Raw genomic sequence first — 144,179 nt, 5'->3', positions numbered from 1 at the left:
TTTCTGCTTTCTTTATTTTGTTCTGATATCCTTTGCATCCAATGTATTGTAATTCCATACTTCACATACTGTACCTTCTATCATCAGACGGGCAGCTATAGTGCTCATCCCATCTTCTCTCTCTGACAACATATAAAGCATTCTGTTTTAACTCTCATTTGTTTCTTGACTTTACTAGTTGTAGTGCCTGACCCCAAATTCAGCCCACAACTTAACATCAAAAAGTCCCTTTCTGTCTAGTGTTAATGTCACTCTTGATCCATCCTGCTCACATAAATAGCTGTTTCTCTAGCTGTATAATCTGCATGATTCTTTGTCCCTGCGGACTTTGGTGGTAACCCAGTTACCCATTGTGGATCCCTGTCCACTTTAACCATTAATCTAGGGGCTCAGTATAGGCGGAACCACATCTTCGGTTCATATATAGCGCTCCTCTTGCGCTGGGCATTTTTGAGGGTCTCTTACCCTTCATTCCCTTACTTAATTTAATGCCCATAATGACTGGCCAGTCTCCTCTACGTGTGCCTATACCCTCTTGCCTCTAAACTACTTTATCTAGCAGATGTACTACATATACTCCGTGAACAGCACTATTCTTCCCTTTCTCTATAACAGTCTGATGGACAGTAGACAGTGACAACATAACATATAACCACTAATCAATACAGTTCGATTAAGGGGTGTAAAATAGGTACCCTTTGTCCCGAAAATGCCTTACCGATGAAGGAAGTCTGATAACTCAAATGTAAGCAAAAGGCTTACCTCAGCCGGCTGATTATCAGAAATTCCCGGATCGTCTCAAGCTCCTCGTTTCGGATACTCAGGGTGACCTGATAACCCCTGCTGAGCTGGCTTCACCACCTGAAATGGATATTTTGATGATAGGCAACTCCTATCCTCATATTGATTAGTGGTTCCAAATTAATAACTACTGCAGTAGGGAACAGACACAAAAGATACGCTCAGCATCTTTCCAAATAACCGTTCTCCTTTATTATGACGCATGTGAAGGTTTTTATACACATGATTACGTAGGTATCACATTAATATTACAATTGTACGTTTATGGTAACAAGGGGCATTACATAGGCAGGCTTATTCTAATCAGAACTCGAAAGAATGCAAAACATGTACTGAAAACATTATTAGTGCCGTGTGCACAGTGAGGGCATTGTGCAATACATATAAAATAGAATACAATTATATACACAACCTACAAATTTCCATTACAAGCGCTACAAGGGGTCCAAATGGATTATGATCCAGTCTTTTTTACGTAGACTGATCAGAAAGCAAGCGGCGTACCTCCGTTTTTCAAACATATCAACAGATAATAACACCACATTGCTTCCCTTGTCACTGGATTTAATGAAAATCTCATCAGATTGTCGAAGTTCTATTAAGGCTTGGCACTCATCTAATGGCAAGTTGCCAGGGGTATCAACATGCCAATCTACCTTAGCAAGATCTTCCTGGACTAATTCCAGAAAAATACCCAATCTTTTTTTTTTTTCCTGAACTGGGGCATAGTGGTGGACGGACTCCGTAACCCAGCACTTCTTCTCCAGCTACAGCTGGTGGGCATTTCCTCATCACCAGAAGAGACTTCTCCCTCCTCAAATAGAGATTCAAGTTGATTAAGAGCCAAAGTCTCACTGGTGCTTGGTTCTAATGTTACCTCTGTCTTATTTGATCTATCCAAATACAAAGATCTATAATAAATTCTCCTGAGAAACAGGTTAAGATCCTTGTAGATCTCAAACAGATCCATATCAAATGAAGGTGAAAAAGACAGCCCTCTGCTCAAAAGTGCCAGATGTCTTTTTTCCAGCTTGAAGCTGGACAAATTTACAATTTTCAAATTCTCGCTTCCAATATTATCTGGCAATGAATCCGTAAATGGTGCTGTCTCTGACTCCTTGTTATTGTATGGTCATCTTTTTTGATTCTCTTTCTGTTCTCTTTTTTTTTTTTTTCCTTTGCCGTGACATCTTGCGTCTCCTGTTGTTCCTACTTTGCCCTTCTTTAATATACCTCTGGAGAGTCGATCCTCCAGCTCCAGTGAGTCTTTGTCTAAAAAAGACACTGTGTTGGATATTTTGTCCTCACTGCCTGATAACTGGGCACTGGTATCAGTGCTTGTCTGAGAAGGAAATCTCCTCTGAGATCTACCTTGATGACCACCTGTGGTTAGGTCAAAGACTTCACCTCTGGCCCAATCATTGGGATCCCATTTAAACTTGCTTTGTTTAGTATCTTTAAAGAGGAAGTAAACCCTTCCAAACAACTTGGACCTACAGGTAAGCCTAGATTAAGGCTTACCTGTAGGTCCAAGCAATATCTCCTAAACCTATATGGTTTAGGAGATATTTGCCCGAAAATGGGCACCGCTGTCTACGGCGCATGCGCCGTAGACAGCGGCGCGCAGGCGCACTAAATGCGGCAAATCCATGAATGGATTTGCCTAATTTGTCGACTCCCGTGCGCATGCACGGGAGTGACGTCATCGCGGCTTCGCCGATTGGCAGCGGCGGAGCTGCGAGACGCGACTCCCGTGCGCATGCGCGGGAGTGACGTCATCGCGGCTTCGCCGCTGTGATTCGTCGGAGCTGCGAGACGCCACCAGCAACATGGATGCGGCGGACTACAGGGATCAGCGGCGACTTCGCTGGCTCCTGTGTCAGGTAAGTGACACATAATGAGCTACTATGCGATGCATAGTAGTCCATTATGCTTTACCTTTGCAGGGAAAAAAAGAGGAAGTAAACCCATCAGGGTTTACTTCCTCTTTAAGACTCCTTTGTGTTTTGCCTACCTCTCTTTTTTTTTTTGAGGATATCATTTAATTTACCAAACTCTGTATGATCGTTAAAGGGTTCTAATTTAGAGCCACTGTGTGTGGCTAATTGTTCTTTTTCCTCCTCCGCAATCAGATTCATTATTTCCAAGCCATGCCTGATACATTCTTCCTTCCATTTATGCACAACTCTTTCCCTTAGGCCGCGTGGGATTATCCCCCTATTAATATAGGATTCAAATGATAGGACATCCCACTTGCGGTTCAAGGATTTAATAATCAATTTTTTTTGTTCTTTTTGGTTTAATATCTTGTACCAGCGGTTTCACCCCCGAGATACCCTCATCAAACGTTGCTGTAAGCCAGTCCACATACCCTCTGTGGGAAGTTGCTGAGATATAGTCTGTGGACGTGCCAAAAGCTAGATCTACTGGCAGCCGGGCCTCCTGCCCAAACATAAAACAATAGGGAGAGTATCATGTGACATCATTTGCAGTGCTGTTATAAGCATGCACAATAGCCGCTATGTGTTTGCTCCAGTGTTGCTTTTGCTCTGAAGTTAGAATTCCGAGCATATTCAGAAGAGTTCTATTGAATCTCTCTGGTTGAGGATGGTACGGGGTGGTTCTAGACTTCTTGATGCCCAGCAGGTCTAAAAGTCTCTTAGTGAGACTGCTCTCAAAGTCTCTCCCTTGGTTGAAGTGGATACACTGGGGCAGGCCATAGTGTACAAAGAACTTCTCTACTAAGATCTTGGCTACCTTAGATGCCTGTTGATCCTTTGTGAGAAATGCCTGGGCATAACGAGTGAAGTGGTTGGTTATCACCAGGATATTTCCCTGCCCACTGAGATCACATCAGGCTCCAAGCACAGGAAGTCAATGCACACCAGCTCCAGTGGTCCCTGGCTCTGAAGGTGGCCCATTGAGGTGGCTCGTGAGGCAAAGTATTTATTTGAATACATCTAAGGCAAGAGTGGTAGTAGCCCTCAACTTCAGCCCACATGTGGGGCCAACAGAATTGGTCCCTCACTAGTTGGAAAGTCCTCTCGGACCCTAGATGGCCATGATGGTCATGTAGAGCAGTTAGCACTGTCCCCCAATGCTTTTCTGGTAGGAATAACTGCCATTTTTCTTCGGGATCATCAGAGTGGCCCCTTCGGTAGACCACCATTTGTTGCAGCTGCAATCGATCCCACTCTCTGTGCAATAGACGGGTCTCCTTTAGGGAGTCAGTCAGGAGCAAGTCAGGGTGTTGGCTCTCCAAAGCATTTAATGCCAAGTTACAGAGGGGATCTTCCAACTGGTTCCTTCCCAGGTCCTTCTTGGAAAGCTTTGGCAGACCTTCATCCACGACTTGGGTGATGTTGTAATAACACCTGGGCATCCCAGCAGCTGACACTTCAACTTCCTCAGCCCTGGCTCCAACTCTAGCTTGATATTCCGCTCCTTGACAAAGGGCTCTCCCCCCCTCAGGGGTCAGCTGGGCCCATTCTTCTGGGGAGTCTTGGGAACATTGAGGCCTTCTTGACAAAGCATCTGCATCCTTGTTCCTAATTCCCTGGCCAGTACTTCAGCCTGAAGGTAAACCCTTATAGGGCAGCCAACCATCTGTGACCTGTGGCATCCAACTTGGCGGTGGTGAGTAGGTATGTGAGGGGATTGTCGTCTTAATTAAACTCTGCTCCATATAAATAATCCCTCAGTTTATCTACTACTGTTCACTTCAAGGCCAGAAACTTGAGTTTGTGTGTGGGGTAGTTCTTAGAGGGTGCAAAACTCTGATGCACATAGGCGAAGGGCCTTAGTTGCCCATCATGTTCTTGATAAAGTACCCCGCCTAACCCTTCTTGGCTGGCATATACATGTAGTTCATATGGCTTAGCTGAGTCTGCATAGGACAGGACTGGAGCAGTTGTGAGGCCCCACTTCAACTGCCTAAAGGCCTCTTCACACTGGGCAGTTCCTAAATTGACTTTTTGGGCTGCTTGGGCCCTCCAGCTGGTCTTACAGACTTAACTGAATCTGGATCATCGTCTTCCTCCTTGCTTTTCAATAGCTCATTAAGTGGGCGAGCTATCTTGGCAAATCCCTCGACGAATCTTCGGTAATATGAGCAGAATCCCAGGAATGACCTAACCTCGGTCACATTAGTGAGTCGCGAGCAGGAGGTGACGGCTTCCAGCTTCTGAGGGTCTGTGGCCACTCCATTGGCAGACACGATATGGCTAAGGTAGTTGACCGAAGGTTGATAAAACTGGCATTTCTCCAGGGAGAGCTTCAGGCGTTCATCATGGATTCTCTTCAAGACCTTTTCCAGATGCTCTTCATGCTCCTTCGGTGTCCTGCCAAACAGGATGATGTCATCTAAGTACACCAACACTTCGATCAAGTTCATGTCACCAACAGTCTTCTCCATCAGCCTTTTTAAGGCAGCCAGGCACCAGACAGGCCTTGAGGCATGAGATCAAATTCAAAGAGCCCCACCGGGGTAATGAAAGCAGTCTTCTCCCGATCTTCAGGGTGCATAGGGATTTGGTAGTACCCACTCTTCAAATTCAGCACACTAAACCATTTTTCCTGACAGGCTCTGTAGGGCATCTTCTATCCTTGGGGTGGTATATTGGTCAGGAATGGTCCTTCGGTTTATCGTCCTATAGTATGTTGACTGGTAGCCATTATCGGGGTAGTTCCAATACCCCATATCTCTACTTCTTCTAACTTCTGCAATGGCAGGTGTTTGAGTTGCTTGTCATAAGTCTCTATAGAGGAGGGTCACTTGAGCTCCAGTATACAGGAGGGCCTTGGTGTAGATTCCTTCCACTTGGATGGAGACAACAGGAGAAGGTCCCATGAACTTGGGAGGGAATTTGTGAGAAGTGGCAGGCTGGGCCTTTTCGGTGGCTTCAGCTTGAGTTTCCATTGAGCTAGGGGAGTCTGGTGTGCACTGATTTCCCAATGCCGGGCTGTATGTGTCAAAAGGAGTGGGTTATTAGGTCACTCAGAGGCAACAAAGGAAGCCCTCTGTAAGGATTTGGACTTCCGCTGCTGTTTGGTTGCGTTGAAAATTTTTGGGGTGAGCCACTGTAGATGGGCACCCTGTTGACTCCTTCATCGGGGCACCGGGAGTTTTCCTCTGGCTTCTTGGCGGATATTTTCTTCAATGCTTTGGCAACTTCCACTGCGATATCTGCCAAGTTTTTTCCATTTGGGCACTGCGTGATAATTTCCTACCTCCCCACATTGATAACATTTCAGAACTGGGGGAGGGGTCACATTCCTTCTTCCAAGCGTAGAGGTGGGCATGACTTGTTTCATTTCTGAGAGTGACTTTTGCATATCAGCTTGGGCTTTCATCACTTGCCCAACTGTCTGCTGGATCCCCCAGAAGGTTTTTTGTACAACAGTCTGCGCTTGTGCCAGTTGAGCTACAGCTTGTACCAAAGTGTCAATGGGGTTGCAGATCCCTTCCTCTGGGCTGGTCTCTACTTCAGGTCCTGAATGTATGAGGCCAGTTGAGGCACCGTGTTTGGGTCCCTTGGTAATGAGTGCCTCCTCTTCTCTGATATTCTTCATTAATTTAGAGTAAGCGCAGAGGTTACTCGAGCCCTGGGCCCGAAACTGTAGCATCCAGTGGCTGTGCTCCTCTGATCATCTGAGATACTAAGTTCTTGGTTGCAACTTTGCCTTTTATTCCACCCTTCATTACGACTTGGTGTAGAATCTGATCTAGTCAATTGATCAATTGTCAATTGACATGGCTTCTCATCCTCCTTTTGATAGGTGTGAGAGAAAAGATAGAATAACTCTGTGCAGTCTTCGATTCCCCCATAGTTCTCTTGAAGCACTTCTAGACACTCAGAAGCAGCACAGCTGGGTTTGTCTCGTTTCAGGTTCTGAATCACATCAGAAGCTGGAGCTCGCAGGCTTTCAATCAATCTCTGCCTTTTTACTGTATCGGCTACCTCCCATTCTTCAACCGTCTGGATAGCATGATCAAACCAAGTGTCAAAATCATCCTTTCCAGAGAAGAATCGCAGCTTTCGATAGTCAGCCCCAGAACAGACTGAATTGCCCTTCTGGCATTTGGATACAAAGTCTCCTATGGCTGTAAAGAACTCTTCCTAGATCATGGCCAGGGGTGCCGAGAAGGAGGCTACTTCTTCAAACTCCTTTGCTTGGCTAGAGCTTGTTGGGCCCTCACCTGGAACTTTCAGCTGAATTATGTGAAGTTCAGTCTTGTCATTCAACTGTACACTGACGCCTCTGAAATTCTTAGGAACTCCTTGCTTCCATCCTAACAGTGCATAGGTGCGGGAGGTCCCATCACTTCCTGTCTGGGAATAGCATCTTCACGGCTTGGCTGATTTGTTCCTCCGCCCAGGACTCCCCGGGGAACTCTATCACTACGTTCGCTTCTGAGCAGGAGCCTTCTTCTGTGCAACACTCACACTATATTTGGTTCTGTACTCTGCCTCTCAACCCCAAGAATGGTCTCAACCCCTCTGGACACCTAGTGGCACACCTAGTGTAGAACCCAGCAACAGAGAGAAACAGAGAAAACACAATAATGATAAACCATGAAGTATATTTACTGAGGCCCTGGGTTCAATCACTTCATCATCTGTGGTAGTAAATAGAGACTCGCACACAATATCAATGAACGGCTTCTAAATTTTTACTATGGTAAAGAATAACACAAGGAACTGGTGTGAGTAACAGATAAATAAACACAGGTTATGATTGGCAAGAGGTATTTGTTCAATGCAATAATATCATACACTTGTAGCCAGTAAGAAGCTAATAGGGATATATGTGAACAGGTGCACAGGGAGATAGATCCTCAATACTTTTAACACATGTATTGAATACAGGTGTGTAGATAAGGGGGGGGGGGGGGGTCAGGGGTGTTCAACCCCCCACCCCCCAGCGCATCCTGGCAAAATGTCTAGATAGTGTCCCTGCTGTTTAGCCTCAGCATCAGCATAGTAGAAGCAATCAGAGTTTCAGAGTGCAGCAGCCAGCCCCTTCTATTGTGCCCCATCCCCTCAGTTTAATAAGGGGTCCCCCTGAAAAGCTTGAAATTACTGTGAGGTCTCAGATGCCAGTAATTGACAGTACACGATAGAGGGAACTCCTAGACTCCTCCTCGAGGTATCATATGACACACCCGAAGGGAGACTAGGGATGCAGAAATATTCTTACTTATGTGCCGTGCTGAATCTGAGGTCTGGTAAGTGGGGAGGCATACATTTTCTGTTTTGGGAAGGAGGAAGTGAGAATTCTAGCCTGGGGGCGTTTCTTTTGGGGGGGGGGGGGTAAGAAAAGGGGGTGGGTTTGCTTTTGGAGAAAGGGGGATTTTCTTGTAGAGAAGTTTACAGGGGTTGGTAATGGTAGAGATTTTGCTTCTGGGAGGGCGTTTGATTGGATGAAGGATTTTCTTCATAATTGGGAATCTTTCCTGGGGGAGAGGGTGTTGACTGAGGGAGATATTTTTGCTTAGAAACGGGGGGGGGGGGGGTTGATTTTTGGAGGAGGGAGATATTTCACAGTGGGAATCTTTGCTTGGGGGGGTGGGTTCTTAGGAGGGAGAGGGAGATTGTTTTCCTTTAAAAGAGATGTGTTTGTTGTTTTTTTTTTTTTTATTATGTAGCACTAACCCCCTGTAGTATGGGTCTATATTCAGATATAACTTTAGTTATTGAATTACAAGAATAGTTAAAAGTGATTACTTATATCTATATACAACATGTTTAATGCATGAGACATCTGCTTCATTATGCTATGGGAAGTTGGGAACCTTTGACCTTTTATTTTCATCAGTTGTAGCTATTGTCTTCACTACCATATGAATATGACTGGGAGACCAGTCCAGAGTTGGAGGTTTGGTTCAAGACTGAAGTTTGAATCATGTTGACTATCGTCTCCAGGTAGCTCACTTATAATGAGCTAGTGACTCCCCTGGATTGAATATGCTAAATTTATCCCGTATAGTATCATCTGTAATACATCTTTAATTAAAGCTAAGTAAATATTTTTTATTACATTCTTTGTGTTTTGTTCTGTTTTTAATCCTTGCATTTACTGACCACATCTGAAAGGGTAAATATATGTATGAATGAACTTATGAATAAATGTAACATAGGATTTAACCCCTTGTTACATAATGGCACTGTGAGCAGGATATTTAACCCTTTCAGTGCTGGTTTGAAGTGCAGTGATTAATCCTAGTAATACTGTTGTGAATTGTAATGTTTTTTTACAATTGGGAAACTGTATTATTAGTGTACCCTGTGATGGGAGGTTTGTTTTGGTGGAGTTATAGTCAGTTAATGGCAGATATGTTTGATTTAAATTGGATAAATATAGCAAAGGGGGGTAGATAGTCAAATGTTTCCACTCATTGTGTGCATAGCAGACCCCCAGCAAGCTTTAGATTTTTTGAGATATAGAACAGATGAGCTGATGACTGCGTTATATGGATGAGTGGCCCTTTCGCTAGTGCTCATATAGTTGTTCTTTGAGGTTTGAAAACAGTTAGGAAAAGGAAAAATATGACCTGTGTTGATGTTTAGATTGTGATTACTGCAGTAATATGTGTTGAATTTAAATAGAAAAACAAAGAAAAGGCGCCTCTAAGTGTAGAATTAAAAGCTGTTTAATTTCTCCAAAAAGGGTTAAACACTTACAAGATATGTAGAATGGCAGAGCATATAATTAATATCCATGTAGTTGGTCCAGCATGAATGCAGTGGTCACTGGCATATACAGTACAAGTTCTTTAGGCTGTGTGTGTCCAGTAGCAGAGGGGTCCAGGGGATGCCAATGGGAAAACCAGCAGGGAGCTGCAAGACAACTTACAGGCTAGCCCGCAATCACAGTCTCAAAACACACGAGGATCCCGGAAGTGACAGAAAATAACCAAGAACCAGTGTGGACCACAAACAGGAAGCAAAACAGGAAGCAGTCATCAAAGAGGGGCACGTTTCGGAACATCTCATTGGTTCCTTTATCAACCTGATGACTGTATGTGTATGGGGCTAATTTATAATACCTGGGCGGACCTTAGGGGCGGGAATATGTAAATGGTGCATTATCACAATATAAAGGTATAGGACAGGAGGAGAAACGGAAACAAAATCCCTATCCAAACCAAAAAATATGATTTCATACAGAACAACAACCAATGAGCGACATTTAAAAATAAAAATAAACATACAATTAAAATGAGAATCAATATTTTTACACAATCTTCAATAATTCTTAAGACTAGGCAAATATATAAGACTGAAGGGGAGGGGGAGGGGGAAAAAGGGAGGGGCAAAAGAAGAAAGGGAAAAAACAGGGCAAAGAGAAAATATTTTGAAAAATATCTAGGGGAAAAAATATTTAAAAAATATATATCTAAGGCAAAAAATATGTATAAATATATTGGCTAAATATAAAAAAAAATATATATATATATATATATATATATATATATATATATATATGTGTGTATATATATATATATATATATATATATATATATACCAAAATAGTTAAAATTATTTAAACATATTTACCATATTTAAAATAATATGCTAATAGAAAATTATATACTAATAAAAAATCCTGCACAAATATATTAGGAAAGGAGGAATCTAGAGAATGGCACTAGTTTCAAAGTCCTCATTCAACCCTCCAGGGGCAAAAACATTTAAAGTAAAAATCTGAAAACTTTCTCTATGACAGAGTTTTCTGAAACATAGGGCTGAGCGGAGGTTCTTTGGCATTGTCTCAATGACCCAGACCCTTAAACCATCTGTAGATTTTTGATGGTACTTGAGGAAATGCCTAGGAACACTGTGAATATCTAATCCACCGGAGATGAAATGGCGATGCTTGCCGAAACGCTTGAGAAGTGGCCTAATGGTTCTTCCTACATAAAATAGGCTGCAAGGACAGTATACCACATGGTCAGTGGAGCAAATCTGAAAACCCTTGATGGGGTATGTTTTTCCTTTTACAACAAAATCCTTCTGGCCATGTCTCACAAACTGACAGGTTTTGCATAATGGTTTGCAGCATTAGTACATGCCCGAGATAGCTAGAAAAGTGGGAATAGAGCTATCAGGGGGAGGAGGTTTCTCTTTAAGTTTACTTGGTGACAATTTGCTCTTAATATTAGGTGTTTTTCTATATGCAAACTTTGGCCTATTAGGAACAACAGGAGGGAGATACTCATCCTGAAACAGCAAGGGCCAATGTCTCCGTACAATACTCTCCATCTGTTTGTGATGAGAATGAAATTGAGTGATGAAGCGTAAATCATTACGATTTTTACTACCACGGATAGAGGTATATGAAGAGGGAGTTGTATTTTTGTATTGAGAACATGCTGTTTCCACAATTTACTGGGAACCCTTTATCAAGGAATTTTGCTTTTAAAGTCTTACTCTGATTATCTTAATCATCAATTCTAGTACAATTCTTTCAGTCTGCAAAATTGGCTCTTAGGTATATTGTTTAACCATTGAGGATGATGACAAATTTTATAGTGGAGAAATTAGTTCCCTGCAGTAGGTTTGGCAAAATTCTTGGCATGAATATCTTTGCCAACAGAAAATAATTCTAAATCAAGAAAAGCTAACTTATCTTTATCCAGAACAGAGGTAAACTGTAAGCCCATATTATTATTGTTACAATGTGTAACAAAATCTAAGAATGTAGATGCACTGCCATCCCAAATAATAATCACATCATCTATGTAACGGCCAAAGAACACAATGTGGTAGAGAAAAGGATTGTTTTGCCATATGTGCAAGGATTCCCAATGCCCCATAGTAAGATTGGCATATGAAGGTGCAAAATTTGCCCCCATAGCAGTCCCATTCACTTGAAGAAAAAAATAAAGGAGGCTTGCCTGGGGTTCAGTATATGGACCTGACACAAAAAGGATTGTATGATGCTCAATCCCAAAACGTGCAGTATAGAAAGATTGGACATCTAGGGAGACCCAGAGATAACTGGGCTCCCAAGAGTAGGGAGAAAGCAATTCCAGCAAATGGGTGCCATCTCTAATGTAGGACTGGGGGGATTAGGCAAGTGGCTGAAGAAACTGGTCGACATATTGTGACAAGCCATTGGTAATACTACCCATGGCTGCCACAATAGGACGTCCAGGGGGGATTAGTCAAATTCTTATGTACCTTAGGTAAATGATATAGGTACGGGGTAAAATGTACATCCTTAATCAAGAAAGAGGCTTCCTGTGGAGTAATATTTTTTTTCACTGAGTGCATTTTTAACAAGGGCAGTAGCCTCCAACGTAAACCTGGGCAATGGATCAGTTTTTAATCTAACATACGTATTAGTATCTGAAAGGAGTCTGTTGGCTTCATTAACATAGCCGGCTCTATTTTGTACAACTATGCCTCCTCCTTTGTCTGCACTTTTAATGACCAGATCATAATTATTAGTTAGAGCATCTAGAGCTTTCTTTTCAGGGCACGTGAGATTGGATTCGATACAGGAGCCCTTAGAATAAGTAGGATAGAACACTGATGTAGGTCTAAAATTTGAATTCTTAACAGGTGGAGAAGTCATAAGGTGTTGGGTATACATAATTTGATCTGTCTCTGAGCCATCAAACTGAAAAGGAGGAATATTATACTGATTACTAGATTCTGTACTATAAGCATATAGTTCTTCCAGAACAGTAAGACAACCTGGATCATTGGAAGTTACAATATCATTACAAGAAAAATTAACAGAAACGGCACTAGAATTAACCTGAGGGTAACTATGATTCTGTTTCTTAGACTGAATGTTGTAAAATATTTTTAGAGTAAGGCATCAAACAAATTTATTTAAATCCTTGAAAAGGAGAAAAGGATTGGGCTGAGCAGAAGGTGCAAAATTAAGACCGCGACTAAGTAATGATATCTCATCATTAGTTAGAAGATTTGTAGAAAGATTAAACATTTTTATAGTATTCTCTTTCTCCTCGGGTCTGGACTTGAGTCTACCTCCTCTACCTCGGTAGCCTCTAGTTTGTGTTTTCTTTTTAGGGGCTTGGACCGAGGGAGGTCGGGCACTAAAAAAGAGACTGCAGAGGGGTCAATAGAGTAAGTGCTAGTAGTTAGTGTCGCAAGGAGAGAATTAGGACCAAAGGAAACTGATGGACCAGGTAATACTCCACTAGCCACATGAACAGACACAGGACCAGTATTTAAATGGGTACGGGAAGGAGAAAGGAGAGAGGGGGCTGCCGGATGGGGAACCAAAGGATGAAGTGGGGACCTACTATTTGCCAATGCAGCAGACGAGATCTCCTGTGAAATCTTGGGTTGGGAATCTGTATCAGTAATTAGTGACACAACTGGCGTTGGGGAAGGTGCAGTGGTGGTCTTTACCTTTTTTAGATGGTCTCATTTGTTTAAATGATATGGAGCATGGTTTTTCTTGTGCATGATCTATAGGCCAATGAATCGGATTAGCAAATAGGTTGATGCTCCATAAGGGGTGGTGGATCAGTGATAGATCCATGTTTCCATGAAAAAATTCTATAATTGCTATAATCTTTCAAATCTCTACCAAACTTTCCTAATTTATTTTTATTAAGTAGGTCTTCTTTCCTATTGGTTTTATTAGTAATAATAGACAGCCACAGAGATGGTAACTGTGAAGTCATCTTGGAAATTTGGGGAAAAATTATCTGTACTAATTGTTCATATCTAAGCTCCCGTACACATGGTCGGACATTCCGGCAACCAAATCCGTCGGATTAATTCCGACGGATTTAGTCCGGAAGAGGTCCAGAAGTGGTGTTGCATACACACGGTCGGACTAAGTTGTCGGAAGTTCCGGTTGCCAAGAACGCGGTGACGTAAGCCACGTCTGCCGGGACTAGAAAAGAAGTTCAGCATCATGTCCGGCACCCTTTGGGCTCCTATTGCTGATCTCGTGTTTATCGCGTGTTAGTAGAAGTTTGGTGAGAGACGATTTGCGTTTTTCAGATTTGTGCTTCAGTTTGGTATTGCTCTTCAGTTTGTGCTTGTCTTTGCATATCTGATTATCAGTGCGTGTAGTCAGTAAGCATTTGTTTCTCATTGTGGACTATATCTTGGTATAGTACGCTTTGATTTGCATTGCTTATTGTCTGCTTGCCTCTGCTTTTCAAGTCAATCTTTCAGGCATTTCTGTTTATCGGTGCTTTCTGTTGTCCGTTCTGACCAGCCGACCATTTTAAACCATGTTTCGCGTACGTACTCGTCGTAGAGTTTGTGCTGTGCAGGGGCTTGGTGTTGGGCTTTTAGGCCCATGAACAGGGAGAGGAGGCGTTTGTGGACCAACAATTGGTTGCGCCAGCGTGACCAGTTCTCGCACATGCCTTTGCTCTGTGAGATCCAGAAGAATAATCCTGATGATTTCAGGAATTATCTCCGGATGACGGACCCCGTTTTTCACCGTCTGCTGGCTTTGCTGACCCCTTATATCACCAGGCAGGATACCTGCATGCGGGAAGCCATCACTCCGGAGCAGAGGCTCATCGCCATGTTGCGCTACTTGGCGACACGGAGAAGCCTTCAGGACCTCAAGTTCTCCACAGGCATCTCCCCGCAGGCTCTGGGGATCATTATTCCAGAGACCTGTTCTGCCATCATTCAGGTCCTGCAGAAGGACTATATGAAGGTATGAAGTTTTATCCTTTAACATTACATTCTATGTACTTATTGATTGCTAATGTCTCCAATTTCTTTACTCATTCCCTAATTACCATGATTGCAATATGCTCTAATTTCTATGCTCTGCCCCTTTGTCCTCATGCATGCTGGAAGCTTTTCAAGTTTCTTTTTTGCCCTTCATGCATATTTGCCTTCACTAACCTCCCCACCATGCTCTTCTGAGCCCATAAAACTATAGTTTAGTCACTTAGCAATGTCTTTTGTCAGCTCCATAGTATTGCTTTCCCCTAAACACCCCCTAAAATGTCTACAAATGTTATGTGTGTGCTTCAATTCATGCAGAGTAATTTTTTTTTTTTTGGTTGGCCCAAACTCATTAGGAACCCCCCCCCCCCCCCAACTGCTAGGTCAGCTGATAGCAATCCTCTATCTGCTGACTTTACCAAACCCAATACACACTCTACCTACCCTTTTTTTCTGGTCACATTTATGGACAAATTCACCGTCTGCTGGCTTTGCTGTAGCATGTAGTGCAAGGGCCTGCCTCAATACTTTCAAATGCTATATATTTTTTTTTCTCCTATTATTATCTTGATAGGTAATAGCAGAATATCAAAATGTAGACACTCACTGAGGTTAAACTGGATGGACTAGTGTCTTTATTCAACCTTACTAACTATGTAACTATGCTTCCATTTTTTTATTTTTGGTATTATGACACTTCTTACCTGTCCGGTGGGCTGCCAATAGTGTAAGTAAGGAGGGGCTGCCCAAAGTATCACACATTATTTATGCATTCAGCTCTCAATCAAGTGGAGAGGTTTACCTGTCCAAAACATGCCCCCCCCCCCTCATTTTTTGCAAGGGCCCATCAGATGGGGGGGATGGGGGGGTGATGATTTTGATAAGGCGACATTGTACTTTAGGCTGTTCGTCCGTTCGGCGAAGTCCGAACATTTTGGTCCGTTCGCGTCAAATTCGTGTGGCGCTCACGGCCCACAATGCACTGCGATGGCGCAGTGCATTGCTGGCTCATGATTGGCCAAGCATGCACTGTGACCCCGCATGCTTGGCCAATCGCAGCGCCAGCAGCAAGGAGAGCCATGATTGGCCACAGGCAGGATGCCTGTGGCCAATCATAGCTCAGGCTGTGTAGTGCACGCCCCACACTATATAAGGCCGCCAGCGCGGCGGCCTCATGTAGTGTGTTGGCGTCTGAAGCAGTGGGTGTTCTGTGTACCTTCAACACAGTATACACCGATCGTTTTCGGCCGATTTTCGATCTTGCTGTTGTGTAGTGGTTATTGTCTGCGTGCCCTGACCGCAGTATACACCGCTATATTCACCTCACCTATATAGCTAGTGATCTATCTTTTATAATAGAGCTTGCAGTCAGTAGTGTTAGGAGATAGTGCGTGCTGTCTGCGTGCTCTGTACCCAGTACATACCGCTATATCCACCTACATAGCTGTTCTCTATTTGAGCCCACTTGCCATCTGCAGGAGTTATTGGAAGTTGTATGTGCTTCCAGCACAGTATACATCTGTATTAGGGATGAGCTTCGAGTTCGAGTCGAACTCATGTTCTACTCGAACATTGCCTGTTCGCCTGTTCAGCGAACAGTGAACAATTTGGGCTGTTCGCAGCAAATTCGAAAAGCCGGAACACCCTATACAAGTCTATGGGAGAAATCTAAAGTGCTAATTTTAAAGGGTAATATGCAGGTTACTGTCCTAAAAAGTGTTTGGGGACCCGAGTCCTGCCCCATGGGACATGGATCAATGCAAAAAAATTTTTTAAAAACGTCCGTTTTTTCAGGAGCAGTGATTTTAATAATGATTAAAGTGAAACAATAAAAGTGTAATATTCCTTTAAATTTCGTAGCTGGGGGGTTGAGTGTTCTCTGTATTACGGGACCCGACAATAGCCGCAAGTGATTTTAAAAGACTTTTTTTCCTGCACAAATGACACTTTGTGCAGGGACAGTTCTAAGCACCAGAAACATGCGCCCCTTCACAGGCATACTATAGATACCCCCCAGCTACGAAATTTAAAGGAATATTACACTTTTATTGTTTCACTTTAATCATTATTAAAATCACTGCTCCTGAAAAAACGGCCGTTTTTAAAACTTTTTTTTGCATTGATCCATGTCCCCTGGGGCAGGACCCGGGTCCCCAAACACTTTTTAGGACAGTAACCTGCATATTACCCTTTAAAATGAGCACTTTAGATTGTGAACGTTCGAGTCCCATAGACTTTAATAGGGTTCTAAAGTTCACACGAAGTTTAGGTCTGTTCGCAGGTTCTGGTGCGAACCGAACAGGGGGGTGTTCGGCTCATCCCTAATCTGTATATACCCCTTTATCTCTGGTGTTCTATAATAAAGGCATCTGCAGGAGTAAGTGGGTGTTCTGTGTACCTTCAACACAGTACACACCGATAGTTTTCGGACGATTTTTGATCTTTGTGTAGTGGTTGTTGTCTGCGTGCCCTGACCGCAGTATACACCGCTATATTCACCTCACCTATATAGCTAGTGATCTATCTTTTATAATAGAGCTTGCAGTCAGTAGTGTTAGGAGATAGTGCGTGCTGTCTGTGTGCTCTGTACCCAGTACATACCGCTATATCCACCTACATAGCTCTTCTCTATTTGAGACCACTTGCCATCTGCAGGAGTTATTGGAAGTTGTGTTTGCCTCCAGCACAGCACAGTATACATCTGTATATACCCCTTTATCTCTGGTGTTCTTTAATAAAGGCATCTGCAGGAGTTAGTGGGTGTTGTGTGCCTCTAGCACAATATACACTACCCAACTGCTTTTTTACCCAACTCCCTTCAGGCCATTACCATGTCTGGAAGGCCAGCAAGGAGAGGCAGACAGGCACGAGCCGATAAAAGAGGGCAAGCAGGCTCTGTGTCTAGAGACAACAGTGCTGGTCGTGGACGCGGTGCATTGTCATCAGCACGTGGCCATGGGACACACTTGTCCTTCTTTTCGGCAGCTGGACATGTTGAACCGCAACATGCCAACGACTTGGTAGAGTGGATGACCAAGCCCTCTTCATCCTCCTCATCCTCTCTCACCCAGTCTCAGGGTACTAGCAAAGCAGCTGCCAACGCATCGTCTTCCCTCCTCTCAATGTCATCATCAGTGACTCCTTCCCTAGACCCACCACGTCCTCCTGAGGAGTCTCCTGAACTCTTTGAGCACAGTGTTGGGTACATGCTCCAGGAGGATGCCCAGTGTTTTGTGGGCTCTGATGATGACACTCAGCTAGAGGAAGGCAGTAGCGTGAGCGCAGAGAGAGGGGATGCTCAAGAAGGACAGCAATCTGGCAGTCATGTTCCACAAGCTGCAGCATACTGCCAGGTTTGCTACAGCGATGAAGAGGGAGGGGATGATGAGGGCACTGACTCCACGTGGGTGCCTGGAAGGAGAGAGGAGGAGGAGGAGGAGGAGGAGGCACATGTCCAACGAGGCAGGATGCCCTCCGGGGGCCAGCTTAGGGGCAGCACACCGACTGAATCACACCGCAGAGCTCCGCCTGTGCAGAGCGCTGCCTCTGCGCGTTATTCTAAAAGTTCTTTGGTGTGGGCCTTTTTTGAGACGAGTGCATCAGATCGCACCGCTGCTATTTGCAACATATGTCTCAAGCGTATCTCACGTGGCCAAAACATCAGCCGCTTGGGCACCACATGCTTGACCAGACATATGTTGACCTGCCATGCAGCTCGTTGGCAAGCGTACCTCAAAGACCCACACCAAAGAACAAAGCGGACCTCTCCTTGCTCCTCATCAGCTGGCATCTCCAACCCCACTAGACCTTCAGTCCTCTCTGAAACCTGCTCTGAGAGGAATGAAGGTGTAGAATTAGGTGTGTCACAGCCAAGTGCTTCCGGGAACTCTGCTAGCGGTACACCCACGTCCGATTATAGCAGGCAAATGTCCCAGCCCCAGCTGCTGGACCGGCGAAAGAAGTTCACTCCCAGCCATCCACATGCCCAGCGGTTGAATGCTAGCTTGGCTAAATTGCTAGCACTTCAACTGCTGCCTTTTCAGTTGGTAGACTCAGCCCCCTTCCGTGAGTTTGTACAATGTGCGGTTCCTCAGTGGCAGGTCCCCAAACGCCACTTTTTCTCACGGAAGGCGATTCCGGCTCTCTACCGGCATGTGGAAGGCAATGTCCTTGCCTCGCTGGACAGGGCGGTCAGCGGTAAGGTGCATATTACCGCTGACTCATGGTCCAGCAGGCATGGACAGGGACGTTACCTGTCTTTCACGGCCCATTGGGTCACTCTTCTGGCAGCTGGGAAGGATGCAGGACAAGGTGCAGTAGTGTTGGAGATTGTTCCGCCACCACGCCTCCAAAATGCTACTATTGGTTGTGACACACCTCTCTCCTCAACCCCCTCCTCTTCTTCTTCCTCCATGGCCTCTTCCAGTGCTCTGTCCTCAGAACCAGCGGTGCTCCGTAGGCGTTCCAGGGGCTACGCAAGTACGCAGGCAAAACAATGCCATGCCGTGCTTGCGCTGGTTTGTTTGGGGGACAGGAGCCACACTGGGGCGGATGTTTTGTCAGCTCTGCAGGGGCAGGCCGAGAGGTGGTTGATGCCATGCCAGCTTAAGCCAGGAATGGTGGTTTGCGACAATGGCACCAACCTCCTCTCCGCCCTCCGACAGGGACAACTGACCCATGTGCCCTGTGTAGCTCACGTCCTTAACCTGGTGGTGCAGCGGTTCTTGGGCAGGTACCCCGGCTTACAGGATGTCCTGAAGCAGGCCAGGAAAGTCTGTGTGCATTTCGGCCGATCATTTAATGCCTGTGCTCGGCTGGCTGAGCTCCAAAAGGAGTTGAACCTGCCCAAGAACCGCCTTATATGTGACATGCCCACCAGATGGAACTCAACATTGGCCATGCTGCAGCGGCTGCACACGCAGCAGGGGCCATCAATGAGTACCTGTGCGACTACGGCACCAGGACAGGGTCAGGGGAGCTCGGTTTTTTCTCACCATGCCAGTGGGGCATGATCAGGGATGCATGCACTGTCCTGTCACCGTTTGAGGAGGCCACAAGGATGGTGAGCAGTGACAGTGCATGCATCAGTGACACTGTACCTCTTGTCCACCTCTTGGAGCATACGCTGCGTGGAATAATGGACAGGGCACTTGAGGCAGAACAGAGGCAGGAAGAGGAGGACTTCCTTGCCTCTCAAGGCCCCCTTTATCCAGACAGTGTTCCTGCTGTGCCACCCATCACACAGGAAGAGGATGAGGAGGAGGAAGAGGAGGAGGAGGATGATTGTGTCAGCATGGAGGTGGAGGCTGGCACTCAGCATCAGCAGCAGCAGTCTAGTAGGGATGATTTACAGTCCCAAGAAACACGTGGACTTGTATGTGGCTGGGAGGAGGTAGCTGCGGATCATGTTGTCCTTAGTAGTGATGGCCGAACGGTTCGCCCGGCGGTCGTTTCGCGGCGAATTTCCGACTTTCGCCGTCCGCGGGTTCGAACGCCTTTTTCCGTCGTTCGCCCCGGCGGACTTACGTGTTTAATGTATACAAGAACTTTAACCTTTCGTGACACGTTTATCATGTGTTACAGGACAACCAATTGAGACATGACAGCTCATGGACACTTGGACATTCCCCCTAACCTATAAATACACCCGATCCGGTGGCCATTTTACATTCTTTCTTCTGTCACTGTAGGGAAAGGATCCTGTGTGGAGTAGGGACAGAGAAAACGCTAGCTATTTGGTACACAAAAGTTCTTTTCAGGACTGGTATAGGTGTTAGGTCAGCAGCCTGAGTTTCTTTTGTCAGTTTAGATAAAGGGACAGAGCGCTGTATGCTGCTATTTTAGGGACAGCTCAGCCAGATTAGTCTTTCTTCATCATCATCATCATCATCATCATTAGCTGTTACTATCAGGTCCACAAAAGAGCTGTTCCAGCTAATCGTTCCAGCCTACTCTTTTTTGCCAATTTGTATAGGGACAGGCAGGAAGCAGTGTGTCAGGCAGTGAGGATAATTTTAAAGACTTGCTGTTACTATTAGTTCCACAAAGGTTCTTTTCAGGACTGGTATCAGTGGTACGGTAATAGGCTTGTACACGTATAATATTCTTTCTTCCAAATATAGAAAGAATATTATACTTGACTGCTGCCCTTCTGCTGCAGTCTGCTAATCATTCACAACTCACTTGTTCCACAAAGCTCTTTATCAGGACTGGTAACTTGGTCTGTCTAGGGTGCTACGGTACATAGGCTTGGGTGCGGTACAGTCTGCTGTTCTGTAAGGACCGCTATCGGTCCACAATACATAGGGTTGCCGTGCACTACTGCTGACCGCTGCCCTATACTGCAGCAGTCCTTCATTGGTATAGGGACTGACGTACAGTCTGCTAATCACTAACACACAACCTGCTTGGTCCACAAAAGTTCTTATAAGGACTGGTAACTTGGTATAGGGTGCTACGGTACATAGGCCTGAGTGCGTTACAGTCTGCTGTTCTGTAAGGACCGCTATCGGTCCACAATACATAGGGTTGCCGTGCACTACTGCTGACCGCTGCCCTATACTGCAGCAGTCCTTCAGCGGTATAGGGACTGACGCACAGTCTGCTAAACACTAACACACAACCTGCTTGGTCCACAAAAGTTCTTATAAGGACTGGTAACTTGGTATAGGGTGCTACGGTACATAGGCCTGAGTGCAGTACAGTCTGCTGTTCTGTAAGGACCGCTATCGGTCCACAATACATAGGGTTGCCGTGCACTACTGCTGACCGCTGCCCTATACTGCAGCAGTCCTTCATTGGTATAGGGACTGACGTACAGTCTGCTAATCACTAACACACAACCTGCTTGTTCCACAAAAGTTCTTATAAGGACTGGTAACTTGGTATAGGGTGCTACGGTACATAGGCTTGAGTGCGGTACAGTCTGCTGTTCTGTAAGGACCGCTATCGGTCCACAATAGATAGGGTTGACGTGCACCACTGCTGACCGCTGCCCTATACTGCAGCAGTCCTTCAGCGGTATAGGGACTGACGTACAGTCTGCTAAACACTAATACACAACCTGCTTGGTCCACAAAAGTTCTTATAAGGACTGGTAACTTGGTATAGGGTGCTACGGTACATAGGCTTGAGTGCGGTACAGTCTGCTGTTCTGTAAGGACCGCTATCGGTCCACAATAGATAGGGTTGACGTGCACCACTGCTGACCGCTGCCCTATACTGCAGCAGTCCTTCAGCGGTATAGGGACTGACGTACAGTCTGCTAAACACTAATACACAACCTGCTTGGTCCACAAAAGTTCTTATAAGGACTGGTAACTTGGTATAGGGTGCTACGGTACATAGGCTTGAGTGCGGTACAGTCTGCTGTTCTGTAAGGACCGCTATAGGTCCACAATAGATAGGGTTGACGTGCACCACTGCTGACCGCTCACCTATACTGCAGCAGTCCTTCAGCGGTATAGGGACTAAGAGTTTTGTCACAGGGTCATTTAAAAAATGACATGCAGAGGAAGAGGCAGGCCCTTCCGCAGGGGTGGTAGGGGTAGGGCAGGAGCAACAGGCTTGAGCCAAAGTGGGAAGTTGCAGAAGGTGCGTTCAATTACTTTAAAGGATGCACCAGACTTGGTTGAGTGGCTCGCTCAGCCTTACTCTTCTGCACCCTCCTCATCCTCTCGATCTGCACCCTCTTCTTCACTCTCTGCTATGTGCACCCCCAAAGACACTACCACCAACAACACGACCACCACCACCACCACCACATACCTTCCGCTTGAGTCACTGGAATTATTTTCCGATCCATATCAAGAGGACATTTCTGATGCGCAGCCACTCTTGGTATTGGATCAGGAAGAGGAGGTAGCAACAAGCGCTACTCAGCAGTCTGACGCCAGTACCCAGATCAGCCCAAGGAGGAGGTTGGTCCCCGGTGTTGCTGCCTACTCTACTTATAGCGGTGGGGAAGGTGACGTTGATGATGACGTGTCTAGTGATGTCACGTGGGTGCCCACAAGAGAGGAAGAGGAGGGGAGTTCAGAGGGAGATATGGACCAGCAGATAGGGAGGAGAAGCAGCAATGACTTACATTGCACAGCAGGGACAAAGCAGACTGCAAATGTATCAGGAGCGAGTCATCGACCATGTACGGTCACATCTGGCGCTCCCAGGACACCGGCACATGGCTCCGCAGTGTGGGCTTTTTTTAACGTGTCCGCTGCTGACAATAGCGTTGCCATCTGCAATCTTTGCAGTCAACGCGTTAGTCGCGGTAAGCCCAATACTCACCTAGGGACGACCGCCTTAAGAAGGCACATGAGCAGCCATCACCGAGCCCAGTGGGAGCAACGGAACACACAAAGCCACACTGCAGGCTCTCACCGTCCAGCCTCGTCTTCTACTTCTCCTTCTCCTCTCTCCTCACAATTGTCCTCCACTCCACCTTCCATCACGCCAAGCTCACATTTTTCTGCAAAAAGGCAGGCTTCCGTGGGCCTAATGTTTGAGCGTAAAAAAATGATGACGCCGGATAACCCTCTTGCCCAACGGTTGGCGGCTGGCTTGTCAGAACTCATAGCCCGCCAACTACTGCCATATAAACTGGTGGACTCGGAGGCCTTTCGCAAATTTGTGGCCATTGGAACACCACAATGGAAGGTCCCAGGAAGGAAGTATTTCTCAGAGAAGGGCATCCCAGAGCTATATGGCCATGTTCAGCGGCAAGTGAATGTATCTCTGGCACACAGTGTCGGTGCCAAGATACATCTGACCACAGACACGTGGTCTAGCAAACACGGGCAGGGAAGGTATATCAGTTTTACTGCCCACTGGGTGAACCTTCTGACGGCCGTCAAGCATGTAACCCGTGGCACCCGTGTAGATTTGGTTTTACCGCCACGGATTGCATGCAGGCCTGACTCTTCTTCTCCTCCTCCTACTCCATCCTCCTCCCTCTCCTCCTCAGCTGCCTCCTCCTTTTCCGCTGCTAGCGTCTCTTCCACTGCACCGCCCAAGCTCCCCAGAACCTATTCCACATGCCAGGTGAGACGTTGCCATGCCGTGCTGCGTCTGTTGTGCCTGGAAGCAAAGAGCCACACTGGCCCGGCACTCCTTTCAGCTTTGCGTTCACAGGCAGATGAGTGGCTAACACCGCTCAATTTGACAGTTGGTAAAGTGGTGTGTGACAACGGTGCCAATCTGCTTAGCGCATTGAAACAGGGCAAAATCACGCACGTGCCGTGCATGGCACACGTCTTAAACTTGGTCGTGCAGCGATTCCTTGTCAAATACCCTGGGGTCCAGGACATCTTGCGGCAGGCAAGGAAAATCTCGGCCCATTTCAGAAGATCTTACACGGCCATGGCTCGCCTTGCTGACATTCAGCGGCGACACCATCTGCCGGTCAGACGTCTTATTTGCGATTGCCCGACGCGATGGAACTCAACCTTCTATATGCTTGATAGGCTGCTCCAGCAGAAACGTGCAGTTAACGTCTACCTGTATGAACTCTGCGAAAGAAACGGTTCTGGGGAGCTGGGTTTTTTTTCACCGCGCCAGTGGCTGCTCATGCGCGACACATGCAGACTTCTGCGGCCATTTGAGGAGATCACCAAACTGGTCAGTCGCAGCCATGGCGCCATCAGTGACATGGTACCTTATGCCTTCTTTCTGGAGCGTGCATTGCGTCGTGTCATTGATCAGGCTGTGGAGGAGCAGGAGCGGGAAGATGAGGAAGTCGCAATGCTGGATGAATTCCCAGGGGGGGCTACTCTATCTGAGACAAGTCAACAACAGGAGTCTGATGAGGAGTCAGAGGAGGATGGTGCCGGGGCGGATGAGCAGGAGCAAGAAGAGCATGCTTTAAACCTTTCTGGGATCCCTGTTGTGCGAGGATGGGGAGAGGAGAATGAAGAGGACGACATTATCCTGGATGATGAGCAGGAGCCAGGCCACCACACCGCTTCCACTTTAGTGCAAATGGGGGCCTTCATGCTCCAGTGTTTTAATAGGGACCCCCGTATAAAAAGCATGAGGGTCAAGGACCAGTACTGGGTGGCAACGTACTTAGACCCCCGGTACAAACACAAAATGGCGGAAATGTTACCGCCGTCGCAGAGGGCTGTCAGAATGCAGCACTTCCAGGCCTTGCTTCGAGAAATGCTGCATTCTGCTTTTGCGTGCGCTGGCAGAGGAGCAATTCCCACTCCCAGAGAAGGATTTGCGGGTACCAATCCAACAGCGCCTGCAAGAAGAGGCCGGTTTGAAGATGTGTTGGTGACTTCGGATATGAGGTCATTCTTTCAGCCGACCCATCGACAGGTGTCATCCGGATCCAGCATCAGGGAACGCCTAGACCGTCAGGTGTCCGACTACATTGGGTTAACGGCCGATGTGGACGCTCTGAGGAGTGATGAACCCCTAGACTACTGGGTGGGCAGGCTTGACCTCTGGCCAGAGCTTGCCCAATTTGCAATCGAACTGTTGGCTTGCCCCTCATCCAGTGTCCTGTCCGAAAGGACGTTCAGCGCAGCAGGGGGGATTGTGACCGATAAGCGTACTCGCCTAGCTCACCACAGTGTTAACTACCTCACATTTCTAAAAATGAATGAGGCATGGATCTCGGAGGAATTCAACACATGTGATCAGTAGACCATGTATATGTCTATAAACAATTTTTGGAATCAAGCACACAGACCTTCTTAATTCATTTGGCTCACTTCCCTGACCCAAAAAAGCACACCGTACTATATGCCCCTACCCTCCTCTTTGAAGAGGTTGAGCGGTGTCATATTTCTACTGGGGCTGCTTATTATGAGGGGTTCCCACCATCCCTGTGCTGTGCTGACTTCCTCCTGGGTGTTCTTATTATGAGGGGCTCCCACCATCCCTGTGCTGTGCTGACTTCCTCCTGGGGGTTCTTATTATGAGGGGATCACACCATCCCTGTGCTGTGCTGACTTCCTCCTGGGGCTGCTTACGGTGCTGCTGTCAGCGCTGTATGTCACGGAGCTGCTGTCAGCGCTGTATGTCACGGAGCTGCTGTCAGCGCTGTATGTCACGGAGCTGCTGTCAGCGCTGTATGTCACGGAGCTGCTGTCAGCGCTGTATGTCACGGAGCTGCTGTCAGCGCTGTATGTCACGGAGCTGCTGTCAGCGCTGTATGTCACGGAGCTGCTGTCAGCGCTGTATGTCACGGAGCTGCTGTCAGCGCTGTATGTCACGGAGCTGCTGTCAGCGCTGTATGTCACGGAGCTGCTGTCAGCGCTGTATGTCACGGTGCTGCTGTCAGCGCTGTATGTCACGGAGCTGCTGTCAGCGCTGTATGTCACGGAGCTGCTGTCAGCGCTGTATGTCACGGAGCTGCTGTCAGCGCTGTATGTCACGGAGCTGCTGTCAGCGCTGTATGTCACGGAGCTGCTGTCAGCGCTGTATGTCACGGTGCTGATGTCAGTGCTCTGTATTACGGTGCTGCTGTCAGTGCTCTGTATCTCCTGCACCCTCTTGTTTGCCTACCCTGGTCCCTGACCTTCCCTCTCCTCCATTGCCTTCATTAGCTCCATAGTCCTGAATTGTCAGAACAATTTCCCAAATAAAAAAAAAATGCTTGTAGTTATCGATCCCAAATTCACCTCATACATGTATTATGCTATTGTCCAGGTGGTGGGACTACGTGCTACCCCCTAATAATTACCCCGTGGCCGCAAATTCGACCTAAAGGTTTGCGAAATTCGCCTCCCATTGAAGTCAATGGAGCCCGCGGCGAACGGTCGTTTTCGCGAACGTTTGTGTCCGTTCGCGTTTCGCGTTCGCGAAACGTCCCGTCGGAAGTTCGTCCATCACTAGTCCTTAGTGACCCAGAGGACTCCGGACCGAATGCCTCAGCTAACCTACGCTGCATGGCCTCCCTGATCCTGCAAAGCCTGCGGAAGGATCCTCGTATTCTTCGGATCAAGGAGAGGGACCATTACTGGCTGGCCACTCTCCTTGATCCACGGTACAAGGGTAAGGTTGCCGACCTTATCTTGCCATCGCAGAGGGAGCAGAGGATGAGACATCTCCGGGAGGCCTTGCAGAAAGGTCTGTGCAACGCGTTCCCAGAGACTGGGAGGTTACAAACTCCTGGTCCTGGACAACGTGTTGCTGAGGCATCGGTCAGAAGGAGCGGTGGAGAAGGTGGCCGTCTGACTGATGCTTTCAGACAATTTTTTAGTCCGCAGCCCCAAGGTATGATCGGTTCCAGCACCCATCGCCAGCGTCTGATTTATATGGTGCAGGAATACCTAGGGGCAAGGTCAGACTTGGACACCTTTCCCACCGAAAATCCTCTGGCTTACTGGGTCTTGAGGATGGATCACTGGCCAGAGCTTGCACAGTATGCAATTGAGCTACTGACCTGTCCTGCATCCAGCGTTCTTTCAGAACGCACCTTCAGTGCTGCTGGTGGCTTTGTTACCGATCACTAGGGATGAGCTTCGTGTTCGAGTCGAACGTACGTTCGACTCGAACATTGGCTGTTCGTCCGTTCGGTGAAATCCGAACTCTTGGGCCGTTCGCGTCAAAATTTGTGTGGCGCGCACGGCCCACAATGCACTGCGATGGCGCAGTGCATTGCTGGCTCATGATTGACCAAGCATGCACTGTGACGCCGCATGCTTGGCCAATCGCAGCGCCAGCAGCGAGGAGAGCTCAGGCTGTGTAGTGCATGCCCCACACTATATAAGGCTTTTTTTTTTTTTTTTTGAGGCGGCCTCGTGTAGTGTGTTGGCATCTGAAGCAGTGGGTGTTCTGTGTACCTTCAACACAGTTACACACCGATCGTTTTTGGCTGATTTCCTATCTTGCTCTTGTGTAGTGGTTATTGTCTGTGCCCTGACCGCAGTATACACCACTATATTCACCTCACCTATATAGCTAGTGATCTATCTTTAATAATAGAGCTTGCAGTCAGTAGTGTTAGGAGATAGTGCGTGCTGTCTGCGTGCTCTGTACCCAGTACATACCGCTATAATCCACCTACATAACTGTTCTCTATTTGAGCCCAATTGCCATCTGCAGGAGTTATTGGAAGTTGTGTTTGCCTCCAGCACAGCACAGTATACATCTGTATATACCCCTTTATCTGTGCTGTTTTCTGGTTATTGTCTGCGTGCCCTGACCGCAGTATACACCGCGATATTCACCTCAGCCTAAGGCCCAATTTTTCTGCCCCTGTTTAACAGGGGCGTTTAAGTACAATTTTTGATGCAATGCTTTGCAGCAGGGCTATTTCCAGCAAAAAAACTAGAGTATATGGAAGAGGTTGCAGTGTGGTGGCACCAGCAGCAGTGCCTAAGGCCAAATTTTTCTGCCCCTGTTTAACAGGGACATGTAATTACAATTCTTGATATAATATTTCACAGGAGGGCCCCTTCCTGTGCCCACCCAGAGTAACGGTGAGGACTTATAGTGTTGTGGCACCAGCACCACAACCACCAAAGGTCAATTTTTCTACCACTGTTCAACAATGGCATGTAATTACAATTCTTGATATAATCGTTCACAGCAGGGCACTCCAGCGGCCACCAAGAGTCACTTTGAGGGCTTACAATGTTGTGGCAAAACCAACACCTTGTTCCGCCATTTCTGCAGAGCATATAGGGCAGGCCCCTACTTTCAAACATCCAACTTACAAACATCAGACAGCAGCAAGTGAGATGAAAAAAGATGGACGACAAAACAAATTATACAGGGGTGATAACCCTTCCCTATGTTTTCCAAAAAGCTTAAAAATAGTTTTTTTGACTGGAGCTACACTTTAAAAATGTACCAGTTGAAAATTACAAACAGATTCAACTTAACACAACAAACCTACACAGTCCCTGTCTTGTTTGCACCGCCTGTATACTGCTGTTCTGAGTATATAGGGCCTGGGGGCCACACGCATTTCCTTTTTTTAATATGGGTACAGGGTTCCCCTTAATATGCGTACAAGACCCAAATAGGCTGGTAATGGGCAGGGAGAGCTACCCATGCCATTTTTCTCAATGATTTTCAACCATATTGCAGGAACCAGATATAACATTAAAACCGCAAGCAGTTTTAAATGGTGTTATTTCAGTTTAATGTCATTTTGTGCAGGGACTGTTCTAAACACGGGAAACACGTGGCACTTCACAGGCATACTACAGACACCCCCCAGGCACCATATTTAAAGGAATATTTCACTTTTTTTTTTCACTTTAATCGTCATTAAAATCAGTGCTCCCGCCAAAACGGCCATTTTTAAAAACATTTTAGGCATTGACCCATGTCCCCTGGGGCAGGAGCCAGGTCCCCAAATCCTTTTTAGGACAGTATCTTGCATATTAGCCGTTAAAATTAGCATTTTTCAATTCGAACGTTCGAGTCCCATAGACTTCAATAGGGTTCTAAAGTTTGTTCGAATTTGGGGTCCGTTCGAAAGTTCTGGTGCGAACCGAATCGGGGGGTGTTCGGCTCATCCCTACTCATTTCCCAAAATGTTATACTGATCTTGGCCAAAAATGTTGGTGTCTAATCTGCTTGCAATGTTGATGTGCAAAATTACAAATTTTTTGTCTTGTTTCACTCCACAGTTTCCTTCAATGCCACAGGAATGGCAGACTGTGGCCTCCCACTTTGCCAGCCGTTGGGACTTTCCCAACTGTGGAGGTACAATTGATGGGAAACACGTCTACATCGTCCCACCCCCCAACTCGGGGTCCAACTATTATAATTACAAGGGGTTTAATAGTATCGTGATGTTGGCGGTGGTGTCAGCGACCTATGACTTGTATGTGGATGTGGGGCAAAATGGCCGGATGTCGGATGGTGGAGTGTTCTCACGGACGGAATTCTACTGGCGTCTCCAGAGTGGCAGTCTGGGCTTGCCACCCCGAGAGGATAATCGGGAAGGACTCCCGTTTGTATTCGTCGCGGATGAGGCGTTTGCCCCGGCAAACCATCTGATGAGGCCTTTCCTGATGAGGACCCTCACCCCGGATCAGAGGATCTTTAATTTCCGGCTAGCCAGAGCCAGAAGAGTCGTGGAGAACACTTTTGGAATACTGGCCAGCCGCTTCCGCCTTTTTTTAACACCAATCCACATGGCTGAAGATAAACTCAATCACATAGTGCTTGCCTGCTGTGTTCTGCACAATTTCTTGAAAAGACATTCAGCTAACTATGTGGTCTCAGTTGGCCCAGATGCAGACTTGGCTGAAAATAACAATCTCATGGCTCTTGAAGCTGCTCGTCCTGGCTTGCCCCCCCCCAAAGTGCCCCCGAGGTAAGAACCCAATACATGGAGTACTTTATGGGTAGGGGGGCCATTGATATGCCAGACAATGTCAGAGAGGCATTTTTGTAATCATTTTTTCTTTGAAACTACAATAATCTTTTGTTTTCATTTACTGTTTGGCTTGGTTTTAGGTGTCTCCTAGGTATGTTTGCTTTTTTTTTTGTTGGGCCTTTTTCTACAACAGTGCAAACCCAAGTTTTGAGCGAGATGAGGGGACAGTCTCTTCTTCAGATAATCTTATTATGTTGTGGGTCTGCTACACACACACACCTTGTTTTTGTTACTAATGTATGTAGTGCATTACTGACAAAAATCTTGCTCATTTTCAGCACCATGGCAGAAATATGTGGGGTCTGGAAAATGGCGTGATTGGGAAAATTTGGAAGTTATTTACTAAAGGCACATCCACTATGTACTACAAGTGCACTGCAAAAGTGCACCTGTAGCTGCACTTGGAGTGCAAAGTGGAGTTGCCTTTAGTAAATAACACCCATTGTCACCGAAAACAACAATTTTATTCCAAATACTGCTTTTGCGCATTGAAAAGGGAAGCCACACATTGTTGATAATTTAATTTTTAATCAAAGCACATTCACATGTGCGTTTAGAAAATGGTTTTACAACAAACCAACATATTGGGTGTATCAAAAACATTATTTTAGGTAACTTTTTTGTGTAAACAGGCATGTATCAAAGCGTAACATACAGAACACAGGAACTTACAAAGTTCAACTTTGAAAAGTGAAGACAATATCAGACATGAGTATGTACAAACTGGGCTGATATTGCCTTCATCAGATGGGGTGTCACCCTTGGAAAAGCCAAAATTGGAAGATGCACACAGTGTGTCAACATGTGCTATCTCCCATCATGGGGGATCAATGTACATGTTTTGGGGGTGCAACCCCTTCATCTCAGCCACTTACCACAAAACACGTACATTGATCCCCCATGATGGGAGATAGGGCATGTTGACACACTGTGTGCATCTTCCAATTTTGGCTTTTTGTAAAATACAAAAGTTGTTTTTTCAAAACACAAAAATAAAACCCTAGCTAGTTTGGGGTGTTTCAGACTCTCCCCAAAACATCGATGTTCTTCATTTTATTTTGAACATTGATGTTTTTCTGTATAATTTCTAAATCGCGATTGCACCCCATTATCTCCCCAATCAGGATCTGGGCACTTTCACTGGTAAAATGTGATTCTTTCTTCCAAAAAAAAAGGCAAAAAAACCCACCATGTATTATAAATATGACGACATACACTGATTAGCTTACAGGAAGCTGTGGTCTCCGACACTCACCTGTTGTGGTGACAATTTGTCCAACTTCAACGATCTCTCCTTCCTCCTCCTCCTCTGCTTCTGGTGTTGGAATTTTGCCTTATTTGGGAGGTGAGAGGTCCCTGGTGTCCTCAGACTTCCTGAGTCTTCTCTTCCCTATGAGAATGTAAAAAAGGAATACTTAGCACACAGAGGGCAGAAATAGGAATCTGAAACATTGCTTGGAAGCATCGTGCAATTGTGTTTTTTGTCCAAGTTCAAAGGCGAGAACATTTATTTTGGACACTTTCTAAAGCTGGAATACTTGCTCTGCAGTGTGAAGAAATGTAGTGAAGTGTCATTTGGGAAAAGATTGTGTTGGGAGTGGGCTAATGAACAATGTTTATTACGAACGATTGAACCCATGAACATGAAAGTGGCCATTTTAAACTGTACAACATGAAATCAAAGCACATGGAGCAGTATGCAAGCAATAATAATAATAATAATATGAACTCACCACATAGTTACATAGTTACATAGTTACATAGTTAGTCAGGTTGAAAAAAGACACAAGTCCATCCAGTTCAACCAAAAAAAATAAAATAAAAATAAATAAAATAAAATATACTATACATACATATACACATATACACATATACATATACATATATATATACACACATACATATACCAGCCCATATACCCAATTCTATACCCACAGTTGATCCAGAACAAGGCAAAAAACCCCAGCAGAGCATGATCCAATTTGCTAAAGCAGGGGAAAAAATTCCTTCCTGATCCCCCGAGAGGCAATCGGATTTTCCCCGGATCAACTTTACCTATAAATTTTAGTACCCAGTTATATTACGTACACTTAGGAAATAATCCAGGCCTTTCTTAAAGCAATCCACTGAGCTGGCCATAACCACCTCTGCAGGGAGTCTATTCCACATTTTCACAGCTCTTACTGTGAAGAAACCTTTCCGTATTTGGAGATGAAATCTCTTCTCCTCTAGACGTAAAAAGTGCCCCCTTGTCCTCTTTGTTGACTTTAAAGTGAATAAAGTTGAAAACCACAACTACTTACTTTTTTGAAGAACACGCTTGATCCATCTGTACTGATCGTGCTCCCTCAGTATCAGGTCTGACCAGTGTTTTCTCAGTTTATCCTTGGATCGTCGTACCCCAAAATTTTGCTGAAGACTCTTCACAACTTTAGTCACGATCTTGGCCTTTCTGATATTTGGGTTTGGGTTTGGTCCATACTTCACATCATAGTCGGTCCTCTTCAATATGTCCACCATCTCCAACATCTCAACAAAAGACATATTTGAGGCCTTTAAAGCTTCTCCTCCAGGATCGGGACGTTTCAGGCTCCAGGCTTTCCTCGCCCTCCTCGTTAGTGGAACTCTGTGCACCTGCGTTGTCTCCACCACGTGCTCTCCCCACTGCGCCGAAAGAGAAGGGGCGGGGAATAGTCTAGAAAGAACGTCAGGGGTGGGCGGAGTTTCACGCATGCGCACTGTATTTAAAACGCAACACGCATTTGTCAAACGATCTGTGAACAGAGGGAGAAACTGACACGCCAATCGTGCCAATGAAGGTACAATTTTTAACTTGGTACATCACTAGCCTATACTGCTTCTAGAATGAGGCCTGCATTAGTGGAGTTTAGCCTGACATTAGGGTTTGTCTTGTGTTGCATTTGTCACAAGACACCATGTGCTCTCCCCACTGCGCCGAAAGAGAAGGGGCGGTGAATAGTCTAGAAAGAACGTCAGGGGCGGGCGGAGTTTCACGCATGCGCACTGTATTTAAAACGCAACACGCATTTGCTCTCCCCACTGCGCCAAAAGAGAAGGGGCGGGGAATAGTCTAGAAAGAACGTCAGGGGCGGGCGGAGTTTCACGCATGCGCACTGTATTTAAAACGCAACACGATCTGTGAACAGAGGGAGAAGCTGACGCGCCAATCGTGCAAACGAAAGTACAATTTTTAACTTGGTACATCACTAGCCTATACTGCTTCTAGAATGAGGCCTGCATTAGTGGAGTTTAGCCTGACATTAGGGTTTGTCTTGTGTTGTGTCTTGCAGAGATTATGGACGGTTTCAATGACCACAGTTTCCTCCCCCTGTTCATCGATAAATACAGGGAGCTGCCCTGCCTGTGGCAAACTACGCACCCACATTACAGTAACAAACTAAAGAGGCAGGCAGTAATGGAGAAACTGATTGAGTTTCTGAAGTCGGTGGTCCCCAGGGCAAACATCCACTATTTAAAAGTGAAAATTAGTGGCCTCAGGAGTACATATCTGAGGGAGAGGTAGAATGTGCTGGAGTCTATACAAACTCGAGCTGCAGCAGATGGCGTTTATGTCCCCAGGCTGTGGTATTATGACAGGATGCAGTTTCTGTCAGACCAGGCTGATGTCAGGGAATCACTCTCTACCCTTCCTTCCACGCGTCCTTCTATGCTACATTCCACACCCGCTGAGTCTTCCGGCGCACCCAACCTGGGCCTTCCACTCAGGAAGAACTGGGGGAGCCCAGCTTGAGCCAGGTATAGTATTGTTCTACATATTTTGGAAGTAAAAATGAATGATGTAAAATATTTTTTTTGCTCTCTAATTGCTGATTTTAGAAAGACATATCAATAGACAGTAGTGGCCAAAACCTTTGAGTCAAGAATGAAAAATGCTGGGTTCCGATTGATAGTCTTTTCTATTGGTTAACAATTTGCAACAGTCTTGAGTTGAAAATTGTGTGTGTTTGATGAACCAAAAACTAAAACTATGTCCCTTTTTCATACACAGGAAGACATCAGCCAGAAGGAGGGTGTGGAATGCAGCAACCAGGAGGTGGCTGAGGAAAGTGGCAGCCAGGAGGAGGCAGAGGTAAGCGGCAGCCAAGCGGTGGGCGGGCGGAGGAGCCTGACAGAATCCCAGGTCCCTCCTCTCCGCCTTCCACGCAGAAGGGCGAGAAAGGGGGGGAATGTGGAGAAGTCGGCTCTGAGGCTCATCGGGGAGGCTTCAGCGGCTCTCCAAGCCACCCCCACCTATCAAGAGGCCTTTGCCACCTTGGCTGCATGTAAACTCCAGCAAATGGAGGAGGGGCAAAAGATCTTGTGTGAGGAGCTAATTCTCCACACCCTCAACAAGGGTCTGTTGGGCCAAATCACACAAGCAATACACTTGTGTGATTTGGCCCATGCCCCTCCTCCTTCTGCCACACCTCCAGCACCCCAGCCACAGCCTGGAAGGAAGCATGGAAGGAAGACCAGAGTGTGATAACCTGGGTTCAGTCTGGTCTGACAGAAGATGCAGCCTCTTGTAGTACCACAGCCTGGGAACATAGATGTCATCTGCTGCTGTTCCGGGTTTCTTGGACTTCAGGACCAGACTTCTCTCCCTCAGACATGTACTGCTCAGGCCACCAATTTTTGCATTTAAATAGTTGATGTGTGCCCTGGGGGCCAAAGGCTTCGCTAATCTCCCCAGTTTCTCCAGCGCTGCCTCCCTATTTATTTGTTACTGACACCTAAATAAAGGTTTTTTTTTTGTTTGAAGAAATACTTGCCTATGTGTTTTACTTCAAAAAGGACAGTTTATTTGTGAGTAGGCAGGTACATTTCAAAAAAACAAAGTGAAATGAATAACAAGGGGCACCAACACCAAACAACCTCCTGTAGATGAAAAAAGAAAAACAAAATTAAAAAGATAATAATGGTGTTCTGGTAAGTTGACACACAAAACACACCAACAAAAATGCAAAGATGAGCAAACTGTCAAAAAAGGAGATGTTGATTATAAAAAAAACAACCACAAAATTAAAAAAACAAAACAAAGAAAAAGATTGTGTAGATGTGACAATTTAAAATATTGTATTGCTGAAATTAGTAAAAAGAATAAAGAAATTCCCTTCGGGAGAAGTGTGTGTGTGTGAATATGAGCATCAACACAAGTTAATTCTTGCAGCATTGTAAAGAACAAGAGAATGTGCTGCATGAAAGAATTTTTAACATTGCAGTGTGACGAATGTGCTATATCGATTACGAGCAGTAGTTTTACCTGAGCGAGCGCTTCCATGCTCGAATTTGATTGTGAGCATGCGTGGCACCTTGTCCGTCGGAGTAGGATACACATGATCGGACTATGTCCGTTCGGAGCATGTTGTCGGAAAATTTTATAGACAAGTTGGAAAACTTGGTCCATCGGATACTCCGACGGAAACAGTCAGATGGAGACCACACACTGTCGGATTATCCGACAACACGGTCCTATCGGACATTGTCCATCGGAATGTCCGACCGTGTGTACAAGGGCTAATATGTCTTTGTGTGGCAATTATTTTAATCCATTTATTTGTAAAAAATTCAGGCAACTCTCTCAGCAGTACTGTTCTGAGGCTGTAGGGGGACTATTTCTATAGTGTTTGTAACGGAAACCCACCTCTTATTTCTGGTACCTGACTCAGCAGTCACTAATTGTTTACCAGGTTTACCTGTACCTTTGGACACCACATTATCATGTACCGTTAACACATTACTTGGTTCATCATTGACAGACATATTCAAACCAACATTAGACCTCTCAATGTTGCACATATCACCAATGCATTTTTTTTCAACATTTGCTAGGGCAGAGTCCGCAGAGGGCACACATACCGGAGGGCCTTCATCACCCACAGGAACCTCACAGGACGTCACCTCCCCTGGGTTCACCCACTCTGCAGGCAGCTGTCCTACCACTTGACCTGTTCTGATGCCATCTGTATTTTTATCCACCGGAACAGGCAAGCTCTTGTCTGATCCACATACAATTTTTATCACGCTCCTTGTCCATTCCCCTGTCCCGGGGACCTTATTAGGTTTGTCACCTAAACCAACCATTGGACTGGGGACCCCAGTCTCTTTAACCACCTTTGTTTGAGCCCTGGTCAGGATCTCTGCTGCTTTCAGGTCCACACATGGCCCTTCCACCTCATGTGGTTTTTCTACTGGTGCAGTATACCAACTGACCAGTACCACACTGGACCATAGCAGCAGAAATGCTTCCCATCTGGCTGTTAGGAGGTGTAACCACAGGCAATTTAGGCTTATTTTGAACTTCTCCAAAGTCTGTCTCCAATATTTCTTCTGGACGTAATCCAGCAGACGTAGCGGCAATTTTTAACAAAAATCGCAAATTTAGGAATAAACCACTCCTGTCCTGTTTTGCTTTGCTCTGTACAGCCTGCCATACAGTGCTCCACCTAGTGGTACTCCACAGTACCAGACCATCAGACTGTGGAGGAGACACACTAGCATAGATTGGCTGTACATCCCAAAGTTCAAGCATCTCTTTTAATGCTTCGGTTATAAACCAGGCCCTTGACTCCAGACCTTAGTCCTTCCTGGGGACTTTCATGACACTGGGGATGCAGAGAGACTCACTTGCTGAGACTTGAAAAGTTGCGACGGTTAACGGAACCTCCTCCCAGCTGGAGGTAAACACAGCCTGGTGCTCCACCAGAGTGCTGCCAGGTGCTGGACTCATACCCAACTTCTCAGGCTCAGCATCAGTAAACTGCTCCAGAACATTACCAGTGACAACGTCACTTTGACACTCCATTCAAACCTCAGTTTTGTGGGTCACGGACAATGTCTCTGCTGTGCCCTTATTTGGTTTCTCCTGCTCATGAGGGTTAACCCCTGCAGCCGCCACCGCGCCTTCAGGTACAAGCTGTTCTGCAGCCCCTCCTGCTGGCACAGCAGAAACCGTGTCCACCTTATTTTGTGCATAAAAGCCTTATCTATCAGGGAGATAAGATTTTTACCCCAACTATTCCAATCTATTGTATGTGAGCTCCCTTCTGCGGTACTCCTCAGAACCGATCCATCTGCCCAAGGAGACACATAAGAACAGACTGGCTTAGTTGCAGACTCATTACACCAGTCGTAAATCATGTCAGACTGTGGTAGCACAGGTTGCAATACACCATATTCACCAACTTTCTGTGCTTGCTTTTCATAAAACTCACACATCTTTGCATTTTTCACAGGTTGTGTTAATACACCATTTACCTGCAGATTTTTAGTACAAGCAGCTTGCCCTAACACATGACTAGTGTATAACATATATGCATTTTGCTACCAACCTATACTCCACTTACCTCCCCATTATATAATAAATAAGACCATACCACTTTTGGAGTAAAATAGGCCGTAGCAGCCATTAATTTATTAAACTGTATAAAATATCCAAAAATATATAACTCTTTAAATAACATAAACCATAATAAAAACAGTAACAAAACAATAACATCAGTATGACGAAAACATCAGCTCCCCCTAGTGTTGGTCTTTGCAGGTACACCAATAACCCTCAGGTTATATCCAAAAATTATGACACTGCGGTCCCTCTGACGTGGGTTATTGGGCCTCAAGCCGAAAGGCTGACCCAGAGACACCCACCTACCGCAATGCCCCCATAACCAATTACCAGATAACCTCCGTTAACTGGAGTACCACCCACAGGACCCGTACCACAGACAGATCCTGACTCTTCATTCAGAACTCTCTTCCTCACCCACAAAGACCAAACACCAGCCACAGCTAACAAGGGTAACCCCCTTACCCTTGGGAGCCCCGCCACACACGCAACGCACGCTGTGCTCCATCCTGTATCCCCAGTGCCCACAGATCAGTCCCCACATCATTAAGGTGCACTCCATCCTTCTTCCAGTACCGCCAAGTTTCAAATTCCAGCTCCAGATGTCTGATCCCCAAACCTCCATGCTGTATCACATACCCCTGTTTATTTTGCGTCTGGCCCTGTTCACACCCTCCACCGACCTGGCCATCCTCCAAGACTGACGAGCCACCATGTCGGACCACACGATGATAGTGTCCGGATAAGACATACGCAGCCGCAGTATGTCGAACTTCATGTCCCGTGTGATATCCAACATGGACCTGACTCCTAAGTCGTTGCCCCCCACATGTAAAATCAAAACTCTTGGAGGCCGGTCCCGCCGTGCAAAACGGTGAACCCCCGATACCATTCTGCTCCATAACATACCCGGAAACCCCAACCAATGAACACAGGCTTCTCGGTTGGAAAACCCCAGCTGCCGCCCGTTAGGCCGGACATCTGCCCTTCTGGCCCCCCAGCAAACATATGAGTGGCCCAAAATCCAGATCAGGCACTGCACCGCATCTGGAATAAAAGAAAGACAAACGTGCCACCATGACCATCCAAAACAACCTTAACCCCAACTCAACATATCCTGAGCCCCCCAAAACCAAACTGCCATTACAACAGGTGAGGGCGGACATACAGTCTAAACCTCCTGGATTCCCACCGCCCAATGCGTTTTACTGCTTCCTCGTCCAAACCGGACCTAGCCGCTTCAGTCGCTGCCCCTATCCTGAACGAATGAGAAGAGAAACCTTTGTCCTCCAAACCCATACCCCGTAAACACTTCCGGAAAACAGCGACAAACTGAAATTTGGACAGCGGGGACCCATCCACATGAAGTAATAATGAACCTGTAACCCCGGTCTGTAATCCAAAAACCCCCTAACCGCCACCACTGGACATAAATCTGATCCCGGCAAGGGGTAGACATACACCATCTTACCCCTGCCCACTTGATCCATTTTTGATCTCCGCAGTTGCACCGAAACCCCGTCTGCAGCGCACTGGATGTCCTGAAACTCAATGCCCCCTTGGACTTTCTTAGAAGGGCTAACCAATTCCCCAATTCTAAACGTCCCAAAAAACGCCAACAGAAAAGCCGCCCTGAATAAACCCAGCTCATAGGTCGAGGCGCAAACCCCCACCAACTGCTCCAGAATGCCCCCCAGGATCGCAAAAGACACAGGTCTCCTAGCATCCTTCCGCCCAACCGAATTCTTGTAGCCTTTTATCGCCTGGCGCACCCAAAAATCCTTGGTAAAATCCGGAAGCCCCTGCCATTTGAACAGAAATGCCAAACCTGCCATTTTCTTGTTCACTGCAGCCCCTGAGGCTCCCTCCTCCATCTGTCTAGATAGGTAATACAGCACCATCCAGTGAACTACCGGGCCCGTGGGATCCTCACCCAAACCCTGAACGAAAACCCCCCATTCCTCCCATACCTTACCATATGCTCTCCATGTGGGTTCGCTCACCGACTTCCTAATCCATCCCGTGAGTCGCCCAATGCAATCGTCCACAACCAGTCGGGACAGGGCACTCCGTGTTGCTCCGTGGCCGGCGCCAACTCCCGGAACCTGTCCCACTGAAAGCGAGACAACGCATCAGCAATCACGTTCTCCACACCTGGCAAGTGCACCGCATAACTGAAGATATTCAGCTGCAAACACCGTAAAACCAGGTGTTGCAGTAGCTTGATGACCGGAGGGGACGATGCAGATACTCTGTTAATAACCTGCACCACCCCCAGGTTATCACCATGGAACCAAACCTTCCTGTCCTGGAATGATGCCCCCCAGAGCTCCACCGCCAGCACCACCGGAAACAATTCCAGCAGCACCAGATTTTTGGTGAACCCAGCATCCACCCACGACTTCGGCCAGGGGCCTGCACTCCAACAGCCCTGGAAAAAAGCTCCAAAACCTGGCGCCCCCGCCGCATCAGTGAATAATTCCATATCAAAATTACTCACCGGTCCAGACATCCACAAAGCCCTTCCATTAAAGGCCTCCAGGAAACGGTGCCAAATCCGCAGATCATCCCTATGCACTTTAAGCAGCCCCAGATAGTGCACAGGTGACCGCACACCTGCCATGCTCGCCGACAGCCGCCGACAAAACACCCTACCCATTGGAAGAATTCTACAAGCAAAGTTGAGTTTCCCCAACAGTGATTGTAGAACCTTAAGCTGCACCTTGCGCTTGTCCAACAGTCCCTGAATGACGGTCTTCAGATCCCCAAGCTTGTCCTCCGGCAACCTGCATTCCATCGCTTCAGAATCCAACACAATACCCAGAAAGGTGATGACCTTCCTGGGCCCTTCCGTCTTGTCGGGTGCCAACGGGATGCCGAACCGTTCCGCTACGTGAACTGCCAACACGTTCCCTTCTTTCTACTGGCCGATTGTCCGGGAGCGGAAGATCCAGGGCCCCCCCCCCCTCCCCCTGAAAAAACTGGCCCGGTGCCCTCGCCGACGTCATCAGGCGCATCCACAGACTAATGTCCTTGTGGTCCCATCTCAGCGACGGCCGCACCGCTCTCCGCTGGCGAAACTGTTCATCGTATCTCAGCCACGCGGTTCCCCCGTACACTCGGTAAGCTTCCCCAACCGAGTCCATGTAACAGAAAAGAACCGAGCAATGCTCAGCGTTCTTTTCACCAATCACACTCGCAATGATGGCGAATGCCTGCAGCCAATTCACAAAGGTCCTCGGTATCAGTCTGTACCGCCGCTTCTCCTCGTCGTCTTTTTTAGTATCATCCGGCTTGACCCTGTCCAGGTTGAACTTCTCTAGTGGTAGTAGTGAAAATATCTCCACATACTCACCCTTCCATATTTTCTCCCGTACCTCCGGCTTCAAATGAGCCCCCAAGGGCCCTTCAAAGCAGACCTCGCATTTCGAAGAGTCCGCCAAACGCAAAATGTCTTGTCTAATAGAGGACTCGCTCCCGCTCGATGCCTTAATGGGCACTGGCGGCTCCTGCCCCGCGGGCACAGCCACTGCTGGGACAATGTTAGGTGTGACTACAGCAAGTCACCTACTCATCAAGTTATGTTACCGTTTCCCAATTATTATTAGAGTTCTTATCTAAGCAAAGAGACACGGAAAGAAGTTCTCAGTATTTCTGCTCAGAAGACTGCACCCAACTCTGAGACTCTTTATTAACACAGGTCTTATATACACAAAAGACAGGCTTCAGGAATGTTGAAAAACAACAACAATTTCCATAAAAGGCAATTCTCTAGGCGTCTTCTGCTTTTAGAGCTGATGTGGCAGATGGTCCTTAAGATAAGGTTTCCTCTTATGTGTACGTGACTGCACCCACCCGGACTTAAGGATGAGGTGTCTTTAAGATACTAAGAATGAAACAGACAAGATAAGCATTTAGTGAAGCATACTGTCAACCATCTTGGTTTCTTATACTTTGATCCTCACAATTTCCCCCTTTGACATCACCCTTCCCTCTTACCCTGGGTCCACCTGAACAAGTTCTAGTCGGCCTATGTCCAAAGTACTCTCCCTGACCGCGAGTTGTCAGAGGGGTATACACCCATCCCCCTGGATAGCACCAACATCTAAAATTCAGGAAGAGTGGCCTTTCTGAAAGATGGGTGATGTCAAGAAACTAAATCCATCTATCTTATCCAACTTATCAACTTACAAAAGTTCCATCTTTTCTACAGCATTTACCTTGGCTTTCTTGCAAAAACACATAAACAACTTAAAACACAAATAAATGAGAAATATGAATATAAGCACTACTATAATCGTCATTGCTGCCTTCTTGAACCAAGAAAATAACCCTGAGAAACTAAAAGTTCCACCAAAAGGATCCCAGTCACGGCCAATATTACGGGCCTTCTCCTGTAGATCCTTTACTTCCGTGCGGTGTTGTGCAATGATGTCATAATAATCGGGTACTTCGATGCTGGTGTTATGTATCCAAGTACAACATTCATAGTCTTCTGTGGTCTCACAGAGTCCTGTTAATGCTGCACTCATACTTTCAATCGCTAACTCATGTAATTCTATTTGTTTTGTGATGGCTCTGGTCTCTAGATTTAACTTAGTAATGTCATCAGAGTTTTTCTCCAAAATATCATTAATTATTCCAGTATAGTTATTTAGTCGCTTCATTAAGTCTATACCCCATCCTGTCCAGGACGGGAACCAAGCCCATGCCATGTCCTGCTCTAAGAATATTTCTCTCTTGCTACGATATCTGAGGGGATATCTGGGGTGCATACTAGCTTCTAGTAGGTGATCACCTCGTTCATCACCCACTACTCCCATTACTGGTACCAAACTTGCGAGGTAGCACCATCCCTGAGCCCTTCTAGGTATCCAGGTATAACACTTATCCCCACAACAGATGTATATATTGTTTCCTAAGGCTACTGGACTTGAACTGATATTACGTCTATAACGAGAGGTGTATCCATAGAGGGAAAGGTTGGACACTAACCACCTAACCTTATTATCCACAATGTTAGTGAGGAAGTCAGATAATGTCTGGTGTGTACTGGTATTACTGGGGTAGAAGCTTCCATTTAATACGACAATGGACAAGTTAAACTTGCTGTCTTGGCATTCTCTATTTCCTCCCGTTGTGTTCCCTAGGTTGAAACACCAATCAGGGGGAAAGGCGAGGCCATTTGATTTAAACATTACTGTCTTGCTGGTATTTGTTCCAATTATGTTAATGCTACTGTTAGCAAGATCAGTATAATTTATAGGAACTGCCATCAGTGGTATTTTAGCCGTGCTGGGGTGTAATTTACTGCAAACCCAACATTTCTCATATCCTGACTTCCGAGCATAAGCATATTTAAACTTCAGTAATAACATTTTTTTAGAAAATCCTTCATCCTTGTGAATTTCATTCTGTGAGGTAACCAAACTATTGGCCAGGATTACTGAAACAAAAAGAATAAAAAGATACATGTTGTCATTTGCCAACTGGCTCCTTTTTACAGTGTGAAGCGTGGATCCAGGTAGGTTTCCCTTCCAATTTCACTGAGGTTGCTGTAGTCAATAGCACCTGGAAAGGACCCTCGAACCTTGGTTCCAGTGTCTTCCTGGTATGTTTCTTTACATACACATAGTCTCCCGGTTGTAAGTCGTGAGTACCTGTGACAGAATTAGGGTCTGGAAGAGAAGAATACACACTCTTGTGGATTTTAGTTAGACGCTGTTGCAATTGTATCACATATGTAGTTAAACTATCACATTGCAATTGCATACTTTGAGGAAAATATAAACCTAATCTGGGTACACTCCCAAAAAGTATTTCATATGGGGATAACCCGGTTTTTCCTGTTGGAGTGTACCTAATAGAGAACAAAGCTAAGGGTAGACACTCAGGCCATGGTTTATTTAACTCTTGCATGGCTTTTTGTATTTTTAGCTTTATTGTCCCATTTACTCTTTCTACTGATCCTGAACTCTGTGGGTGGTAAGGGGTGTGAAAACTTTGTTGAACCCCTAACATTGCCATCACATTTTGCATTATTTCTCCCGTGAAATGTGTCCCCCTATCCGATTCTATTGTTTCTGGGAGACCAAACCTAGGTATCAGTTCAGTAATCAGTTTCTTGGCGGTGGCTTTTGCCGTAGCTGATTTCACAGGATAACTTTCTGGCCAGCCTGAAAATAGGCAGATGCACACGAGAACAAATTCAAAAGGGCCGCTCTTAGGCATTTGTATGTAGTCAATTTGCAGTCTCTGAAAGGGATATTGGGCCCGGACCTGATGTTTACGTGGGGTTTTCACTCTCTGTCCTGGGTTATTTAACAGACAGATTTGGCATGCAGCACAGTAGTTCCTTGCAGTACTACTGAATCCAGGGGCTAGCCATCCTTGGCTTACAATCCTATACATAGAATTGGAGCTGACATGAGTGGGCAAGTGGACAGCCGCTGCCATTGCGGAGTATAGAGAAGCGGGTAGACATATTTTTTCTCCCTCTCTCCATACATTGTCAAGGCTTGGTGCAGCTCCCTCCTTAACCCAACGGTCCTTCTCAGTAGTCCCTGCTTGTTCCTGTAGTTCGATCAGCTGCTGCCATGTGGTTTCGGGCATACTCACCTGTACCGTGGCTAAGGTCTCAGGGCTTACTTCCCCTAGAGCTGCCTTCTTTGCAGCTAAATCTGCAAATGCGTTTCCTTTTGCCTCAGTTGTTTTTGCGCTCGTGTGTGCCGCTATCTTCATAATGGCTACTCTTCTAACTTTTTGAAGATTGTTCAGGACTCTTTTGATTCCTTCACCATGTTTAACAGGTGTGCCTGCTGCTGTAAGGTAACCTCTAGCTTTCCATATGTGACCATAATCATGTGCAACACCGTAGGCGTATGCAGAATCAGTGTAAATGTTCCCTTCTTGTCCCTCTAAGTGTTCTAAGGCTTTTTCTAAAGCTGTTAGTTCCGCTTCTTGTGCAGACATGTGTGCTGGTAGTGATTTTGCCTCAATTACCTGTGTGTCCGTTACCACAGCATAACCTGTGTGATATTTACCTTTGTCATCGGCAAATCTACTACCATCTATGTACAGTGTGTGTTCTGCATTTGCAATGGGTGTGTCTGTGACATGTGGGAACCCCGTGGTCTCTTGTTCCATAAGTTGAAAACAATCGTGTTCATCAGATGTTATGTCATGAAATGAAAGTGTGTCAGAATCCTGAGTTTCTTGTGCTGTGCCTTCACCATTACTCCCCCCTGTCAAATCTGTCTGTAAGGGTAAAAGTTGTGCTAAGTTAAAAGAAGTGCATCGCTGGAAGGTAACATTGGGAGGTAGGAGCAAGGTGCATTGCAGACGCAGCTGCCTCGCCATTGATATGTGTTTTGGCTGAACCTGTGACAAGATGGCGTGTATGTCATGTGTGGTATGTACCACTACAGGATTGTCTAAGACAATTTCTGAGGATTTGTCAATGATAATTGACACTGCTGCGACTGCCCGTACACAGGACGGTGATCCTCTAGAGACAGGATCGAGAGCCGCTGAGAAGTATGCTACCGGCCTTTGTTTGATGTGTTGTTGTGTCAACACCCCTGTTGCGTGTCCCGTGATTTCAGCAATGTACAAATGAAATGTTTTGGTATAGTCAGGAATCCCGATCGCAGGTGCCGAAATTAGTAACTTTTTTAAGGTGCTAAAAGATTTATGACCTGCTTCTGTGAGTACATAGGGTACTATTTTCAAGCAATCATATAATGGCTGCATCAGAGAACTGGCATGTGGTATCCATTGTCTACAATATGACACTATTCCCAGAAACATACGAAGTTGCTTAAAGTTGCGTGGGACATTCATTTGTCTTATGGCCTGGACTCGTTCTTCAGTGAGGTGTCGGGTACCCTGGGATATACAGTGGCCCAAAAAGACAACCTTTTTCTGGCATACCTGTAACTTAGTTCTATTCACTTTGCACCCTTTTTCAGCCAGGAATTGTAACAATGATAGAGTGGCTTTTAAACAAGTATCGTTATCCGGACAACATAACAATAGGTCATCTACATATTGCAACAATACACAAGTGTCAGGTGGTTGCCATTCCCTATTTTTACTTTTAAAGGTTTAGTCAGTGGGGCATCGGACAAAAGACCGTCATAACCACTTATGGGTATGGTGTCACGGGAGGTCATGTGTGGAGGGACTACTGAATCAGATAATAAGCTGCGTGATGCTCCTGTGTCAACTAAACAAGGAATATGTTTACCTTCCACCTTCATCAACATGTGGAGCATTTTATTCTCTGATTCAGCTAGGACCGGGGCAAGTCATGCTGTCGGATCGTCCCTATCGTTGGTACGCCTCTGTCTGTTGTCCCTCTGGTCTGTGCCCGTATTTCCTTCCTGTTCGTCTCTTATTCTTTTCCTACAGTTTCTTTTTATATGTCCCACCTTGTTGCAGTAATAACAGGTAAGAGGTTTACGGGAGGAATTCCCTCCTTCATTGACCCGGGCAACAGTGTTAACTCCCGGTGTCCTTCTGTGTTTAGCTTCTGCTAAATCAGCCTCTATGCCTTGTGCTTTCTGCAACAATGTTCCTCTGTCCCGTATGGCTCTCCATTCGGGAGTACATGCCTTCAATTTGTCACCTATTTGGAGTACTAGTCCTTCCATAAACTGTCGATTGAAAGCCCTAATGGTGACGGGTAAGGCTAAATCTAGACCTTCGTCAGCCATCATGCTTTCCATGTTGAGGTAAAATTCTGTAACAGTCTGACCTGGGGCCTGTTTTATGGGCGCTGTCGAACCCCTTTCCTGCTGTTTCCCTTGGCAAAATTCTCGTAACTGATTAATAAACAGGGGTCTAGAGTCTATGTGACGGGGGTGTATTCCTGGTGGATCTGCCGCTGGATCCCCTTGTGGTCTATGTGGAGCAATTTCATTCATAAATTGATTAAACATCGTCAGTGTCATTTTATGTCTACACAAATCTTCCCCATCTTGCCAAGCTGCTTCATGTGTGTCTAGTAATTGTGTCACGAATCTACAGAATGCGGCAGGTTTTGCTACGGGATCAGGAGCATTCTGTATTAATGCCATAAGAGTGTCAGCCGACCAAGGTGTCCATGTCCTCAGAACGACTTGTCGAGTCACTGTAGGTGGCTGTCCTGCTTGACCCGCATTTGGATTATTTACTTGTATTACCCTAGTCCGACTGTGGACTGGAGCTACGGGCTCTGGTCTTTGAGCTCCGCAATGTACACATTCCTGTGCCCAGTCTGTATTCTGGGTACCGCATACTCGGCATACCCATCCTCTTCCTCTTAAGGAAGGATAAAGTTTTGGTCTTTCATTACCCGGTTTGGTAGTGCTATAAGGAGGTGGAGTACCTTCCGTTTCTACTCCATCCTCGGGAGCTGAAGGGAGACTCTTGCGTCGGACCTTCATGTCCCATCCACCCTGTTCATGACAATACTTCCATCCCTCCTCTTTAGCCCTGTTGGAAACCTTAATTAAACATTGTATTTGTGATACCCATCTGTTCTGCAGGACCTCTCCCTGTCTGTCTCTCTTTATATTCTCCCAACCTTCTACACTTAGCCCATTTTCTCCATCCATTCCAAATTTCTTGAGAACTCTATTCGTGCCCTGTGCCTTGTCCTTCCCATACAACATTGTAATTATGTCTTTAACAGCATAACATTTCTGAGATTCCTCCTGGGGTTTACCATGTGTCTGGCCCATTTTGACAGTCTTGCCTAGGTGACGTTTGGATCACTTACTAAGTGTCTCGTTGCCTTCTCCTCCTAGGGTGCCAAAATACTAAAAACCTCTCCTGGATGAGATTTCTGAAATCAAATTACTTTATATGCTAGCCAACTGACAAATATTATGACCAGACTGACGGCTACAACATATACAAGCATTCCTTTTGGTGGCCAAACACATATAACTAGATCTCCGGACTTTGTGGAGACCTTATTCCCTTCCCATTACCATGGAATCTCTCAGCATTCGTTTCTTATTCCTGCTTTATCGAGGTAGTCAGGACTTATACTTTCAACCCGTTTTTAGACTCATGAATCAAAAAGCGTATATCAAACTTAAGTGTCGGACCCCCAAAGTACTCTTACGAGTTAAAGGCGCATTCCGTTACTAATTGGGATGATATATGTTTCAATTCACACCATACAAACAGGGCTTATCTCAGTCACAACAGACAGATGACAAGGAGACAGACAAAAACAACGGTAACATAAGTCAAATATTAAATTCAAGACTCGCTTACTACAGAGGTTGGTTTTACCTGAAGAACAATTCAGACAGATCAGGTGGGCACAAATCTAAGAAGCACAGAGTTTATAAGAAAATAAAGCTTTTCTTACCTGCGCAGGTTTTGTCTGTGGTTCCTGATGTGCCCGACCTCTTCGTTCCATCCTTATGTTCGTTCGCCTCTTGTAGTTTCTTCAGCGAGTCCCTGTTCGGGCGCCAAAATGTTAGGTGTGACTACAGCAAGTCACCTACTCATCAAGTTATGTTACCGTTTCCCAATTATTATTAGAGTTCTTATCTAAGCAAAGAGACACGGAAAGAAGTTCTCAGTATTTCTGCTCAGAAGACTGCACCCAACTCTGAGACTCTTTATTAACACAGGTCTTATATACACAAAAGACAGGCTTCAGGAATGTTGAAAAACAACAACAATTTCCATAAAAGGCAATTCTCTAGGCGTCTTCTGCTTTTAGAGCTGATGTGGCAGATGGTCCTTAAGATAAGGTTTCCTCTTATGTGTACGTGACTGCACCCACCCGGACTTAAGGATGAGGTGTCTTTAAGATACTAAGAATGAAACAGACAAGATAAGCATTTAGTGAAGCATACTGTCAACCATCTTGGTTTCTTATACTTTGATCCTCACAACAACCACCCCTTGGGCACCGACCACCGCTCCCGTGCCTTTTGCGACACCCCCGGACACCCCGCCAGAAGGGACCCACACCGCCGCTGGGCCAGCAGCAGCCCTCCCCTGGTGCTCAAACCTGCCCACCAGCTCCTTGATCCCAGCCAGAAAACCCAACAGCCCACTCTCTGCCCTGACAGCCCCACCTGTCCCCAAACCCCCCTGCTCCACCACCTCCTGTGTACCCGCACTCACAGCACCACCAGCACCCGCCGAAACAACCCCCCCCACCAATAGGTAAACTTAAAGGGTACTCACCGGGCTGCACAGGAGCGATCCCACCAGCCGATCTGTCGGACACCCTAGCAGGGATCGGACTTCTCGGAACCTCCTCCTCCGATCTGGACACCTCACCCTCCGACCTGTGACCGGACATCAGCGCATCCTCTCCAGACAGCCCACCAGGGGACACGGCCCTGGCTGCCGTGGGGGAAAACAGCCGCCCTGGCCTGCCGCCGTGCTGCGTACCCGCCAGTGGATTTTTGCGTTGCCTTTTTAGGGCCGGTGCGGACCACCTCAGCCCTGTCCAATCGACCACCAATTGCCGACGCCAGTCTCCGTCCCTCCTCACCCGACCTGGTGATGCTAGCCCTGGGGGGGGGGGGGTGGACCCACCCCCGCGGACTGAGATCTCCCCCGCTGAGGTCCTAACCCTGCGTGTTCCACGCTGGGTGGGGGGGCTGCATCTGCTCCTCCTGCTCTCCTATGGGGCCCAGAAGCTCCTGTAGATCCCCCTTCCGGCCTGCTCCTCTGTCCCAGCCTCCTCGGGGATGGGCTCCTCAGTCTCCCCCCTCCAGTCCTGGTGGCTCTCTTCGCCGGGGGGCCCGATGGAGCCCTCCCCGGACTGCTGGCATCAGCCCTCCCTCTCCTGGGGGGTTCAGGTGAAAACCTGGATGGGGGCTGTGACCTCCGTGGGTGCCCCCCCTCCGTCCGTGGATGTCCCCCCCGGCTGCCCCAGCAAAACCCCCAGTGTCTCCTGCACCCATGCCTCCCCCCGAGTGGCTGCCTCCTCTCTAACCTTTGCAATCAGCTCCTCTATGGCTGCCATGCTGCTGTCCTGTACAAACTTTTTTTCTTGGATGCTGCCTCGTGGAGGGGCGGGATCAATTTCTCTGCACTGAGTAACTCCCACCCTACTCCCCTCGGCCAATCCCCCGCCCCCTATCATGCAGGGCTGACATGCACTGTTCACACAGTCATGTCAGCCCTCTGCCTACGGGGTTTTGTTAAACCCTGCGGCGCCGGGCTTTTCTTTACTATTACACGGTACAGTTCCATTCTGTCCCACCAGAGTGACATCACAGTTGTCCAGGGCAACCTCTGACTCCAATACATGAAATTCCCTGGAGATTCCTGTGGACAACTGTGCTGTCTTACCACCGGTTGCTACAGACAACGGCCCATTTTTGATAACCCCAGGTTCTTTCAGAGCAAGAGTTTTCCCAACAGCAGCAAACTTTTCATTAACAGTAACACTTATAGCATTTTTAGCTTCTGCAGGCTGTCCTAGCCTACGGCCAACTTGAGCCTTATAGTCATTAGACACAACACTTTTAGTCACCAAAACAGGTTCTATTTGGATTTTAACCCTTGCATTCCCACTGTATAGGGAAAAGTCATTCTCAAGTGCACATTCAGTGGCCCCACTAACTGGGGTCACTCTCACATCATCATGGACAGTCTCATAACCAGTCCTTTTATACATGAAATCAGCAATTCCAGCCATCATTTCATTAAAGCGGGAGTCCACCGGGACTCCGCGTTTTTTTTTTTTTTTTAAAAGCCAGCAGCTACAAATACTGCAGCTGCTGACTTTTAAAATAGTGACACTTACATGTCCAGCGCGCCCGCGATGTCGGCACCCGAAGCCGATCGCTAGGTCGTCTGTCGGGTCCTGCCGCCGCCATCTTGGGTATGGGAATCAGGAAATGGAGCCTTTCGGCTTCATTTCCCGGTTCCCTACTGCGCATGCGCGAATTGCGCTGCGCAATAAGGACGCTCCCCGCTGCCTCTGGGAGCTGTGTGTTTCCCAGCAGGCAGCGGGGCACTTGCGGGAAGGGGCGGGCACTTGCGGAAAGGGGCGTACGTTACGCCCCTTTCCGCAGAGAGCTGTCCCGGAAGTGGGTGCAGTTACCTGGATTATCCAGGTAACTGCACCCCCCTCCCCCCTGAAAGGTGCCGATTGTGGCACCGGAGGGGGGGAGGGTTCCGATGAGCGGAAGGTCCACTTTAGGGTGGACCTCCGCTTTAAAGACAGTCTTACCCACCGCAGTAGTTGGGGTCGCCATCTTCATTTGAGTAGGTTGTCTTATGCACCAGTCCTCTGCTGCACTTTTACTGGCCAACTCCTCCTGGTGGCCATGGGATGAAACTACAGCAGGCATCTCCCACTGTTTAGCACCCCCTGCAGGCACAACAGGAAATTCCTTGTTGCTAGGGGTGACTGCAAACATATTTTCATAGGAATCTGGGCCTGCAGACAAAACTTTTTTCTCAGCAATATTATCTCTAGCCATATTCTATAACCTGGGGCAAGAAAACACACCATGCCCCAGCTGGCCACATTCCAGGCATGGTGCTAGACTATTTTTTACCAAAGTGATTCTCTCCTGGTGATTCCCAGCTGGCCGAAATGCACAGGCCTCTTCGTGGGGTCGCTGAACCAAACCTCTACTGCAGCTCCTCCTTTCAGGCACATATTTCACTCTGGTCGCCATGGGAGACCGCACTCTCCCAGCAGAACTTTACTGGCTCTCTCCAACATGATATATTGGCTCCTCCTTAAGCCACTTTCCACGATCCTTATTAGACATAGCCCATGGTACAGAAACAGCCCGACTGGCTTCCTCTGCGTTGCTATGGGCAACCACTCATCCTCAGCCTTTGATCAGCCTCTCTCCTTGCATATAGCATGGGCTTCTCTCTGCTGGATCCTGTCTCATGCTGTGACACATTCACATCTTTCACAATAGCTACGGTTTTAACTGCAGCAGCGTTGCCTGGGGCAACAACACCCCTCTTCCAGTTATGGACATCCAGCCGCTTTCCCCTTGCACTGAGGGTTGGCTTGCTTTCCTCTGTAGCTTGGTTAATTCCTGCCAGGTGCCGCTTGCACCAATCCACTGCAGATTGAAATGCTGGTGGACTCTCCATTAGGGATGAGCTTCGTGTTCGAGTCGAACGTACGTTCGACTCGAACATTGGCTGTTCGGCCGTTCAGCGAATTCCGAACGTTTGGGTCGTTCGCGTCAAAATTCGAGTGACGCGCGCGGACCACAATGCACTGCGGTGGCGCAGTGCATTGCTGCTCCATGATTGGCCAAGCATGCACTGTGACCCTGCATGCTTGGCCAATCGCAGCGCCGGCAGCGAGGAGAGCCATGATTGGCCACAGGCATCCTGCCTGTGGCCAATCATAGCTCAGGCTGTGTAGTGCACGCCCCACATTATATAAGGCCGCCTTTGAGGCGGCCTCGTGTAGTGTGTTACTTAGCATCTGAAGCAGTGGGTGTTCTGTGTACCTTCAACACAGTACACACCGATCGTTTTTGGCTGATTTCCTATCTTGCTGCTGTGTAGTGGTTGTTGTCTGTGCCCTGACTGCAGTATACACCACTATATTCACCTCACCTATATAGCTAGTGATCTAGCTTTAACCACTTAACAACTGCCCATTGCCGATTAACGGCTTCAGGGCGGTTGTTTAACTCTGAGAGGCCGTTAATTAACGGCCTCCCAGAATTCTGCTCTCGCGTGCCCCGAGGTGCGCGCACTCGAGAGCATCCGTGACCGCCGGGTCCACAGGACCCGGCGCATCACGGATCACGGTAAACGGCCGCTCATAGCGGCCGTTTACCACGTGATTGCTCCGTCAAATGACGGAGTGATCACTTGGAAACAAACCGGCGTCATGTTATGACGCCGGTTCCTCCGTCCCCTCTCTGTACCGATCGGTACAGCGGAGGGGAAAGAGATCGGTGTCAGCAGCGATGTGGGCTGCATCTGCAGTGCCCACATCGCTGCTCACCGAATTTAACCCCTCAATTCCCTGCCAATACTCTGCAATACCAGTGCATACTCTGCAGTACCCTGCCATTACTCTGCAGTACCCCGCCATTACTCTGCAGTACCCCGCCATTACTCTGCAGTGCAGTACCCCGCCATTACTCTGCAGTACCCTGCCATTACTCTGCAGTGCAGTACCCCGCCATTACTCTGCAGTACCCTGCCATTACTCTGCAGTGCAGTACCCCCCATTACTCTGCAGTACCCTGCCATTACTCTGCAGTACCCCCCATTACTCTGCAGTAACCCCCATTACTCTGCAGTAACCCCCATTACTCTGCAGTACCCCCCAATACTCTGCAGTACCCGCCATTACTCTGCAGTACCCGCCATTACTCTGCATTACCCCCAATACTCTGCAGTACCCTGCCATTACTCTGTAGTACCCCCCAATACTCTGCAGTACCCTGCTATTACTCTGTAGTACCCCGCCAATATCCCGCCAATACTCTGTAATACCCTGCCATAAATTGCCATACCCAGCCATACTCAGAGATACCCAGCCATACTCGGTGATACCCTGAAATACCCAGCCATAGACGCCCCCCACCCCTCACCGCCCTCCGGTGCTTCTACCAACTCGCCAGTACGATCAAAGCCAGAATCTTTTTTTTTTTTTTTTATTTCAGGCTTCCCAGCCTAGAGGTGAGATGTGGGGTCATATTGACCCCCCAGATTTCACTGTAAAGAGGACCTGTCACCCCATATTCCTATTACAAGGGATGTTTACATTTCTTGTAATAGGAATAAAAGTGATCAAAAATATATTTTTGGGGAAAAAAATGTCAAACTAAAATAAATAAAGTAAAATGAACAATAAAAAAATAAAATAAAAATGAAAGCGCCCATGTCCCCATGTGCTCGCATGTGCCACACATGTGAGGTATCGCCGAGAATGTTAGAGCGAGAGCAATAATTCTAGTCCTAGACCTCCTCTGCAACTCAACACATGTAACCAGTAAAAAAAAATTTAAAGCGTCGCCTATGGGGATTTTTTAAGTAGCGACGTTTGGCGCCATTCCACGGGCATGTGCAATTTTGAAGAGTGACATGTTTGATATCTATTTACTCAGCATAACTTCATCTTTCACTTTATGCAAACATTGGGCTAACTTTACTGTTTTTTTTGTTTGTTTTTTAAGCACAAAACAGTTTTTTCCCCCCAAAAAACGCGTTTGAAAAATTGCTGTGCAAATACCGTGTGAGATAAAAATTTGCAAAGACCACCATTGTATTCTCCAGGGTCTTTGCTAAAAAAAAATATATATATATAATGTTTTGGGGTTCTCTGTAATTTTCTAGCAAATAAATGATGATTTTTACATGTAGGAGAGAAATGTCAGAATTGGCCTGGGTGCTCCAGAACGCCTGATGGCGCTCCCTGCATGTTGGGCCTCTGTATGTGGCCACGCTGTGTAAAAGTCTCACACATGTGGTATCGCCGTACTCGGGAGTAATAGCAGAATGTGTTTTGGGGTGTAATTTGTGGTATGCATATGCTGTGTGTGTGAAATAACCTGATAATATGACAATTTTGTGAAAAAAATAAAAAAGGAAATAGGCCGTCAGTACTTCAGGTGTGATCAATTTTCAGATATTGGCACCATAGCTTGTGGACTCTATAACTTTCACAAAGACCAAATAATATCCACCAATTTGAACTTATTTTTACCAAAGATATGTAGTAGTATGAATTTTGGCCAAAATTTATGAAGAAAAAATGACTAATCTGCTAAATTTTATAACAGAAACAAAGAAAAATTCATTTTTTCGCAGAATTTTCGGTCTTTTTTATTTTATAGCACAAAAAATAAAAAACCCAGCAGTGATTAAATACCACCAAAAGAAAGCTCTATTTGTGTGAAAAAAGGACAAACATTTCCTATAGGTCCAGTGTTGCATGACTGAGTAATTGTCATTCAAAATGTGAGGGCACCGAAAGCTGAAAATTGGTCTGGTTATTAAGGGTGTTTAAGTGCCCAGTGGTCAAGTGGTTAATAATAGAGCTTGCAGTCAATAGTGTTAGGAGATAGTGCGTGCTATCTGCGTGCTCTGTACCCAGTACATACCACTATAATATAGGGCAGGCCCCTACTTTCAAACATCCAACTTACAAACATCTCCTACTTGCAAACGCAAGGAGACAGCAGCAAGTGAGATGAAAAAAGATGGACGACAAAACAAATTATACAGGGGTGATAACCCTTCCCTATGTTTTCCAAAAAGCTTAAAAATCGTTTTTTTGACTGGAGCTACACTTTAAAAATGTACCGGTTGAAAATGACAAACAGATTCAACTTAACACAACAAACCTACACATGACTATTGTATAACAGATGTACGGTCCCTCTATGCTAACGGACAAACCTTGCTACAGGCCCCATTACCATTCCCAATTAATAGAGACCACACCAAGTTGGGGTAAAATTGGCCGTAGCAGCCCCTTTATTAATAAATTTAAATGAACATAACCATAAACATCTGATATTCGCATTGGTCTTGGCGGGCACTACACATACCCTCTATTTAATAATAATAATAATAATACTAATAATAATACTAATGCACTGCGGAACCTTTTATATCTGCTAATAGGCCTCTAGCCGACATACTGGTTCGGAGACAACCAACTGACCGCAGTGCACCCGTTAACCAAATTCCAGCTAAAACCACCGTTAGCTGGAATACCACCATCGGGACCCATACCACCAATGGGTCCCTACTCTCCTTATCCGAGGTTTCTTCATTCACCAGCCAAGACCAACACCCGCCCGCTGCAACGACATCCTGAGTACACACCGATCTGTCGGAAGAAACAAAGTCAAGTACGAAAAACAAACAGGGAGGGTGGGTGGGAAGCTTGTTCCTGTTCTCTGCACTGATGATGGAGGGGGGAGGGGCCAGCTCCTTTTTACTCTCCTGTTCCCTCCTCCCCACCGCTCCTCCAATCAAGAAAGACCTAACCCTCTCTGTACCCTGTTAACTCTGTCATGCCCGCCCTGCGCTATCTCTTCATTTTATTTCGTTTTCGCTCCGGGCTCTTCTTGACTATTGTATAACAGATGTACTGTCCCTCTATGCTAACGGACAAACCTTGCTACAGGCCCCATTACCATTCCCAATTAATAGAGACCACACCAAGTTGGGGTAAAATTGGCCGTAGCAGCCCCTTTATTAATAAATTTAAATGAACATAACCATAAACATCTGATATTCGCATTGGTCTTGGCGGGCACTACACATACCCTCTATTTAATAATAATAATAATAATACTAATAATAATACTAATGCACTGCGGAACCTTTTATATCTGCTAATAGGCCTCTAGCCGACATACTGGCTCGGAGACAACCAACTGACCGCAGTGCACCCGTTAACCAAATTCCAGCTAAAACCACCGTTAGCTGGAATACCACCATCGGGACCCATACCACCAATGGGTCCCTACTCTCCTTATCTGAGGTTTCTTCATTCACCAGCCAAGACCAACACCCGCCACAGCGCCCAAGGGGAACACCTTACCCTTGGGAGCCCCACCAACCCCTACGCTCTCCAGCTGCCACCTGCAAACCCCCGGGCCCCCAAATTCCTCCGCCCAGAATAAAGGTCACTTCCCTACCCCAGAAGCACCTACCAGTATCCATGTCCAGCTCTAACCACCTGCTGCCCAGCCAACATTCCTGACCCCACACAGGCCGACATCCCCATTACCCTTTTTAGTTAACTATTTCCAGCCCCAGCTGCCAGGCAGTCCAATCTACAATTAAACGGGCAATGCTGCGGGGCCCCCACACAGCCTCCGCCAGGAAAGCCCCGCGTGTGTGCCCAACTCCACCTTCAGCACCCTCGTAACCACCCACATGGACATCAAGCGCACATGGTAACCACAAACCTTTTGACCGGCAGTATACGGCGGGCCCCATCCAGTAGTGCCTATTCTGCGCCCTACAGGCATGCCGCGCTCCCCAGCCTGCCCGGCACTCCTGCTCAAAGAGAGCCGGCCGCTCGTATAGCCATGCCCAAAACAGTGTCCCCCACTCCGACAGTCTGCCTCACTTGTCCCCTGAAACCCATACAAGGGCCCAAAAAAATAAAAGAAAAGAAAAAAGAAAAAACCTTGGCAGCCTGCCCGCACCTGAAATCGTCGACAGGATGTGAGAAAGAAAGAGGAAAAAAGGAACAACAAAACAAAATATTAGCTACAGAGATGTTTGTATACACACATATACCCCTAGGACCAACTCGGTTACCCCGCAAATGAGCTGAAAACCGGACCTGAACCCGACCCACACCTGGCCGCTTACCCACTGCCGCAAAAGTGAGACAATGCAATCCCGAGGAAATAACCCGACGCCCATGACCTCTCAAACAAACTGACGAGGAATATGAACATGGTGGACATTCCCCCACCGTCGCCACGGCCCCCCGCCTTCGGACCAGCCGCTCAAGCCCATCATTACCCCTCTAGTACCGTAGTACCATGCCCCCCAAATCTACTGGAAAGGCTACCCAGCTGGCCTCTCCCACCAGCCCCTGCCGCAAACCCAGGGAAAGCCATTGTGCACCACGAAACCCCCTTGCCGACATAACCCGAAAAACAAAAACAATGGCCCCAAACCCAGTCCTCTGCAGCTACCACCGCACAGAGCTCTACGTGTCCCGACTTTTCGCATGTGGGGAGGGGAGACACCGATAGCGCTCGTCCTCCAAATGGCAATGAAGCGACAGCAGCACTGCGAGTTAAAGAAACATACCCAACTCACTGAACCCAGAAACTAACCCGCAACCCTCTCCCCGGGACCCACAGTACCATCCCTGCCCGATGCACCAATGACAAGAATACTGCAATATCCCCTTATGAAGCAGCCCAACTCCCAAGCCTTCCTGCTTTTAGGATGACGTTCTGCCCCCAGGAGGTGGCAACACCCTACCAAGGACCGCTGATCCCCAAACCCCACATGACGTGGAAGCCGAAACTCCCCGCACAATGACCCCTTGGAAGCGCCCCACAGCACCCCTACACAGACCTACCTCCCTTAATGGCCAGCACACTCCCATGGCCATGCCTCGTACCTCCCAACCGACATACTCTGAATCCAAGAGGAAAACCTTATTCCCCCGGCCCGCGAAGGAAACCCCACAGCCCGTCCGGCCGGACACGCGCCCGTAAACGCCTATAGCCCATCACCAACCTGCCCGATCACCCCCCAAAGCGCAATCAATCACCAACTGTGAAATCCCCCATCACGTACCAACAAGTTTAATGCAGGTAATACAATAAGCTAACGTCCCATCTACAGCCCGTGCAGGCCCATAAACCCACCATTGCCTACTCTACTACTTACCGTATACTTACTTGCCACCCTGATGTCACCACCGCGATGGTATACTGAACTGCTTGCGTACTCACCAGATATGTACTCAGTAGCCCAAAGTCACCACCGTGAATACATAAGTCTCTACTTCCATACCTACCAGATACTCACCCGCCACCACCATCACGTCAGGAAGGGAAACCACACCCCACCGCGGGCCCAATCAAAAGTTTCCACCATCATAAAAGGGGCACCATACCACCGATGGGCTCCACCACCATATGTGAACAGTTTAGGCAGGGCCACCCAAACCTGCTGGGCCCAACCAACCTTTCTCCATCGTCAGGAAGGGGCCGCCCATACCACTGATGGGACCGACCAAACATCACTTCACCGTTAGGAAGAGCCCCCCATACCTCCGAAGGGCATAACCAACAGTTCTCCACCATTAGTAAAAAACCCCCCCATACCTCTGATGGGCCAGACCACTCCGTCTCCACCGTCAGGAAGGGCCACCCATCCTCTGATGGGCCCGCCCAACACCCCTCCACCGTTATGAAAAGGGGCCGCCCCTACCTCCGATGGGACCGACCGACCCCAGTTCAGATAGGAAGGGGCCCTGTACCTCCGATGGGCCCAACCCACTGATATCCCCCAGCCCCACAGGACCCCCCCAACACCTCCAATGGACCCAACCACCATTATTACACCGTCGAGCAGGGACACCCATACATCCGATGGGCCTAACCCCCCGATATCCACCGTTAAGAAAAGAACCCCCTACTACAACCACACCCAAACCGCTAGGCAACTACCGTTTGTGCCCCAACCCTCACTATATATTTATCTACGTTGTCATTTTGCCTTTTATGTGATTGTTTATTTATGTAGGTTTTTTTTTTTTTTTTTTTTTTTTGTGTGTAGTGCCCAGTAGGGCACCCCCCACGCAACTGAGCACCAAAGCCCGTTGTGCCTAGCAAGAAAATGAAACAAACCCCATACCTACGCTAGCCCCTCCCCACGAGTCTTCCGGCAGGAAGGAACCCCCAAACTCAGGTCGGCACAACCCACCATGCTCCCTCCCAAGTAGGACGGGGCCCCCCACCTCAGCTAGGGCCCCCCCACTATTTCCCCCAGTAGGACAGGACACCCATCCCTCCGCCGGGCCCAGCCCTGCTGTTGCCCGTGCCCCATGCGGCCCAGCACCCCTGTCTCCGGGTCACTGCTCCCCGGCCCCCCTTTCCTTGAAAACACTGAAACCCGAATTGAGTCCGCACCCAACATGGAAAAAACCCGGCATCCCCATCTATTGCCCTTGCAAAAAACCCCACCTCAAGGGCATGTAATGCCCCCCTGTCGCTCTGCGCCAGCTGGGCCAGCAGCACTCTCCCCCTACTGTCCCGGCCAGAGCCCCATTCCCTTCCGCACAAACCCGGCTGCAGACCGGACCCGTTGCCCCTTCCCCCAACCATTAAACTCCCGCACTCCCGTACCGCCCTGGCACCGACGTGACGATAGGACGGACGAACCCAGGGGAACACCCGCATGCAAACAGGCGCGAGTGCCTCTACCCCCCACTGTGGCCTCCCCCTACCCGTACTAACTACCAAGAAATAGAAAATTGCAAAGTAGCATACCTGACTGCCTAGGAAGAGTCCCACCATCCGCAAGACTGGCCACCCTCGCCGCCGATCAATCCTGGGGCACTCCTTCCGCCTCCTTGTTCGCCGCATTTGACCAACTGTCCCCCGTGAGGTGCAGCCCTTCTGGGGAAGCATCCCCCAGGATGGAGATGATCCACGAGGCCGGAAGCCCTCCGGTCTGTCTTCGTCTGTTGGAACTGCCAGCTGAGGGAACGGCAGCCTGGCGCCCGCAGCTGAACAAGGTCTGCCCGACGGGGCTCCGACCCGCGTGGTCCACCAGCTGGCTCCGAGATGGCCGCCAACTGGGTTTTGGGTTTCCTGGTCCCCCCAGCCGGGCCAAAAACTGGTGCCCGGAGAGCCGCCCACCGAGGCAGTGCCGGCCCGGCGGCCACTGCTGGGTCAGCGTGTTCCTCCCGGCTGGCCACAAACGGGGGGGGGGTGAGGCGCCTCACTGCTGGGCCTGCGCGTTCCTCTAGTAGGGCCACAAACGGGGGGGGGTGGGGCGCCTCGGTCCCCCCAGCCTGCCCCCCGCTGTCGAGCACATGTCCATGTCCGGTGTCTGGAGAGCCGCCTGCCGAGGCAGTGCAGGCCCGGCGGCCACTGCTGGGTCTGCGCGTTCCTCTAGGAGGGCCACAAACGGGGGGGGGGGGGCGCCTCGGTCCCCCCAGCCTGCCCCCCGCTGCCGAGCACATGTCCATGTCCGGTCCGGAGAGCCGCCTGCCGAGGCAGTGTAGGCCCGGCGGCCATGTCCCCCGACCAAGGAGAGCTGCCTGCCCAGGCAGAGGAGGCCAGGCGGCCATCGCTGGGTGCGGCCCCCACCGCCGCTCTGCCATCCGCTAGCCCCCGCCGATGCCGCGGGCTGGACCACGAGGGTCACTACCCGGTGCAGTGGTCCACCCCGCAACCCAAGGCCGGGAGTCCCGCCACCGAGGTTCGGCCCCCCATCGGAACGACAGGGCGGGCCGTATGGAATGAAGGCCGCTATCCGGAGGGCTGCAGAGAAACGCTGAGACCCCTCCGCCCGCCGGAGGCCGCGGGCCGTGCTGAGTGCCTGAACCCGGTGCCTGCCGCCCCCGCTCCGAACGGGCGGCATGCGCAGCTCGCGCAGCCGCAGCATGCCAGGGTAGTAACCCCCCCCGAGCGCCGCGATCGCGGGTGATGGCGGCTGGGCCCGACCGACCCAGCCCAAACCGAGGCCGGCCGCTACAAACCTCCCTTCCACTCCATGTGCCCGTCCTGAGCTGCCCAGGGCGGCAAGCTTGTTCCTGTTCTCTGCACTGATGATGGAGGGGGGAGGGGCCAGCTCCTTTTTACTCTCCTGTCCCCTCCTCCCCACCGCTCCTCCAATCAAGAAAGACCTAACCCTCTCTGTACCCTGTTAACTCTGTCATGCCCGCCCTGCGCTATCTCTTCATTTTATTTCGTTTTCGCTCCGGGCTCTTCTGTCCCTGTCTTGTTTGCACCGCCTGTATACTGCTGTTCTGAGTATATAGGGCCTGGGGGCCACACGCATTTCCTTTTTTTGAAATGGGTACGGGGTTCCCCTTAATATGCGTACAAGACCCAAATAGGCTGGTAATGGGCAGGGAGGGCTACCCATGCCATGTTTCTAAATGATTTTCAACCATATTGCAGGAACCAGATATAACATTAAAACCGCAAGCTGTTGTAAATGGTGTTATTTCCGTTTAATGTCATTTTGTGCAGGGACTGTTCTAAACACGGGAAACACGTAGCACTTCACAGGCATACTACAGACACCCCCCATGCACCATATTTAAAGGAATATTTCACTTTTTTTTTTCACTTTAATCGTCATTAAAATCAGTGCTCCCGCCAAAACGTCAGTTTTTAAAACTTTTTTTTGCAGTGACCCATGTCCCCTGAGGCAGGAGGCAGGTCCCCAAACCCTTTTTAGGACACTATCTTGCATATTAGCCGTTAAAATTAGCACTTTCCATTACGAACGTTCGAGTCCCATAGACTTCAATGGGGTTCTAACGTTCGTACCGAACGCGGGGGTCGTTCGCAAGTTCTGGTGCGAACCGAACCGGGGGGTGTTCGGCTCATCCCTACTCTCCATATTTGCAGACACTCCACTACACAGAGCAACAACAGGAGTACTGTCTTTTTAAGGGGCCTTTCCCTTCCAGGTACACCACCTGCTGCACACACTGCAGAGCACAGGCAGTTTCTGGCAATAGCTCACTGGTATATGCGAGGATCTTCAGTTATGTCCGCATTCTCCACCACTTGTGATATTTTGGGGTTATTTAGCCTCTGTGTAGAGCACACCAGTGAGCAGAGTCCACGCCAGTTATGCCATTTAAGGGCTTGTTGGCCCACTTTTATTAAAAGTAAAAGAAACAAGTCCCATAAAAGGAGGGTTCAGCTTCACACCAGTAACAAACGAATAAACAGAAGAATACCAAGCCACCTGGCTCTCCTCAGCAATACCGCCGTTCAGGCTTACACTTCAGCCTTCTTATCCCTATAACAGAGATGTCGTACAACTACTGTACCTCTTTTTATCTTCTTTACTGCTCAGCCCACAGCTTTGGGCCCTCTGGCTATACCATGCAGCCATGCATGCTTCTCCCTTGCTTGCCTGGACTCCTCGGGAGGGTAGAGCCCAGAACCATGGTCTTGGCTCTGTTATAAGCCCAGGACCCACCTGTGCAATCAACCAGCCAGACTTCTGGCTGTTCCCAAAACCCGGTCCCAGGATTGGAGATTCCGTCCCACCCATAACACTATGGAATCTCCGGGCTCCAGGTCCCAAACTGGATTTTTGAAAACAATGAGGAAACTGAAAAGCCAGTTTCCTCTCAATCAAACAACTCCCCTGGAGCCCCTCAACCTGCCTGGTTGAGAACCCTGCATCCTTCCGCTGGTGGGGTACCATACTACCACAATATATATATATATATATATATATATATATATATATATATATATATATATATATATATATATATATATATATATAAGAGGGCCAGTATGGTGGCCCGTAATTATGGGAGGAGCCCGGAGGGTATATAATCAGACCACCCACAACGGTCTGTGTCGGTTCCAGTGCAAGGTACTGCACATCAAGGGGTTGACTCTTCTCAGCTCCCTCACGGTCGACTATCTGTGCGTCCAATCGCAGGTGCACTTTGGCTTCTTAATTCGTGGTCTTCGTCGGCGGTTCCCGCTCATGGTCGCAGATAAGTAGTATCTGAATCTTTTCATATCATGTGCAAAATTGCGGCTTATCATGCTTACTATCCTGCACCCCTTTCGCAAAACCTACCTCTGAGTTGTTGACACTCATGTCCCGACATCTTTCGGCACAGGCATAGTACATTCGTAAATTCCTTCTACCCAACATACGATTCATTCATAGATCCAAGCCTCCGAGTCGCTGTCGGTTGTTCTCCAATATCACTCGCCATAGGCTTCATTAGTTATAAGATTCACTGTTCTCATCCTTTTTTGAGATAAACAGGTATTGTTTGTATGGGTTTCTGTGGCTGATTGGGGTGTAATTAAACCCACCTGATGTCTTTCCTGCACTTGACTAGCCTGGGGGGATGGGTGGTTGATAGGTGTTTGGTTTCATAGTAAGAATGGCATACACTCTACAACCAATTCGTATCAGATACTCCTTACTGACAATTTATATCAGATTCATCTCATACATTTTTTAAGCTGATTCGTGTCAAATGCATTGCACAGGCTGACTCTGCCAACTCACTGCGTGTCCACGTAGTTGTACCTTTGAGATCGGTCGTATATCTTCATCGATTGTCCCACGCTCGGACCGCTACACACTCGCTGTTGCAGGTAGGACTTTGTTGTTACCGCTCCTCTAAACTCTAGTAGTTACGTTATCATGTTTGTTTTGCAAAAAGTCGCACTTACGCCACCGTAAGTCTTTCTATGTCATCTTTCATGTATTTCATGCTTTCTACCCAACGCGGGTTTACTCGAGCCGTTCACTTCACGGCGATGCGGTCAAATCTGACATTCAAGCCCCTTATTCACCTCGTGTCTACGGCCGATTCTAATCTAGTCGCAACTTTGCTTCTATGTTTCGGATGCTTGACAATCACAAAGCCCCTTCAACCGCCATCACCATTTAGTCGATTCAAACCCAGCCATATCATCGGCAATACGGGCAGATCTGTCATACGAGCCCTGTAGTCGCCTCGCATCTACGGCCGATTCGAATCTAGTCGCAACTTCGCTTCTATGTTTCGGATCATTGGCAAACACCAGCCCCTTCAACCACCATCACAATTCAATCAATCCGAACCCAGCCATATCCTCAGCGATACGGTCGAATCCCATATATGAGCCTCTCAGTCGCATCTACGGAGGATTCGAGTCTAGTCGCAGCATCGGCGCAACAATTCCAGTCCTTGCCAAACGCAACTCTAACAACCAAGCCGAATCCTGTTGCATCTCCGACTCAAATGAGTCAAATCTTTCGCAGACTATTCCATTCGACTGTACGAATTCAGCAGTACTTAAGTTTGACTTTCTCAGTCTATCCATACATGATCATACACAATTCTCTCCACCAATTTGCTCAGTGTTGCGCACGGTCATTCCTACATAATCACATTTCCTCTATAACCTTTTCTTTCGCCTTTCAACAAAGCTCCTTGCAATCGCTGCAAGCATCAATGCAATGGCTCAATACGGCCACCTTTAATCTCCAGTAGCAACACGGCTGCTCTCCTCATTCCTACACACTTATAATTTAATTTATAGATTCAAATAAAGCTGCTTTCTTGCAATCGCTGCAAGCATCTCTGCTATAGCTTAATACGGCCACTCATCTCCAGTAGCATCACAGCTGCTCACCTCATTCATCCATTCATTCATTCTCACCTCATAATTCAAATAAGGCCGCTTCCTTGCAATCACTGCAAGCATTTCAGCAAGTGGCTCAAACTGCCACTCATCGTCTCCAGTAGCAACACGGCTGCTCATCATTTTCTCTGTCGCTTTCCCCTTTTTAGGCCAGTTAGAACACCAGTTAGTCCACCCTGCACCAGGTTTGGACAGTATCTCCCAAAAAAAAAAAAAAAAAAAACAATTGTCGAGGGCTTGCATCTTCACCAGGGGGCCAGCTTTGCCCCAAAGAGCTCTTTGCAATCCCCCTTGTCAAAACGAAAATCTCATGTCACCTTACTACAGGCTCCCGGTCAACTCAGTTCTCGACCCCAACCAGTCGACTTCACAACTAGTGCATAAAGTCAGGTGTTTAGTTCAATGGGATTCCCCCTTTCTCTTAAACACTCTTTCACTACATATTTTTACTTCACATACAGGATTTGACCTGCTCCTAAGGCGTTAGCAACTGTCACATACTTCTGTGCACTTCACTCTGTTTTCGGAGCACAAGCCTTCAATACTCAGACAAGGTCGCCTAATCTCCATACTTGCTGGCAGTGCAAGCATTAGTAGACCGAACCCACGTCAATTAACTACAGATCGCAACATTCCTACTTAGTATACCAGACTTCAGCTACCCACCCCAGTCCGCCCTGGGGCGCTCTGGTTCATTAGTCTGTGCCGAGCACAGACTGACACCCGAGCTATCGGTTACCTAGCCAGTCACCTCCTGGCTCATCTCGGTTGTCACGCATTCTTTTGAGTTTTCTAAAGTCACACTCAACAGCGCTCGAGCGCAAACCAACTGTCACTATGGCTGTCGTTCCTTGTCCTATTCTTCTTGTTTCCTTCCACCTTTCATCTTATCTACCCAACGCAACTATCCCCTCCTACCTTTGCAACTTACCTCAAACATACGCACCCCCCCCCCTTGCTTTTAGTTGACGCCATGTCGCAGGCAGACAGTGAGGACTTTGCCTCAGCCCTGCCATCACCCCTTACGGGCTCAGCAAGCGGCGGTTTACAGTCTCACAAGAGCTTGGACCAATAAAAAAATAAAAAAAAAATAAAAAATAAACTCATAGCAGAACATTGTCGCAGGAGTAACTCCTACCCTGCTGCAGCCAGGAAACCAAGCCTTTAGGCTACTGTTTCAACCGCCAGTGGCAGCCCTTCCAGGCACCACTTCAGTCTATTTTCTTTGCGACTACTCAGCTGCACTCCTGGGTAACCACACTGTCAACAGCAGTCGCCGAAGTCCAAGCAGAGTGACAGCCCTGGAGGTACGCCCAGCCGTGCCCCTACCAGCTCCAGTCACCACCGTCATTCCCGTACCTTCTCTTACAGATACACCCAACTTCTGCACCATCGTCTTCCCTGCACACCTTGTCCTAGCAGGGCATCTAAGAGGACATCTTGGATGACAACGACGTTAACTTAGCATCCCTCCTCATAGCAGTACATGACTTGGCCTAGAACAAATCATATTCGCGGGGAGATGTCTCCGTCATCCTGAAGGCCAGAGACCCTTTACTTAATCGCAAGCTCACTGTCACAGAGTTTGTGCTGGCCTTGGGGACAGTCAGAGACATGCTAGGCAGAGCAACCCCAACAGGAGGGTAGAATTGGACCCGTATCTGCATGCAGCAGGTCACAAGTACGCAGGGTGCCCATCCTTTGACTATCACCGCTCATTTTCAGCCAAAGCAGCAGCCAGACTCAAGGGGATCTTTTACCTCCCATCTTTTAGTGTTTCTCTTCCAGGCAAAGACCCTGACTAAATCCTTAAATTAAAATGTGCCAGCTATAGCAGATCTGCCCATGGGAGTCGAATTTCTCACAAATTGGAATGGCATGCCAATGTGTATTCCCTCAGCATCTCTCTCTTCATCTCAGGTAGTTATAGCCTCCACAGGTCCTCGCCTCAATTTTGGCCAAATTAGGTTTATAGGGCCATGGCCGTCAGAAATCCTCTTGATTCCTGGGTTCAGTTAGTCCTCCTCTTTGTTCGACCTCTACCCCATGGTCGCAGCAGCTCAAGTCTGGTGCAACAACTGGGCAGGACAAACAGTGACGTTCGCCACAGACAACCAAGCCACAGCCAGTATTATGAATAAAGGAGGTCCTAGTAGCCTGCCATCGTGGCCTTCCTGCGCAGGCTGGTGCCACTATCCCCACAGCACCAATCTAACGTCCTATGCGTCCACATCCCAGACAAACGCAATAATCTGGCCGACACACTACCCGTTAACTTTGCTTCGTTATTTTGCAGGAACCTGGAACCGACCATGTCTCTTATCCCAGACTGGTCATAGCTAACCTCGGATTCAAACAACACTTTCACGACGCTACCTGCCTTATTAATCTTTCACTATCTCACAACACCCTGAAGGCCTACCGTGCAGCCTAGAGGTTCTATGTCAGGTTACTAGCCTCAAACCCCAGAGCAATACCAAGAGTTCTCCATCACATCCTGGTCTTCATATTATGCCACCACACACAGTTGGCATTGTCACACAATACCTTAGACCCCACTCAGCTGACATCCAGTATTTCATCCCCTTATGAGATCCTAACGTCTTGTTTGCCGCCCATACGGTCAAGACCATGTTGTGTGGTATTCACAGGCAATGACCCCAAATCAGTATCAAACGGCTACCCGTCACCAGCGTCATTTTCCGAGACGTGTCTTTCATCCTGTCACATTCCCCTTTGGCTAAATTCAGCCTGGTCGTTCAAGCAGCCATCTACCTGGCTTTCTACAGCTTCTTACGCCCCAGTGAATACTGTCACCATCCCAGTTGTAAAGTGTTACGTAGACGCCACCTCACACGCCATCAGACTTACTTCATCTTGCTCCTCAGGGTGTCCAAAACACAATAGTCCGGTCCAGGGGTTGACATCAAACCTTTCCAAACTCTCAAAGCCTGGTGCCCCGTGTCCATCCTAGATCAATTTTTGGCCCATATGTTTGATCCCTCGCAAGACAGCCCATTACTCCTGTTCCCGATTAGTACCCCAGGCAGCAACCAGTTCATTAGTCACGTCAGGTTCCTTTTGAGCAAATTAGGCCAGGACCTTGGTCATTTTCTTGGACATTCTTTCGCATTGGAGCAGCATCAGCAGCCTCACGAAACGGGGTCCCAGTCCACGTGATCAAAGATGGGCAGGCGGGAATCCACCTGCTTTACTCGATACATCTCCAATCCACAAGTGGAAATGTCCTGAGCCTTCAGCAACTTTTCCCCGTAGTGTCTTGTTGTACATAAATTAATAATTACCTCCCTAAATCAAGTCTTTTGCAGCCTTCTCTTGGCATATCGCCCAGCAGACCAGGGCTCACCGCCCAGCTCACCAGGGCTTACCTTACAGCAGACCAAGGGCACAATTCAGGTATATTTTATGTTGTTAGTCTTGTGACGTGTTTATGTGTTCTTTCATATCTCTTACAGCGGAGTGCTCCGACCATAAATAAGAGGGCCAGTATGGTGGCCCGTAATTATGGGAGGAGCCCGGAGGGTATATAATCAGACCACCCACAACGGTCTGTGTCGGTTCCAGTGCAAGGTACCCACCCACCCATTTCCCTTCTCAGAGTACTTCACTTAAAACACGTTTCTCTACAGAAACATCCATTTACTTTCTTAAGGTATGCGGCCTTCTCTTGGCATATCGCCCAGCAGACCAGGGCTCACCGCCCAGCTCACCAGGGCTTACCTTACAGCAGACCAAGGGCACAATTCAGGTCTATTTTATGTTGTTAGTCTTGTGACGTGTTTATGTGTTCTTTCATATCTCTTACAGCGGAGGGCTCCGACCATAAATATATATATATATATATATATATATATATATATATATTTTATTATTTTTTAAATTTTTTTTGAAACGCTCATAAAGTGTGTATGTGTGTACAAGGAGTAAGGAGAGAAAAAAGGGGGAAGGGGGACTAATGAATAAATAAACAAATGGCTAAATTGGGATAAATGACAGTCGGCTTAAAAATTAGTCCATATAGTCAGTGCAGCAGCTTTTGGGTTTCTTTAAGACATAATAATCCAGATACAGTTTGTAAGGGCACTCTGAACTTCAGGACCAAGCAAAAACAGATGTCTTTATGAACCAGAAAGTCTATAATAGGGTATCTTCCCCAGTTAGGACTGCACTTATGGAGAGAAGCAATCTCTGAATACGAAACAGAAAAACAAAGAAAAGGCACCTCTAAGTGTAGAATTAAAAGTTGTTTAATTTCCCCAAAAAGGGTTAAAAACACTTACAAGATATGTAGACTGGCAGAGCATATCATTAATATCCATGTAGGTGGTCCAGCATGAATGCAGTGGTCACTGGCATATATAGTACAAGTTCTTTAGGCTGTGTGTGTCCAGTAGCAGGGGGGTCTAGGGGATGCCAATGGGAAAACCAGCAGGGAGCTGCAAGAGAACTTACAGGCCAGCCCGCAATCACAGTCTCAAAACACGAGGATCCCGGAAGTGACGTCAGCGGCAGGAGACAATAACCAGCAACCAGCGTGGACCACAAACAGGAAGCAAAACAGTAAGCGGTCATCAAAGAGGGACGCGTTTCGGAACATCTCATTGGTTCCTTTACCAACCTGATGACTGTATGTGTATGGGACTAATTTATAAGACCTGGGAGGACCTTAGGGGCGGGAATATGTAAATGGAGCGTTATCACAATATAAAGGTATAGAACAGGAGGAGAAACAGAAACAAAATCCCTATCCAAACCAAAAAATATGATTTCATACAGAACAACCAATGAGCGACATTTAAAAATAAAAATAAACATCAAATGAAAATGAGAATCAATATTTTTACACAATCAATAATTCTTAAGACTAGGCATATATATAAGACTGAATGGGAGGGGGTGGGGAAAAAAAGGGAGGGGCAAAAGAAGAAAGGGGAAAAAGTAGGGCAAAGAGAAAATATTTTGAAAAATATCTAGGGAAAAAATATTAAAAAAAATATATATCTAAGGCAAAAAATATGTATAAATATATTGGCTAAATATATTTAAAATATATATATGTATACCAAAAAGGTTAAAATTATTTAAACATATTTACCATATTTAAAATAATATACTAATAGAAAATGATATACTAATAAAAAATCCTGCACAAATATATTAGGAAAGAAGGAATCTAGAGAATGGCACTAGTTTCAAAGTCCTCGTTCAACCCTCCAGGGGCAAGAACATTTAAAGTAAAAATCCAAAACATTTCTCTATGACAGAGTTTTCTGAAATATTCGGCTGAGGGGAGGTTCTTTGGCTTTGTCTCAATGACTCAGACCCTTAAACCATCTGTATATTTTTGATGGTACTTGAGGAAATGCATAGGAACACTATGATTATCTAATCCACCGGAGATGCTCGCTGAACCGCTTGCGAAGTGGCCTAATGGTTGCTGGAAACAGCATGTTCTCAATACAAAAATACAACTCCCTCTTCATATACCTCTAACTGTGGTAGTAAAAATCTTAATGATTTACGCTTCATCACTCAATTTTCTTCTTGTCACAAACAGATGGAGAGTATTGTACGGAGATATTGGCCCTTGCTATTTCAGGATGAGTATTACCTTCCTGTTGTTCCTAATAGGCCAAAGTTTGCGTACAGAAAAGCACCTAATATTAAGAGCAAAATGTCACCAAGTAAACTTAAAGAGAAACTTATTTTGCCCCTCCCTTTTTTTCCCCCACTCCCTCCCCTTCAGTCTTATATATATGCCTAGTCTTAAGAATTATTGAAGATTGTGTAAAAATATTGATTCTCTTTTTCATTTTATGTTTATTTATTTTTTTAAATGTCACTCATTGGTTGTTGTTCTGTATGAAATCATATATTTTTTGGTTTGGATAGGGATTTTGTTTCTGTTTCTCATCCTGTCCTATACCTTTTATATTGTGGGACTAATTTATAAGAAGTGGGCGGACCTTAGGGGCGGGAATATGTAAATGGAGCGTTATCACAATATAAAGGTATAGAACAGGAGGAGACACAGAAACAAAATCCCTATCCAAACCAAAAAAAAAATGATTTCATACAGAACAACCAATGAGCGACATTTAAAAATAAAAATAAACATCAAATGAAAATGAGAATCAATATTTTTACACAATCTTCAATAATTCTTAAGACTAGGCATATATATAAGACTGAAGGGGAGGGGGTGGGGAAAAAAGGGAGGGGCAAAAGAAGAAAGGGGAAAAAATAGGGCAAAGAGAAAATATTTTGAAAAATATCTAGGGAAAAAAATATTTAAAAATATATATATCTAAGGCAAAAAATATGTATAAATATATTGGCTAAATATATTTAAAATATATATATATATATACCAAAAAGGTTAAAATTATTTAAACATATTTACCATATTTAAAATAATATACTAATAGAAAATTATATACTAATAAAAATGCTGCACAAATATATTAGGAAAGGAGGAATCTAGAGAATGGCACTAGTTTCAAAGTCCTCGTTCAACCCTCCAGGGGCATGACCAGTGTATAACCTAGGTGACTTCTTCCCCTTTCCAATCTTTACCACTGCTACGCCCCTTAACTTCTAAACACCCCAGAAACTGAGACCACACCAATCTGGAGTAAAACATGGCCATAGCAGCCAATTATCTTTATTATAAAATTATTCAAAATAATTAACATAAATAACATAAATAACATAAATTAACAAATCTAAACTCAAGTATTAAGGCACTTCCTCCCTTAAACTCCTCCCGTTGGTCTGTGCTAAGATAAACCCACCAAACCACCATCATAAAAACTTCCGGCACTGCGGTCCCCAACTCTAATAGACCTCAAGCTGACAAACTAGCTCAGAGGCCAAACACTGACCGCAGTGCACCTAATACCAATTTCAGCTAAAACCACTGTTAGCTGTACACCACCGACGGGTACTATACCACTGATAGGTCCCGCACTCTTCGATCACTGGGGTAAATCCTTCATCCGCACAGACCAACACCATGCCGCTGCCACGACAGCTCAACTGAAAAAGAAAGCAAACACGTTATTAAAAACAACATCCCCCCCAAAGCTAAGGGAGGGAGGGTGGGAAGCTCGCTCCTACACTGCAGACTGAGGAGGGGAGGAGCCGCCCCCTCTACACTATACTTCTGCTCCTCCCATACCAGAACGAACAACTGTACCGCCCACTCAGTCCCTGTTTAACACTAGTCATGCCGCCCTGCGCTTACTCTGCTGAGTTCTGCTCCGGGCTTTCTAGAACATTTAAAGTAAAAATCCAAAGCATTTCTCTATGACAGAGTTTTCTGAAATATTCGGCTGAGGGGAGGTTCTTTGGCATTGTCTCAATGACCCAGACCCTTAAACCATTTACATATTACTGCCCCTAAGGTCCGCCCAGGTAGTATAAACTAGTCCCATACACATACAGTCATCAGGTTGATAAAGGAACCAATGAGATGTTCCAAAACACATCCCTCTTTGATGACTGCTTCCTGTTTTGCTTCCTGTTTGTGGTCCACGCTGGTTGCTGGTTATTGCCTCCTGCCGCTGACGTCACTTCTGGGATCCTCGTGTTTTGAGACTGTGATTGCGGGCTGGCCTGTCAGTTCTCTTGGAGCTCCCTACTGGTTTTCCCGTTGGCATCCCCTGGTAGACATGGCAGAGTGGAATATTTCATTTCGGAATTACGTTTTCATCCGAAAAATAAATTCATTTAGTTACTCCCAAAATTCCTTTTTATTTATTTTGTTTTTCGTTCAAAAATTGCATTCTTCCGAAAATTCACATGAATTACGGACAAATCTGTTTTTGCAGGCTTATGGTGTCTGTCGAATGTATAAAGAAGATTCGACGGAGCTGCTAAACTATATATAGCCTATAGGCAGAGCATTTGACTCTGGAAATGTACGATTGCAGCATCGCACAGTTTCGATGCTCCATCAAATATTATTATAAACGTGTGTGTTTTTCATTGCTTTGTCAAATCTGCGTTGTTCATGTCTAAGTCCCACGGTGTCAGATGTCAGATAGTGAGTGATTGTTAAGAGAATATGGCAGGTGGCGTCAACACATGAGTGAGAAAGACATGGAGGTGCTGGAGGATGTTCCTGGGCCATCTACATCATCTAGTAGTATAATGGAGGCAGCAGCAACATCCCCATCCCCACCACCACCAGCATCCATGAATAGGCAGCAGCGCAGGAGGAGGACACAAGCTGCAACCAGCAGGAAGCGTAACCTTATGTGGACTCACATAGAGTCCTTGTAAGGGAAACGCTTCCTTGCTGGATGTAGCTGTGTGGCCCCTGATCCAGGGAGTCCACTCCTGAGTGGAAGTGGGTGAAGTGGGAGGAGATTGCGAAAAAAGTGGAGGCGATATACCACCACCGCCGTGACCCGACTGCCTGCCGCAATAAATTCTGTGACATAAAACGGTAACATGGCTTATTTTTTTTAAACATTTTAACCACATCAGCCCCGGAGGATTTGGCTGCTAAATGACCGTGCCACTTTTTGCGATTCGGCACTGCGTCGCTTTAACTGACAATTACGTGGTCGGGCGACGTGGCTCCCAGACAAAATTTACTTTGTTTTCCCACAAATAGAGCTTTCTTTTGATGGTATTTGATCACCTCTACGTTTTTTTTTTTTTATGTAAATGTGTATTTATTGAGAAAAAGATTTCTTTCACAGAACAAAGTATATATGCTTCCGATACATACAATCAAAATTAACATTGCAACTGTAACAGCAAGTACCGCCGCAGGCGGGATATCAAATGTCGGTAACTTAATATATCACATTAAGGGGGAAGGAGCAGGATACCCCACGGATTCGCATATAAAGATGCATAGTTAAACCAAATGCCGTATTTTATATAGGTAACGCAGGGGTAGGATCTCGGGAGAGAGCCATGGGAAAAATTTCCTGGAAGCTCATGTCTATACATCGGGGTGTTGCCTCAGGATTAGATATAGAGTTGTCCCAGCTGTCCCATATTTTAGAAAATTTAGGTAGAGAGTCTTGTACCAAAGCAGTCATATGTTCCATTCTACGTATGTTTGCAATAGCGGAAATCAACTGAGAGTGGGTTGGGGGGGAGGAGGACAACCAAAGAGCAGGAATCACTCTCTTGGCAGCTAGGAGGACATATGCTGTCAGCTTCTTAGCGCATTTTGATAGCGTCGCAACAGGCAGGCCCAGTAAGTAATGCCTCGGGTCTAAAGGGATGGCGATTCCCAACACGGTATGGAGCAGGGATTGGACCATAGACCAAAAAGGTACAATCAAAGGGCAACTCCAAAAAATGTGATAATGAGTGCCCTCATGTTGTAAGCACCTCCAGCACATCTTAGATATAGAGGGGTCATATTTGTGTAGCATTTCAGGAGTTTTGTACCAAAACATCAGTACCTTGTAGGCTGTCTCTCTCTGCTCCACACACCTAGAAACCTTGGAGGTAGACAACCAGACGTCTTGCCATTGAGAGAGGGTTAAGGGAGTCTGTAAAATAGTGGCCCATCTCCTCATATAGAGGTGAGCCTCCGCGGTGGGGACAGTAGAATTATGAAGTATGCTGTATATGGTGGATATGAGGCCCTTCTGGCAAGGACCCTGGGAGCATAAAGTTTCAAAGGTGGTAGGATTGACCAGAGCCAGGTCAGGGGATCTGGAAGGAAAATAGTGTTTAAATTGGAGGTATGAAAAGAGGAGTTGGTTCGGGATATCATACTTATTCTGAAGCTCTAAAAAGGATAGGAATTTACGAGATATCGGGTGTACTAGGTGGCGAAGTTGGAAGATACCCGAACTGAACCAAGGGTATATATTCTTCAAGGAGAGACTATCAGGTAAGTCTGGGTTGAAAACGACATTTAACAAGGGTGAGCATGGAGAAGAGAGAGAGTACCTCCCATGACATTTTTTCCATATGGATAGAGTAAATAACATCGGCCCAAGGAGTATGTGTCTAAGCTGAGCCATAGAGGAGGGCAGATCTGACCACAGCATGGAGCAAGGGTGAACAGGACTAATGACACTCATTTCAAGTTCCGACCATCTACTGGTAGCGAAATAGGACGACCAGGAGATAGCCGGCAGAAGGTGAGTCGCATAAAAGTACTTCACTATATCAGGAGCTCCTAATCCCCCATGAGACTGTGGAGCAAAGACCACGGTCTGGGCGATTCTGTGCATTTTATTTCCCCATATAAATTTAGTGAAGGCCCGTTGAATATTCCGAAGCTGAGGCATGGAAATAGCAATTGGTAACGTTTCAAAGAGATACAAAAATTTAGGGAGTATGGCCATTTTTAATACATTAATCCTACCCAGGAGGGATAGAGGGGAAGTTGACCAGCTTCTGAGCAGACTATGTGTTTCCGCTATCAGAGAGACAAAGTTAGCTTCGTATAAGGAATTATATGTAGCGGTCAAGTTAATGCCAAGGTATTTAAGGGAGACCGGGCACCAATGGTAGGGGAAGTCATTCTTTAAAGAAGCCAGAAGTGGAGGAGGAATATGAATGGGGAGCGCTTCAGTTTTAGTCGTGTTAACCCTATACCCCGAGAGTTTACTGAATGTATCCAGGAGTGTATGAAGTTTGGGGAGGGAAATTTGAGGTTTCGTCAAGGTGAGGAGGATGTCATCTGCAAAAAGGGACAACTTATATTCCTTCAGTCTGAGAGAAATCCCGCTTATATCTGAGTCTTCCCTTATAGCTGCGGCCAAGGGCTCAAGGCATAATATAAACAACAGGGGGGATAGGGGACATCCCTGTCTAGTGCCGTTACTATGCGTAAAGAGTGGGGATCTATAAGATGCCAGTTGGACCTGGGACGTGGGAAGTGAGTACAAGGCCTGCAGGGCTGACAGGAAAGAACCAGAAAAACCAAAACGCTGGAGCGTGGCAAACATGTATGGCCATCCCAGCCTATCAAAGGCTTTTTGTGCGTCTAAACTCAAAATAATGGCAGGGCGGGATGTTTTGTCTAGCAGGTCTATGAGATCGATGGTGCGTCTAGTGTTATCACCGGCTCGTCTACCCAGGACAAATCCTACCTGGTCATTATGGACCAGGGCGGGAATCATCGAGGAAAGTCTATTAGCTAAAATTTTGGTGAAGATCTTATAATCGGAGTTAAGTAAATCTATGGGTCTGTAATTGTCCGGTAGGGTAGGGGATTTACCCGGCTTCGGGATAACCGTTATGTGCGCATGTAGGAACTGGGAATGAGGCACTATACCTTTCTGTAAAGAGGAAAAAAGATTTAGCAAATGAGGGCTCAGAGTCGGAAGGAAAGATTTATAATAGATATAAGGAAGTCCGTCTGGGCCTGGGGATTTATGGGATGGGAGTGCTTTCACTACCGCAGCCAATTCCTCTGGCGTGATGGCAGCGTTCAGGGTATCCACCTGGGAAGAGGATAACACTGGCAGTTTCAAAGAGGTGCAGAAGTCATTAAAGCTATCTTGGGAGAAAGCGTGGTTGGGATCGGAGGTTAGGCAGTTATATAGTTTCTTATAAAAAGCACCAAAAACTTTAGACATTGTTAAAGGGCAGTAGGTTGGTGTGCCATCTGACTGAATAAGAAGATCGGGATAGGAGTGGAATGGGCGGGGTTTGAGCTTATTCACCAACATCCTATGAGGCTTGTTAGCGAACTCATAAAATTTCTGTTTTGCCCAGAGTAGGGCTTTGGAGCATTTATGCAAATCTAATGATTTTAACCGTTCGCGTAGGGAGGTCACTGTGCGGAGACGAGACACCGAAGGGGAGGACAAGAGCAGAGCTTCAGCTTTTTGCAACTGAGAAAGAATATCTAGTCTCTGCGCAGCCGAGTCCCGCTTAAGGCGGGAGCCGGCTGAGATACATTCTCCTCTGAAGAAGTCCTTGTGCGCCTCCCAAAGGGTGGATATGTCCCGCACAGATCCCACGTTAAATTGGAAAAAGTCAGTTAAACTTTGAGATAAATGAGCCTTAGTGACCGGATCCCGGAGAAGGAAGTCATTAAGTCTCCAATGACAGGTCCTGGGTGTAGAGGAGGAGAGGGTAAGGTCGAGCTGGACCGAGGCATGATCCGACCACGTCATGGGATTCAACTCTGAGGCTACTGCCGATGTCAGTAGAGGTGCCGTTACAAAAATATAATCCAATCTAGAGTACATTTTATGTGGGGGGGAATAAAAAGAAAATTGGCGGTGTGTGGGGTGTTTAATCCTCCAAATATCTAGCAGGTGATGGGATCTAATAAGTTTGCGAAACGCAGTGGATTGACGTTCAGTTTTAGAAGAGGGGTTACCTGGGAAAAGGGTTTGTCTGTCCCTCTTAGCGGACATGGTCATATTAAAGTCCCCGCCGATGATCATGAATGGCTGGGCATATGAGCCCAGAGCATCCAAGACCCCAGAGAGGAACTGAACCTGGCCCGAATTTGGGGCGTAAATATTAACTATAGTAAGTGAGCGGGATAAGTAGTCGCAGTCCAGGAGAATGTATCTACCCTGTGGGTCAAGGAATGAGGACTTCACCCGTAACGGGCAGGTTTTTTTAATCAGTATCGCGACCCCTGCTTTACCAGAGGGATCGGAAGCCATAAAAGAAACCGGAAAATGTTTAGCAGCAAATTTAAGAGAGCCTCCTGGGCGGAAGTGAGTCTCCTGGACTAGGACCACGTCTGCGTTGGAGGACTTGAACTCCTTCAGGGCCAACCATCGCTTATGAATAGAGTTCAAGCCTTTAACATTGTATGTAAGTACCCTTAAAGCCATTGTGCACCAAGTAGTTGAAGCTTAAAGTACCCATAACCAACATACAATAAACAAATATACCTGAGTAAACCAAGGAAATACTGGGAGCCGTGGTGTATCCTAGGAATGAAAAGCTGGTGAAAACATATAATAACAACAATGCATCTAGAGAATGAAAAAGAGAACAGCCAAAATGGGCAAGAAATGAAAAAAGGCCAAAAAAAAGGCCTAAAAAGTAAAAAAGTAAACTATAAGTAATAGAAAAAAGGCCTGGGGGGTAAAAACCACCCAGGAGTCCGCAGCCGCGGAACAAAAGGAGGCACATCAGGGGTACCTGCTCATCTAGAGGGACCCTGCCACCTTCCAGAAAAAGCTATAGGCAGTGTGAACAATATACCATAGTCCCAATCAACAAAAACAAAAAGAAAAGTCACAACCCGTAACTAGGGGTGCGAACACCCCCTGTCAAGGGGGGAAAAAAACCAAAAAAAAAAAAACATGGTGAAACAGGGGCCGATGCCAAGATCAACCAAACACAGCACTTAAATGTTCTCTTCAAGGAGGTAGTCTGGGATGCAAGTTACGCTGGGGAATAGAGAAGGATTTCTGCGATCTCTGACGAGCTGGGGTCCAAATCCGTGTTGGGATGGCCGTGGGTCTGGGTGTCGTTGGAAGCGGGACAGGGTCTTCGTCAGGCAGCGGTGGCAAACCCAGACTGCGTATGAAAGCTTCACTTTCCTGAAGGTCCCTCATGGAGTATTGAATCCCATCTTTAGTAGCCGAAAGGCGAAAGGGGAAACCCCAGCGATACGGGAACTGGTGATTCTGCAGATGGGCAGTCACAGGGAGGAAGCTGCGACGTTTAGCCAAGGTAATGGGGGATAGGTCACTGAAAATTAGTATCTTGGCCCCTTTAAATTCCAGACGAGACTTGGTACGGGTGGCCACAGTCAGAGCTTCTTTGCTGTCGTAGTAGTGGATGCGTACAATGATGTCTCTAGGGTTGGCCCCGGCTGGGGGCTTTGGGGCTATAGACCTGTGGGCCCTATCCAATCTCCAATCTATGTCCGGGATTTTAGGGGTGACAACATTGAAGAGGCTGAGTAGGTATGGTTTAATCTCCCCCTCACTAACAGTCTCGGGGACTCCTCTGATGCGTAGGTTTTGGCGGCGTTCCCTGTTCTCCAAGTCCTCCTGTTGGGACTGGAGCTGTGAGACAGACTGCTTCAAACCGGCATTGTCCTCTTCCAAGACGTGTACATATTGCAATAAATCGTCAAATTTGGTTTCCAGGACGTCAGTCCGTTCCCCAATCTGGGCCAGCTCCCCCCGCAGTTCATGGGAGAGTTTGCCCATTTCCTTCGAAACATTACTGGTCAAGTCTTGCAGGAGAACTCGCAGTTTATCGTCAAGTACTTCAACTGTAACAGGGGCGGACATTGTGTCAAAGTGGCCCTTTGACAAAGGGCTCGGATTATCTTGTACGGACAGTTGGGAGGCCACTTGTGCGTATGTGGAAGAACCCGGAGTTGGAACAGGGGAGGCCGGCCTGCTTAGGAAGCGATCTAAAGTCTGTGAGGGCCACAGTTCAGGAGACAGAGATTGAGGGAGGTGTTTCGGACCGTATTTCACCATGAGGCGTTGGGAATAGGCATACATTCAGTTACACGTGGAGCTCCCCATGTGAAGGTAGCGACTGTGAGCTGTAGGGGAACATTGAAAGGCGGCTAGGGCTCGTAGAGAGTGATCACATGTCTGTCAAGTAGAGGGACCCGGGGTGTGACCCCAGAATAGGACGTTGCAGATTAGAGGGTAGTGGGGGGGATGGAGCCCAGGTAACACTATATCACTGGAGTACAAGGAGAGTCCAGGCATAAACCAGGGTGCGGCTGAGAGAGATGTAGGCCTCAGGAGGGTGGGTGGAGGAACTGGGTGCACCAAGATGGCCGCTGGTGGGGCCTAGGGCGTGTGTGCAGGGCTCAGAGAGGCATTAGAACCGAGTGGGCAGCCATCCAGTGGGGGACAGGCTGAACTGAGAGTGGGGACAATGTTCTCCCTGTAAGAATCTGTGAAGCAGCTGCCAGAAGGGGTTTGCAGGAGGACTGCTTTAGGCCTCGGGTGTACCAAGATGGCCGCCGGGTCTCACCTCTCAGGGTGCAGCGCTGGATCCTCTCCGGGCCTCAGGCGGGCACTCATCCGCCTCCTGTCTCAGGCGAGGGGGTCAGGTGGGTCCAGTAGGGAGTTGCGCCGTGGGATCCGACTCGGGATGCGCCCCGAGAACCGCCGTCCGGAGGTCTCGAGGCACGGAGTAGGCCGCAAGATGGTTGCGGAGACCGGCCTGTCTCGCAGCCCCGGGGTCCATTTCGGCGATGGAACGGCTGAAAATAGTGGCTCCGTCCGGAGCTCGGATGGTCCCCGGGATGGATGGATTGCCTGGAGGGGCGAAAAAACGCCCAGCGGGCACGGATGGGTGTAGATGCTGAGAGGACGGTTTTTATTTTTGGCGCCATAAACAAAGTGTCAATTTAAAAAAAAAAAAGCTATTTTTTTTTTTACTTTTTGCTATATGAGTATCCCAAAAAATATATATAAAAAAACATTTTTTTTCCTCAGTTTAGGCCGATACGTATTCTTTTACATATTTTTGTTAACAAAATTTGCAAAAAGCGATTATTGATTGTTTTGCGCAAAAGTTATAGCGTCTACAAAATCGGGGATAGTTTTATGGCATTTTTATTAATATTTTTTTTTACTAGTAAATAGTAATGGCGGCGATCAGGGATTTTTTTTTTTTATCGTGACTGCGACATTATGGCGGACACATCGGAACACTTTTGATGCCATTTTGGAACCATTATGTAATTTATACAACAATCATAGCTCAAAAAATGCACTGATTTTACTGTGTAAAAAAATTACACTGGCAGGGAAGAGGTTAACCACTAGTGGGTGCTGAAGGTATTAAGTGTGTACTAGGGAGTGATTCTAACTGGGGGGATGGGCTACCAGTGACACAACACTGATCGCTGCTCCCGATGGTGGGGAGCAGAAGATCACTGTCTTGTTGTCACTAGGCAGAACAGGGAGATGCTGTGTTTACACTGGCATCTCCCTGTTCTTCAGCTCCATGACACGATCGCCGGCACCTGGCGGACATCGGGTCCGCGGGTCCCGATGCCATGTTACTTTGCGCAGCCGTGCCATTCTGCTGATGTATATCGGCCTGAGCTGGTCAGCAAATGGTTAAAAATGAAATGACATTATATGCCTAAAACAAGTCCAGTCCCCCCCACACACCACACACACAAACATATATTATTGCTATCACGTGTGATGTCAGTAAAGTTAAGTGAAACGTTTTTAAAAGGAATAAATCATTTTCAGTTTATCCTCCCTCCTGTGAAAAAACCTAATGGTTAATGCTGGTAATGCTTTGCAAAATAAACAAGAACGGAAATTTACACCATGCACAGTTCACACAAGCGTCTAATTAGAAAGGTGGACTGGACATCAATATTATTTACTTGGTACAATCCCAATCCTGTCTTTTATATTTTATTGTGCACCAAAAAAGCATAAGTTTTTCTTAAAATAAATTTGGTTAAAAAAAAAAGTTGAAAATCTTGTGCTACATGAAAAAAATTTGCCTAATCCAAAAATTCCATTTGCATTGTTTCATACTACGGGTTCATTCTACAATTGTTTCATGTGTTGATGTCATTTTCAGATTACAATTGTAGTTTAACTATGGAACTCGTTTCTCTTCTCTCTTTGTTTTGCAGTTCCATAGTGCGCAAACGCAGGCAGGCGGGGTGCAGAGGGAAGCAGGTGCCTCTCCTCCCCCATGAGGCGGAGCTGTTAGCGGGTGTAGGGGAGGAGGAGATCACCTAGCTCCTGTCTCATCAAGGTTGGTGTCAGCATTGCATTGTGCAGGACATTTTTTTTGTCAAGCATCCGACATTTACCATGTTGTGTTTGATTAATTAATTAAAGATCGTATCCAGGACCAGCGCTGGAAGCAGAGGGCGGAGGATCAGGAGTCCACCACGTCATCTACGTGCAGTAAGTACTGTAGTAGTGACACTAATACAGTGGGTCCTTTTCCCTTTGTCCAGCCTTCCATTGTCGATTCCAGTGTCATTGCTTCTCGCTCAAGCAGTGACAGGTAGAGCCTCTGCAACGTTTTGTCAGGTAACGCAAGCTCTTGAGTAACTTACGCAATCTGACAGAACGTCGCTGCTCTGAACTGAGGAGCCTGATCGATCAGTGTCGATGCACCTAGCACTCGCCGCTGGAACCAGGACAAGTGCCATTTTTTTTTTACTGATTTTTTGAATTTTATTTTTGGATTGCCATGCTAATGGATAATTAATTTTAGCTATATATCTATATACAGTATTTATTTATAGTAATTTCTTTGAAGCTTGAACATTGTAGCGTTCATCATTTCTCCTTTATTAAATAGGTATCATCATCCAGTCAGAGGGGGAGATGGAGGAGGAGACTGAGGCGGCAACGCCCACATGTAAGTAAGTATAATCTTGCTGGTATCTGCTGCTGAGTGATCATACATGTTTCAATGTTTTTGTTCTAATGTGTGTGAGATTGTTGTACACTGCAGATTGTAATGTTCTTTTCTATATTAAATTGATCAACAGTTGCTGAGGCTGAGCAGGAGGTGGAGGAGACCTGCCCTGTAGAGGCTGCTGGGGATGCGCCGGAAGATGTTGACCAGCCAGACGCGGCAGATCCAGGGACTAACCGTACAACCTTTTTAAGTATTTTCCATGCAAATATAGTATTTTAAATATGATGGCATACCTTGTCTAGAAATGGTTGTGCTTTATTCTGCAAGGCTTCGGTTTAGCTGGAATTATTAATTATATTAGTCCCCCTCTGCAGCTGATTCCAGTCGCTCTATTAGTGTGACCTGTGCTTGTTACTTCCTCAAAGAGAGGCACGGAACTAAGCCAGAGGCTGGGAGGAGGGCCGGACATGACAAAGGCTGAGGGGAAGAGCGGAAGGGGTTAAGGTGAGGAGGGGAGGTAATGGGGTGGGTCTAGAGAGAAAGAATGAATGGGGGGCGGAGCTTTATTTAAAGGAAGGGGAGGAGCGGACAAGGCAGCGTGGCGCAGAAAGAAAAAAGAGTTGAAGAGTTGCCAGCGTGAGGACCTGCTCCGTGCTCGGGTGCTATTGGCGGTAGGCACGGAGCGGCTAGGGGGGGAGGGTGCACGTGTGGACTGTCCGGTATTCGGCGGGGGGGGGCTCCGGTACGGCGGGGGGGTTTTGTGCTGCGAGGCTCGGCGAGGAATCCTTGTTCTTGATGGAGGGTCTGGACGCTCTGTTCGACCGGCTGCGGGCCGCAGCAGCATCACGAGGGACAGACTGGCTGCAGAGTCAGGTGGCGGCCATTACGGATTCGGCGGTGGGGGGGCCGGTAGCAGGGGGGGAGACTACTCCATGCGCTCGGCGGTCTCGGCCGCCGGAACGTTTTTCCCCTGGCCCCTCTACTAGAGCCCAGCGCCACCCTAGGAGCCCGGTGACGGACCCGCCGGCCCCCCCGGCAAAACGTTTGGGCACCTCAGTGCCAGGGGGGTCCGGGCGGAATCCTCCTCATTGGCGGGGCTCGGGGAGTCGGGCTGGAGGTTCGGAAGTGGCCAGCTCCCCGCCTGCGAGGGCAGTGCAGGAGGGGACGGCGGTCTCCCAAGGAAGCGTGGCGTCTTCGCCACATGGGGGGACTCAGCATAGGAGGAGCAGTGTAACGCCTGTGCGCCAGCTACCAGACGCTGCGGGCAGGTCCGGACGGTCGGCTGGGAGAAGAGTGGCGGCGGAAGAGCGGGGGAGAGCTGGCGGACCGGTGAGGAGACCGATGGCGGCGGCGGCCACGCGGAGCGGAGCCAGGGGGAGGACCGATGACGGCGAGCGGGCTACTACGAGCAGTGGTCGATCTGCGGCCGCTGGGGTGGAGCCGCCCAGTGGGCTGACGGTGCCTCTGCTACCTACGGCAGGTGAGCGATCCGAGGGTGAGCTGTCGGGCTCAGAGGAGGAGATCCGGGACGGCGTTGCGGCGGCTGGAGCATCCGGGGCGGCGGCTGACGGGAGCAGACCCAGGCAGCCAGGTAAGGCTTTCAATCTCTCTCCTATTACTGTTAATGCTGATTTGTGTGGGATTGCTGGGGGAGATGTGCGGGCTTCTGGGGGTGGCGTTGTGCGGGACACAGTGGGCCCGTTGGGGGCGGGCTGTAGGCCCGACGCCGGCGGGTCACATGATCCACTACACTCCTTATTGGGGGGGCTACAGGTGCTGCTTCAACGGTTTGCGTCCGGGGCCGCGGGGGTTCACCCGGGGGCGGCTCCGTGGGTTGGGGGCCCGGGGGGGCACTTGGGGCTGGGGTCACTGACGCCGGGGGGCGGTTTGGGTAGTCCCGGGCTGAGTGGGGTGCTGGGGACTCCAGGGGTACTGGAGGCACCGGGGGGGACGGGTGCGCGGCAAGAAGCGCCGCGATCAGTGGGAACTCCGCTGGAGGAGGGCTCCACGCCCGTTGCAACGGCCCCGCCGGTGGTAGTGCCGGTGGCGGTTTCAACGACGGGGGACGCTGCGGTGAGTACGGCTGGGGTAGAAAAGAAGGGGGAGGCAGCGGCGCCCAGGGTTGATGTGGTCAGGATAGCGGACGCTGCGAAGTGCGAGGTGTATGTGTGCTATGAAGGGCCACTGGGCGCGCATCTGAAGCAGGAAGTGCGGGATAAGATCGTCAAGGGTGAGTATGTGGAGATATTTTCCTTGCTGCCCCTCGAAAAGTTTAATCTGGATAGGGTGAAGCCGGACGACTCTAAGAAGGACGACGAGGAGAAGAGGCGGTATAGGCTTATACCGCGGACGTTCGCAAACTGGCTGCAGGCGTTCGCCATCATGGCCAGCGTGATAGGGGAAAAATCTCCGGAACACTGCTCGGCTCTCTTTTGCTACATGGACGCCATTGGGGAGGCACATAGGGTATACGGGGGCTCGGCGTGGCTGCGGTACGACGAGCAATTTAGGCAGAGGAGGGCGGTTCGGCCGGATATCAGGTGGGATCACAAGGATATCAGCCTGTGGATGCGGTTGATGTCGTCGGCGCGGGCTCCGTCGCAGTTTTTTCAGGGGGGGGGGCGGGGGTACCCCCGCCTCAGGACAGCAGGCCGGTAAGAAGTTTGGAGTGTGCTGGCAATTTAACGAAGGGTCTTGCAAGTTTGGCGGGTCCTGTCGTTTCCGGCATGAGTGTTCCGGCTGTGGTGGGAGCCACGCCCTGTCCCGGTGCTTCAAACGGGGTAAGCGCGGGGCTGACGCTGCATTTAAGAGGGACAACGCCGGTGAGGGTGGAAAGGATGCAACCTTTCCTAAATAGGTACCCGAATAGGGAGGCGGCGAGAGTGTTGGGGGAGGGTTTTTCTGTGGGTTTCCAAATTCCGTGTTCCATGGCTGGGGTGCCGCCGATGGCGCGGAACTTGCGTTCCGCGCTGTTGCATCCGGGGGTAGTTTCCGCAAAATTGGCCAAGGAGGTTGCGCTGGGGAGGATGAGTGGCCCTTTCTTAGATCGCCCGTTGGCGGATCTGGTGGTGTCCCCGTTGGGGGTGGTGCCTAAGAAGGAACCCAACAAGTTTCGGCTTATTCACCACCTTTCGTTCCCGAGAGGCGGCTCCGTGAATGACGCAATTGACCCGGAGGCTTGCACGGTGTCCTATACTTCCTTTGATGCGGCGGTGGGTTGGGTGCGTCATTTTGGGAGGGGGGCGCTCATGGCCAAATCGGACATTGAGTCAGCCTTTCGGTTGCTGCCGGTGCATCCGGATTGTTTCCGTTTGCTGGGGTGCTGTTGGCAGGATCGTTTTTACGTGGATAGATGCCTGCCCATGGGCTGCTCCATTTCCTGTGCCCTGTTTGAGCTTTTTAGCTCTTTCCTGGAATGGGTAGTGCGCGACTTATCCGGCTGGGGTTCAGTTATCCATTATTTGGATGACTTCCTGGTGGTGGGTCCTCCGGCTTCCAATGTGTGTGCGATCCTTTTGGCCACGTTGCAGCACGTTGCGGAGAAGTTCGGGGTCCCTCTAGCACCGGACAAGACGGAAGGGCCGGTGACGGTGTTGAGTTTTTTGGGCATCGAGCTGGATACGGTCGCCATGGAGTGCCGGCTACCAAGGGACAAGGTGGAGGGACTCCGACTAGAGATTAGGGAGCTGCTGGGGGTGCGTAAAGTGCAGCTCCGGAGGCTGCAGTCGGTTTTGGGCAAGCTCAATTTTGCTTGCCGCATCATCCCCATGGGGAGGGTTTTTTGCCGACGGCTGTCGGCGGCCACGGCGGGAGTCTCAAGTCCGACTCATTTCGTGCGGTTGACGGGGGAACATAGGGAGGATTTGCGGGTCTGGCACACGTTTTTGGAGGACTACAATGGACGTTCCGTGTGGATGGATGGGCCGGTGAGTAATTTCGACCTGGAGCTGGTGACGGATGCGGCGGGGTCGACGGGCTATGGGGCGTATTTTCAGGGTCAGTGGAGTGCTGCGGCCTGGCCACAGACTTGGGTTGAGGAAGGGTTGACTAAGAACCTGGTGCTGCTGGAACTGTTTCCGGTGGTAGTGGCATTGGAATTATGGGGTGGGTCCTGCCGGGATCTTAAGATTCGGTTGAATTGCGACAATATGGGAGTCGTGCAGGTGGTTAACCGGATGTTGGGTTCTTCTCCTCCGGTGATTAGGTTGCTGCGTCATCTGGTGCTGCGGTGCCTGCAGATGAACATATTGTTGTATGCCGTGCACGTTCCGGGGGTGGACAATAACCTGGCCGATGCCTTGTCTCGCTTTCAGTGGCAGAGGTTTCGGGACTTGGCGCCGGGAGCGGCAGGAGAGGGGGTCCCCTGCCCGGAGCGGCTTTGGACCATTGCTTCGGGATCGCCGCGGGATGGATCAGGAGGTCGGTGAGCGAATCGACTTGGTCAGCATATAGTCGAGTTTGGGGTGAGTGGCTGGAATTTTTACGGCTGGCGGATGCCAAGCTGGGGGACGTGGGGGCGGACAGTGGTTTGTTAGTTTTGTACTTTGTGGTCAGGCAGATGGAAGGGTTGGGGTCAGTTTCTGGGATTGAACGGAAGCTGGCGGCTCTGGCTTTCTGGTTTAAGTTGCGGGGCGAAATGGATGCGACAAAAGGTTTTTGGGTGCGTCAGGCGCTGAAGGGATACCGGAAGGGTAATCAGAAGAAGGACGGGCGGCGGCCGGTGACTTTTGCGATTTTGGGCGTGATTAGCCGGCAGTTGGGGGGTCTGTGTACGTCAGGTTATGAAGCGCACCTGTTTCGTACGGCTTTTTCCTTGGCTTTTTTCGGGGCCTTCCGGGTGGGTGAGTTAGTCAGCCCGGCAAAGACCGTTGGGGGGGGTTTGTTGGGACAGGATGTTACAGTGGGGGATGGTTACCTGTGTTTGAAACTGCGCCGGTCTAAAACGGATCAGACGGGTAAGGGGGTGGACGTTTGGTTATATGCATTGCCGGGTTCGGAGATCTGTCCGGTGAAGGCGGTGACGGAGTTCGTGAAAATACGACCACAGGGGGAGGGCCCGCTGCTGGTGCATCGGGATGGGAGTTTTCTGTCCAAATTTCAATTTATTACGGTGTTTCGAAAATGTTTGAAGGCGGGGGGGTTTGACGGGGCGCAGTTTGCTTCGCACTCCTTCCGCATCGGGGCAGCCACAGAGGCTGCCAGATGCGGGTTGGACGAGACTGCGGTAAAACGGATAGGGCGATGGGAGTCCAAACGTTTTAGGTCCTATGTGCGGCCGCACTTGGTGTAGGCTGTTTCTTCTGGGTCGGGGGGTGCTTCAGGCTGGTGTGATAGGGTGTTGATTTTTGTCTGTGTCTTTTCAGATGGAGGTTTACCACGCCTCGTCTGGATTCTCGGACACTCATATGTTTTTTGGGGGGCTCGGCACGCAGATGTCAGACCGGAAGGAAGACAGCTGGGGATCCCACGTAGAGAGGCTTGCATCAGGTGGTTGGGTATCCCGGGGATGAAGTGGGGTAGGGTCATTCCTGAAGTTCATCGGTACGCCAGGCTTGATAGGCCCCCGGATGTACTAGTAATCCATGCTGGGGGGAATGATTTGGGTCTTAGGTCTACCCGGGATATCATTGCGGATGTAAAGTGCGATTTTTTGACGCTTCGGAGGGATTTCCCTGATATGGTCATAGTCTGGTCGGACATTGTAGCACGTACGGCATGGCGGATGGCACGGTCTGTAGTCAGACTCAATAAGGCCAGAATTAAAGTTAACAAGGTTTTGGGGAGGTTTGTAAAACGGAATGGGGGTTTAGTGGCGCGCCACATGGAGTTGGAGGTTAATGTTGGGATGTACCTTCGTGGGGATGGGGTCCATTTGACGGCGGTGGGCATTGATCTATGGGCGTTGGGATTGCAAGATGGGATTGAACGGGCCCTGCGGGTGTGGAGGTGCCCTTAAGGATAAGGGGGGTCATCCTTGCGGGCTGTGGCGGTGTCTCTTGGTCTTTGATGGGGCAAAAAAGGAAACAGATGATGGAAATGTGGGGGGGGAGCTCATAGGGATATGGCCCCTCCCCTTTTTGGTGTATCACAGCGGAAGGGTAGGCTGGATACGGGATTTGGTGGCATTGCGGGTAGGTGGTTGTCTCCAGGCTTATAAACGGCCGGAGGCCTAGTATGGTTAAAAGGTGGTCCCGCAGTGTAATGGTAAAAAGGTTATGTTTAAAAGGTGGAGCGTGGTACCGTCAAAGACCAACTGACTGGGAGTTCGTTAAAATTGCCGTTACCAAAAAAGTGTTATATATATATAGATATTTAATAAAGTTATTTAAGTTATTGGTTTGAAGAGTGTTAATAAAAGGCTGCTATGGCCAGTTATACTCCAAACTCCTGTGTGGCATGTTTATTGGGATAAGGGGAAAATGTATAGAATAACGGTATTGGGATTATATAAAGTAAAAGAAGGTTAATTACCAGGGGTAGAAAGTATGGAGAGGTATGTCCCTAATGCATTGGTCAAGAGAGGCACGGAACTAAGCCAGAGGCTGGGAGGAGGGCCGGACATGACAAAGGCTGAGGGGAAGAGCGGAAGGGGTTAAGGTGAGGAGGGGAGGTAATGGGGTGGGTCTAGAGAGAAAGAATGAATGGGGGGCGGAGCTTTATTTAAAGGAAGGGGAGGAGCGGACAAGGCAGCGTGGCGCAGAAAGAAAAAAGAGTTGCCCACCCACCCGTCCCATAATTAAAAAAAAAAAAAAAAAAAAAAAAAAAGAAAGTGATGAGGTGTCATTGGTGTTGTGGTCGTTCTGTTGTTTGTGTTTTTTCTTTCTTGCAGGTTCGGTGCTGAAGGTCGTCATAGCAGCTGTAGCGGCGGTGTCTCTTGGTCTTTGATGGGGCAAAAAAGGAAACAGATGATGGAAATGTGGGGGGGGAGCTCATAGGGATATGGCCCCTCCCCTTTTTGGTGTATCACAGCGGAAGGGTAGGCTGGATACGGGATTTGGTGGCATTGCGGGTAGGTGGTTGTCTCCAGGCTTATAAACGGCCGGAGGCCTAGTATGGTTAAAAGGTGGTCCCGCAGTGTAATGGTAAAAAGGTTATGTTTAAAAGGTGGAGCGTGGTACCGTCAAAGACCAACTGACTGGGAGTTCGTTAAAATTGCCGTTACCAAAAAAGTGTTATATATATATAGATATTTAATAAAGTTATTTAAGTTATTGGTTTGAAGAGTGTTAATAAAAGGCTGCTATGGCCAGTTATACTCCAAACTCCTGTGTGGCATGTTTATTGGGATAAGGGGAAAATGTATAGAATAACGGTATTGGGATTATATAAAGTAAAAGAAGGTTAATTACCAGGGGTAGAAAGTATGGAGAGGTATGTCCCTAATGCATTGGTCATGTCACTTCCCTGATCACGCTACCTTGTTGCTGTAGTTCAGATTCCCAGTCTGAGCCAATCACTGTTAATCAATCAAAATCAATTATCGTAAATAACACAGCAGGCTGGAGGGGGTGTGTCAGACAAGAATCTCCAGCTATTGGCTTTCAGTCCCTGGACATTTTCAATCTCTGGCATGCCCCTAATGCATGCATTAACACTTTCCTCATGATGTCTGGTGCCTCCTCTTTGGCATCATCTAAAGCAAAAAATTGTAAATGACCTTGTGACCTCGTAGATCTTTGTGCAGGCAAATGTCTATAAAAATTGAGTCTTTAGGCTATAGTTCAGACTCCAGAGTGTATTGTGTTGCACATTGGCAACAGGCTGTTTGTTTTGTTTACTGATAGATTTCACATGTACCCTGGAGTTTTTTTTTTAACTGCTCATTTTTGTCTAGTGGTTTTTGTTTTAGAAGTTTTAGACATACAGATCCTTGGATCCCCAGTGGTTGGACACATTTCCATGCACCCTCAGTTATTAAGACCTGCATAGGTCTTGAAGGCTCAGGGAGAGACCAGACCACTGCAGTAGCAGAGGGGAGCAGATGAAGCATCGGCTGCCAGGTGATCGAAGGTTCAGTAATTGTATATTCTCTGTTATACATCCTAGCCTAGACCAGGAGTGAGTAATAATCTACCTAGCCTAGAACAGAAGTGGGGCTTATTCAATCAGTGGCCACACAAATTTATAACCTTTAAAAAGTAGCCTGCTATATTTTATTAAAACAACTTTTTATTAGGTCATCCCTAATGCAATGGCTTCTCTTTGGTGAGTGTAATGTAACTTAATATTAATAGCTGGTATAGCTGATATGTTTTTCTGCAAGCGCAACTGATATTTGCTACAGTCAGTCTGGATGAGGTAGATTAGTTACGTGGTGGTCACTGGTCAGCACTTAGGCCTCCATTACACTTTAAAATTTTCTCCAGCCAGCTGTGCGACCAAGCGGATAAAATCTTTGGGAGAATCCCCTTTACAGTTACACTGCTCGGTGTGTAGAGGGGAATCCCCTTGTACTCTGGCTGAGGAGGACACACAGCTCTGCCCCGGTCAGAGTACAGTAAAGTACTACATCTTCCTGCACAGCTCTGCAAATTTGGGATGACGCAGCAAATTCACACAGACACCACTCTTCTACACACAAATTGATTAGGTGCATCTCACTGAAGTGAATATCAAAAATGGAAACCTAGTATGTAGACGTGAAAACAGATGTTACATCATTGTCTACAAGGGCTGGGAGATAATTGCCTTTATATAAGGTTAGGGTGAAGAAGCCATGTGTATTGTATTATCTATCTAGTGTATTTTCTTTTCTTCACGGGTGAAGTCTTGGTCCTTAACCTCCGCCCAGTGGATGAAGGTTTAGACCTGCCTGCGTCTGGTTGGGCTGACTGTCCTTCCTCCCCAGCAGATTCTCCAGGGCATATTCCCTTCCACCCTCCACTATCCCCCCACCTGGACACAGCCATTGGTGCCTCCTCCCCAGTGTCTCCTTTTGAGGTTTCTCCACCCTCCATCTCCCCTCCAGAGCCACATGTGAATGTGTATCTGCAGCGCATTATGGAGGTCCAAGAGAGACAATATGTCGTAACCAGGAGGCTAGGTCACTCCTTGGACCTCCACAATTGCCGGCAGCTCCGTCACTATGTGGCTCTGGAGAGGTACCGAAGTAGCCTTCAGAGGCAACTGGAGGCTACTCGGTACCTTGGTGAGCAGATGGCTGGGATCAATATGTCCCTACAGCGTCTGCTCACCAGGTTGGGGGAGAACATTTTGTAAATATGTAAAAAGTTTTTTAATTTTATTTTTCAGTTCAGGAGTTTTACTTGTTTTATTGTTAAAAAAAAAAAAAAAAAATTGTTCAGAACTAATTGTTTTCTTGAGTTTTGCTTTCCTTGGTAGATTCATTATGTATGTGATGTTTATCTAAATTAACTAGTCCATTTATTGTTACTAACTTACTAGAGGCCTTATAATTGTTTTTTATCTACATTTAACCATCAGGCTGAACTTAGAAAATTTAAGAGATTTCTCGCTACACTATTTCACTGTGCAAAGGGTAATCCCATGTATATTGTGTCCAGTCACGCCTTTCAGCTTCCCCCCCCCCCCCCCACCAGAATACACAGCAGATAGTTACTGCAGGGGTTAACCATACAGCCCTCAACAGTTCACAGGGCATAGGTTGCAGGCTTGCAATCATGATGGCAACAGTTAACCGGACAGAGGTTCACAGGCTAGCGCAATCACAAGGGGCAACAGTTCAAAGGGCAGTCATCATTTCCAGGGTTTGAGTAACATGGCAGCAGGGTAGATTACTCACACTGGTGACTTCAGACAATTTCAGATGGTCATGAAACAGGCGGCATCATGGTTATGCAGTAATCTTCCTCTGTTTGCCTACCTCTCCTCATGTGTTCAGACTAAGAGGCTAGCCACTTCCACCTGGTGGTTTTTATAACCTCTCCTCTAAGCATGGCTCCACCTCAGGCCTTATCAGGGAACCCTATATTAACCTGTGCACTGCAAGCCAGCGGTGCTGATCAACCACTATTCATTGTGTGTTTGGCTTCCTGTTTCCTGCTTGCCGTGTGCTCTACGTTTGTCTCTGTTACTGACCTTGGCGTGTTCTCAATGATTCCTGTCTGCTTGTGACCTTGACCTTTTGGCATGTCCCCAACCATCCCTGTCTGCCTGTGACCCTGAACCTTTGGAGTGTACTCTGTTGTTCCTGTCTGCTAGTTGCCTGAACTCTGCCTTATCCCCTTACTATCCTTGTCACCCCAGCCTGCAGCTTCCTTTTCCTGTAGTCTGTGAGCATGAGCTGTGAGACCCTAGGGGCCGCGACCTGGAGCCAGACTGCAGCAAAGTCCATCCTCACCACTGGAGGCTCTGGCGAACACCTGCTGGCTCTTAGACTCTGCTCCCTGGGAATTCTATGCTCCAGCTCCCATTGGGATCTGTGTTGGTGATCCTGTAGACCTGTGTCCTGAATCTCCCTGGGTACAGTCCGCAGCAGTCAGTCCTAAGGTCCACTACCTAGCGGTGCACTTTCGACTCCTACGGAGTGCATCTGTCACCTGGTCTCAGGTGACCTGACAGGTGGAGGATCAGAGAGGGCCCTGGTGTCCCCAGGGTCAGAGATGGCAAATGAGAGGGGTCATGGGCATCTGAGTGCAGCTCAGCAGTGACCAACTAATCTATCTTGCATAGAATCACGTTTCCAGCTGTATGCTTCTTTGTTCTATGTTATGTTGGTAACATTTTCTGATCCTTGAGTTGACAGTCTCTCCATCAATAATAATCATTGTCTCTTATTTCCAGACCATCATACAAAAATGGTTAAATTAGCACACGTTGCTATTCGTATTTACAAAGACAGCAACACGTGAGCAGTAGCGCCACGTCAAGGCTTCAACCCTTGCTACTGTCCATTCACATAACATTCATTCATGCAATCATGCACACTCTAGTCACTACACATACACAACATTCATTACAAAAAAGGGTGATGGAAGGAATAAAGGGAAAAATTTGGATTGGTTGAAAAAATATAATTCTATTTAAATCTTGGGGTCACACCAAAGACAACTGCTATTGTCAATGTCAACTTCAAGTGGTAAGAAAATAAAAAAAATGATTTTCCTCAACATTTGGATGGTTCCTGAGTCCCATCTATCTTCACATGGTGGCAATGATTCAGGTCTCACAAGTTAAGGGTAGGGTAACCCTGCTTGAGGAGGTTCAATTTGAGGAAAGTTATTTGTTCCATCAAATGGGGTGTTAGTTGTGCACGGTGTGGATTATGGATGTTCCCAGTTATAGAGAAAACTCTCACTTTGCAGACTGGTTGGAGGACAGGATAGTAGTTTCTGGGCAACCAGGCAAAGACCAGGCCACACACTTTTCTTACCATCCCAATAGGTCAAAGGGTCCTCTGTAGGAAGCAAAGGTGCTTCATATAGGTAGGCCCTGATCATTTCAGAGGCACTGCTCTCCTCTGCTGCTTGACCTGCATCCACCAGATTGTCAAGTGCCTCTACCCAACATGCACATGCTCCACTCAGTTGTTTTTGAGTGATGGTGCCAGGCCTTGGAATAGCAGACATAGCAGATGAATCTTCCAAATCGGCCTCATTTGGCATACATCTTTGTTGCTGCAAATTACGGACTCTTTCAATCAGTTTTTCTTTCCAGGAAGAGAGGCTGTTGTCTCTGAGTGCCAGTTTACCTTTGATCCTGGGATCACACGGGGTAGCCAGCATGAGTTCAGGGCTTTTGCGGACATGATCATTTAGCCGATCTTTTAAGTTGTCTTGTAGCTTTCTGATGAAAGACGCTACATCGGCATGAAGTGGGCTGCCACAAACAGGCTCACTGTTTTCTAGGAACGATCCCATCTTATCTATGAGATAGGTAAACAAGGGTATGACCTATCCTAGGCTGGCATTGCTCTGACTCAAGTTTTCCGTCACATTACGAAAAGTTTTGAAGACAGAAACAAGCTGCCCAATTATACGCCAGTCATCATGTCCCAGTGTGGAATTGATCCCAATGCTGTGGTGAGATGATAGATTGTGGATGGCTGTCTTTTGCTCCAAAATGCGTTCCAGCATTTCCAGGGTATAGTTCCACCGGATGCTGACATCTTGTTTCAGGCGATGTATGGGGAGCCCTTATTGTTCTTGCTCCTCCCTCAACAGTTGACTAGCAACTACACTGCAGTGGAAATGCCCAGCAATTTTTCTGCAAAGGTCCAAGGTTTGAGCAATCTTGTTGTTTTTCTCCACTGGGATTGTACCCTTGACCACTAAATGCAGTATGTGTGCAGAACAGTGCACACCGACAAAAGATCCATCTTGGAGCGCTTTAACCATGTTTGAACCTCCGTCTGTCACTATGAATCCAATAGAAACATTGGTGACTGTCCAAACCAATTGGCCAACATAGATCGAATAGTCCGCAATATGTTGGCAGAGCTGTGTGTATCATCACGGACTTCTGTGTGGAGCAGGAAAGCTTGATAACCTTGCTGGTCTTGAGCTGCAGACTTGCTTCCTGATGAAGTTTGAACTCTTACACTAGTGCCACCACATCCTGCACCCCCAGGGCCCAAAGGTCGGTCCCCACAGCCGTGAGATGCACGCCATCCCCCCGAAGGTACATGCCCACATTCACCTCCAACTCCGTGTGCCTTACCACCAACCCACCATTCCTCTTTATAAACCTCCCCAAGGCCTTGTTCACCTTTATCCTGGCCTTATTGAGCCTGGCTACCGATCTGGCCATACGCCATGCAGTCCGTGCCACGATGTCGGACCAGACCAGTACCATATCAGGAAAATCCCTGCGAAGCATCAAAAAATCCCTTTTGACATCCGCAACAAGATCCCTGGTTGACCGGACCCCTAAGTCATTGCCCCCTACATGTAGTACTAACACATCCGGGGGCCTATCCAGTCCGGCGTACCGATGAATTTCCAGCACAACCCTGCTCCTTTTCATCCCAGGGATCCCCAGCCACCGTATACACGCTTCCCTACGAGAAATCCCCAGTTGCCTTCCTTCCGGCCTGACATCTGCTCTCCTGGCACCCCAAAAAACGTAGGAGTGTCCTAATATCCAGACGAGGCGTTCGCGACCTCTTTCTGAAATGACAAAACGAAATACTAAAACAACTGAGTAACCCCCGTCTGTATCCCTGGGTCCAGCCAAACCCGTGCACCTCCCCCTGCACCACCTCAGCAAACACCCCCCTGCAACCCTTCCGAGCTCCCACTTACACCAGATGCGGCCTCACGTAGGACTTAAACCGCCTCGATTCCCATCTCCCAATTATCTTGACCACTGCCTCATCCAACCCACATTTGGCGGCCTCTGTGGCCGCCCCAATGCGGAAGGAGTGGGAGGCAAACTGCGATCCATCAAAACCCCCGGCCCATAGACATTTCCGGAACACGGCCACAAATTGAAATCTAGATAAAAAGGTCCCGTCCTCGTGCATCAACAAAGGACCCTCCCCCCGAGGTCTATTTCCCATAAATTCCGAAACCGCCCGCACCGGGCATAACCCCGAACCTGGCAGCGCGAATAGCCATATATCCACCCCTTTGATCTGTTTTCTATCTACGCAGCGTCAATCGCACCATATCCGCCCGCAGCGCCACATCCTGCCCCAACAAACCTCCCCCAACTGTCTTCGCCGGACTCACCAATTCCCCCGCCCGAAAGGCCCCAAAAAAGGCCAACGAAAATGCAGCGCGAAACAACTGGGCCTCATAACGTGAAGCACATTGTTCCCCCAATTGCTCGCAAATGACCTGTAAAACCTGAAATGTCACAGTTCTTCTCATATCCTTGCGAGGATTGCCCTTGAGGTACCCTTTAAGAGCCTGCTTCACCCAAAACCCTTTCGTGAAATACTCATCACCACGCAATTTAAACCAAAAAGCCAAAGCCGCTAACTTCCGCTCAATAGAAGCAACTGACCCCAAGCGCTCCATAACCCTGGAAATGAAATACACCACCAACAGACCCTGGTCACCACCCCCTCCCAGCTTGGCGTCCGCCAGCCGTGTAAAGTCCAACCATTCCTTACACACCTTACTATATGCCGCCCACGTTGCACCGCTCACCGACCTCCTGATCCATCCCGCGGCGACTCCAACGCAACCTCCCAGAGCCACCCCGGGCAGGGGATCCCCTCTCTCGCCGCATCCGGAGCCAGAGCCTGAAACCTCTGCCACTGAAATCGAGACAATGCATCGGCCACATTATTGTCTACCCCCGGAATATGGACGGCATACAAGAAAATGTTCATCTGCAAGCACCGTAGCACCAGATGGCGCAACAGCCTGATCACCGGCTGTGAGGATGCCGAAATCCGATTAATCACCTGCACCACGCCCATGTTGTCCCCATATCCTGTGGACCCCGCCGTGTCTGTCAGCAATTCCAGGTCGAAGTTACTCACCGGCCCTTTCATCCAAACTGACCGTCCATTGAATCCCTCCAAAAACGTCTGCCAAATCCGTAAGTCCGCCCTATGCTCCCTATTCAACCGAATGAAATGGGTCGGAACCTGAGTCCCCGCCGTAGCCGCCGACAGCCGCCGGCAAAAAACCCTGCCCATCGGTATGATTCGGCAAGCAAAATTCAACTTACCCAATACCGACTGCAGCTTCCGCAGTTGCACCTTCCGCAGGCCAACCAACTCCCTCAACTCACCCCTTGAGCCCCTCCACCTTGTCCCTAGGCAGTCGACATTCCATCGCGTCTGCATCTATCTCAATGCCCAAAAAACTCATAACCGTAGCCGGCCCCATCCGTCTTGTCAGCTGCCAATGGCACCCCGAATTGCTCTGCAGTGTGCTGCAACGTGGCCAACAGGATCGCACACACATTGGAGGAAGGGGGCCCCACCACGTGGAAATCGTCTAGGTAATGAATCACTGACGCCCATCCAGACACGTCCCGCACCACCCATTCCAAAAATGAGCTAAAAAGCTCAAACAAGGATTGCGCATGCGCGGGCGCTCCGTAATGGCTGCCTGAGCCAGGAGCTCCGCATCACCTCTGCCCCGCGATAGCCCGCAGCGCTACAGCACCGACCGAACCGGACCGATAGTACCTGCTCTGCATAGGGGATCTCGGCGGGAACATTCTCAGATGCCTGGTCCGGCGGCCAGACGCGATCTGGGACCGGACTTCCATAAGGCCGGATCGAACGGGTGTACCAAGATGGCCGCCGTGCAGAATACCTCACAGCCTCACACAGCCACGGGGGAAAAGAAGCCAGATCAAAGGCAAGTGATAGCCCCAGCTGTACTCTCGTACTCTCAAGTAACTCAGGGAGGACATCACTACCCCCAGATGCCATCCCCAGCCTCCACAGAATCACTTCTGGGCCGCCACATGGAGGACAGTGTCCTGTCTCCTTCAGGGCCTACTTCTCCTAACCTCCTAGCCGCTCACTCTCCATGTATGCCTGAACAGGATTCCTTCTCTCAGCAGGGAGATCTCTTTCACAAACTTTCTACCCTCCTGGAAAGGGGCCTAGCTAACACTGCAGCCCAGATCACCAGAGATATGAAATCAGATTTTGCAAACCTAGGTTACAGAATGGAAGCCATTGAGAACAAATTGGACATTACTGTGTCACGCACCAACCAAAATGCTGCACACATTCAGACCCTCCAGGAGCAACTGGACTTGGCCCTATCCAGGATCGACGACCTTGAAAATAGATCCAGACGTTATAACCTTAGGATACGTGGCCTCCCTGAGTCCTATTCCGATGTTTCCACGGCAGTCCAGGATCTTTTCAGGGATTTAATTCCGAATATACCGTTGCACCGTTTGGAATTGGACAGGGCCCACAGAACCCTCGGACCCCTGAGAAAGGACGGTTCCCCGAGAGATGTCCTTGTTAAGCCACACTTTAATACTGTGAAGGAGGAGGTCCTGAAGCAGTCCAGACTCCAACCGCAGATCTCTTACCATGGCCACCAGCTTCAAATCTTTGCTGATTTGTCCCCAGTCACTATTCAGAAGAGGAGAGCCCTGAAGCCGCTTCTTACGGTTCTCTCCAACCAGGAGATCAAATACCGCTGGGCCTTCCCTTTTGCAGTCAGATTCAACTACAAAGGCCATTCCTATGCTTTCTCCAGCCTGCCAGAAGGTGAAAAGTTACTCCTCCATCTAAAGCTCCTTTCCCACGAAGAACCCATGGAAGTAACGGCCAACGCTGCTGCTTAAACCAAGGGAAGACCACCATAATGTGACCTTCCGATTTTGCACTTGTTATTTCCTAAAAAAATTTTGGGTCGAATACCTAGGTCAGGTTTCTCTGTTCAGGTCGGGGCCCTGAGCCCCCCCTCTATAACCTGTCCCCATGCGGACCCTTTATTGCCTTTTTTCGGTTGCTTTTACCATTTTTCCATTTTCAAATTTTTATTGATTTTTTCTATTTGGATGCACTCCCCATCACCCCCCCAGGGCCTCTTGCTGCTTGACTTTCTGACATTGTTGAGGGTGATACGCTAGCCCTGCACACCCAGTGGTGCCCTTACACTGTCGGCTGTTGAGGGAGGGGGGCAGGGTTCCTATTAACTTAGGGATCCCCCCCTTTTCTTTGACAGTCGAATCAGTAGATTCTTTGTTCATCATTTTGACACCTCGGGGGAGATTTTAGTTTTGTTTGTATTGTACTCTCCCTAGAGGATGCATCCAAGACTTCCAGATTCTTTTACTAGGTCCACGGACAACCCCTACCCTAGGTTTGGGTGGGTTAAGGTTCGGTTTACTTCTGTTTAAATGATATAGTTTAGTGAAAATATACCTTGTCTATTAGATGAATACGGTCAGCTCTTAATCTATCTCATTTTCTTTCCAGTGCTGTTCCGGGTTTATCCCAGGGGTTTTTTCTTTTTACACAATGTTATTTTTTAAGCAAGGGGTAGAGGTGATCCCCTTGCGCCTCCACCCTTCCCGCAGAGACAGGTTTTTGTTTCTGCGTGACGGGAAGTCGGCCCTTGGTTAGAGGTCGCCGACGACTTTTGCTCTCCGGTCCCTGGGGGATACCTTTCCCTAGGCACCGTAGATCTTCTTAGAAGATGTCCGTTTTATTTGTATTTGTCTCTCTCTTTACCCCTATCTCCCTCTTCTTTCCCCTTCGGAGCCAGCCGACAGGACGTTCGCGTACTGCAACTCTGATTTCAGTCCGGATCATCCCACCTTCATATGCCAGACCTCATTGGAAGACGATCTTCACGGGTAAGAGATGTCCAGTCCCACAGCTTATCACAACCGGGGTTCCATGACCAACTCAGATAGCTCTAAGGGGGCTCTCCGAATTGCCTCTCACAACGCTCAGGGGCTGAACTCCCCCAGAAAAAGGAAATTGGCCTTTGAACAATATCGCTCCCTTAATCTTGATATAGTTTTACTGCAAGAAACACATTTCCCAGTTCGGTACAGCCCCAAATTCCTTCACCCACACTATCCAAACTTTTATTTAGCAAACGCTGAGAACAAAAACTCGAGGGGTAGGCGTCCTATTTGCTAAGTCATGTAGATTTGAACACTCTTCTACCCTTAGAGACCCTGAGGGCAGGTTCATTTTGGTCAAGGGCTTGATCCAGGGCATTCTCTATACCATAATCTCCTATTACGCTCCCAACAAGGGTCAACCAAAATTTTTTCAAGACCTTCTCAAGGCCCTACTGCCCCTAACAGAGGGCAAGGTGATCTTTGGAGGAGATTCGAATGTCGCCTTCAATCAGGGACTTGACAGATCCAGGCCTCTGGGATCTCAGCTTACACGCCCCACCAAAGCCAGCTTGTCCATAGCTAGGACCCTCCACGCCCACGGCCTGATTGACATCTGGAGAGAGCTGAACCCAACCAAACGAGACTTCACACACTACTCTTCCCCTCACCAATCCTACGCTAGAATTGACCACATTCTGGTCCCCCCGGGGATGATCCCATCTACCCACAAAGTGACAATTCTTGATGTCTCCTGGTCAGATCACTCAATAGTATGCGTCTCAGTACACAACGTAGTAACGAAGGTGGCGGGATTTCACTGGAGGCTTAATGAATCTCTTTTGAATGATCCCAGCACATCAAAAGACATTGAGAGCGCCTTGAAAGAATACTTCCTTCTGAATGCAGTGGGCGGGATCTCCCAGGACACCCTTTGGGCAGCCCACAAAGTAGTGATCAGGGGTAAAATAATAAACATAGCCTCACGTATTAAAAGAGAGCGAATGATCAACATCAAAAACCTCGAAACCAAATTTAAAACCCTGAAGTCCCAGCACAAGCAGCACCCTTCTCGGACATTAGAGGACTTAGTTGACGCCTCTAGACTAGAACTAAACCTAGCTTTAACCGCCAGAACGGAAAAAGAAATCCGTTGGGGCAGTGCTAAATTTTATAACCAGAAGGATAAGATTGGCTCCATGCTGGCAGCCAAATTAACCCCTAAGTCTCGTACCCACTCTTTCCCCAAAATTAGAGTCTCGGGACAAGTCCTCTCTGCCAACCCCACCAAAATACTTAAGTCATTCCAAGAATTTTATGCCAAACTTTACAGTTCGACTTCAGGGGATGACCGCAATGCATGTGAGACTCTATTTCAGGATTTGCCCATACCTACACTCTCAACAGACCACAGAGATATCATGGAAGCCGAAATCTCAGTTGAGGAGATTAAGGGAGTCATAAAATCTCTTAAAACGGGATCAGCTCCAGGTCCTGATGGCCTCTCAGTGCCATACTATAAAACTTTTGTAGACTCTCTCGCGTCGCATATGGCAAAAAATTTTAACTCAATAACTAAGGGTTCACCTTTAGACCCTCAGTTAAACTCTGCTTACATTTCGGTCATCCCGAAGCCGAACAAGAATCTGGAGGAAGTGGAGAATTACAGACCCATATCCCTAATCAATAATGATCTCAAGATACTCACCAAAATCCTGTCCAACCGGCTAGCTTCCTTTATTAGCAGATATGTCCATAAGGACCAAGTTGGATTTATCCCTGGCCGACAAGGGCCGGATCTGACCCGAAGGGCTATTGATATAGTTTCCATCCTGCAATCCAACTGGGAAGGGGGACCCAAACAAGAGGGTATACTTCTATCCATGGACCTACATAAGGCCTTCGATTCCATAGAGTGGCCTTATATTTTCTCGCTCATGGAACGTTGGGGTTTCGGAGACAGATTTTTGGGTATTCTGCACTCTTTATATTCGACCCCGACGGCGTTGATTCGCCTATTAGGTCACTATTCCCCACCACTTAACATAGCTAGAGGTACCAGACAGGGATGCCCGTTATCCCCTCTGATCTTTGCAATAGCCATTGAGACGCTAGCCATAGCCATCCGCACCAACCCTGATATCCAAGGGGTTTCATGTGGGTCTCAGACACATAAATGTGGCCTTTTTGCGGATGATGTTCTCCTCTTCATAACATCCCCCATCACGTCATTGCCGAATCTTTGCAGAACCCTAGATACCTTTTCCAAGGCCTCAGGCCTCAAGGTTAACTACTCTAAATCCCATGACCTTAATATTTCGCTACCCCTAACCACAGTATCCACCCTTCGGAGCAGTTTTGACTTTGCGTGGAGAGACTCCTTCTTAGATTACCTTGGGATCAAACTTACTCCTAAAATTGAACAAATATATTCAGCCAACTTTCCTCCTACTTACAAGAAGTTAGAAGCAGACTTACAAACTTGGACTAAGGGGAATCTCTCTTGGCTGGGCAAAATTCACTCTCTCAAAATGACTCTCCTTCCTAGGCTGCTTTATTTATTCAGAGCTATCCCGATTAACATAAGGTCTGACCACCTGCAATCCCTTTAGAAGAAGGTGATTCAGTTTATATGGGGAAAAGCAGGTCACAGGTTACCCCGCAATACACTCTTTAGATTGAGGAAGAAGGGGGGGATGGGAGTTCCAAGACTGACTTGGTACTTCCAAGCTGCCAGACTTGCCCAATTGTCTACGTTATACTCCAGACTCGAAAAACCTGACTGGCTGCAAATAGAGAGACAGGCTGCCCCTACATACACTTTAGACTTCTTGCTCTGGATCCCTCACAGGGAGTGCCCCCCCCATTCTCTCTCCCATACTATCCCAATCTCTCTCCCTCTGGGATAGGTTAAAATCCAACACTTCCTTAGTGTCAGACTCTCATCCACTAGCCCACATCTTTAATAACCATGATTTCCTACCAGGGTTGGATATTAAAGCATTCAAATGGTGGTTGGATAAGGGGCTGTACCGAATTGGCCACTTCTTCACGTCATCTGGTCCCATCACTCTGAAATATTGCAAAAAGAAATTGGAGATTCCGAATTCGGAACTCTTTAGGTTCTCTCAAATTCAACATTTCCTTCATGGGCTCTGGAAGGAGAAACCGGCCCCTCCACGCTTCACTGACTATGAGGCGTGGTGTGGACAAGCCACAAACCAAAGAGGAGGAATTTCGGTTATATACCAGGCACTAGCTCGGAACGACAACAAGACTTCTTTCATGTCGGCCTGGGAGAGGGATCTCCTAATTCAATGGGAGCTGGAGTCCTGGTACTCTTCTTATTCCAGAGCCTATAAAGGGGTTAGGAAAATTTCTCTAATAGAAGCCAATATCAAAGTGATGACTAGATGGTACCTGACCCCGTCCAAATTGGCCCACATGTTCCCCTCGGCCAACCCCCTCTGCTTCAGGGGCTGTGAGATGGCAGGTGATATGGTCCACATCTGGTGGGAATGTGTAAAACTTAGACCCTTCTGGCGGAGGATCTTGAACTTAATTTTTAGGGTAACGGGTATTCAGGTCCCTAGAACCCCGGTTGTGGCTCTCCTAAATAGTCCCATCCCCCGAATTGGCAAATTTACTAGCATTCTGATACACTACATATTACTAGGTGCCAAGGTCACCATAGCTAAAGCATGGAAACAGCCCAAAGTCCCCATTCGTGCAGCCAAACGTAAGATCTCTTGGATCATGACTCAGGAAAAAGTTACAAGCGTTTTACTAGATTACAGAGATAAGTTTGAATCTATCTGGGAGCCATGGGCCCAACACGTGGGCATTTCCCTCGTTGCGGGCGTTCTGCCAACTTGAACTGGTTCGGCGCTTGTTGTCCGGGTTCGGTCCTGTCGTCTGGCTCTTCCTCCCCCTCCCTAGCTCCCTGCCGGCCCATAAATTGAGCATTCCTTATAGGTAGTCCTAAACCGCTGGCTCTCTTACCTTGGGTCTGGTCTGGTTCCTTCTGTCCCCCCTCACTCCCCTTGTCGACCCTTTTCCTCCCTAATGTGTCTCTTCCCATCTAGAATCCCCCAACCCTTTTTTTTTTTCTTCTTCCTCTTTTTTTTTTCTCTTTTCTCCAAGTTTAGTTATTTGTGTTGACATATTTGTAACTCGGTCTCATAGTTTATCCAGAGGGGACCGAATGCTTCTCAGCTAGACTGTACAGTTGATTCGAGGGTTCTCCCCTTGAAGCTCTAGCCTTAGTCACATAAATCCTCACCACTCTGGGACCTCCCTGGATCTTCAACGGGAGCGGAGGGTTCTTGGTGGCTTGGGTGGAGAAAGCCTGGCACAGCGAGCTCCCATTAGGGGTGTTGGGCTGATCCCCCTAAGACCCTTGAACCTTCTCTTTTTTTCTTGGATATTTGAAGTCATGCCGCTCCCCAGGGTTACATCTTGATGGTTCAGATTATTTGCCTCTAGAGGTCTCAGGGGTTTGTAATGTTACACCTGTATTTGTAATATTCAGTCGGCCGACTAATCTCGGATGTATTTTATGATCCTATGTCTGCATCTGTTATATATTTGTATTTTTTCTTTTGAAAACAAATAAAATCTTTGGAATTTAAAAGCTCAAACAAAGCACAGGATATGGAACAGCCCATAGGCAAACACCGGTCCACGTAAAACCGTTCCTGCCAGCAACACCCCAATAGCCGAAAGCTCTCCGGGTGCACCGGCAAAAGCCGAAACGCTGCCTCGATGTCAGACTTAGCCATAAGGGCCCCTTTCCCGTAACGCCGAACCCAACCCACCTCAGCGTCCAACGATGTGTACGACACCGTGCAGGCTTCTGGATCAATGACATCGTTCACCGAACCCCCCCTGGGAAAGGAAAGGTGGTGTATAAGCCGAAACTTGTTGGGTTCCTTCTTAGGCACCACACCCAACGGAGACACCACCAAATCCGGCAACGGTTGCTCTGCGAAGGGGCCACACATTCTCCCCAATGCCACCTTCTTCACCAATTTTTCGGTAACCACCCCTGGATTCCTCAAGGCCGACCGCAAGTTCTTTGCCATCGGAGGAACCACCTCCAAAGAACACGGAATCCTAAAAACCCACTGTGAACCCCTCCCCCAACACCTGCGCAGCCCCCCTGTCCGGATACCTACTTAGGAAAGGCCACATCTTTTCCACTCTCACCGGGGTTGTCCCTCTTGAACCCAGGCTCGCCGGCACGCTTGCCCTTCTTAAAACAACGGGAGAGCGAGTGACCACCCCCGCACCCGGAACACTCGTGTTGAAAACGACAGGACCCTCCGAACTTGCAGGACCCTTCATTAAACTGCCAGCACACCCCCAATTTCTTTCCAGCCGGAAGTCCAGAGGCGGAAGTTCCCCCGGCCCCCCCTTGAAAAAACTGTTGAGGAGCCCTCGCCGACGACATCAAGCGTATCCAGAGGCTTATATCCTTGTGGTCCCACCGAATATCAGGACGCTCTCCAGCAAGTCCGTTATGTCCGCCATGCCGCTCAACCCCTCACACTGCTCCGTTGGTCACCGACCCCCCGCACTGCTCACCGACCCCCCGCACTGCTCACCGACCCCCCGTACTGCTCACCAACGCCCGCACCGCTCAAAACTTCCCGCTGCAGCCCCTGCTCTGTCCGCACAGTCACAGCAGCGTGTCTCTCCAACTTCCAAAATCTTGTGACCCACGCTTGCCGCTCGACTCCTCCCCCCCTTTAAATAGAGTTCCGCCCCCTTTTCGTACTGGCTCTCAGCTCCGCCCCTCCTTTACTTCATCCTCAATTTTAACCCTACAGGGGTTTTACTTCGCATCCGTCATGCCAGCCCTGCACCTACGTCCTTGACTTCGTTTCCGTGCTTCCCTGCATGTGTGTACTTAGTTCTAGCTATTTTACTGCTCCTTCTCTTTGGTTACAATCAGCCAATAACATTCATCATCATCATCATCATTATTTTTATTTTACTTCCCCCACCAATTCCAGAATCTTTTCTCTGTTGAACCTTTTCTCTCTATGATCTTGGACTAATAGAGGTAAGCTTAGGCACATTCGACCACAGGTTCAATAGACACAGATTGTTATTGTCAGACACACATCGAATCTCCTATCTATATCGAACTGTTGTAACAACGAAAATGAAAATAAAGTATTTATTTATGTCGGATCTTTCGTTATTTGGATTCTGCACATTCGTTATCGTTTGTCAAAACGAAAACGAAAATACCTGCAATTCGGATAAAAATGCATTTGGATGAAAACGAATGCACATGTCTATCCCCTGGACCCCCCCTGCTACTGGACACACACAGCCTAAAGAACTTGTATATGCCAGCGACCACTACATTCATGCTGGACCACCTACATGGACATTAATGATATGCTCTGCCAGTCTACATATCTTGTAAGTGTTTTTAACCCTTTTTGGGGAAATTAAACAGCTTTTAATTCTACACTTAGAGGTGCCTATTCTTTGTTTTTCTGTTTCCTATTCAGAGATTGCTGCTCTCCATAAGTGCAGCCCTAAGTGGGGAAGATGTCCTATCATAGACTTTCTGGTTCATAGACATCTGTTTTTGCTTGGTCCTGAAGTTCAGAGCGCCCTTACAAACTGTATCTGTTGAATTTAAATGTTGAACTCTTCTGTTGGTTGTTTAGCTAGCTATTGGTAAGGAAAAGTTGCTTGTATGGATGATATGTAAAAATGCGTTTGACTACTGATGTTTAAGTGAGTATGTTTAACATTAGAATATTTAGGTAATGAAACTAAGGCAAAAGTTTTGAGAAAAGTGAGTCTTTTGTATGTTTAACTGAAAAGATCATTAGTCTGCAGTAGGGATGAGCCGAACACCCCCCGGTTCGGTTCGCACCAGAACTTTCGAACGGACCCCAAATTCGAACGAACGTTAGAACCCCATTGAAGTCTATGGGACTCGAACGTTTGAAATGAAAAGTGCTAATTTTAACGGCTAATATGCAAGATACTGTCCTAAAAAGGGTTTGGGGACCTGGCTCCTGCCCCAGGGGACATGGGTCAATGCCTAAAATGTTTTTAAAAATGGCCGTTTTGGCGGGAGCACTGATTTTAATGACGATTAAAGTGAAAAAAAAAGTGAAATATTCCTTTAAATATGGTGCCTGGGGGGTGTCTGTAGTATGCCTGTGAAGTGCCACGTCTTTCCCGTGTTTAGAACAGTCCCTGCACAAAATGACATTAAACGGAAATAACACCATTTAAAACTGCTTGCGGTTTTAATGTTATATCTGGTTCCTGCAATATGGTTGAAAATCATTGAGAAAAATGGCATGGGTAGCCCTCCCTGCCCATTACCAGACTATTTGGGTCTTGTACGCATATTAAGGGGAACCCTGTACCCATATTAAAAAAAGGAAAGGCGTGTGGCCCCCAGGCCCTATATACTCAGAACAGCAGTATACAGGCGGTGCAAACAAGACAGGGACTGTGTAGGTTTGTTGTGTTAAGTTGAATCTGTTTGTAATTTTCAACTGGTACATTTTTAAAGTGTAGCTCCAGTCAAAAAAACTATTTTTAAGCTTTTTGGAAAACATGTATAATTTGTTTTGTCGTCCATCTTTTTTCATTTCACTTGCTGTTGTCTCCTTCCGTTTGCAAGTAGGAGATGTTTGTCAGTTGGATGTTTGAAAGTAGGGGCCTGCCCTATATGCTCTGCAGAAATGGCGGAACAAGGTGTTGGTTTTGCCACAACATTGTAAGCCCTCAAAGTGACTCTTGGTGGGCGCTGGAGCGCCCTGCTGTGAACGATTATATCAAGAATTGTAATTACATGCCATTGTTGAACAGTGGTAGAAAAATTGACCTTTGGTGGTTGTGGTGCTGGTGCCACAACACTATAAGTCCTCACCGTTACGCTGGGTGGGCACAGGAAGGGGCCCTCCTGTGAAATATTATATCAAGAATTGTAATTACATGTCCCTGTTAAACAGGGGCAGAATAATTGGGCCTTAGGCGCTGGTGCCACGACACTGCAACCTCTCCCATATACTCTAGTTTTATTGCAGGAATTAGCCCTGCTGCAAAGCATTGCATCAAAAATTGTACTTAAATGCCCCTGTTAGGCACTGGTGCTGGTGCCACGACACTGCAACCTCTCCCATATACTCTTGTTTTATTGCAGGAATTAGCCCTGCTGCAAAGCATTGCATCAAAAATTGTACTTAAACGCCCCCTGTTAAACAGGGGCAGAAAAATTGGGCCTTAGGCACTGGTGCTGGTGCCCCCACACTGCAACCTCTCCCATATACTCTTGTTTTATTGCAGGAATTAGCCTTGCTGCAAAGCATTGCATCAAAAATTGTACTTAAACGCCCCTGTTAAACAGGGGCAGAAAAATTGGGCTGATGGCATCACCCAGAACCAGAAATGTTCTTCCAACATATCAGCGGAGGAGGAAGAGGATAGACAATCAACATAACAGGACAGTCACTCAGCATCAGCATAGGCAGTCTTGAAGGGATGTGATATTTCAAAAAAATTATTCGGTTACATCAGCTTCAGGTGCTTGGTAGCTGTGGGTGATCCAAGACTGATTCATCTTGATGAAGGTCAGTCGATCAACTGATTCGGTGGACAGCCGCACCCTGTGATTGGTAACAAAGCCACCAGCAGCACTGAAGGTGCGTTCCGAAAGAACGCTGGATGCAGGACAGGCCAGTAGCTAAATTGCATACTGTGCAAGCTCTGGCCAGTGATCCATCCTCAAGACCCAGTAAGCCAGAGGATTTTCGGTGGGAAAGGTGTCCAAGTCTGACCTTGCCCCTAGGTATTCCTGAACCATGTAAATCAGACGCTGGCGATGGTTGCTGGAACCGATCATACCTTGGGGCTGCGGACTAAAAAATTGTCTGAAAGCATCAGTCAGACGGCCACCTTCTCCACTGCTCCTTCTGACCGATGCCTCAGCAACACGTTGTCCAGGACCAGGAGTTTGTAACCTCCCAGTCTCTGGGAACGCGTTGCACAGACCTTTCTGCAAGGCCTCCCGGAGATGTCTCATCCTCTGCTCCCTCTGCGATGGCAAGATAAGGTCGGCAACCTTACCCTTGTACCGTGGATCAAGGAGAGTGGCCAGCCAGTAATGGTCCCTCTCCTTGATCTGAAGAATACGAGGATCCTTTCGCAGGCTTTGCAGGATCAGGGAGGCCATGCAGCGTAGGTTAGCTGAGGCAGTCGGTCTGGAGTCCTCTGGGTCACTAAGGACAACACGATCCGCAGCTACCTCCTCCCAGCCACGTACAAGTCCACGTGTTTCTTGGGACTGTAAATCATCCCTACAAGACTGCTGCTGCTGCTGCTGATGCTGAGTGCCAGCCTCTATCTCCATGCTGACACAATCATCCTCCTCCTCCTCTTCCTCCTCCTCATCCTCTTCCTGTGTGATGGGTGGCACAGCAGGAACACTGTCTGGATAAAGGGGGCCTTGAGAGGCAAGGAAGTCCTCCTCTTCCTGCCTCTGTTCTGCCTCAAGTGCCCTGTCCATTATTCCACGCAGCGTATGCTCCAAGAGGTGGACAAGAGGTACAGTGTCACTGATGCATGCACTGTCACTGCTCACCATCCTTGTGGCCTCCTCAAATGGTGACAGGACAGTGCATGCATCCCTGATCATGCCCCACTGGCGTGGTGAGAAAAAACCGAGCTCCCCTGACCCTGTCCTGGTGCCGTAGTCGCACAGGTACTCATTGATGGCCCTCTGCTGCGTGTGCAGCCGCTGCAGCATGGCCAACGTTGAGTTCCACCTGGTGGGCATGTCACATATAAGGCGGTTCTTGGGCAGGTTCAACTCCTTTTGGAGCTCAGCCAGCCGAGCACAGGCATTAAATGATCGGTGGAAATGCACACAGACTTTCCTGGCCTGCTTCATGACATCCTGTAAGCTGGGGTACCTGCCCAAGAACCGCTGCACCACCAGGTTAATGACGTGAGCTACACAGGGCACATGGGTCAGTTGTCCCTGTCGGAGGGCGGAGAGGAGGTTGGTGCCATTGTCGCAAACCACCATTCTTGGCTTAAGCTGGCAAGGCGTCAACCACCTCTCGGCCTGCCCCTGCAGAGCTGACAAAACATCCGCCCCAGTGTGGCTCCTGTCCCCCAAACAAACCAGCGCAAGCACGGCATGGCATCGTTTTGCCTGCATACTTGCGTAGCCCCTGGAATGCCTACGGAGCACCGCTGGTTCTGAGGACAGAGCACTGGAAGAGGCCATGGAGGAAGAAGAAGAGGAGGGGGTGGAGGAGAGAGGTGTGTCACAACCAATAGTAGCATTTTGGAGGCGTGGTGGCGGAACAACCTCCAACACTACTGCACCTTGTCCTGCATCCTTCCCAGCTGCCAGAAGAGTGACCCAATGGGCCGTGAAAGACAGGTAAGGTCCCTGTCCATGCCTGCTGGACCATGAGTCAGCGGTAATATGCACCTTACCGCTGACCGCCCTGTCCAGCGAGGCAAGGACAGGAAAAAGTGGCGTTTGGGGACCTGCCACTGAGGAACCGCACATTGTACAAACTCACGGAAGGGGGCCGAGTCTACCAACTGAAAAGGCAGCAGTTGAAGTGCTAGCAATTTAGCCAAGCTAGCATTCAACCGCTGGGCATGTGGATGGCTGGGAGTGAACTTCTTTCGCCGGTCCAGCAGCTGGGGCAGGGACATTTGCCTGCTATAATTGGTACTGCTAGCAGAGTGCCCGGAAGCACTTGGCTGTGACACACCTAATTCTACACCTTCATTCCTCTCAGAGCAGGTTTCAGAGAGGACTGAAGGTCTAGTGGGGTTGGGGATGCCAGCTGATGAGGAGCAAGGAGAGGTCCGCTTTGTTCTTTGGTGTGGGTCTTTGAGGTACGCTTGCCAACGAGCTGCATGGCCGGTCAACATATGTCTGGTCAAGCATGTGGTGCCCAAGCGGCTGATGTTTTGGCCACGCGAGATACGCTTGAGACATATGTTGCAAATAGCAGCGGTGCGATCTGATGCACTCGTCTCAAAAAAGGCCCACACCAAAGAACTTTTAGAATAACGTGCAGAGGCAGCGCCCTGCACAGGCGGAGCTCTGCGGTGTGATTCAGTCGGTGTGCTGCCCCTAAGCTGGCCCCCGGAGGGCATCCTGCCTCGTTGGACATGTGCCTCCTCCTCCTCCTCCTCTCTCCTACCAGGCACCCATGTGGAGTCAGTGCCCTCATCATCCCCTCCCTATTCATCACTGTAGCAAACCTGGCAGTATGCTGCAGCTTGTGGAACATGACTGCCAGATTGCTGTCCTTCTTGAGCATCCCCTCTCTCTGCATTCACGCTACTGCCTTCCTCTAGCTGAGTGTCATCATCAGAGGCTACAAAACACTGGGCATCCTCCTGGAGCATGTACCCCACACTGTGCTCAAAGAGTTCAGGAGACTCCTCAGGAGGACGTGGTGGGTCTAGGGAAGGAGTCACTGATGATGACATTGAGACGAGGGAAGACGATGCGTTGGCAGCTGCTTTGCTAGTACCCTGAGACTGGGTGAGAGAGGATGAGGAGGATGAAGAGGGCTTGGTCATCCACTCTACCAAGTCGTTGGCATGTTGCGGCTCAACATGTCCAGCTGCCGAAAAGAAGGACAAGCGTGTCCCATGGCCACGTGCTGATGACAATGCACCGCGTCCACAACCAGCACGGTTGTCTCTAGACACAGGGCCTGCTTGCCCTCTTTTATCGGCTCAAGCCTGTCTGCCTCTCCTTGCTGGCCTTCCAGACATGGTAATGGCCTGAAGGGAGTTGGGTAAAAAAGCAGTTGGGTACTGTATATTGTGCTGGAGGCACACAACACCCACTTACTCCTGCAGATGCCTTTATTATAGAACACCAGAGATAAAGGGGTATACTGTAATGGAGTCACACAACACCCACTAAGCCCTGCAGATGGCTCTATTAGAGAACAGCAATAAAGGGTAGATACAGGTGTATATTGTGCTGGAGGCACAAAACACCCACTAACTCCTGCAGATGCCTTTATTATAGAACACCAGAGATAAAGGGGTATATACAGATGTATACTGTGCTGTGCTGGAGGCACACACAACTTCCAATAACTCCTGCAGATGGCAAGTGGGCTCAAATAGAGAAGAGCTATGTAGGTGGATATAGCGGTATGTACTGGGTACAGAGCACGCAGCCATCACGCACAAGCTTCTAACACTACTGACTGCAAGCTCTATTATAAAAGATGGATCACTAGCTATATAGGTGAGGTGAATATAGCGGTGTATACTGTGGTCAGGGCACACAGACAACAACCACTACACAACAGCAAGATCGAAAATCGGCCGATAACGATCGGTGTGTACTGTGTTGAAGGTACACAGAACACCCACTAACTGCTTCAGACGCCAACACACTACACAAGGCCGCCGCGCTGGCGGCCTTATATAGTGTGGGGCGTGCACTACACAGCCTGAGCTATGATTGGTCACAGGCATCCTGCCTGTGGCCAATCATGGCTCTCCTCGCTGCTGGCGCTGCGATTGGCCAAGCATGCGGGCTCACAGTGCATGCTTGGCCAATCATGAGCCAGCAATGCACTGCGCCATCACAGTGCATTGTGGGCCGTGAGCGCCACACTAATTTGGCGCGAACGGACCATAACGTTCGGACTTCGCCGAACGGGCGAACAGCCGATGTTCGAGTTGAACGTATGTTCGACTCGAACACGAAGCTCATCCCTAGCAACAACCACCACTCAGAAGTCTGACGACAGTACCCAGATCAGCCCAAGATCGAAGTTGGTCTCCGGTGTTGCTGCCTACTCCGAGATTTCTAATTATAGCGGTGGGTAAGGTGACGTCGATGATGACGTGTCTAGTGATGTCATGTGGGTGCCCACAAGATCTCGGTGCTGGTGTCAGTGCTCTCTATCTCGGTGCTGGTGTCAGTGCTCTCTATCTCGGTGCTGGTGTCAGTGCGCTCTATCTCTGTGCTGGTGTCAGTGCTCTCTATCACGGTGCTGGTGTCCGTGCTCTATATCACGGTGCTGGTGTCAGTGCTCTCTATCACGGTGCTGGTGTCAGTGCTCTCTATCACGGTGCTGGTGTCAGTGCTCTCTATCTCGGTGCTGGTGTCAGTGCTCTCTATCACGGTGCTGGTGTCAGTGCTCTCTATCTCTGGGCTGGTGTCAGTGCTCTCTATCTCTGTGCTGGTGTCAGTGCTCTCTATCACGGTGCTGGCGTCAGTGCTCAGTCTCTATCACGGTGCTGGTTTCAGATAGTTAGGGAGATAGCAGTGGAGAAGCCAATCAGCAGGCAGTGCCAGCACCATGGCTGAGGATCAGCACTGGACTGGCACCTCCGGACCACCGCAGTGGAGCTCTGCATAGGTGGGGGTAAGGGCCGGGCAGAGCGAGGGGCTCAAGCACAGGTTGGCACACTGGGACACTGGCACAGGACTGCGCTGCCCTGACTGTCAGGAACCATGAACCAGACTGAGACAAAAGTACAATTAAATCACACTTGTTTATTAATAAAAAATAAAAAGGTAAATAGAAAAAAGCGTAGTCAAGCATAGCCAGAGTCCTGTAGTCAGCCAGTCCAGATGTCAGGGATCCAAGGAGAGCAACTGCAAGCAGGATAGAAGTCAGGAGGGATGTCAGCAAGCCAGTCTTGAAACAAACAGCAGGAGATGGTTCCTAGTGATGTGACCAACGCGAAGGCAAAGGAAAGAGTGAGCTGAAAGGCTTTAAATAGGCAGGTCAGACAAGCATCATCAGGAACAGCTGGTAACTGTGGAAAGAGACGAGAGCTGGCAATTAGCAGACAGCTGAGCGGCCAGCCCAGAGGAGGAAGGGCTAAGCCAGGCCCTGACAGTACCCCCCCCATGACCCCTCTCCCTCGGAGGGCCACCGGGCTTGAGGGGAAACCATCTATGGAACTCGCAGAGGTGAACAGGGACATGTACATCAGAGGATGAAACCCAGGAGCGTTCCTCCGGACCGTACCCCCTCCAATGCACCAGGTACTGTATGCGCCCACGGAACCTACGGGAGTCAACAATGGATTGTACCTCATACTCCTCATGGTTCCCAACCTGAATAGGGTGAGGATGTGGCACCGAGGTGGTAAATCGGTTGCAGACCACCGGTTTCAATAAGGAGACATGAAACACATTTGAGATGCGCATACTAGGAGGAAGGTCCAACGCGTAAGCTACTGGGTTAATCCTGCGAAGGATATGGAAAGGCCCAATAAACCGAGGTGCAAACTTCAGTGAGGGAACATGAAGCTGGAGGTTGCGAGATGACAGCCAGACCCTTTTCCCAACCTGGTAGGAAGGCGAAGGCAGGCGTCTGTGGTCAGCATGGAGTCTGTACCTATCATTAGCATGACGCAAAGCCACCTGGACTTGTACCCAAGTGGAGCGAAGACCACGGAGATGCTCCTCTAATGCAGGAATACTCTGCGGAACAAACGAGTCAGGTAACATGGAAGGTTGGTAACCATAATTCGCCATAGATAGAGACAATCGGGAGGCAGAATTCAAGGCACTGTTGTGAGCAAACTCTGCCCAAGGTAATAGGTCAGACCAGTTATTATGATGGTCAGAAATATAGCAACATATGAATTGCTCCAGGGACTGATTGGCTCGTTCTGCGGCCCCATTAGACTGCGGGTGATACGCAGAAGAGAACGCAAAATGGATTCCCAACTGTGCACAAAAGGCTCACCAGAACCGGAAGACAAACTGACTACCCCTATCTGAGACAATCACCTTGGGTAGCCCATGTAAGCGAAAGATCTCCCAAGCAAAAATGGAAGCCAGTTCCTTCGAGGTGAGCAACTTCTTAAGTGGAATACAATGACACATCTTTGAGAACCGGTCAACCATCATAAGGATAACAGTGTTGCCTTGGGAGTTGGGCAAATCCACAATGAAATCCATAGACAAGTGAGTCCAGGGCCTCTCTCCATTGGGTATGGGTTGTAGGAGGCTCACTGGAAGGTGTTATGGAGTCTTACTCTGAGCACACACAGGACAGGCAGCTACGAAAGCCAGTAACATCAGCCCATAGACTAGGCCACCAGAATTGTTGGGAGATGGCCCAAATGAGTTGATTCTTCCCAGGTTGGCCAGTTGTCTTGGGAGAATGCTAAGACTGGAGCACTGCAGTACGGAGACTCTCTGGGACAAAGCAGTGGTCACAAAGTTTATTAGGAGGAGCATGGACCTGAGCAGCAAGAATTTTGTCACCCAAAGGAGAAGTAAGACTGGTGCGAACCGTAGCCAAGATACGATCAGGAGGAATCATAGGAACCGGAACCGACTCTGACTTGGAAGTGGAGGAAAATTGTCATGATAAGGCATTGGTCCTTACATTCTTAGTACCGGGTAAGAATGAGACAATGTAATTAAAGCTTGACAAGAAAAGAGCCCATTGCATCCTTTTAAGAAAGAGTAGCTTAGCCTCATACAAGAATGTAAGATTCTTATGGTCAGTAAGAATAAGAATGGGCACAGTGGTACCTTCAAGGAGACGTCTCCATTCTTTCAGGGCTAAAATGATCGCCAACAGCTCTCTGTCACCAATCTCATAATTGCATTCAGCAGGTGACAATGTCTTAGAAAAGTAACCACATGGATGCATAGCGCTCTGAGTTAGGACGTTGAGACAGAAGGGCGTCAACTCCAGTCTCAGAAGCATCAACTTCTAGGATAAAAGGCAACGTAGGATCAGGATGTGCCAACACAGGAGCAGAAACAAAGGCAGCCTTGAGAGTCTCAAAGGCCTTAATGGACTCCGGAGACCAACTCTCTGGGTTACCGTCCTTTCTGGTCATAACCAAACCAAAACCAGGGGCTTATCCTTCTGTATAACTGGGGACGAAACAACGCCACCTAAGGTCTGTCCATGACAGGACCTCAAGGTTCGGGCATTCCCTGGATGGGTAGGACAAGACTTCAAAAAGTGACCTGCCTGGCCACAATAAAGGCACAATCTCTCCCTCCTCCTAAAGGCTCTCTCATCCGCAGAGAGACACGTGAAGCCCATGTGCATGGGTTCATCTTCACTGACCAACTCAGTACCAGGAGGCATGGGAGGTGAGGGAGGCATGGGTGGGACTACAAAGCTCGGAGGCAAACGTACAAGAGGCTTCCGCAAGCGCTCCTTAAGAGAAAGTCTTTCTCTGAGTCTGGAGTCAATGAGGATGGAAAACGAGATCAAGCTCTCCAACTCAGTGGGTATATGGGGGGCGTGGCCGGACGTGATACTGAGCAGACGTGTGGAGACAGAGCTTCTCATCGCCGAGCACAATCCACAGCCATCCACCGACCCAGGCAGCTAATTTCATCCACCAAGCGAGACAGGAGGCATCTGAGCCGCCGCGGGAGGTGACCGCGGTAATATTTGCGATCTTGTACCGCGATCACGTGGCTCGGGCCTACAACGTGGCCTCCCGGCGCCATCTTGCAGCCTACCCACCGCGGGCGTCTCTCTAGGTGGTATAGCAGGGATCTGAGGGGCAGAACGCAGCCGAGTTAAGCCCCAACGCTCCCGCAGGACTCCGGAGGTTACCAGGAGCCTCCCTACATGCCAGGCCCTGCCGAGATTCCGCCGTACAGGCCGCAGAGGACAGCGGGCGGGCGCCATCTTGAGTAGGCCTGAGAGGCCAAATGCCCAGGTGAGTGCTGATTGGGACTGCTGGGGTGACATAGGCGCTCCCTGGGAGAACAGTAGGAAGGGGGCTGTCATAGAATACACCGCTGCTGCTACATTAAGTCATCTAGAAGGCAGCCCACTCTACCTGAGGCCTGGACGGCTGGCCGGAGCCTATTGGCAGTACGGAGCGGACCCTGAGCTGCTTTTGGCACCCCTGCTTCCCAGGAGCAGCACCCTTGGATTCGCCCCCCTTGCTAGAGGGCCCAGGTCCCCCGAGACGTCTGCAGATACCGCAAAAGCGCCACTAGGGACCACCAGGGAACTGTTTGTTTTGGGAGGCTAATACAGTCCGGGGGGGTGACCTCCTTTGAACTGTCACATGTACTGATCCCTCTGAGTCCCGCACGTCAGCTGTTTGTGACCACTGCAAACCACACATGCTGTTCCTAATTAAATGTGAGTGACCCTGAGTCCCGTCCAGTGTTCAGCCTCACCGCCACAATTATGCCAACAAAGAAACCTAGATCTCGTTCCACAACTAACAAGGGAGATGGAAAGAGCCCAGCGCTAACCCAATCTGGCTCCGGTTCAATACAGAATTTTCTTGCCGCAAGGAAATCAGTGTCGGGCGAGCGAGGCAGCCAAACCAGAACCCCTAAACGCAACTTCTCTCCCTCCTCTCTTGCTGCCTCCATTAGGGAAAGTTCCCCCACTTCATCCTATTGCTCTGACCTTATGGATGACCACGGCTCCCCAGGGGGCTCCGACATGTCAAACCTAGTAAGCGGTCTTAAGAAAGAGTTGGCGGGGATCTTCCATGGACTGGAAAAATCCATAAAGAAGGAGATTACCGGAGTTAGATATGGTGGATATGGCGCATATTCTGGATAGGGTGGAGGAGACGGAGCTCAGACAAGAATCGCAGGCTTCTGCCATAAAAGAGTTACAAGAGACGGTTACACAACTAGTGTTTGCCCAACGGGCCTCATCTTATAAGCTCGAAGATCTCGAGAACAGAAACCACAGAAATAACCTGCACGTGCGGGGTCTCCAGGAGGCCACTGGTAACAATGACCTCGAACCATCGATCCGTGGCATCCTTAACACAATCTTAGGAAAGCCGGTCACCGAGCCGTTGCGGTTCGACCGAGTACATCGGGCCCTTCGCCCCCGAAATTTTTCCTCAGATCAGCCGAGGGACGTTGTATGCCGCCTGCATTACTTTTCAGACAAAACGCTATAATGATCAAAATGTGGAGCATGCCTACCATAGACTTTGATAGGGCCACCATCAGCATTTTCCCAGATCTGTCTAAGGACATGCTGGACCATCGCAGAGCTCTTAAACCCCTTCTGGATCTCCTCCGCGCAGATGGGATTACGTACAGATGGGGATTCCCAGCATGTTTAATCGCCACTAAAAACGGCCGTTCTCACACCTTACGGTTCCCGGAAGATCTTCCTCCATTTCTGAAGGAACTCAGTTTGCCACAAGTAGATCTCCCGGGATGGCAGGTCCAGATCCCCCAGTTCTCCTCTGCTCCGGATCCTCAATGGCGGAGGACCCCGTAAAAAAAAAGGCGCACATCCATTCCAGGATCTACACAAAAGAGCGGCTGATTAATGCTTTCTGGTGATCACTTTTTTTCTTGTTTTGTCTCTTTTTCTCCTCGCTCCAAATCACTTTTTCATCACTACTGGACGTTAAGGGCCCATGCTTGAAGTGGACGCACCTAATTACTGAAAGTAGGATCACAACTCTTGACAGTGCATTTGCCTCATGCTACATTAGTGGACTCAAGGTGCCCCCCCATATCATGGGGCCTTTTTCCTTTTCCGGACCGATGGAGCGGTCCTGTAAATATTAATACCTGTTTGCCTGGGCATTGTTTGTTAGGTTCAATGGTTCTTAAGTGCTGCCGAATGTTTCAGTATGTTTCATTTTTGCATTTTTGTGTTCTCTTTTATCCTAATGCTTAGCTGAACGCTGGCGGGGCACATTGCTGGTTGGCTTGCCTGGAAATCTAAGCTTAAGGGTTACACTCTGTTGATGTTATGGCCTCACTAACAATTACTTCATATAATGTAAGGGGTCTAAATGTTGCCTCAAAAAGACACCAAATTACCTGTGAATTGAAAAAAGCCACATGCTCAATTGCCTTTCTTCAAGAGACGCACTTGACTCATGCAACACCGGTCAAATTGACTTCCCCCCAATTCCCGCAATGGTACTATAGCTTGTCTGATACTAACAAAGCGAAGGGAGTGGCCATAGGTTTCAACAGCAGTGTTCCCTTCCGTCTTGTTGATATGTTAGCGGGCGATCATGGTCAGTATCTTTTTTTAAAGGGATTTCTGGGCAACACACGCTGCACCCTGGCAAACGTTTATTGCCCCAACCAGCACCAACCTGCCTTCCTCTCCTAGACCCTCTCTAAATTAGCGCAATTTGCTGATGGCATAACTATCCTCATGGGTGACATCAATATGCCTTTAGACCCGTCTTAGACACCTCACAGGGCCGTTCAAATATCCAGTTTAAAAGACTGTCCTCACTCAAACGCAGGCTCCCCAATCAACAACTGATCGATGTCTGGCGGCTGCCCCACCCCAGAAACAGGGATTTTTCTCACTTTTCTAAAACACACCAGTCATACTCGCGCATTGATAATATCTTTTTAGATCATCACCATCTCCAGTTATTGCGGTCCGCCCATATAGGAACGGCCACTATATCTGACTATGCACCTGTGTCGATGTGTATGACCATGCCCTCCTTAGCACACCGCTCCAGTAACTGGAAACTCAATGACTCTCTCCTCTCTAACCAGGTAGAGGTATCCGAGTTGTCCTCACATATAAAACAGTATTTCAATGAAAATATTTCTTCAGAGTCCCCCCCCCCCCCCCCTATTGTGTGGGAAGCTCACAAGGCTACCATGAGGGGCCGACTCATTGAACTAGGGTCGAGGAAAAAAAAGGAGCATGGTCAGCAGATCGCGCAGGTCCTTGGTCAAATTGCAGATCTGGACAAACAACATAAACTTACTTTACATATAACCCACCTAAAAGCTCTCACTCTGAAGTGGAAAGAATTAAAAACCCTCCTGGATCTGGACACTAAAAGGAAATTCCAACGATTCGCTCAATGTATGAGTGGGGGAATAAACCCGTTAGACAGCTGGCAAGATCCCTCAAGGCGAAACAAACCAGGTCTTTTATCCCCAAAATAAAACTCCCCAATGGAAATTTAGTGCACGCTACTCCACACATAGCCGCGGCATTTAGGGACTACTACGCTGACTTGTATAATGTGCAGAGTGAAACGCCTTCACTAACCCCGGGGGGAAAAACGCAACCGCATACAGTCGGCATATGCCAACTCAATCTCACGCAAATCCTGTTTGCACCCGGAATCTCTCACAGCCCACATCACAATCATTCCTAAACCAGGTAAAGACCCTACAGTATGCAGTAGTTATAGGCCGATCTCCCTGCTAAATGTTGATTTTAAGCTTTACTCCAAGGTTCTGGCCAATCGGTTACTTCCCCTTATCCCCAGCTGGATCTCGAAGGATCAGGCTGGCTTCATACCGAGTAGGGAAGCCAGGGATATCTCCCTCCGGACCATATCCCTGATTCAATACGTACGATGGTGCTCCCAGCCCACCCTACTTGTTTCCACCGACGCCGAAAAAGCATTTGATAGGGTAGACTTGGTCCCAAAATGTTCTACCGCATAACCTCCCTATACTCCACTCCCACGGTACATATTCGCATAAACGGCTCTTTGAGTGACTCATTCTCACTGTATAACAGGACCAGGCAGGGCTGCCCCCTATCCCCTCTCCTATTTGCTCTCACCCTTGAACCCTTCCTGTCCACCATTAGACATAATATCAATATCCATAAATATGCAGATGACATCTTGTTTTTTGTCCAGCACCCTTGTATCTCCCTACCTAATTTAATGTCGGCCCTTTCTACCAATCAAAAGCTTTACAACTTCAAAATTAACCTTTCTAAGTCAGAAATTCTGAACATTAGCCTTCCCAGATGAGAAGCAGATTCTATACGGCCCCTCTTCCCTTTCAGATGGGTTCAATGAACCATGAAATACTTAGGAATCTATCTTACGCCTAATATTCATTCCTTTTTTCGGTATAACTACCTTCCCCTACTGAACAACATCAGAGAAGACCTGAGAAATTGGAAGAGCCTCTCACACTCCTGGCTGGGGAGGGTTAATGTTATCAAAATGAACATATTGCCTAGAGTTTTATTCCTATTCCAAATGATTCCCACGGGGGTACCCATAGGGTTTTTTACAGCATTGCAGACCATGATCTCCCGCTATATATGGAGGAACAGTCGCCCCAGAGTGGCTAGGGACATCTTACACCGTTCCAAGGACGCTGGGGGTCTGGCCCTACCAAATTTTAGGGCATATTATCACGCTGCCATACTCTCCAGGATAGCAGATTGGAAGTACGCTGCTAACACTAAGCTGTGGGTTGACGTGGAATACTTTCTATGTGGTGCAGACCTTATGGTTGTACCATGGATCCCCCGCACACACAGCAGCGAAACCTCCTCGCTTACATCCTCTACCTTGGATGTATAGGACAACCTACACAAGAAGTTCTCCTGGTCTTACGACTCCCCTTTAATGCCACTTCTTAACCATCGGTACTTTTTGCCAGGACTACTAGACCCAGGATTTCGGGCTTGGTCCCCAGACCGACCCCTGCTACTGCACCAGGTCCTCCGGACCACTACCATTAAGCCTTAATCGGATATCCTCGGCGCCAAACCAATTACGTTCTTGGACAGGTGGAGGTACGCTTAGTTACAGTGCTTCCTGCGAGCCCTTCCTCGACCACCAAGAGGTCCTGAGAATCTAAATGATATCGAAGATGTGTTTTACCCAAAGGATCCTCCTTCGCACTGCATATCGTTGTTCTACAAGGCCCTTATCAAACTCCTTCACAATTCACACCCACCTTATCTGGTTAAATGGGAAGAAGACTTAAACGCACGCCTTATGGACCTACAAAAAGGAAAGGTACTGCAATTAACCCACGTCTCATCCCTTGCCTCAAAAATGGCTGAAGTTAATTACAAGTTGCTTACCAGGTGGCATTATATTACAGCAAAATTACACCGGATGTTCCCCGAAAACTCCCCGCTATGCTGGAGGAACTGTGGGTCCACGGCCACCCATGCACACATCTGGTGGTCATGCCCACTCATCAGACCGTTTTGGTCCAGCATTATCCAAATCATACAGCGGATCTTGGGCATCAACCTTCACAATGATCCCTGGGCCATTCTCTTCCATGCTACTACAGATCCTGTTGGCTTGTACAAACGCTCCATAATTCCCCACTTGTTCAATACAGCCAAGGCACTAATACCTGCCCTTTGGGGTCAACCCAAGATTCCGTCACTGAAAAGCTGGATGCATAAAATTGCAGCCGTTCACCTCATGGAGGACATCACTCACACCAATAAGAAAACTTCACAAAGAATTCTTTTGACGTGGTCTAGCTGGAGGGAATTCACCACCACTTTATTCTATAAGGATCTTATAACACAATCCCATTGAGCGGTGCACACCCTCACAAATCTTCCGGGACAGCTACATCTACCAGAGGAGTCATTCTCTTCTTCTCTTCCTGTGGACTGGTCTTGCCTTACCCCTGGCTTAATAGCTGAATAGTGAAGGATCCGTTACACTGATTCTCTACGTGTTACCACGCAAGCCACCTCCCCCCTCCCTCCCCTCTTGATCCTACTCCCCTTCTTTTTTCACCCTTTACACTCTCTCATCTTTCCTTGCTCTACTAACAGTATTTATCTGCTTCTAATGACAGACAACTTGAAGTCCAGTCCTTGAACTAGTGCTGTGTAATACACCCATACCCTCCAAAATGTTTGTTTCACTGGCATTTACGCTTTTCCTTCTCTGTATTAAGTGCCAATATGTTCTGATTTTGAATGATTAGACAGTACTTGGTAATCCTGTTACCTAGCTTTGGGGCTTGGGTGCTGTATGTTGACTTTACTATAAATGTTTGCTGTTTGTCTTTAATAAACATTTATTAAACAAAAAACTCAGTGGGTATATCTTGGGCTTCTATCTCATCCTTGATGGAATCAGAGAGACCATTAAAAAAAGCAGCCACGAGGGCCTCATTGTTCCAAGCAACCTCTTCTGCCAGAGTATGGAATTCAATGGCGTAGTTGGCAACAGTTCTCATACACTGTTTGATGGACACGAGGCACTTGGCAGCAGAAGCGGAGCATGCGGGAACGTCAAAAACCCTTTTAAAGGAGGCCACAAACTGAGGGTAACTCAAGACAACAGGTTTTTGCATCTCCCATAGAGGGTTAGCCCAGGCCAAGGCTCTCTCAGAAAGCAAAGATATCACGAAACCTACTTTGCTTCTGTCCGTGGGAAATGCCTAGGGCAGCATTTTGAAGTATATCTCAACCTGATTGAGAAACCCTCTGCATTGAACTGGATCGCCCCAAATCGCTGGGGAAGTGGAGCAGAACCAGACATAACTCTTATAGAGGTAATACTAGAGGCGGGTGCCTGCACAGAGACTGGCGCAGCAGCAAGGATGGCCTGTGACTCAGGTTGTACCGGAGAAGCCACCGTGGGGGATTCCAGGTCAGCCGTGCGATTCAGGAGCGTAACACCAAGGCAAACTGATCCATGTGGTGATCTTGCTCATCCAATCTGGAAAAAATATTACCAACAAGTGGATTGACTGTATCTTCAGAATTCATGGCCTTCGCATACTGACAGGAACCATGAAACAGAAAGAGACAGAAGTACAATCAAATCACTCTTGTTTATTAATAAAAATAAAAGGTAAATAGAAAAAAGCATAGTAAAGAATAGCCAGAGTCTAGTAGCCAGATCGGGTAGTCAGCCAGTCCAAAGTTCAGAAACCAGATCGGGTAATCAGCCAGTCCAGACATCAGGGATCCAAGGAGAGCAACTTCAAGCAGGATAGAAGTCAGGAGGGATATCAGCAAGCCAGTCTTGAAACAAACAGCGGGAGATGGTTCCTAGTGATGTGACCAACGTGAAGGCAAAGGAAAGAGTGAGCTGGAAGGCTTTAAATAGGCAGGTTAGACGAGCATCATAGGGAACAGCTGGTAACTGTGGAAAGAGAAGAGAGCTGGCAATTAGCTGACAGCTGAGCGGCCAGCCCAGAGGAGGAAGGGCTAAGCTAGCCCTGACAATGGATCAGTTTGCCTTGGCGTTACAAACGCTCCTGAATTGCACGGCTCACCTGGAATCCCCCATGGTGGCTGCTCCAGTACAAACTGAGTTGCAGGCTGTCCCTGCTGCTGCGCCAGTCTCTGTGCAGGCACCCGCCTCGAGTATTACCTCTTTAAGAGGCATGTCTGGTTCTGCTCCGCTTCCCCAGAGATTTGGGGGGCGATCCAGTTTCAATGCAGATATACTTTGAAATGCTGCCCAGACGTTTCCCACAGACAGAAGCAAAGTAGGTTTTGTGATATCTTTGCTTTCTGAGAGAGCCTTGGCCTGGGCTAACCCTCTATGGGAGATGCAAAAACCTGTTGTCTTGAGTTACCCTCAGTTTGTGGCCTCCTTTAAAAGGGTTTTTGACATTCCCGCATGCTCTGCTTCTGCTGCCAAGTGCCTCATTTCCATCAAACAGAGTATGAGAACTGTTGCCGACTACGCCATTGAATTCTGTACTCTGGCAGCAGAGGTTGCTTGGAACAATGAGGCCCTCAGGGCTGCTTTTTCTCATGGTCTCTCAGATTCCATCAAGGATGAGATATCAGCCCGAGATATACCCACTGAGTTGGAGAGCTTGATCTCGTTTGCCATCCTCATTGACTCCAGACTCAGAGAAAGACTTTCTCTTAAGGAGCGCTTGTGGAAGCCTCCTGTACGTTTGCCTCCGAGCTTTGTAGTCCCACTCATGCCTCCCTCACCTCCCATGCCTCCTGGTACCGAGTTGGTCAGTGAAGATGAACCCATGCACCTGGGCTTCACGCGTCTCTCTGCGGATGAGATAGCCTTTAGGAGGAGGGAGAGATTGTGCCTTTATTGTGGCCAGGCAGGGCACTTTTTGAAGTGTTGTCCTACCCGTCCAGGGAACGCCCGAACCTTGAGGTCCTGTCATAGACACACCTTAGGTGGCGTTGTTTCGTCTTCAGTTATCCAGAAGGATAAGCCCCTGGTTTTGGTCATCCTTTCTTGGGCTGAGTCGTCCATCGAGATACTGGTGCTAATCGACACTGGGGCTGCAGGCCTGTTCATTGATGCTGCATTTGTTTCACAGCACTCGATTCCGCTGCAGCTGCGTAACACTCCACTTGCCATTGAGGCTCTTGATGGGAGACCTTTACAGCCTGCCCATGTGACTCATGAGACGGTTCCCGTTGACCATGGCCATAGGGGCTCTTCACCATGAGATAATCCAATTCCAAGTTATTTCCTCATCCAGATTTCCGCTGGTTATTGGTTATCCATGGTTACAGAGGCACAACCCCTCTTTTGATTGGCTCCATGCTGAGGTTCTCTCCTGGTCACCACAATGCAGTGAGACATGCTTCCTGAAGGTACCCAAGGTCCTGTGCCCCGCTTTACTCCCCTCCCTGCCGGAGGAGTACCATGATTTTGGCGATGTCTTTGATAAAGGTCAAGCCCGTAGTTTGCCTCCATACCGGCCTTATGATTACGCAATTGACCTTCAACCTGGTGCCATACCTCCTCGTGGCTGGGTTTACCCTTTGTCGGTCTTGGAGGATAAGGCCATGGAGGAGTATGTTGCTGACGCACTTTCTCGAGGTTTCCTCCTCAAGTACTCATCTCCTGCTGGTGCTGGTTTCTTCTTTGTGTAAAAGAAGAGCGGCGAACTGAGACCTTGTATAGATTATAGGGGTCTCAATCGTGTCACGATTAAGAATGCCTAGCCGATTCCATTGATTACGGAATTATTTGACCGCCTCAAGGGAGCAACGGTTTTCACAAAGCTTGACCTGAGAAGGGCATACAATCTCGTGCGCATTAAGGAGGGCGACGAGTGGAAAACTGCATTTAATACCAGAACAGGCCATTATGAATACCTGGTAATGCCTTTTGGCCTTTGTAATGCCCCGGCAGTTTTCCAGGAATTTATTAACGATGTCCTCCGAGATTTGTTGCAATTGTGTGTGGTGGTTTATCTCGATGATATCCTCATATTTTCCAAGTCCCTGGAGAGTAACCACACAGATGTCTGTCGTGTACTTCAGAAACGAAGGGAGAACAATCTGTATTGTAAACTGGAGAAGTGTGAGTTCCATCGTGAACAGGTTACATTCCTGGGCTATGTCATTTACACTGCTGGTTTTTCGATGGACCCAGAGAAACTGTCGGCAGTCCTACAGTGGCCTCGACCCCTGGGTTTACGTCCTCTGTAGCATTTCCTGGGCTTTGCCAACTACTATCGGAAGTTTATTCGTAACTTCTCATCTCTGGTCAAGCCTCTGACTGATATGATCAGAAAGGACAGTAACCCACAGAGTTGGTCTCCGGAGTCCATTAAGGCCTTTGAGACTCTCAAGGCTGCCTTTGTTTCTGCTCCTGTGTGAGCACATCCTGATCCTACGCTGCCTTTTATCCTAGAAATTGATGCTTCTGAGACTGGAGTTGGCGCCCTTCTGTCTCAACGTCCTAACTCTGAGAGCGCTATGTATCCGTGTGGTTACTTTTCCAAGAAATTGTCACGTGCTGAATGCAATTATGAGATTGGTGACAGAGAGCTGTTGGCGATCATTTTAGCCCTGAAAGAATGGAGACATCTCCTTGAAGGTACCACTGTGCCCGTTCTTATTCTTACTGACCATAAGAATCTTACATTCTTGTCTGAGGCTAAGCGACTCTCTCCCAGAAGGGCGTGATGGGCTCTTTTCTTCTCAAGCTTTAATTACATTGTCTCATTCTTACCCGATACTAAGAATGTAAGGGCTGATGCCTTGTCACGACAATTTTCCTCCACTTCCAAGTCGGAGTCGTTTCCGGTTCCTATGATTTCTCCTGATCGTATCTTGGCTACGGTTCACACCAGTCTTACTTCTCCTTTGGGTGACAAAATTCTTGCTGCTCAGGTCCATGCTCCTCCCGATAAACCTTGTGACCGCTGCTTTGTTCCAGAGAGTCTCCGTACTGCAGTGCTCCAGGCTTACCATTCTCCCAAAGAAGCTGGCCATCCTGGGAGGAATCAATTCAATTGGGCCATCTCCCAACAATTTGGGTGGCCTAGTCTACGGTCTGATGTTACTGCCTTCGTAGCTGCCTGTCCCGTGTGTGCTCAGAGTAAGACTCCACGACACCTTCCAGTGGGCCTCCTACAACCCATACCCAATGGAGAGAGGCCCTGTCTATGGATTTCATTGTGGAATTGCCCAACTCCCAAGGCAACACTGTTATCCTTATGGTGGTTGACCGGTTCTCAAAGATGTATCATTGTATTCCATTTAAGAAGTTGCCCACCTCTAAGGAACTGGCTTCCATTTTTGCTCAGGAGATCTTTTGCTTACATGGGCTACCCAAGGTGATTGTCTCGGACAGGGGCAGTCAGTTTGTCTCCCGATTCTGGCAAGCCTTTTGTGCACAGTTGGGAATCCAGCTTGCGTTCTCTTCTGCGTATCACCCGCAGTCTAATGGGGCTGCAGAACGAGCCAATCAGTCCTTGGAGCAATTCCTACGTTGCTATATTTCTGACCATCATAACATTGAACAATCGAACAATCGTCTCCATTTATGGTGAATTATGGTTTCCAACCTTCCATGTTGCCTGACTCATTTGTTCCGCAGAGTATTCCTGCGTTAGAGGAGCATCTCCGTGGTCTTCGTCCACTTGGGTTCAAGTCCAGGAGGCTTTGCATCATGCTAATGATAGGTACAGACTCCTTGCAGACCACAGATGCCTGCCTGCGCCTTCCATTCTAGGTTGGGGACAGGGTCTGGCTGTCATCTCGCAACCTCTGGCTTCGTGTTCCCTCACTGAAGTTTGCACCTTGGTTTATTGGGCCTTTTCGTATCCTTTGAAGGATTAACCCAGTAGCTTACGCTTTGGACCTTCCTCCTAGTATGCGCATCTCAAATGTGTTTCATGTCTCCCTATTGAAACCGTTGGTCTGTAACCGATTTACCACCTCGGTGCCGCGTCCTCACCCTATTCAGGTTGAGAACCATGATTAGTATGAGGTACAATCCATTGTTGACTCCCGTAGGTTCTGTGGGCGCATACAGTACCTGGTGCATTGGAAGGGGTACGGTCCGGAGGAACGCTCCTGGGTTTCATCCTCTGATGTACATGCCCCTGTTCTCCTCCGTGAGTTCCATAGATGGTTTCCCCTCAAGCCCAGTGACCCTCCGAGCGAGAGGGGTCATTGAGGGGGGGTACTGTCAGGGCTGGCTTAGCCCTTCCTCCTCTGGGCTGGCTGCTCAGCTGTCGGCTAATTGCCAGCTCTCTTCTCTTTCCACAGTTACCAGCTGTTCCCGATGATGCTTGTCTGACCTGTCTATTTAAAGCCTTCCAGCTCACTCTTTCCTTTGCCTTTGAGTTGGTCACATCACTAGGAACCATCTCCTGCTGTTGGTTTCAAGACTGGCTTGCTGACATCCCTCCTGGCTTCTATCCTGCTTTCAGTTGCTCTCCTTGGATCCCTGACTGGACTGGCTGATTACCCGATCTAGTTTATGAACTTTGGACTACCCAATCTGGCTTCTGGACTCTGGCTATGCTTGACTACACTTTTTCCTATTTACCTTTTTATTTTTTATTAATAAACAAGTGTGATTTGATTGTACTTCTGTCTCTGTCTGTTTCATGGTTCCTGACAAGTTCTTTCAGTTCTACAGTGTTGCAAGTGCTATGCTGCAGCTGCGATCTGGTAACCCAGATGTAGGGATGAGCTTCGTGTTCGAGTCGAACGTACGTTCAACTCGAACATTGGCTGTTCGTCCGTTCGGCGAAATCCGAACCTTTTGATCCGTTCGCGTCAAATTCGCGTGGCGCTCACGGCCCACAATGCACTGCGATGGCGCAGTGCATTGCTGGCTCATGATTGGCCAAGCATGCACTGTGACCCCGCATTCTTGGCCAATCGCAGCGCCAGCAGCGAGGAGAGCCATGATTGGCCACAGGCAGGATGCCTGTGACCAATCATAGCTCAGGCTGTGTAGTGCACGCCCCACACTATATAAGGCCGCCAGCGCGGCGGCCTTGTGTAGTGTGTTGGCGTCTGAAGCAGTGGGTGTTCTGTGTACCTTCAACACAGTACACACCGATCGTTTTCGGCCGATTTTCTATCTTGCTGTTGTGTAGTGGTTATTGCCTGCTTGCCCTGACCGCAGTATACACCGCTATATTCACCTCACCTATATATCTAGTGATCTATCTTTTTTAATAGAGCTTGCAGTCAGTAGTGTTAGGAGATAGTGCGTGCTGTCTGCGTGCTCTGTACCCAGTACATACCGCTATATCCACCTACATAGCTGTTCTCTATTTGAGCCCACTTGCCATCTGCAGGAGTTATTGGAAGTTGTGTGTGCCTCCAGCACAGCACAGTATGCATCTGTATATACCCCTTTATCTCTGGTGTTCTCTGGTTATTGTCTGCGTGCCCTGACCGCAGTATACACCGCTATATTCACCTCACCTATATAGCTAGTGATCTATCTTTAATAATAGAGCTTGCAGTCAGTAGTGTTAGGAGATAGTGCGTGCTGTCTGCGTGCTCTGTACCCAGTACATACCGCTATATCCACCTACATAGCTGTTCTCTATTTGAGCCCACTTGCCATCTGCAGGAGTTATTGGAAGTTGTGTGTGCCTCCAGCACAGCACAGTATGCATCTGTATATACCCCTTTATCTCTGGTGTTCTCTGGTTATTGTCTGCGTGCCCTGACCGCAGTATACACCGCTATATTCACCTCACCTATATAGCTAGTGATCTATCTTTAATAATAGAGCTTGCAGTCAGTAGTGTTAGGAGATAGTGCGTGCTGTCTGCGTGCTCTGTACCCAGTAGTGTTAGGAGATAGTGCGTGCTGTCTGGTGTTCTATAATAAAGGCATCTGCAGGAGTTAGTGGGTGTTGTGTGCCTCCAGCACAATATACACTACCCAACTGCTGTTTTACCCAACTCCCTTCAGGCCATTACCATGTCTGGAAGGCCAGCAAGGAGAGGCAGACAGGCGCGAGCCGATAAAAGAGGGCAAGCAGGCTTTGTGTCTAGAGACAACAGTGCTGGTCGTGGACGCGGTGCATTGTCATCAGCACGTGGCCATGGGACATGCTTGTCCTTCTTTTCGGCAGCTGGACATGTTGAACCGCAACATGCCAACGACTTGGTAGAGTGGATGACCAAGCCCTCTTCATCCTCCTCATCCTCTCTCACCCAGTCTCAGGGTAGTAGCAAAGCAGCTGCCAACGCATCGTCTTCCCTCCTCTCAATGTCATCATCAGTGACTCCTTCCCTAGACCCACCACGTCCTCCTGAGGAGTCTCCTGAACTCTTTGAGCACAGTGTTGGGTACATGCTCCAGGAGGATGCCCAGTGTTTTGTGGGCTCTGATGATGACACTCAGCTAGAGGAAGGCAGTAGCGTGAGCGCAGAGAGAGGGGATGCTCAAGAAGGAGAGCAATCTGGCAGTCATGTTCCACAAGCTGCAGCATACTGCCAGGTTTGCTACAGCGATGAAGAGGGAGGGGATGATGAGGGCACTGACTCCACGTGGGTGCCTGGAAGGAGTAAGGAGGAGGAGGAGGAGGAGGAGGAGGAGGCACATGTTCAATGAGGCAGGATGCCCTCCAGGGGCCAGCTTAGGGGCAGCACACTGACTGAATCACACCGCAGAGCTCCGCCTGTGCAGAGCGCTGCCTCTGCGTGTTATTCTAAAAGTTCTTTGGTGTGGGCCTTTTTTGAGACGAGTGCATCAGATCGCACCGCTGCTATTTGCAACATATGTCTCAAGCGTATCTCACGTGGCCAAAACATCAGCCGCTTGGGCACCACATGCTTGACCAGACATATGTTGACCTGCCATGCAGCTCGTTGGCAAGCGTACCTCAAAGACCCACACCAAAGAACAAAGCGGACCTCTCCTTGCTCCTCATCAGCTGGCATCTCCAACCCCACTAGACCTTCAGTCCTCTCTGAAACCTGCTCTGAGAGGAATGAAGGTGTAGAATTAGGTGTGTCACAGCCAAGTGCTTCCGGGAACTCTGCTAGCAGTACACCCACGTCCGATTATAGCAGGCAAATGTCCCTGCCCCAGCTGCTGGACCGGTGGAAGAAGTTCACTCCCAGCCATCCACATGCCCAGCGGTTGAATGCTAGCTTGGCTAAATTGCTAGCACTTCAACTGCTGCCTTTTCAGTTGGTAGACTCGGCCCCCTTCCGTGAGTTTGTACAATGTGCGGTTCCTCAGTGGCAGGTCCCCAAACGCCACTTTTTCTCACGGAAGGCGATTCCGGCTCTCTACCGGCATGTGGAAGGCAATGTCCTTGCCTCGCTGGACAGGGCGGTCAGCGGTAAGGTGCATATTACCGCTGACTCATGGTCCAGCAGGCATGGACAGGGACGTTACCTGTCTTTCACGGCCCATTGGGTCACTCTTCTGGCAGCTGGGAAGGATGCAGGACAAGGTGCAGTAGTGTTGGAGGTTGTTCCGCCACCACGCCTCCAAAATGCTACTATTGGTTGTGACACACCTCTCTCCTCCACCCCCTCCTCTTCTTCTTCCTCCATGGCCTCTTCCAGTGCTCTGTCCTCAGAACCAGCGGTGCTCCGTAGGCGTTCCAGGGGCTACGCAAGTACGTAGGCAAAACGATGCCATGCCGTGCTTGCGCTGGTTTGTTTGGGGGACAGGAGCCACACTGGGGCGGATGTTTTGTCAGCTCTGCAGGGGCAGGCCGAGAGGTGGTTGATGCCACGCCAGCTTAAGCCAGGAATGGTGGTTTGCGACAATGGCACCAACCTCCTCTCCGCCCTCCGACAGGGACAACTGACCCATGTGCCCTGTGTAGCTCACGTCCTTAACCTGGTGGTGCAGCGGTTCTTGGGCAGGTACCCCAGCTTACAGGATGTCCTGAAGCAGGCCAGGAAAGTCTGTGTGCATTTACGCCGATCATTTAATGCCTGTGTTCGGCTGGCTGAGCTCCAAAAGGAGTTGAACCTGCCCAAGAACCACCTTATATGTGACATGCCCACCAGATGGAACTCAACATTGGCCATGCTGCAGCGGCTGCACACGCAGCAGAGGGCCATCAATGAGTGCCTGTGCGACTACGGCACCAGGACAGGGTCAGGGGAGCTCGGTTTTTTCTCACCACGCCAGTGGGGCATGATCAGGGATGCATGCACTGTCCTGTCACCGTTTGAGGAGGCCACAAGGATGGTGAGCAGTGACAGTGCATGCATCAGTGACACTGTACCTCTTGTCCACCTCTTGGAGCATACGCTGCGTGGAATAATGGACAGGGCACTTGAGGCAGAACAGAGGCAGGAAGAGGAGAACTTCCTTGCCTCTCAAGGCCCCCTTTATCCAGACAGTGTTCCTGCTGTGCCACCCATCACACAGGAAGAGGATGAGGAGGAGGAAGAGGAGGAGGAGGATGATTGTGTCAGCATGGAGGTGGAGGCTGGCACTCAGCATCAGCAGCAGCAGCAGTCTTGTAGGGATGATTTACAGTCCCAAGAAACACGTGGACTTGTACGTGGCTGGGAGGAGGTAGCTGCGGATCATGTTGTCCTTAGTGACCCAGAGGACTCCGGACCGAATGCCTCAGCTAACCTACGCTGCATGGCCTCCCTGATCCTGCAAAGCCTGCGGAAGGATCCTCGTATTCTTCGGATCAAGGAGAGGGACCATTACTGGCTGGCCACTCTCCTTGATCCACGGTACAAGGTTAAGGTTGCCGACCTTATCTTGCCATCGCAGAGGGAGCAGAGGATGAGACATCTCTGGGAGGCCTTGCAGAAAGGTCTGTGCAACGCGTTCCCAGAGACTGGGAGGTTACAAACTCCTGGTCCTGGACAACGTGTTGCTGAGGCATCGGTCAGAAGGAGCGGTAGAGAAGGTGGCCGTCTGACTGATGCTTTCAGACAATTTTTTAGTCCGCAGCCCCAAGGTATGATCGGTTCCAGCACCCATCGCCAGCGTCTGATTTACATGGTGCAGGAATACCTAGGGGCAAGGTCAGACTTGGACACCTTTCCCACCGAAAATCCTCTGGCTTACTGGGTCTTGAGGATGGATCACTGGCCAGAGCTTGCACAGTATGCAATTGAGCTACTGGCCTGTCCTGCATCCAGCGTTCTTTCGGAACGCACCTTCAGTGCTGCTGGTGGCTTTGTTACCGATCAGAGGGTGCGCCTGTCCACCGAATCAGTTGATCGGCTGACCTTCATCAAGATGAATCAGTCTTGGATCACCCACAGCTACCAAGCACCTGAAGCTGTTGTAACAGAATAATTTTTTTTGAAATACCACATCCCTTCAAGACTGCCTATGCTGATGCTGAGTGACTGTCCTGTTATGTTGATTGTCTATCCTCTTCCTCCTCCGCTGATATGTTGGAAGAACATTTCTGGTTCTGGTTGATGCCAGCAGCCCAATTTTTCTGTCCCTGTTTAACAGGTTCATTTAAGTACAATTTTTGATGCAATGCTTTGCAGCAGGGCTAATTCCTGCAATCAAACAAGAGTATATGGGAGAGGTTGCAGTGTGGTGGCACCAGCACCAGTGCCTAAGGCCCAATTTTTCTGCCCCTGTTTAACAGGGGCGTTTAATTACAATTTTTGATGCAATGCTTTGCAGCAGGGCTAATTCCTGCATTAAAACTAGAGTATATGGCAGAGGTTGCAGTGTGGTGGCACCACTGCCTAAGGCCCAATTTTTCTGCCCCTGTTTAACAGGGGCGTTTAAGTACAATTTTTAATGCAATGCTTTGCAGCAGGGCTAATTCCTGCAATAAAACTAGAGTATATGGCAGAGGTTGCAGTGTGGTGGCACCAGCACCAGTGCCTAAGGCCCAATTTTTCTGCCCCTGTTTAACAGGGGCGTTTAAGTACAATTTTTGATGCAATGCTTTGCAGCAGGGCTAATTCCTGCAATAAAACTAGAGTATATGGCAGAGGTTGCAGTGTGGTGGCACCAGCACCAGTGCCTAAGGCCCAATTTTTCTGCCCCTGTTTAACAGGGGCGTTTAAGTACAATTTTTGATGCAATGCTTTGCAGCAGGGCTAATTCCTGCAATAAAACTAGAGTATATGGAAGAGGTTGCAGTGTGGTGGCACCAGCAGCAGTGCCTAAGGCCAAATTTTTCTGCCCCTGTTTAACAGGGACATGTAATTACAATTCTTGATATAATATTTCACAAGAGGGCCCCTTCCTGTGCCCACCCAGAGTAACGGTGAGGACTTATAGTGTTGTGGCACCAGCACCACAACCACCAAAGGTCAATTTTTCTACCACTGTTCAACAATGGCATGTAATTACAATTTTTGATATAATCGTTCACAGCAGGGCGCTCCAGCGCCCACCAAGAGTCACTTTGAGGGCTTACAATGTTGTGGCAAAACCAACACCTTGTTCCGCCATTTCTGCAGAGCATATAGGGCAGGCCCCTACTTTCAAACATCCAATTTACAAACATCTCCTACTTGCAAACGGAAGGAGACAACAGCAAGTGAGATGAAAAAAGATGGACGACAAAACAAATTATACAGGGGTGATAACCCTTCCCTATGTTTTCCAAAAAGCTTTAAAATAGTTTTTTTGACTGGAGCTACACTTTAAAAAAGTACCAGTTGAAAATTACAAACAGATTCAACTTAACACAACAAACCTACACAGTCCCTGTCTTGTTTGCACCGCCTGTATACTGCTGTTCTGAGTATATAGGGCCTGGGGGCCACACGCATTTCCTTTTTTTAATATGGGTACGGGGTTCCCCTTAATATGCGTACAAGACCTAAAGGGGCTGGTAATGGGTAGGGAGGGCTACCGATGCCATTTTTCTCAATGATTTTCAACCATATTGCAGGAACCAGATATAACATTAAAACCGCAAGCAGTTTTAAATGGTGTTATTTCCGTTTAATGTCATTTTGTGCAGGGACTGTTCTAAACACGGGAAACACGTGGCACTTCACAGGCATACTACAGACACCCCCCAGGCACCATATTTAAAGGAATATTTCACTTTTTTTTTTCACTTTAATCGTCATTAAAATCAGTGCTCCCGCCAAAACGGCCATTTTTAAAAACATTTTAGGCATTGACCCATGTCCCCTGGGGCAGGAGCCAGGTCCCCAAACCCTTTTTAGGATAGTATCTTGCATATTAGCCGTTAAAATTAGCACTTTTCATTTCGAACGTTCGAGTCCCATAGACTTCAATGGGGTTCTAACGTTTGTTCGAATTTGGGGTCCGTTCAAAAGTTCTGGTGCGAACCGAACCGGGGGGTGTTTGGCTCATCCCTACCCAGATGTCTAAGACTCTGCTGTCCATCACCAGATATGGAGGACTTTGACAAGTATCTATGCGTTTAAACTCCTGGAAATTAAAGTTTGATGTTCATGCCTGTACTTTCAAAAAGAAGTTTGGTGTTATTTTGTTAGTCCAACATGTAGTTCTTTTTATATTTTTCAGCCTTAACATAGCAGAATGAGATTTCCTGGACAGGTAAATCAGACAGAGAAAATGGGTCAAGAGATAGAACTTTACATGGATAAGACGAGGGGTGGAAGGATGTACATCATTTATACATTAATTTACATGTGGAAAATGCCCAAGGAGTGGGATATGTGGGAGATGGACCATATTTAATAATGAGGAGTGTTTCACATACATACTCATAATACTGGAAATGTGAAGGATGAAATTAATGAAGACAGAAATGTTTATATTAGAGTACAAGTGAAAAGACTACCTTGAGTAGAGCATCTTGATATATCAATAGGTAATCTTGAGTATTATAAACTAAGGCCGCGTACACACGGGCGGATTGTCTGCCCAACTAAGTTCGTCAGACAATCTGACAGACAGTCCGTTCAACTTTTGAATGAACGGACTTGACCACACACGATGAACAGACAGTCCGCTGAAAACTTGCGCGATGACGTGTACAGCACGTACGACGGGACTAGAAAAACAACGTCCAATACACTGCAATGCAACCTTCGGCCGTGTAAATCCTTTCTGAGCATGCGCCATACTTAGTCCGTCCAACTTGCCTACACACGAGCGGACTGTCCACTGAAACCAAGTTTGGACGGACAAAACCAAGTTTGGACGGACAAAATTACGGAAATTCCGAAAGACTAAGTCCGTCAGATTGTCCGCTGAAAAAGTCCGCTGAAGCCCACACACGAGCGGATTGTCCGCTGAAACACGGTTCAGCGGACTAAGTTGGGCAGGCAATCCGCCCGTGTGTACGCGGCCTAAGAATCTTGTAAATCAAGAGATGGAATGTAGTATGGGCCATATGTTTAGGAGATATTCAAGACCGTTCTTCAGAAGACCTCCTACTCTCAAGCTCTCTAGTCTCCTCCTCCCATACTCGTCTCCAGGATTTCTCCAGAGCCTCTCCAATCCTTTGGAACTCGCTACCTCCACTGGTCCGGCTATCCCATACTCTCGCTACCTTCAGGCGATCCCTGAAAACTCATCTATTCAGGGAAGCCTATCACGTCTCAAACTAACCTCCTACCACTTCCATCAGCTCATTCCCAACAGTTATAACCTTTTGTACCACCTGCCCCACCCTATTAGATTGTAAGCTCTTCTGAGCAGGGCCCTCTTAATCCTCTTGTATTTTATTGTATTGTAACTGTATTGTCTTCTTTTTATATTGTAAAGCGCTGCGTAAATTGCTGGCGCTATATAAATTCTGAATAATAATAATAATATTCACTGTACCTATAGTTAAGCGTTCAAAAGCTGGGTTTACAACAGTTTAAAACCGAATGAAAGCAAACCATATTGACCAGGTGCAAAGGGCACTATCCTGTGGTAGGCAGTGCACAATATATATATATATATATATTTTTATGTTTTAAAACATTTTATACAATTTCTTAGGACACAGTTTTTTAAGGTTTAAACAAATCACTGAATTTACTGCCTACCACAATAGGTTGCCCCTTGCACCTGCTCATCTTGCACAGTAAGGCTAGCTATAATCCAGTCTTGGGTCTCATTCATACATCCTACATGACCATGGTGCAGTAAGTATACTGATCTCAGATGTTCTAATATCTTCTCAGCCTGTACACCTGAGTGATGGGCTGAAAAGAACCAAGGCTCTATCTGCACATCCATTGGTTTCCTGCAGGTAGGGATACATTTTTGCCTATAGATAAAATCTCTCTGCATCCAGGGTCAGAAATCTGTCCCTAACAGCAGGTAACCACTGTGACCCACAGTTTGTTAGTGTGTCCTCGCTCAGACTCAATCGATGTGGGGAGTAATGTAGATGATATCAAATGTGCTGCAGGAGTGCCGGCAAGGGATGGAGTTCCTGTAGTCACTGAAGGGAAGAGAGAAAAAAAATCCTTGACATCCACTGAGTCCTATGGTAATGTAGTAGTGATGGGAAAGACTACTTCAGCCCGGGTTCCCACCAGGCCACACCCCAATGTGTTTTGCTTTGTCCCCCGGAGCTTAACCGCTTGACGACCAGCACACGCTGATTTACGTTGGCAAAATGGCACTGGTAAGTAAAATGGAGTACAGGTACATCCCCTTTAAGCTTTAAGAAGCAGTGCTGCTTGCACAGCGGTCTCTGTGACCGTGACCACGGACCCCGTGGACTCAATTTCTATACTGATAAAGAAAATGAATAATAAAAATGCTATAAATCTATAGGGGATAGATTTATAGCATTTTTATTATTCATTTTGTAGACACTATAAATTTTGCGCAAATCAATCAATATACGCTTATTGCAATTTATTTATTTTTTACTAAAAATATGTAGAAGAATACATATCAGCCTAACTTGAGGGAAAAAACTTTTTTTATATATTTTTGGGGGATATTTATTATTGTAAGGTAAAAAATATAGTTTTTTTTCAAAATTGTCGCTCTTTTTTGTTTATAGCGCAAAAAAATAAAAATACCACCAAAAGAAAGCTCTATTTGTGGGAAAAAAGGACGTCAATTTTGTTTGGGTATAATGTTGCACGACTGCGCAGTTGTCAGTTAAAGCGACGCAGTGCCGATTTGCAAAAAGTACTCTGATCAGGAAGGGGTTAAATCCTTCCAGGGCTGAAGTGGTTAAATGGGGACCACTGGATGTACAGATACATGTTAACAGCAGTGGCTCTTTTCAGCCCATCACTCAGGTGAATTGGAACATCTGGGATCCCAGCTGTAGGTATTCATGGTATATTTTCCATTCCATGGGCATTTAGAATATATGAATGAGATCTAAAGCCTGGTTCACGCGGTACGTTTTTTTAGTTTAACCCAGTGTGCTGAACAAAAAAAATAAATAAATAAATACTACACCACAACTGCATGCATTGCATTCTATTTAGTTGAATGGGGATGATTTTTGCTGCGCTGCATTGCAAAGCCTCATGGCCCCACTATGCTGTCACATGATTTAACCATACCTCCCCCAACATTAAAGTGTAAAAAATACCTTTAATTTTGAAAGACCTCAACCTCCCAGGAAAAAAAAATTATCTACGGGCCTCCTTGAATACCTTCCAACTAGTGATGAGCTTCATGTTCAAGTCAAACCCATGTTTGACTCGAAGATCTTCTGTTTGCCCGTTCGACAAATTCCAAACATTATGGGCCGTTCGTGCCAAATTGGAGTCCGCGTCACAGCCCATAATTCACTGTGGCATCGCAGTGCATTGCTGGCTGGTGATTGGCCAAGCATGCACTATGACCCGAATGCTTGGCCAATCACAGCGCCATCTGTACAGCGAGCTCTAATTGGCCAAAGCCAGGGTGGCTTTGGCCAGATGTAGCTCAGGGGTTTAGTACACGCCCCACACTATATAAGGCTGCCTGCACGGCGGCCTTCAGTAGTGTGTTGCGTCAGCGGAGAAAGAGATAGACGGAGAGACAGTGTCTTTGAATTTCATTTGAAGCTGTTGCAATTACAGTCGGTGTATTGTGCCACCTGCACAGTGTACACCTAAAGCTACCCCAATTGCTGGTGTTCTGCTGGTCCTATACCACAGGCAGCTGCTGCAGCAATTACAGTGGGTGTATTGTGCCACCTGCACAGTGTACACCTAAAGCTACCCCAATTTCTGGTGTTCTGCTGGTCCTATGCCACAGGCAGATGTAGCAATTACAGTCGGTGCATTGTGCCACCTGCACAGTGTACAGCTAAAGCTACCCCATTTGCTGGTGATCTGCTGGTCCTATACCTGAGGCAGTTGTAGCAATTACAGTGGGTGTATTGTGCCACCTGCACAGTGTACATCTAAAGCTACCCCAATTGCTGGTGTTCTGCTGGTCCTATACCACAGGCAAATGTAGCAATTACAGTCGGTGTATTCTGACACCTGCACAGTGAGCACCTAAAGCTACTCCAATTGCTGGTGTTCTTCAGATCCTATACCACAGGCAGGCAGCTCTAGTAATTACAGTCGTGTATTGTGTCATCTGCACAGTGTGCACCTAAAGCTTCCCCAATTGCTGTTGTTCTCCAGATCCTATACCACAGGCAGGCAGCTGCAGTAATTACAGTCGGTGTATTGTGTCATCTGCACAGAATGCACTTAAAGCTACCCCTATTGCTGGTGTTCTGCTGATACTATACCGCAAGCAGCTGCAGTAATTACAGTCGGTGTACTGTGTCATCTGCACAGAGTGCACTTAAAGCTACCCCAATTGCTGGTATTCTCATAGTAATAATACTACAGGCAGGCAGTTGATTCTGCTAGCTGAAGTATAATCAGTATACAGGTCCCAGCTTTGTGCAGCTACATCTCCCTGCAGGCCATTAGTATGTCTGGTAGGTCAACAAGGAGAGGCAGACAGTTATGAGCCAATAAAAGAGGGCAAGCAGGCTCTGTGTCTAGAGGTAACAGTGCTGGTCATGGACACGGTGTATCCTCATCCGCACGTGGCCATGGGACACCCTTGTCCTTATTTTCGGCAGCTGGACGTGTTGAGCCGTAACATGCCGAAGACTTGGATGACCAAGCCATTCTCATCCTCTCTCATCCAGGCTCAGGGTACTGGCAAAGCAGCTACCAACGCGTCCTCTTCCCTCGTCTAAATGGCTTCAGTCACTCCTTCCTTAGCCACACAATGTCCTCCTGAGGAGTCCCCTGAACTGTTTGAGCACAGTGTTGGGTACATGCTACATGAGGATGCCCAGCGTTTTGAAGGCTCTGATTAGGAATGGCCGAACTGTTTGCCCGGCGGTCGTTTCGCAGTGAATTTTGCGCTTTAACACGATTCGCCCGATCGGCGGACTATTGCCGCTGTTTGCCCAGCGGACATATGTGTTTACAGTGTGAAAGAACTTTGACCAATGATGACACATCCATCATGGGGTACAGGACAGCCAATGGAGACATTTCAACATATGGACAATTGGACATTCCCCCTAACTTATAAATAGACCTGATCTGCTGGCCATTTTACATTCTTTCTTGTGTCATTATAGGGAGAGGTTGCTGTGTGGAGCAGGGAGAGACTGCAGTGACACAAATCGCTAGCTATTAGGTCCACAAAAGTCCTTTTAAGGACTATTATGGTATAGGTGTGGTACAGTATATATGGATTGCATTGCACTGCTGTGCTAGTGATTGTTGCAGCAGCCTGTCTTTTGTCAGTGCAGAGAGGGACAGCTGTGTGCAGCAGGGACAGTCAGTTTAATCACTAGCTGTTACTATTAGGTCCACAAAGGTCCTTTTAAGGACTGGTATTGGTGTACAGTATATAGGGTTCAGTGCACTGCTGTGCTTGTGATTGGAGCAGCCTGTCTTTTGTCAGTGCAGCAGGAACAGTCAGTTTAATCACTAGCTGTTACTATTAGGTCCACAAAGGTCCTTTTAAGGACTGGTATGGTATAGGTGTAGTACAGTATATAGGGTTGTACACGTATAATATACTTTCTTCCATATATAGAAAGAATATTATACTTGACTGCTGCCCTATTCTGCAGCAGTCCTTTATCAGTGTAGGGACTGAGGTACAGTCTGCACATCACTAGCTACTCGGTTCACAAAGGTCCTTGTAAGGACTGGTATATCTGTACAATATAGAGGGTGCTGGTGAACTACTGCTGACCACTGCCCTATTCTGAAGCAGTCCTTTATCAGTGTAGGGACTGAGGTACAGTCTGCACATCACTAGTAGTGATGGACGAACTTCCAAAGGGACGTTTCGTGAACGCGGACCGTGAAAGCGGCCGATAGTTCGCGAACCGTAACGTTCACGGCAGGCCCCATTGACTTCAATGGTAGGCGAACTTTGCAAACCTACAGGTCAAATTTGCAGCCACAAAATAATTACTAGCTGTGCACACATAGTCCCACCACATGGCCAATGACATAACACATGTATGAGGTGAATCTGGGATCGACAACTACAAGCATTCTTTTTTTATATGTGAAAATGTTGTGACAATTCAGGACTGTGGAGCGCATGAAGGCAATGGAGGAGAGGGAAGGTCAGGGTTGGCAAAGAAGAGGGTGCAGGAGATGATCACCAGCAGCGTGACATACAGCAATGACACCTGCACCGCGATAGAGTGATCTGACACCAGCACCGTGATAGAGAGCACTGACATCAGCAGCGTGACATACAGCAATGACACCTGCACCGTGATAGAGTGATCTGACACCAGCACCATGATAGAGAGCACTGACATCAGCAGCGTGATATAAAGCACTGACACCAGCACCGTGATATACAGCACTGACAACAGCACCGTGATAGAGAGCACTGACATCAGCAGCGTGACATACAGCAATGACACCTGCACCGTGATAGAGTGATCTGACACCAGCACCGTGATAGAGAGCACTGACATCAGCAGAGTGACATAAAGCACTGACACCAGCACCTTGATGTACAGCACTGACACCAGCACCGTGATAGAGAGCACTGACATCAGCAGCGTGAAATAAAGCACTCACACCAGCACCGTGATATACAGCACTGACACCAGCACCGTGATATACAGCACTGACACCTGCACCATAAGCAGCCCCAGGAGGAAGTCAGCATAGCACAGGGATGGTGGGAGCCCCTCATAATGAGCATAGCACAGGGATGGTGGGAGCCCCTCATAATGAGCATAGCACAGGGATGGTGGGAGCCCCTCATAATATGCACAGCAGAGGTACAGCCCCAGGAGGAAGTCAGCACAGCACAGGGATGGTGGGAGCCCCTCATAATAAGCAGCCCCAGGAGGATGTCAGCATAGCACAGGGATGGTGGGAGCCCCTCATAATAAGCAGCCCCAGGAGGAAGTCAGCACAGCACAGGGATGGTGAGAGCCCCTCATAATGAGCATAGCACAGGGATGGTGGGAGCCCCTCATAATATGCACAGCAGAGGTACAGCCCCAGGAGGAAGTCAGCACAGCACAGGGATGGTGGGAGCCCCTCATAATAAGCAGCCCCAGGAGGAAGTCAGCACAGCACAGGGATGGTGGGAGCCCCTCATAATAAGCAGCCCCAGTAGGAATATGACACCACTCAACCTCTTCAAACAGGAGGGTACGGGCATATAGTATGGTGTATAAAAAAGAGGAAAAACCGCGCTTGTCAAGTAAAAAATTAAGCGGCAACCCAAATGTTATACTACATTTGGAATAAAGAAAAAAAGGGAGTGGGTTGCGCTAACAGAAATGAAATTAATAATTATAAATAAGAAAAACCCTAAAGTAAAAGACTCTAGGAAGTTACTGATTAGTTAATCAAAACTGTGCCACGAAAAAAAATAGTTATGTTAAATGTAGATAACAAATATACATCAATTTAGCTAGTGAAGACACCATAGAACATAATGAATTATCCTAATGTGATGTGAACAATAAGCTGAAAGAAAGAAGCTATGTTACACCAAATTACCAATTAGTTTGAAAAATTTATAAAACATCAATACATGTGAAAAATTGATAACACTAAAATATTGAAGTGTCCATAAGGTCCTTGGAAAATATCTATTTTCAAAGTATTCCACGGTGATATGGTGACAGCAAAAATATCCAGAACGAACGTGAACAGTGCACAACCTCCACCACAGATTATCCTGCTGCTTACCGAAGATGTATGGTTCTTTATTATAGAGAACCATGCAGAGCGGGTGACTGATTCCCCCAGTCCAGGGTTTTCGCAAATGGATGCAAGAGAACTCAGGAACCCGTTAGCCTTCAAATACACTCCCTCTCACCGGTTTACATAAAAGATAATAAAACTCACAATAGTGTAAAACCCAAGTAAATTTTAATCGAACGTAAGAGACAAATGCGCACTTACAGGAATAATGTCTAAAAAGATCGTTCAGCAAATTCGAGCCGGCCGGTCTCGATTAGCGCCCAATACTTCCGCAAACAAACAACGCGAGCTGGTGGCGTCAGGACGTCGCTCCTCCTCCTGGATGCAAATGGATGCAAGAGAACTCAGGAACCCGTTAGCCTTCAAATACACTCCCTCTCACCAGTTTACATAAAAGATAATAAAACTCACAATACTGTTAAACCCAAGTAAATTTTAATCGAACGTAAGAGACAAATGCGCACTTACAGGAATAATGTCTAAAAAGATCGTTCAGCAAATTCGAGCCGGCCGGTCTCGATTAGCGTCCAATTCTTCCGCAAACAAGCAACGCGAGCTGGTGGCGTCAGGACGTCGCTCCTCCTCCTGGAGCGACGTCCTGACGCCACCAGCTCGCGTTGCTTGTTTGCGGAAGTATTGGGCGCTAATCGAGACCGGCCGGCTCGAATTTGCTGAACGATCTTTTTAGACATTATTCCTGTAAGTGCGCATTTGTCTCTTACGTTCGATTAAAATTTACTTGGGTTTTACACTATTGTGAGTTTTTTTTTTTCCCAATAAATTTTTTTTTATTCAAGTTAAATCACATAACAGGCTGAAAACATCACAGTATGCAGTGTAAAAAACAAATAGTGCATAGCAATTATACTCAAACTTATAGATACATATATAATTATAAATGTCTTCTGGTAGCTATAATGTAACTTGGACTCAAGGTCCGGAGCGGCAATAACAGCTTCCGTGAAAAGAATGAGTACCCGACAAAGAAAGAACAATGTCACAGCACCTAATTAAACAATACAATATCCTGTGAACATATAGTACGACTGATCTGTAAGGTACATGTTTAACAAGGGGGAAGGGGGGGGGTGGGATATAGGGGAACAAAGGAGGGTAATGAGAGAAAAAGAGAGAAAAGGTAGAAAAGAAATAGAAATAAGTAGTCAAGGAGCAAGACTGCGATAAAGGCGGTTTTCACACAGAGGTCCACATCCGCGCCCGCTGAAATAGGTCAGCAGACACCTAAATAGTCGGTCCACAAAGATCGGGAAACTCATCAACCCATGGATAAGCTAGCAAATGAGTCCGAATATTTAAACTGGACCCATGGGGACCAGGTGTTATGAAATTTTTCAGAGGATTCATTAGCTGTGGCCAGCGTCTCTTCCATTGCGAACATTCGGTTAACCTCCCGTAACCATTCCCCTACTGATGGGGCTGAGGTCGATTTCCAGTGTCTAGGGATCAGGGACTTAGCGGCAATAAGGAGATGCTTCGATAAAGATCTTTTATATCTGCCAAGAGGCCAATCAGAAATATTATGCAGGCAGCAGGCCGGTGTCGGGGGTAGTGTCGTATCCGTAATGCGTAAAATCAGGTCACAAATCTTGCCCCAGAATTCAGAAATCCGGGGGCAATTCCACCATATGTGCAGCATGTCTCCTTTGGCCTCACCGCACCTCCAACAGAGGTCCGTGGAAGCGGGGTACCATCTCTTTACTTTTTCTGGAGTGGCATACCATTGTGACAATAATTTATAAGAATTTTCTTGTAGCCTAGTACTAATAGAGCACTTATGGGCCAAAATACATGCGTTTTGCCACTGCAGATCTGTAAAGCGAGTGTCACGTACCTGGTTGGAGAGCCCAAGCGTGCAGGGAGCGGCGCCTCGTAAGCCCCGGCTCGAGAGCCCCTGGAGATGGGAACAGGGATTCAGGAGTCCGGAGGGCACAAGTGCCAGACTGGTCAGCTGGTAGAAAAGACCGGAGCAGATGGTGGACCGGAGCAGAGGGTGCAACCAGCGCAGGATGCTGGACAGGAACTGCTGGACGGCTGGCACAGGTGAACAGGCAGGAGCTGCGGAAGTAGTAGTCAGAGCAGGTCCGTAGGCAGACTGGCAGAAGTAGTCAGAGACGAGCTGGGTCGGCAACAATCGGGCAGCAGAGGTACAAGGCAGAAGGCAGAAGCGTGGTCAATCAGGCAAAAGGGTCGGAGGCAGGCGGCAAACAGGCAGAGTCCAGGAACAGGCCGGGTACAGAATCAGGAACACACACACAGGAACAGATAGCAGGAGTCACGGGAAAGCTGCAGACGGGACAGCACAGAGGAGCAGGAGCAGGTCCCTTAAGTAGGCAACTGGGCGCCAAGAACGGTCGCACGGTACGTCTACGTATCCCCGCGGGTGACCGTGCTCCCGTTCGTGACCCCGCGTACCCGCGTACGCCCGTTCGGCTCGTCGCGCACCCGCGTGCGCCCGCTCGTGTCAACGCGCACCCGCGTGCGCCTGTTGGGGACTATGTGCACTCGCGTGCGTTCGTTAGCGCCAACCCGCGTCCGAAGGCACCGACGATCCCCTCGTACCGGGAACCTGCGGGTAAGTCTTACTTGGGTGACC

This window comes from Lithobates pipiens, unplaced genomic scaffold (genome assembly GCF_037356315.1).
Source record: "Lithobates pipiens isolate NorthernLeopardFrog02 unplaced genomic scaffold, aLitPip1_a1.2 Scaffold_30, whole genome shotgun sequence".
NCBI classification, from domain to species: Eukaryota; Metazoa; Chordata; class Amphibia; order Anura; family Ranidae; genus Lithobates; species Lithobates pipiens.
This window is presented reverse-complemented; position numbering follows the sequence as displayed.